The 140377-nt window shown below is 33.1% G+C and overlaps 6 protein-coding genes across 13 annotated transcripts; 3 read left to right on the forward strand and 3 right to left on the reverse strand.

Moving 5' to 3' along the window:
• Window positions 1–13807: 13807 nt before the first annotated feature.
• On the reverse strand, window positions 13808–42114 carry LOC132734304 (mitogen-activated protein kinase kinase kinase 1-like). Its single transcript, XM_060721017.1, has 20 exons — window positions 41738–42114; window positions 40053–40140; window positions 37709–37750; window positions 37170–37220; window positions 30917–31033; window positions 28799–28990; window positions 28306–28422; window positions 27633–27778; window positions 25330–25448; window positions 24392–24479; window positions 23290–23434; window positions 22547–22783; window positions 21674–21795; window positions 20959–21050; window positions 19002–20762; window positions 18546–18706; window positions 18187–18339; window positions 17540–17702; window positions 16555–16694; window positions 13808–14171 (listed from the first exon to the last, which is right to left on the reverse strand). Exons 1-20 carry the CDS (start codon window positions 41905–41907, stop codon window positions 14013–14015), a joined length of 4263 nt encoding a protein of 1420 aa, XP_060577000.1. The 5' UTR covers window positions 41908–42114; the 3' UTR covers window positions 13808–14012.
• A 5324-nt stretch (window positions 42115–47438) lies between these two features.
• On the forward strand, window positions 47439–87237 carry LOC132734295 (uncharacterized). Of its 8 annotated transcripts, none has more exons than XM_060721002.1 (11): window positions 47439–47499; window positions 64766–64891; window positions 67035–67067; window positions 72255–72430; window positions 74142–74239; window positions 74567–74665; window positions 75207–75464; window positions 77735–77794; window positions 84380–84539; window positions 85220–85361; window positions 85517–87237. In XM_060721002.1, exons 2-11 carry the CDS (start codon window positions 64817–64819, stop codon window positions 86648–86650), a joined length of 2235 nt encoding a protein of 744 aa, XP_060576985.1. In that variant the 5' UTR covers window positions 47439–47499; window positions 64766–64816; the 3' UTR covers window positions 86651–87237. The 8 variants fall into 8 exon arrangements, with proteins under 8 accessions (XP_060576985.1, XP_060576983.1, XP_060576987.1 ...); XM_060721000.1 differs by lacking the exon at window positions 67035–67067 and adding an exon at window positions 69499–69552; XM_060721001.1 differs by lacking the exon at window positions 47439–47499 and adding an exon at window positions 62007–62281.
• Window positions 87238–99234: 11997 nt separating this feature from the next.
• On the reverse strand, window positions 99235–100338 carry LOC132734298 (complement C1q-like protein 3). Its single transcript, XM_060721010.1, has 2 exons — window positions 100025–100338; window positions 99235–99743 (listed from the first exon to the last, which is right to left on the reverse strand). Exons 1-2 carry the CDS (start codon window positions 100236–100238, stop codon window positions 99295–99297), a joined length of 663 nt encoding a protein of 220 aa, XP_060576993.1. The 5' UTR covers window positions 100239–100338; the 3' UTR covers window positions 99235–99294.
• An 8719-nt stretch (window positions 100339–109057) lies between these two features.
• On the forward strand, window positions 109058–115503 carry LOC132734299 (elongation factor 2-like). Its single transcript, XM_060721011.1, is given in 13 exon segments — window positions 109058–109216; window positions 110168–110376; window positions 110528–110709; window positions 110909–111117; window positions 111317–111437; window positions 111440–111549; window positions 111899–112151; window positions 112387–112588; window positions 112797–113055; window positions 113298–113402; window positions 113700–113843; window positions 114135–114344; window positions 114690–115503. Coding segments are annotated over 13 exon segments (2517 nt in total). The 5' UTR covers window positions 109058–109213; the 3' UTR covers window positions 115200–115503.
• A 1241-nt stretch (window positions 115504–116744) lies between these two features.
• Window positions 116745–120402, reverse strand: LOC132734301 (uncharacterized). The gene is made up of 2 exons (XM_060721012.1): window positions 120331–120402; window positions 116745–118154 (listed from the first exon to the last, which is right to left on the reverse strand). The coding sequence occupies exon 2, from the start codon at window positions 118152–118154 to the stop codon at window positions 116955–116957; it is 1200 nt and encodes a 399-aa protein (XP_060576995.1). The 5' UTR covers window positions 120331–120402; the 3' UTR covers window positions 116745–116954.
• A 4944-nt stretch (window positions 120403–125346) lies between these two features.
• On the forward strand, window positions 125347–133196 carry LOC132734296 (putative phosphatidate phosphatase). Its single transcript, XM_060721007.1, has 8 exons — window positions 125347–125671; window positions 128731–128882; window positions 129907–130044; window positions 130402–130414; window positions 130635–130692; window positions 131351–131408; window positions 131646–131822; window positions 132434–133196. Exons 1-8 carry the CDS (start codon window positions 125608–125610, stop codon window positions 132554–132556), a joined length of 783 nt encoding a protein of 260 aa, XP_060576990.1. The 5' UTR covers window positions 125347–125607; the 3' UTR covers window positions 132557–133196.
• The last annotated feature ends 7181 nt before the right edge of the window (window positions 133197–140377 follow it).

The raw sequence follows: 140377 nt of genomic DNA on the forward strand, positions 1-140377 counted from the left end.
ATGTTTGAAATGATGATTTATAGGTAACTTTGTCATACTTGTGTTGTTGTTTTTTAGAAATACATACACATGAGTAAAATCTTACGTTAAGATCTTTTATATTTGTCTCTTCAACCGATATTACAATAGTTGTCATTGGTTTTTATCATACATGTATGTACTAATCTACATAATGTACACAGTGCCTATAACATATGAATTTTTGTGACTTACATGGGACAGAAAACCCCAGGTAAGTGTTATCTTCCATTTTATTTTTAATATTTCATTACTTTATTATTTAAATGGGATAAAGGAGCCAAGTTGAGAGTCTGCTCATCCGTACAAAGAATTTGGGGGGGGGGGGGCTGGGGAGTCAGTCAACATTTCTGATTGTTCAAATATGTGTTTTTGGGACTATTTCGTGTCTTTATGGGACTATTTCATTCATTCATTCATTCATAAAACCAGCAGATGAAAAAAATAGAATTTTCATGATTTTGAAGGATTTTTTCATGCATTCAATGCTTGAAACAATGAGATATGTTAATTATATAGAATTTCTATAGATTGTAATTATGTATGAGTGAAGATCTTGTATTCTGGTATGGCATTAAGACTTTGGAAGGTTTTTAAAGACCAGTTATTGTATAAAATTGTATGTTTTTTATATTATATTGTGTTTTTTTATCAAAATTATTGTGATATTTGGTGTTACCGTCCAGTGAAGATTATGTGATATTGAATTGAATATACAGAAAATATTAGAAATATATTTTGAAAGAGGTTTTGTTGTTTTGTTTTCCTTAGTAACATTTTTAAAAGTCTGGTAGACCGTGATCCCCCTGAAGCATTAATAAAAACAAAATTACATGAAAATTGCAGTGTCAGTTTGATCGAGTCTATACATTAGGGCTAATAAAAAAGTGCAATATCCCTCACGTCCATAGCAAAGGCTTGTTGGGTACTCGATTTTCAATTTACCCTAGTTACTTGTAGTTCAGCATGGCCAAGCGGTTAATACATCAGACCAGTTATCTAAGCATTGCTGGCTGCAGGAATTGAAACCCTATTAGGGGTAAACCATTGTTTACTTGAACAAATAACTTTACACTCGTGGCTTAGTACTGGTTCAGGTCCTAGAAACAGAGGCAAGGTTGAATCCCTTTAAGCTTACATTCTAAACCCATACAATTTTTCCTACACAATTCGAAATAAAATAAATCCAGTATAAACCTACTTGTAGAGATGTTATGATATGGCCAACCTTTATTGTGATACAATCTGTGAATTATATATGGAAGTTGTTGGCGAGTGCGAGATACATGATTCTATATTACGTATATATTTTAATTTATATAGCACATAATAAAGTGTTCTAGAATAAAATATTATTTTAATCAGATAAAATGGTCATACTAAATCACATAACTTTATCATCATTTTTTCTTTCAAGCAGAATTGATAAGGAAATCAAAATGATAACATTTCTGTTGTTTTTTTAAACCAATATTTGAAAAACTAATGGAAAATTTAGTCCCCATTCTATCCACTTAAGGGTAAACTTCAAAATATGTATGGACTGAATAGTGAACATGTGCAGTCTAACAACAAAGCAATATTATAGCTTAACTCCTGAGCTTTGTAAAAAGAAATTGTTCTTTATATTTTGATATCTCGTGAACTTTCACACTTGACTTGCTGGGAAAGAAAGTGATTAGCCTTTGCCACCAGTATAGAACAAGGCCAGGCATGCAAGCTGACCAGGCTGATATTGAAATCCCTTAAGCATTGAATGGACAAAATTTTGCAATCTATTACATAAATACTGCAGGTAAAGGATTCAAGTCAGAATCCAAAATGGCTGTATACCGGGAGGTCCAGACATAAACTCAGTTACTGTATACCAACAGCATGATTTAAGCTTAAAAAACAAAATACATGTAGTTGTAAATCAATAGAAACCAAAGCATGATGATAGAATTAACAGAAATGTAAGATTTAATAATATTTTCTAATAAATAAACCCAGGGAGTGTTTTGCTTTTATCAACTCAAAACAGTTGTCAATCATGATTAGCGCATAATACTATTTCATGTATATAACTGATTTTGTCATCCAAGGATATGTCTGTCCATGGAAAAATTGAAAACAATTTACTCAGAATTAAGAAAAACAGAAGAGTATGCAAGAAGATTGAGGAAAATAACAACATAATGTTGGTTATCCATCTTTTGGTTGCAGAGAAGATTTTCAGCTGTTTCTTTTAGCTCACCTGAGAATTTGTATAGAGGTTCACTTGACAATGCTACATGCCAAATATCTAGGCTAAGGAATAGCAGTTTCTAAAAGAAGTCTAAATGCCTATGTTAACTAAGTGGCCATTTTTGACCTACATGCCAAATATATAGGCTATCATTCTATTAAAGTTAGGGCAAAATCCCTCAAGTGGTTTAGAAGAAGTTATTTTAAGAAATTCTGGACAACGACAAACGCCTGACAAAAGCCATTACAAAAGTTCACCTCTGAGCACTAAACTATATAGACTTGTACAGTAAGATTAACCTAAAATACTTCTCCGAAAATACAATGCCAAGACCTTAGATATTTTGCATAATTATAGCATCACCTTGTGGTCTTCTACTAAAGTTAATACAAATCATGCCCCAGGGGTCAAAGTTCAAGCCCTGCCCTGGGGTCACTAAGTTATTTAGTTTTCTATAGGAAAATACATTTAAGGAAATTACAATGCCAAGAGCTTAGATATTCGGCATGTAGCATTGACAAGAGGACATCTACAAAACTTAAGATATTCCCCTGGGGTCAAAAATGGCCCCATCTTTGGGGGTCTCTTATTTGACAAATATGTCAAACTTTTTACATTAAAACATTAAAAGTGGATGCACCATGACTTGATTTACCTGCCACATCCATTTTGAGATTAAATGGTCAAAAGTCAAGGTCACTAGGAAAACATTTTGTCATTTCAGCAAAGTACATCGACCAAGGATCTTTAAACTTTGTATGTAGATGCACCTTCAGGTTGTTCTACCGCTAAACCCGTTTTAGGTCAAAACATGAAGATCAATGGGAACTGTGATAACAGAACTGGCCATTAAGTCCACCTGCATTGACACTGTATATTGACACTGAATATATATGTACCTTCACAACTTCTTCTGGAAACACACATTTCAGGTGAATGTGACCCGTTATTTAAATTATCTCTTTTTGTAGAAACTGTTCAGTTTAAAAATCAGCACTGAAGAATGTGGAGCTTGCCACTTGCCAACATTTGACCTATTAAAGTGACCTTGACTTTGGGGTATTAACCATGTTTAGGCTCTGCACATTATCTGACAATTATGTTCATTTAAGCCATGTTTATTGAAAAAAAACCTTTTAATTGGTTTCGGCTGTGATTAGCTATTGATCATAACAGTTTTTGTCAATCATGTAAAATTTGTCCAGCACTCATGTTTACTATTACACTTAAACCATTTGTCAAAATCTGCTCTGAACATGAAATATGTCAGTCACTTATACTTTTCTTAAAATGCGACATCACCTTCACATGAAAGAATTCAACAGCTCAAGTGCAAGAAGAAGCATGTATCCAGTATTAACCATGACTGTGTCCACAGAGACCACAATTTGGTAGCAAGTATTTTCTGTTCAAGTGGTTAATGTTAATAAATAAAGAAAACAAAACATTGATTTCAAGTTTTATTTTGAGCCAATTTGTAACATGTGTAAATAGTTCTACCAAACTTGCAGAATGTATTAAAAGAATGAATCGCAAAAATATTTCATTAGTTTTTTTAAAAAAAACTAGTAAAAAAACCTATTCTAATGATAAAACATGATGTGAGTAAAAATAGTACTCTATATCTAAAAATAGAATTTACGATTTGTGAATATTACAATGAAGTTAAAAGGTAAAAAACATCAATATAAAATGATAATTTTAACTTAACTTACTGATTTTGATTTCTGTGAGATAAAAAAAACTGACTTATTTTGCCAGAAATAAGCCTAAGAAATTGTTGAAGATTTATATACCATAATTTCAAAAGCAATCTTTTACATTCTCATTCATATGTTGATTTATTATTACTGCGGGTTTAAAAAAATTTTATATAAAATAAATACAAAAAAAATGAAATAATTTGTCAACCAGAAGGGTTTTTGAAAGGGCCAAATAAAATTTTTTTTAAACTTTTCCTTGATACATTTAAGGGGAATTTTAATTGTTTTAAATTTCCCAATACACTTATCTTTTCATTTTTTTAAACTTTTTTTTTAAATGAAAGGGGGGTGGAAATATATAATGCTTCCTATACAAACAGTAAAACTTTAAAAATTATGCTTGAATAAAAAATTGAGCCCTATTTGAAAAAAATGCTGATTCAATCAATAATGTGTCAGAAAAACTAAACAACTGAACAAAGTTTACAACATGCTTATGTTTGTGTATATTAACAGTGCTGTTATTACACCTGAAAATAGGGATTCAAAAAATGGGGATTCAGGGGCAAAAAATGGACGTTTTTTGTTTTGCTGTTTTCTCAGACCCGATTTCCGGGCAATCTTAGGAAATTTTTTTAAGGGGAATTAAAACGGGGAAAGTATCAAAAAATTTTTGAACAGTATTTTAATTTAAAGGGTCAAAAAAAAAAATACCAGGCAGCTGCCTCGGTGTTTTTAAAATAGTTTTACGGGAAATTTTAAACTTTATTATTTTATAACAATTGTATGACAAGAAATAAACAGTGTTAATATAGTTAAATATGTAATGATATTAACTTCAGTCAATAAGCAAAAGTTAAATTATTGTTAATATTTTGTTAATGTCTGTACTACTTTCTGTTATTTTACAAAATTCCACATCTGCATATACCAACAGTACACAACCTAGGCAGACTGCACATACTGGGCAGATGCAAAATACATTTGTACTAAAATCTGAGTAACCAACATCATACAATACTGGTGTACAGACAGACTAGTCACTATACTGTTGGAATATGCAATCTGTTATCAATGATAAGTATTAAAAGTTGTAATAACATGAACAAGCATCCTAATAAGAGAAGCAACAATAAAAAGTTGTATTATTAAGTTTCAATAGAAAATGTGATTCAATTTTACAAATTATTTTGCTTTCACAATTATTCTCAAGTATTGCTGCATGTAACTTTGTCATTCATCCCCAAAACATAATATTTCATAACCAAGAAGAAAATTTTTGTCTTTTCAATATTCATATGCAATATTCATTGGTGGTCTGATGCAGAGTGTAAGTTCACTCTCCGTTCCCCTTGAATGTATGTAATTGTGATTTCAAACTGTCCATAGTCATTTCAAAGAAATTTAACATCATATAACTACATCTTTAGAGCCAAATAGCATGGTCATCATGCTGCCATGAGTAAAATAGCATGGCTGCCAAAAGTCAAATAGCATGGTCATTATCTTGTCATGAGAGTTAAATAGCAAGGTCATCATGCTGCCATGGCAGCCAAGAGTCAAATAACATGGCCATCATGCTGCCATGGCTGCAAAGAGTTAAAAAGCATGGTCATCATGCTGCCATGGCTGCCAAAAAGAGTCAAATAGCATGGTCATCATGCAGCCATGGCTGCCAAGAGTCAAATAGCATTGTCATCATGCAGCCATGGCTGCCAAAAGAGTCAAATAGCACGGTCATCATGCTGCCATGGCTGCCAAAAGTCAAATAGCATGGTCATCATCTTGTCATAAGAGTTAAATAGCAAGGTCATCATGCTACCCTGGCTACCAAAAGAGTCAAATAGCACGGTCATCATGCTGCCATGGCTGCCAAAAGTCAAATAGCATGGTCATTATCTTGTCATGAGAGTTAAATAGCAAGGTCATCATGCTACCCTAGCTCTACAGTGGCGGTACTGACATGATATTATAGCAGCTAGCACTATAAGCAAGTCTTTTTTTTAAGGACACACAGTGAAATTTTATATGACTAGATATATTTTCTCTTGACCAACAAATATACAAAATCTCATACAAAATATATAATATCAAAACTTACAACCTAACTAATATTTTATCTCCTACCGAAAACTGTCAGATATAATGACATGCTTGTGTTTCAAGAACCAGAAGTCCTCGAAATATAATATGATCACAACCTTAATTTCCTTTTTCAGAAATATCCCCCCTTCCTCCCCCCACACACACAAACATAAAAAACTTTTATTAAAATCCAAACAAAACGTTGAACCAAAATGTTGTTAGAAAATTAAGAATACATGTATATTGATGTTTTGGATAACATTTTGGATAAATGGCGATATTCACTATCAAACTTGCATGACATCAAAACATTCATATTGCAACCAAAATAAAGAGAACAATTAAAATTCATAAATTAAAATCATGTTAAACAGTGTATATATCTTTGGCATGAACTAAATACACAGAAAGTGGAATTCTTTAAAAAAAAAAAATTAACACCCCATTCCCCACTCCCCGCAGCTCCATCCCTTAAAAAATTAGCAATAAACAAAGATATCAATACCACATATTGATCTACACTCTATATTGCTTTCACAAAGCTAAAACAAAACTGCCTCATTATGAGGAAAAATAGCCTTTATGACCTTCCCTGAAACTTTACTCATGTTTACTGGTTCATAATAAGAACCAATACACCACATAACACAAACCTGTAAACTATAATATTATGCTCCACTGAAAAATTTCAGGAGGGGGTGGGGCTTCAACCGAAAATTGTAGGGAGCAAAAGAACAATAAACCACTAGTGGCCAGGCAAGCACGCCTAGTTCCTTAATTACAACACACAACATAGATATAATACAATTTTAAGTTAATTTTCCTTAGTATTTGTTTGAATTCTAAATAACATTTTGTCTATTAAATTTCTTACTTATGTATCTCTCAGTTAAGGAAGGTGCTTTTTTTATTTTTAGAAACTCATCAATTTTGTCTAAGAGTAAAAATTTTATTGGGGGAAAAAAAAAGAGCAAAATCTGCCATGTGTTTCAAAAATGTAAAGATTTTGAATAATTTATATCTACACACTGTTCATTTTGTATATTTTGTAATATTTTATATACCAGTATTTCATATTAGTCACTGCTTTATCCTTAGAATTATCTACTAATTAGCAAATTCAACATCACTGTATCATCATTATACATTAGGAAAATTACTATTAAAAAGGACAACATAAAAAAATAACAACAGTACACACAACACACTGACAAAACAACATTTATACATGGAGTAAAACATACACTATATGGCAATGTATGGCATACTGAAATAAAGAGAAAAATTAGCAGACACACTTTAAATGCAAGGACCTGAGTGGACAAAACTTTCATGGATTGATGAAAATCTAGTAAAGCCGAATTCTGGGGACAAAACTTTCATCTGACAGACACAGAAATATTTTTCTATTCCATTTGAACATTAGCAAAAAAACATGAAAAAGAAATCATTAAATCTTATCACCTTGAATTAATTAAATGAAGGTACTCAAACTCTTATATACATTGTGAGGTCTGAAAGTCTTTATCCCTCTTAAATTATAAGTTAACCTTTAACCTTCCTAATTTTGTGTAATGGATTTGCCCTGCTCTGAATTTGGAACAGTCCATTCATAAAATTTTAAGGGATTTCAATATAAAACTTTCAGCTTCTAACAGTACTAAGCCAGGTCAGACTGCACAGATACACAGGTTTGCCTGGTTCTATATTGTCAGCCTAGGCCAATCACTTTTAGTTCCAGCAGACTAAGGGTTTATTTATATAAGCCAAACATATAATTCTCAGTAACCTGAAATCCCACTTAAACCAATAATATTATCCAGTACTGATCTTTTCTGGCTAAACGAGTTTTTACTGTACACGTAATTGCCAAAAAAAAAATGCTTTAACAATTTGCTCCCTTCCATAGCTCATTCTACTTAATTATTCAATGTAATTAAAAAGTATTACAGAAACGAAAATCTCTTTGCTCCATTTTAGAGACATGATTTTAGTAATCAATGCCTGACAAATAACATAAAATAATGGAAATGAAATAAGTTGCTTAAGCTGTCTTAACTGGAAATATGATTTTCAATGAGGGTGCAAAACAATTAAAGACATTTTCACAATATTTATCTCAAACCAAAATTTATTGTAAACACCAACACATGCTACCCAGTGTTGCTTTGCTAAAACTCATTTCTTGGTACAATTATAAAGTTATTTAGAAAAATCTATTTTTAGCCTCAATGACTTTTACCTAACATCAAAAGGGAAAGGTCCATGTAATATTTAACTAATGATTACACAACGAATAGAAGCATTGTAAGACAAAGTTACCCAATAAAACAAATGAATGGATGGATCAAAGGTTAAACTGTGAACTACATGCATAAGCTCAATAGAAAAACTTTGAAGAGCATAAAATAAATCTTGAAAGGCACTAATAGGGATAAAATACTAAGCAGGTTAGAAGAACACTACCAAAAATATGTTCAATTGAACACTTTTTTTCCGTTAAAATAGTTACTAAATATCAAATTGAAAATAATAACATTAAAATAGGAAAACATACATATAAAAGTACAGGCGTTAGTCATAATTGCAATTTTAATTTTGAAACAATCTGTAAAACTAATTTGAAACAATCTGTGAAATATTATGCATAAAACATCTTTATTCTCAAAAGACGAATTTGATGTGACATCTAAATTGACATAGGACACAAACATTAATGTGACATCTAAATTAACTGTACAACAAAGAGTACAGGGTACATTACACATGAACATTTATAATGCACTGTTTATAACCATATAATCCACATATAACTAGTCCATAACCTGCTGAATTTGTGTAATACATTTACCTTGCTTTGTATTTGGATTAGTCAATTCAAAATGGCTCATTATGCCTCAGAAATGAATAAATTTTGTCTTTTTATGAAGGTCTAACAAGAGTTTTATAACGTTTAAATATGTTTTGAGCATGCTAATTTAACCTTAAGAAAAAACTGAAAATTTTCAATAGTAAATGTAAAAAACTAGTATTTTACTTCCAAAAAGATATTTTAAATTTCTTTAAGGGCTATATCAAATTGCAAAAGGCAAAAAAAAAATGTTTCAGGTAATAGGCTGATGAGTAACTCTTTAAAACTATAAACATAAACAATAAGGAGTCTTTGAAAAATACATATAAAAGTATTTGTGGGGCATATTGGGCCTTTAAGGAATCTAAATTTCAAAGCACAAAAATAGCACTTCCAGCAATATAGAGCCTGGTCAGACTGCATGGATATACAGGCTGGCCTGGCTCTATACTGGTGACAAGGTTTATGATATTCATTTCCTGCAGGTAAAGGACTAATACCCACAAAGCAGTTCTTTCTTTGGCATAAAGTCTCACTGCTATGTTATGAAAGAAGAGGTAGTTATCATATTTTTGGTCACTGTAGAAAAAAAAATTGAAACACATGTAACAATAGATTGGCCGATATTTCAGAAATACAATAATATTCTCTAAAAATTTTGTGAAGCTAAATTTGAGTGACAGACCTGCCCTAATTTTACATTGAATGAGAAACAACATACTCATTATCAAAAAAAGAGTGTTCTAAGTAAAAACTGGTGCCTACAGGGGTTATAAAACTTTCTCAAATCTCATGATTTCATTGGTCAGTGTACATTCTGAGCTGGTCTCTGACCAATCAAATACTGGAGTTCCCCAATTTGAGCTCAGATGTTTCTGGATAACCTGGCACCCGTAGTTTTATCAATACATGTATTAAGCTTTTTTCGATTAGAAAACCTTCACTGATAATAAATTAATGAAATATTTTTTATCAAATGTAAAACAGTTGTCACAAATATTAAACAATATGATTGGTAAAGACTGAAATTTTGTGAAAAGATATAAAAAAGTTATGGCTGAAACTAGCCAATCTATATGGTACATGGAATAATTTCTTACATAGATAATAGTTTATCATTATAAAGATGGAATGTACATATATTTAGGATATGTTAATACTTTTAACACTGTATACACCATACAGCAAACATTTATATACAATAATATATACATATGTACAAAATAATTCATAAAAACTTTCAATTAATCATTTTAAGCCGTAGAGTTCATATAAATAAACACTTAAATGTACCTGAAGAAATAAGTCGGCACAAAAACATACCTAAATATATAGGTAAACACAAAATATACCTAAAAATACAGGTAAACACAAAACGTACCTAAATATATAGGTAAGCCCTAACACATAACTAAATAAATGTGTCTCATTTTATCTTAAAGCCACAAATAGCACAAAAACTAGACCTATCACTGAAGGTGATTAATACCCCAACCAGCAACTTTTTGAAAAATAAGTAGTCTGAAGAAAAATTTCAACACAAACTATCAACTGTGTACAAAGAAATATTTCAATTAATTGTAATCCCAACTGGGGTCTCCAAATAAGCTTGCTTTTCACAAAGTTTGATTACAATATCTCATTCCTAACTCTAGTTATTGTCCGGAAACCATTTTTCTATTTTTAGGAATGGTGACCTTGACCTTAACCCCAGGGGTCCAAATGCAATACCAACCCAGGTCTTCATATAAGCTTGCTATACACCAAGTTTGATAACAATATCTCATTCCTAACTCAAGTTATTGTCCGGAAACCATTTTTCTATTTTTAGTAACGGTGACCTTGACCCCAGGGGGTCCAAAAACAATACCAACCCAGGTCTTCATATAAGCTTGCTATACACCAAGTTTGATTACAATATCTCATTCCTAACTCAAGTTATTGTCCGGAAACCATTTTTCTATTTTTAGTAACGGTGACCTTGACCCCAGGGGGTCCAAATGCAATACCAACCCAGGTCTTCATATAAGCTTGCTATACACCAAGTTTGAATAACAATATCTCATTTTCTAACTCTAGTTCTTGTCTGGAAACCATTATTCTATTTTTAGTAACGGTGACCTTGACCTTGACCCCAGGGGGGTCAAATACAATACCAACCCAGGTCTTCATATAAGCTTTGCTATACACCAAGTTTGATTACAATATCTCATCCTAACTCAAGTTATTGTCCGGAAACCATTTTTTTCTATTTTTAGTAACGGTGACCTTGACCCCAGGGGGCCTAAATGCAATACCAACCCAGGTCTTCATTTTAGCTTGCTATACGCAAAGTTTGATAACAATATCTCATTCCTAACTCTAGTTATTGTCCGGAAACCATTTTTTTCTATTTTTAGTAACGGTGACCTTGACTTGAGACCCCAGGGGGTCCAAATGCAATACCAAACAGGAGTTTCCACATAAGGTTGCTATATACCAAGTTTGATTACAATACCTCATTCCAAAACTCTAGTTATCGTCCGGAAACCATGATGTGGACCGACCGACGGACCGACCGACCGACAAGCTGACTCCTATATACCCCCCTAAACTTCGTTTGTGGGGGTATATACTCATTCCTAACTCAAGTTATTGTCCGGAAACCATTTTTCTATTTTTAGTAACGGTGACCTTGACCTTGACCCCAGGGGGCCTAAATGCAATACCAACCCAGGTCTTTATATAAGCTTGCTATACGCAAAGTTTGATAACAATATCTCATTCCTAACTCTAGTTATTGTCCGGAAACCATTTTTCTATTTTTAGTAACGGTGACCTTGACCTTGACCCCAGGGGGTCCAAATGCAATACTAACCGGAGTTTCTACATAAGGTTGCTATATACCAAGTTTGATTACAATACCTCATTCCAAACTCTAGTTATCGTCCGGAAACCATGATGTGGACCGACCGACGGACCGACCGACCAACAAGCTGACTCCTATATACCCCCCCTAAACTTCGTTTGTGGGGGTATTATAAAATATCTTATATAAATCATCATAAATTCAAAAGTCAGGGTTCCCACTATTATTTAGGAGTGAAATTCCAGGCTTTTTCCAGGTTTTTTCAAGGATTTTTTTTTAAATTCCAGGTTTTTCAATTTGAGAATTCCAGGTTTTTTCCAGACTTCCCACCAGCCCGTAAAGGGTGAAAACATAATATGTCCAGTTTTTCAAACGGGCAAATAAAAATATTGTTCATTTTACTTGCACAAATGACAAATCTTTATTGGCCTATAAGAGTTTTGTCATTTTAATGAAAACAGTATACTATATATATATACAAACATTGGCATAAAACTATTAAACATAGGTCAGTCATAACAAAACTTTAATTGTAAATGAGAAACGAGGCAATTGTATTAAATTTTCAGCAAAGTATTTACATATGTTTTTTAGCCAGCACCACAAGAAAACCAGCAAATTGCTTGTGTGACATAGCATGGATCCAGACAAGCTTGGCTATCCATGCAGTCAGATCAGGATCCATGAAGTTTGCTTTCAGATGTTAAAAATGTTACACACGCTTTAGGCAGACAGTATGGATCCTTATGTGACTGTGAAGATGTGAAGGACTCATCTGGATCCATGCTTTGTCACAAAACACACTTTGCTGGTTTTTCTCATGGGGTGGCTGCCATTATAATAAATTTACATCTAAGATGTCATTTTTGATGCCAGTCAGATCCAATGTATAAGGTGTAATTTGTTTTGTTGATTTTTTTTCCTATTTCTATTTCTGTCTTCGGCAACTTGCGCACTAGCGCAGACGACATATTTGCTGAATCAACTGGACGACTGTGCAGTAAATTTAAGTGCCTCCGGAAACACGGACGTTTTATTATTTTTTCGTTCGTTTTCATTGTTAATTTCTAGCGAGGTTTCAAAAAAGCCATTACGGCATTTGCCGTATAAAAAGCTGAATTTGATTGTAAAATGTTTCAAAATATACCAAGATAGCTTGTTTAAAACCATCCTCGGTGGAAGAAAACATCAATAATCCAAACTAGGAAATGGACGTTGCTTCGCCGCGGCAGCCATATTGTTCAATATCGATTACTTCCCTTAGTGGTACGGACTAAAAATCCCGGACTATTCCCGGACTTTTTACCGGACGGAGCAAATTCCCGGCGTTTTCACGACCGGGAGTCGCGATTTTGAAAATCACGGACTTTTCCCGTTTTCCCGGTAGCGTGGGAACCCTGAAAAGTACAATCATTTATATAACTTTGGCTGCCCTGTTTGTTAATACAAATAACTTTTGGCTTTCTAAAATGCAGAATGAAAAAAAAACAGGATTCCATTCCTATATTAAAGCAGCAGGTCTCCAGATGGTAATATGAAATAGAATTTCTATTTAACTGCAAATACTGGTTTAGTTACTTTTAATGTGAAAATCTGTTATAGCTGACCTATTAATTAAATTTTCTTTTTACAGAATTATCAGCAAAGGATCCTGGATTCTGCCTAGTAAGTATCTTGGATCCCAGAAGTTTCCCCAATAGTTACATTGTACTCTTCATAACCAAAATGAGAAAATTCCTAGAATATTCAAACAAGGTAAATTTCACAAAAGCCGACTGTCCTGTTTTCATAGAATATATATTGAAGCAATGGTAGAGTCTGTTGTCTTCGGGGAACCTGCTGCTTTAAATATGCACTTTTGTAAAAAACAAAACAAAAAAAATTCAAGTTTATATGCCATTTTTTCTTTTTTAAACAATCAAAAGGATTTCATTAATTTCTATATTATAAATGAATACTGTTTTTGCTAGTTAAGTAGAATAAGCCACTTCTATAACTGAACAAAACAGTTACAGTACAGTAAGGCAAACACATATGTATTATGTCAACATCATATTCCACAAAAAAATAAAACAATTTACACTCTATCTTGTTAACAAAATTTATGCATTAGTGACTAAGAACACACAACCTTGACACAAGTAGGTAAACATTTTAAACATATCACAGATATTTAAATCCACATCATTCATTTAAAAATGTTAATGAAAGTATCTTTTCTTTCTTACACAATTTTTGATATTTTCAACACATTGTCCCTGCATAAAATAAGTAATTTCATTACTTTTTCTGCATATATTGTGTAAAGAGTGGATGAAGAAGTAGTTCCTTTGCAGCCGGTCGCTGTTCTTTAACAGGTTCGAGGCAGCGTAGTAATAAATCTCGCAACGGTGGTGACAATTTCTCGGGAATGGGTGGGGTTGACTGAGCATTAGCTATCTATAACACAAAAATTTATACATTGTAGTAATAACAATTTATTTATTGATATTGGCCACCGGCTCATTAAAACAATATATATATTATGATATATATCTTGACTGGTACCAGTAGTAAGATACATGTACCAATGTAAATTCCTAAACCTTAAAAAAAAACTTTTATACTTAATATACAAATGAGATAAACAAACTGATTAATAAATTTTTTCTCTCTTGCATTTGTATTTTATTCTAAGTTTGTCAACATTTTCCTAAAATTTGGCAAGAAACTGAAAGCAAGAGGCACGCTGGTTTAAAACAGTAAAATACCTTGAAGATAAGAGCTAAATGTTTTGGATATCAGACTTTTTCCAAAGGGGCTTTGTCGTCCCATCTCTTAAACCAGCATCTACACTCCAACATCACATGCCACCCTATTCCTCCCCTTTTTTACCTATATTTTAAACAACTATTTTTATTTTATAAAGAGTTTTAAAAAAACAGGGGCAGTGTCCAAGATTAAAATACTGTCGAAAACTTTTCCAAAAATTCCTACCCCAACATGCTCATTGCAGGAAAGCACATACAAAATGGTTTAAGTCTTTCCCCATACCAGGGGTTTTTCCCGTCGGACTAACGAAAAAGTCGCCCTGAAAAACCCGCTTTTTAAAAAAATTTAAATTGTTTAACTTTTTAAATGGTTGGTTGGGAATTTCTAGGGCCCTTTCTAGTTGAGAAAGACCTAAATGCATTTCTATGTATATTTTTACACTTGTGGAAACCCGAGTGAAAAACCAACCTACTGTTTACTAGCAGGATAGTTTCCTACACACACAAAAAATCTTAAGTCCCTGGCAATTCAAACCCAGAGCAATGAGGGTTGACTCAAAGTACACAGCTCTTACCACTTAGCAACACAGACCTTTAAGTATTTATTATAAAATGAATAACATAATGGCTATCATGCTTTGAAAACATGAATTTAAAATCGTGAGAATAGTATGCATATAAATAATCACTTATATAAGTAAAATTGACATATATTCTACGAAAATGTGTTTCTGCCATCACTGGTTAAAGGGTTTGAGACAGAAGAGATTTGTTCAATATTGGTAAACAGGTATATCAGCTGCTATGACTCAACGAGATCAATAATTACAACATGAAGATATCACTTATATAACATTTGATAATATATAATGTCAGTGACTAAATGGTTAAATAACCATATAAACTCAATTCATACACAATTTATCTAACTTGTAAAATAGTTTAAATGAAAATTTCTTTCTTTTTTGGTAGTGTTCAATGTCACAAAGGCAAACAGACAATGTAAAATGTCATATGGTAACTTTCCAGCTTAACTGGTGCAGGAAGACCAGTATCAACTAATGCACATAGAGAAAATCATTGCATATCCATCCCTTACAATAAATGTGACATTTTAGAATCAAATAATAGATCCCTTCAAGGATTTGTTTTCAGCTTAGATCTTCAAACAAATTATTTCTACTTTAATGAATCATTTTCATGTCAACTTCTTAAAAATTAAGCTAAACAATGCTTCTGTCATTCATATGACAACCTTAGAAGAGCTAGAGGATAAAATCAAAGAGTTAAAAAAAAGGAAGACACTTTCACTAATCTGACCCCCCCCCTCCCTAAAACCCCCCCCGTTTAACCCAAAAATTAATTGAGCCAAGTTAAAAACTTTTCTTATAACAAACCCCTGGGCCATGAAAGCAATGGCCCTAATATTGTCCCTAAATTTCCCCGCCCCCTTATCTAATGCTAGCTACTGCAGCACCAAAATCTCCGATCCTTAACCTCGACCCTACTGTCAATGATGATTCGACCTTTTTAAATACAAAATGACACTTTTTAAATACTTCCACTGCCCCAAAAATTTAGGAATGCAACCAATAAAAAAAGCCATTCAATGATTTATATCTTATTTAAAACTTTACAACTCCTTTTTGTATCATGGGGATTTTTTAGCATTGGGGGCATGACCTGACCCCCGAGCATTTTGGAATTTTACATTTAGAATAAAATTGGGGAAAAAAATTACACATTGTAAACTCAAATTTTTCAAAGTTATCAAATATTAAATCTTTACTATTTCATTTAAACACAATTTAAAACTGGGAAGAATATTAAAATTTCTTTAACCCCCGTACAAAAATTAACAAAATGACAATAATTTTACTTATTTACTTTTTTTGTTCCTTGAATTGGGAAAAAACATACTTTTGGCATTAGAAACATGAATCAATATCGGTCATCAAAAACTGTTAAGAAAAACCCTGGTAAATGATGGTAACTATGTATAAACATACAAACCAACTATAGAAGCTGATTTAACTGGGGAAAATAATCATGTAAAACAAATGTAAAACAACTGTTATACCTTTGAGATCCCTATGTAAAGTATGATTTTCATGTAAGTAAGCCAAGCCCCTCAACAGCTGGAGAACGTAACTTGTTGTCACTTCCTCTGAAAACATCCCATACTGTCCCAGTAAAAATGACACCGACCCTCCTGTTAAAATACAAAATAAGTTAATCAACACAGACAATAGATGTTATCCATGTGGGCTTTTCCAAGCTTATCCCCTGGTACAAACAAACTTTTACTGTTATAGCTTCACGGTGCATGACCAGGGGGCCACAATAGATTAGTCAACCTGTTGTCATGTTTTCGAAGCTGTAACTGTAAACGTTGTTAGTGGGAAAAACCCAAAATATTCTTAATTCAGAATTTTGTCTATTAGTATGAAATATCTGTAACATTCACTCAATACTGTATGCTAATTACATGCTGAGAAATAAAAATATTTCAAAATTGGAGTGAATACAAATCAAAATTTCTGGCATGCATTTTTAATATTCTGTTACAGATGAACCTTGAAACTCATTCTTCAGTATATGAACAAGTTTATAAATTTTGTTGGGTTTATAGTATATCGAAACATCTCAGTTTAGGTCGTATGGCAACTTCCAAGCTCTACTGATGGAAGACCTCAGGTGCCCTTCCATGCTTCCGAGTAGAACCACCAACATTCTGTAAAATAGCTGGATAGCTTCCTTACATGAAAGAATCCAAAGTTCCTGTTGCAATTTGAACCCACAGCAGTGAGGGGCAAGTGGTTTCAAGTCAATGACCTTAACCACTCTGCCAAGGACAGTTATAAAAGTGCAGACTAAGATAGGATGGCATGGATACGAGCCCAGTGGTCTTTAGCAAAGTGTTTATTAGCTTGAAAGCTGCTGGTTGTGAGTTCAAATACTGCTCAGAGCATTGTATTTACTATTTTATTGTACCGCTATGTTACAAACTGAGAATGTTTTGGAAAAAAAAAACCCATGTAAAGCACTATTACTTACCTGGCATCCACTCGACAAACATGTTAAAGTGACAGCCCTGCCGTGTAGCACCTAGTATTCGGACAATGTGTGGATGATTCAGCTTGGCCATCATGTGGATTTCTTCTGTAATAGCTTCTATCACATTGTCCTGCTCGGTCTTTGAGTTACGACAAAAAGATATCTAAAACAATGTAAAAAATAACAACATATAAGAATTACCTCCAAGGACCAACTTCCACAACCTTCTGATTTACAAACTTAACATGTTGCGTTGTTTGTTGTCTTATATTATATATAAAAGCTTTTCACAAAGCAATTATTACCTCCACTGGCTGTCATTTTGAGGGTCATTCCCAGCATAATATATGCTTATAAAGCTAAAATCTCTTATAATTCGAACATCTATCATATTCATGAAAACTGATAAAAATATTTTACATTTTGGTGCGATTATAATATTTTCCTCCATATGTATAAAATTATTTGATAACTCACCAAAAACTGCTGCTAATATTGATTTCTTCATATTTTGTCAATATTGACAACCCAAAATGGCTGCCACTTTTTGCAAGGGAGGTATATATTGTAGAAATCGGGAACTATCCTATAACTTTAAATTTGAATTTCAGCCATCAATATATTGCATATGAATGAAGATACTATACCTGTTTTAGAGCCATTATTGTACCCGTTTTAATGTCTCTAGCCTGGTAGCACGTACTGAAAGCTCCAGTACCTAGCAACGATCCCTTCACCCAATGTACATTCTCATAATATAGCTGAGGCTGATTACCATTTGTATCTTCTTCATTGCATTTCTGAAAGATAATCACAAAATAAGAATATTCAATAATTTTTAACGTAAATTGTTTTCCACATCAAACATACGAAAATAGCAATGAAATCCCTATACGCTTCATGAAACTGGCTTCAACACAGGCAGAATAATTAATAAAGCATAATAATAAGCATAATAGTTAAAACAATAATGTATAGGTTAAAACAATAACGTATAGGTACATACATCAGGCTGTATACGTATAGTTATAACTTCCTCCTGATCCATCGGTGTCAAACCGGGCACTATAGGCTTCGGTGGATCCCTAGCTGATATCTCCATGGCCTTAGCCAGTGCTAGAGCCTCCTCTTTCTCCATTTCTTCTTTACAATGACAATCATCGTCATCTTAAATGAATGACATAAACCTTTGATTGTTAATGACTAATATTATCATCTTTGCCAAAAGTATAGGACGAGGCTAGACTGTATGTTGGTGCAGTTTTACTAGATTCTTTACTGTTGACTGCTGAATTTATAATTCTAACATCACAATCTCTGTCAATTAACAAAGTTAAGGGCAAGGCTGGTAACGGCACAAATTAAATGTAATAAGAAATGAAATACAGGTAAAAATATAGCATTGCTATCTTAATTTTAGTGGAAATATTTACTTTATGTACAATTGCATAACTTTGCATACCTTTATCCAAAGTGTGGCTTGGAGAATGTTTAGGAGTTGCCATGGCAACCTCAGTTTGAAATGTGACAGGTTTCTCTTTTCCGGTGCAAGGGGTAACAGCTGAGAAGTTAAGGGACTCGTCTGATCTGTAAGTGGCAGAAAGAGGTCTATCCGGAGTCAAAGGTTGAGGGGAGGTTGTACTTTGTCTTGTGTAAATTGTGTAAACCTGAGACTGTCCAAGTGAACCATTAGTTTCTTCACATTTTATTTTCTTACTATCCTTCATAGGTGAGCTTTTGTTTGATTCTTGTACTTTAGCTCCAGCCCTCATAATCTTTCCTTGGGACAGTGAATCAAGAGGTAGTGACTCGGAAACATTTGACATTGTTGACAGACGTTCAAGTTCGAGGACATGTGCACATGGAGATATAGATCTCTTTGACTTTGGCCGACTTTTTTCTTCTTTCAGATCTAATGGCAAGAAATTTGGAATTTTTGCCGATTTTGCTGCAGGAGTTTCAAACACTAACTTCTTTGTGAGATCAACAGAACAACTTCGATTTTTATGATCTTTCAAATCAAAAACATTGTCACAGGAATTCCACTTTTGTTTCAATAGAGTGTCCAAATCAGGCTCCTCAGAATCAATATCTGTTTCAAGATCATGTGATAGTAACCTTGAGGGAGGTGAAACTGCCAGTGCTATTGATCCTGAAGTATCGCTCACCGCAGAGTCAAGACCGAAAGACAAATTATCATCTATATCATCATCATCATCTACATGCATTGCTGTTATTTTCACATTCCTGTTCATTTTTCCAAATGAATTAATTCTTTGCCGACTTTCTTCAAGTTTTATAACCTCATCAAGATTTGTTTCTAAGACTGGTCCAATTCTTTGAGGAGTGCGCGATCGTGACCTTGACCTAGATTTCTTTTTCCTATTTCCACTTTTAAATGGGGACTTTGCTGATCTGCTACGTGGGCGACAGTCATCACTATTCAGATTGTCTAAACTCTTAGAAAGTTTCTGCATCTTCACTTCCTCTAAGTTTTCGTCATGTTCTTCAACAAGGTCAAAACTTGATGGACGACCTTCATCTTTCATGTGTTGTCTGCGATCTCTGATAGGAGTATTAGGCGGCACTATAAGAGGTAATTTACCAGCATTACTGTCAGCCTCACTCTGAGCATCTGATATAACTGTAACAGGGGATGTACATTTCGGGGTGGACAGTGGAGTCATGTTTGGAGTGTCCTCTGGAGAATCGTCAGGATTCAGTCTGTTTTGTATATGTAACTGTCTTCCTAAATGCTCAGACAGCTGAAAATCTGCCACTATCTTCTCTAGCTGTTTTTTTAGTGACTTTTTATGAGAAAAGTCAAGTTCATCAACTAACTTAGTCAACTCAGTCATGAGATTTTCTAAATGTGCAGCATATCTGGCTGCTAGTAAAAACACTCTTTTAGCAACTCGGCTTATTCTCGCATGAGGATTTGACACTGCCTTTATTGAAAACTGGGCGACTAAAAGTAACCTATCGTAATTCTCGGGCCGCTCTTCTTCATCGTCTTTGGACATCGCTCCAACAAGCTCGAGAGAGCTTTCCGAACTAGCTCCATCGGGTCTCTGTCGAGGTAGAAATTCTGTCGGAAAATCTATGACCAGTCTTTCAACAATATATAATCGCCCTAGTAACCACTGCCATGATATCTCGGAGGTTTCATAGTTCTCTGTCAAGCAGTCAACTAAGAAAGACATACCACCCAGACCAAACCGTCCTATAATATACATAGAAATATCTTACCATGATAACTCATGATTTAATCAAAGAAATTCTTACAGATATTTGACAATATTTTGAACGATAGTTAAGACAAAAAATTTGAATATTTAGGTCTATATAAACAAAATTTACTCTATGGTACTACAATAACGATGATAAACTTTATTCAAAGTGATAAAACTAATACATACCAGGATTTGCCAATTCTTTTCCAAGGGCCAGCTCTCCATGCTGACCTTTGGCCAACTCGATCATAGTTGATATTGACAATTCACCAGTCCTCCTGCAGATAAATAAATAATTTTGTACTTTATTTTGGCCAGGTTTCAGTAACAATGACATAGATAGGTAGGGTCCTTTTCAGTTTTACACCTGGTGGAAGAACTCAGGTGACTCTCTGTGCATCATGCCAGACACAAGTGGGCACCTGAGTAGAACTACCGACTATTTGTAAGCCAGCTGGTAAGCTTTCTTGCATGAAAGAATTCAAAAGTTCCTGACAGTGTTCAAACCAATACACATGAGTTTTTAAAAATCCATTAAATAGTATAACAAAGTAGTGAACTTTATATACATTAAATTCTTCATATTCCTATACTGAATGCACAATGTGTGTGTGTGTATTTTTGTGTGTTTTCTTTCATTATATAATGCTAAAGTAATAGAATTTCAAAATCAACTGTTGTTAGTCACAATTTTCTACCTGCTGGCTTCCAAAATGATTAGCCTTTGCTGTAAGTACAGAGTCAGCTAAGCCTGCACATTCCTGTAGTCTGAAAAGGCTCTATACTGTTGGTAGATATTTTTTTTTTTTATTTTGCCATTGAAATCACTAAAATTTAAATGGACAACCCATTATTAAAAACAAATTCAGCAAGTTAAGGATTAATGTATCATTTTTCTTACCTGTTGCCATCTGTACATTTGACAATAATTGAATCAACAACGGGTTTGAGCAAAATTTGTAGTTTGTTACGTTGTTGACAATCTCTGGATGGTATTACACTGAACACACTCCGTAACACTTTCTATAAACATTAAAAATATACATTATATTTACACTCATTTACTCTATTTAATCATTTGAGCCGTGTCACGACAAAACCAACGTAATGCGTTTGCGACCAGCATGGATCCAGACCAGCCTGCGCATCCGCGCAGTCTGATCAGGATCTATGCTGTTCGCTATCAGTTTCTCTACTTGTAATAGGGTTGGTAAGCAAACAGCATGGATCCTGATCAGACTGCGCGGATGCGCAGGCTGGTCTGGATCCATGCTGGTCGCAAACCCATTATGTTGGTTTTGTCATGACGCGGCTCATTTATTCTTGTTTGGATTTGGACTATAGTAATTGACCATTGTCATAATTATGGCAACTATGCTGTTTTCCATTATGAAAAAGTTCAGCAAACCAGGCAGCTAGTACTTCACCTACAGTGGGGAGTGGGTTTGAATGTCATACAAATATCAATGTGAGGAACCAAGCGGTAAACGAAAACTTGATGATTTACTTTTCGAAGTAAATAATTTTTATATTTATCATGTAAACTTAATAAAGGATAGTAATTACCCGTACATTTTCAAAATGCTGTTAACATAAAAAAGAAAATTTCTAATTTTCATTGCTACTTGTAAGTATTTTGTAAATACATTATCTGGTTTTCTATATCAAAAACCTGACATGAATATACATGTATGTCCTATGACAATAAAGGTTGATTTTAACACATCAATTAATTTTTCTCTGAACAGAGTGCTAAATTTGAGTGACAACTTACAAGGCATCCGACAAACACTCTGTAAACTGGGTCGTTACACATAAAACTGACCACGCTGTAACAGCATTTCAACAGCTTCATCAGCATCTCTTCATTTGCCAATGACATTCCCAATTTACTGTCGACAGCGACCTGCGCTAGCTCTCGGGACATTTCCTTCCCAAGATGCTTCAATCCTGTCTCCCTTATAGACCAGTTACGTGAAAACAGGCAAGACACAAGGTCCTCTCCCAGTATCTGAAAACATACATATTACATCATATCTATAAATAGTAACCTTAATCATGCTTAACTATGTCATTGGCTTGAAATGGCAACCCTAATTAACTGTTAGCTGAAATATTATATCTACTTATGTTATTTATATGTACTTTATATTAACTTTTTGACTAGCTTAAAACCATTCTGTCAAGGACAGGCATTTTATGATTAATAACATGTACGTATATAATTGTGCAAGTATTTTCAAGCCATACATAGTTTCAAAATCATACACGGCCCCCTTAAGATCTTACATGTACACTATATTTGGTTAAAAGAAGCCATTTAGAGGTTTTACTATTAACAAACTTCAGCTCGTAGAACACCAGCATATAACACAACAAAATTGTTGTAAATCAACACAGTATTTTAGGAGCGGATGATGATTGAACACCCGGCCTATACTAATATACTTGTAGCTGACTGACTTGCAAGCCATTCTTTTCAAATACATGTAAGAAAGAATTTGTCTCAAAACCAACCTCAATCCAAGGTGTTGCCATGTTGATATATTCCCCAGGAATAGGTTCCGCATACGGAAGGCGAGTCATCTCAATTTCATGTTGTGGGGACGGCACACGAGTGTTGGGAGGAGCCTCCGGAGGTTCTGTTGCATTTGTCTCATCTCTGAAAATATTGCTTTTACATTACATTTAAGTGTATATACAGGATATTTTAATACTGAATTTATTGAAAAAGTTGAATAAAATAATATTATGCCAGCCTTTGTCAAGCGTAATATTATTTTATTGAACGAGTTCAATAAATTGAGTCTTAAACTTCCAGTCATTTAATATTCTATTTATCACATACCAAAAAGTAAAAAAGAACCATTTTTCATTGACGTGCCTATAATATAACGCAAACATTTAGCGCATCTTGGCACTATGTTTATATAACGAAAATGATGTCACATCAAAATATATGGACGGCCGTACAATACCATTTTTACGGAGACGTAAAAGCGGCACAGTTATGTGATAAAAAATCTTTTATCAGGCTATCTAGGATTATTTAAGCGTTTCATATTTATGAAAACCTTCTTATGTACCTGATCGATACAATAATGTTTATGAATTTATGATAGTGTGGGGCATGTATAAAACCATAAATAAACCTACAAAATATTAGCAGCTAAATTGTTTTTGTCAAGAACATTTTCAGTCTGTTTTCATGTATACATCCATATTTGTTTCATAACAGATACACTTTTTGCTTAAACTTTCTTCTCTGATCATATGGATAAAGAAAACGTGATTATAAAGTTTTTGAAATGTTCAAATACAATACAAAGTTATTGGGGAAGCTGTGTCCAAAACAGGGTTTAAATGGAGATTTATCAAATAGCCTTCCAAATCACCTGTTTTTTATAAAATATTGTTGTTTTCCTTTATTTACAATATATGAAGAGTGTAAAGTTATGTTTACATTCCTTTCAACATATTTAATATTATTATGTTGATACAAAATGATTAAGAGCCATTTAACAATCTACATGTATAGAAAGCACCTGTGAAGAAATAAAGCCATATGTGCTTATTAACAGAATTGTGCTTTTTTTTTAAAACACGTAAATATATTTACCCTTTAACTTCCACAACAGAGTTTTTCCATCTTGTCCTGCAAAGGGGGCAAATCAGAGCTTCATTCTGCCGCTTGCATTCATCAAACCCTGAAATAAGCATATTGTTTTGCCATCACAACCACGATTTTACATAACAAACAAACTTGCCTTGCTTGGAACTACATGTATTTGTTGTAAAATGGGACTTCACTGATGTGGGGTTTTTTGTGTTTTTTTTTTTTACCTGACATGATACAAAATGTTCATTTGAAGATTTTAATTTTATACCATTTGATGTATTACCCATAACTTGTGTGCAAAAATCATTCTCATTTCCAGAAGAAGAATCTTTACTGTGCAAATGAAAAAAACAACAACATTGAAATGCTTTTTAACTAAAATTGGGCTAAGAATCCCACAAAATAGTGATTTTTTTTTATTGAATTCTGATTTTATTATACTTTTCATGTTTTTCTGTTTAAATTGCCCCAGTTGGTCTATGTAAGATTTTGAATTTTTTATGTTTTTGTGCTCCACAGAGATCTTTTTTAAATGAAGGGACTGATAATATTTTTTTGAGACTTGTGTACAATTTAATGTAGGTCTGGACTAATACATTGTGTGCAAAATTTCAGATCATTCCCTCTCTCCATTTTACAGAGTTATCATTTTTTGTGTGTGCAAAATACGCTTTTCACAACAACGAGGCTCAAAATTCATCCACAAAACCGATTTTCAATCTATAATTTTCTTTATTACCTTTTGCAGATATTTCCATTCTAAGAGTATCACTAAGTCTTCATCTATGAAAACATTTCAAATTTCATATTTAGGTTTCTTGACCTCAGTGGAGTTCCTTTAAAGGTGATCCTTAAAAGGAATTTTTGGGTTGTTATATTTTATTAGGTTTTATTTTGTACAGGTCACAAGACGACTTTCTGGCTTTGGTAATACTTACAGACTGTGATACAGTGATGATGAAGTTTGTTTTGGCAGCCATCACATTTTAGGAGACTTTCTCCCTCCAGCATTTCCAGCAAGCATATAGGACATGTATCATCTTCTTCCCTCACACTCCTGTAATACATGTATATAATTAGATTATACGTCCATTATAATTATGAACACGTAAATACAATGAGCAAATTTTAACATCAAATTTTCGAACATAGTTTTAACCCTTCAAATGCTAGTGGAAGCATGGGTAAGTGGTAAATATGTCAGACTAGTAATCTAAGATCGCTATCTGTGTTGGTTCAAACCCTGTCAGTGGCAAGCCATTGTTTTCTTGAGCAAGAAACTTTACACTCATTGCTCAGTACTGTTTGGTTTCAGGAACAGATACGAGAAGTGTGTCTATAAGCTTTAAGTATCCTACACAAACTAAAATAAATTTTGTATAAATCAAATGCTAGTGGGTACATGACTTTAATAACTTGCAAAAAGTCTGTGCAGCAAAACAAGACCCTATTTTTGTTAACATTTAAATTTTTATACCCAGGCCCTTAACTGCTTATGGATTGTTGCAAAATCAAAAAGAGGAAATGTCAATCTCATAAATAGAGTATGGCAAGGTTTAAAGTACTTCACACAATTCCGTAAAAGAAATCAATAAAAGACCATCTTATGTAATCTTTGACATTCAAGTTTTAACAAGTATTAGATTTCTTAGCAAAACAAAAACAACAAGAACTCCACATGGCAGAGTTTTATATGCCTAAAGTATGGGCTGTAGAATTATGTGAAGTGTTAAAAGTGAAAGAATCCAATTGAAAAATCAACCAAAAAGTTATTAATGGGACAAGAATTTGACACAAAAGTCATTGTGACCTAGACCTTTGACCTAATAATCCAAAATCAATAGGGGTCAATCATCTTACCATGGGCAATGTTTCTACTGAGAAAATTATGAAGCCATAAATAAGTACACACAAAAGATATATCTAATTTTTCTGTTAAGGTGAACTACATAAATTTTCAAAGTGCTGAGAAGTATGTATCTTGCCAAGATCATGTATCTATATTGATAGTAAGTGTGTAAATTATGAAACTGGATAGATAGACAGTTCAATTACTATATGCCCAGGGACATAATTATCCCTTAATATTCTTAAATAACTTTTAAGATTTTTGAAGATGTTCAATTATTATACATGTATATAATTGGTGTTGCAAAACTCCTATACCCAAAGGAAAAATATCATAAAAAAAGTTTCAACTTTATTTATGCAGTATCATTCTATGTCTTAACAGACGGTTGTCTAAGTGACCATTTTTGGCATTTCCCTAATATAAGTTTGACTGCAAACATTAAATTATTTTAAGTACAAGACACAATCAGACAATACAACAAATGTCATTTGAAATGGACATAAAACCAGGATTCTAGTTCTCAAGTAAAAGAAGAAAATATACATGTTATGATGCGTGTTAAAAAAAACAACAAAAAAACAACAAAAATCTTACAGTGTGTATTTCCAATATTTTTCATCCATAGCTTTCGATATTATTGCACCAAATATAAACTTCAAGAACTTCATAATGCAGTATGCTGTGACTACTGAGTTATTATACCATTCCCATGCAATATTTATAGTCAATATCTGTAATATCCATGATGACTCAAGCGCCAATCTTATTGACGTACATTTATCGAAGGTCTTATTTCTATTAACAACATTCTCAATGCAAAACATATCGCTTAAGATAAAAGAATTGCTTTGAAATTTGGTTTGAAAACCAGGACTGTTTATCCAACTAACCAGATCTGTACTTTCCATTTCAATATATTATACTTCATTTATCTTTTGCTAGATAAATTCAGCTAGATTTCGGTAAGTCCTTGATTAACTATTTCCAAACTAGTACAAAATTAAATTTTAACATCGGGCAGTAAGGTTTTCTTTTGGAAGCTGTGCTGTGTGCATTTGTTGTGGTTGGTTAGTGATTGGTAAGATTTTGCATGCAATATTTAAATTGTATTCAATGACCATGAGTGAAATGCCATTCTGCAGTTTCAACAATTGTGATCCAGAAGACACTTTTTAACCTTCAGTAAAATCTTAATAACATCTTATGTTAACGTGAGAAACATAGCCCCACTAAACTTTGGGATATTCAAGCTTATTATCATGTATAAGTTAATAAGACAGATAATTTACCAAGCAACATTTTCTGAAGTTGCGATCTTATAATCAGGGGAAGGAACTCTGGATAGAAAAGGAACTGTGACGTAATTTTGTAATAAGGAAGATTATTTACCCGGCATCACTTTCTGAAGGTGCGATTTTATCATCAGGGGAAGGAACTCTGGATGCATTAGGCGAAGGTTTAAAACTGCGGCGTAATTTTGTTGTCTCTATCTTCAGAGTTCGTTTATCATTATACGCCCGAAATAAACTCTCAACCTGCAAACAAAATAACAGACTAAATAAGTTTACAAAATATTTATAAATATATATTTGATGATGCAATTCTTATTTTTCAAAAACACATCCAACTTGTGGTTGTTTATCCCCCAAATATATCATCAGTGCAAATAAATCTTTGTTAATATTTATTTATTATCTATTTTTCCATGACAACCAACAGACCACCACTATAAAGATGTTGGTTGATAATTGTTTTATTCACTAACTATATCAATGTTAATGCCAAACAAAACCACCACAAAATAAAATCAATACACAAGATCTTGCTCCACTGAGCATTTAAAGGAGTGCTCCAACAAAGTAAGGTAATACGATAAGTAAATTTTGTATATATAAATAAAATTGAAAATAACTATGCTCTACAGTTGCAGACACTTCAGCTAACAGGTTTTCTTATGTATTAGCATCCATTTTCAGTTGATATGATGTGGCCCCATTGTAATAGGCAGGTAAATCATCACAACCAGCATTTTGACAATTAATAAAGATTTTTTTGGTCTCACCTCATAGTTTTTTAACTGTTTACTCCACAGACATGGGTCCACCTCACTCACTTGGAATACCCTCAACATCACAAACAATACATGTACACAGTGTGGTCCCTTACCACAACTACATGTCTGTAAAGAAACAAAAGGAACATGCGTTACATTATAAAGATCTTAACATCTGTCAAAAGCTCCCTTGCTGCTTTCCTAGCAGAAAAATTACTCCATATTCGGATACATATTGTAAGCAGTTTAAGTACAACAAAATATGAACAAATAGCATAACTGTTTATTAAGAAACAAAGTCAATGTTAAAAATTTTAGGATTTTTTTAGTAGGGTAGGTGAAACATTAAACATGATTATTAAGTCACCGTTTAAACGGTAGCATTTTTTGTAACCATAACATCCCTAATGAAAATATTAACAATATTTTGTGCATACAATAGAACTCCTGAATTTATTTTTTTAATATCATAAACTTATTATTTTTGATCAATATACTGCACCTGTTGACCAATTATCACTTTGAACTTGTGTTCCGGTGAGTCACCAACAATCAGGAATGAGTTTGGTCCCATCTGTTGTAATAAATACAATCTCGCCCTTCGGACTCTTTCCACACGTTTCTTTGTGTTCGGATCATTTGGATCTAAAACCTTGTCCGATGGTGTCCGTCTTACACCACTTGTGTTCTTAAACTGAAATACCACAACAGTAACATTATTAACTGTCAGGGCTTAGCTTGTATTATTTGTTTGGTTTTTCAGCCGTTAACATGTCACAAAATGGTCATTTTTTCATTTAGTTTGTGTTGTTTTTTTCCCTTTATTTTGGAAATTCCTCCTTAAAATTGGGCATTAAACATGCTTTATTGAAGTGAAAACAAGACATCCACATTAAAATTGATATACTAAGAACCAAGTTACATAACAAGAGCTGTCTGTAGGACAGCATGCTCGACTATTCTAAGTGCTTGATAGTAAAAGAGCCTTGATATTGTTAAATTTTTTAAGTTCACAAAAGGGCTAATTTTTTTTATAAATTCATGTTATAGGCCTTACAGAGAGTCTAATTATACAGAATTGGCTTGACTATTCGGAAGGTAATGTCACAAGGTTTTTTTTATTGAGTATAATAATACTAATTACCTATGAATACATAAATTTGACAGAAAAGGTACAAAGCCTTGTTATTAAGATGTTTTATCAGGTAAATCACTGCTTTATTATTATGAATGCATAAAATTGTCCCAAAAAAGGCACAAACCCTTCAGTAGTTATTGAGATAACAGCTTACAAGCAAAACTTTACCATGAATTTCTAAGTTGAAAAAGGGGAGAAAAATCAGCCTAAATGCAAGATTGAATTATGGATCTTTGTCAGTGACCTACAATTATGACCCTAAATGCATATGTGAAGTTTTAGATAAATATCTTTAATAGTTATTGAGATATGTAAAACTTGCATGTAAACATTAACCAAGAGACTAAGTAGAAAAGGGGATATGAATCAGCCTTAATGCAAGATAGAGTTATGGAACTTGGTCAGTGACATACAATTATGACCCTCCAATTATGACCCTAAGTGCATGTGTAAAGTTTCAAGTAAATATCTTTGAAGACCGTTAACCTTTAACCAAAATTTTTAAGTTTCAAAGGGGCAAATAATTCTGCAAATATTGCAGACAGAGTTATGCAATTTTGCAAACTGATGTACATTGTTACTATAAATAAGTATTTTAAATTTCAATTGAATATCTCAAGCAATAATTGAGATATTTGACTTTACAAAAAAACTTTAACCAAAATTTCTAAGTTCCAAAGGGGGCATAATTCTGTCAATATGGTAGGCAGAGTTATCCAACTTGTCAATCTGATGTACATTGTTTCTATAAGTAAGTATTGTAAGTTTCAATTGAATATCTCAAGCAATAATTGAGATATTTGACTTTACAAAAAACTTTAACCAAAATTTCTAAGTTAAAAAGGGGCATAATTCTGTCAATATTGTAGGCAGAGTTATCAAACTTGTCAATCTGATGTACCTTGTTACTATAAATAAGTATTGTAAGTTTCAATTGAATATCTCAAGTAATAATTGAGATATTTGACTTTACAAAAAACTTTAACCAACGCAGACGCCGACGCGGACGCTGACGCCGACGCCGGGGCGACTACAATAGCTCTCATATTCTTCGAATAGTCGAGCTAAAAATCAGTACAAATTTTAAAACAATATTTTTGGAATATTTTACATATTGTTATTACTCTAGTTTTAATTGATAAATACTTAATGACCATTAAATGGTCTAGAATTTGTGACCCATTTATAGCCAATAAATATATACATTTGAAATTTTATAATTAATTATGTTACAAAATAAAAACCATCGTTCAACATACTAGCTATAGTACCATGACAATCTAATGTTTATTTATTTTTTAAACTCATTTGAAAATGTTTTTTAAAGCATTAAGTCACAACCAGTTTTTACTGAAAACAGCATGCATCTTGATAAAAAAAAAATTGTAATTTTTATTAATTTCTTATATTGTAGCCCTAGCGGCCATCCTGTTCATCTAAGAAATTTCTAATCACGTTAATGTAAACGAAAAATTTACTAACCGAATTAGCAGGTGAAATTCTCCGCCGCAGTCCGGTATTTTCATTGACAACTTGCTGCGTGAAGGCATTATCTGTTCCTCCTCGAAATGATTTCTTCCGGCCAATACCAGATGGTGACTTGTAAAAGACAAAAAAATAACATTTAATACAAGATACTATGTACTTGCTATATTCTACTTTTTAAAATGAACATTTCACTATGTCTAGGTCAGTGAATAACAAAGAAAGAAGAAACTTGGTATACCAATGGATACCATTTAATTTTGCTTTAACAAGGCTTTAAACATGGCCTCTACTTGGAGGAAAAGTAGGAAAATACATTTCCTCGTATGAATGTTAACCCGATCAAGTTAACTGAATATACCCAAGAGACCAGTGCAGACCATGTTCATTAAATCTAGGAGCTATGAAAAAGCGTTTAGTGTGACAAAAGAACAGAATGGCAAACAAGCAACTATATGCTCCATCAAAAAAATTCTCGGGAGCATTAAAATCATAATTACACACATATATGATACTATGAGGTTATTTTACATTGTTGAGTACAATACTGGATTCTATTGGACAAATACATAGCTGTCAAACCTATTTTGTACGAGGCACTAGCAGAGTATGATCAGGTTTTGCAGCTACGTACAAGTCATTTGAAAAAGTTTTGTTCTCAACAAGGTATAATGTCCTCTTTATTTCTCACCACCAGTTTTTGACAATATTTGGACGAGGCTATCATGAGCATGATATGCCTTTGATATAGATATTTTGGACTCTGAAAGTGAAACGGAGACTTTAAGGGGTACGATAAACATTTGATATAGATTTTTTGGACTTTGGAAATGTAAAAGAAGGCTTGTAATAATTGATATGATTAAAGGTAAATAATGATTTCTACTGGAACATCATGTGGTTCAAACGCTGAAGTTTCATTGGTGATATTTTCTATGGTGTGAAATAATATTTACTATTTTTAACATACAGCCTTTGTATCATTTTATTTTCAGTACTTCAATCTCAAGGTCATGACTTTAAAATGATTGGAGGAAGATCTCAGGTACCCATGTGTCTGTGCATCACATCCTTTTAATAACTCATACAAGGAGACCCATAAACATAACTATTTACTTAGTGTTGTAATTTCAAACAGAACGAATAAACTTGTATCAATGACTTCAAAATCAAAATAAAATGCATGTAGCCATTCTCATAATAAACATGAAATATGATAAATATACTTTACAAAATATAATTGATATCTTTTCATAATAGATATCCTATTCTACACACTATGAACATATAAGCTGGTGTCAATATCCCTCTCTTTATTACTTACATTTAACAATATCAATAAACTGTTACAGGTATCAGTTTCAGTGATAATGAAAATGACATTTTTCTAAGATAATGACAATTTGACCAAGATAATTATTATACCATATCTAACATTTACTACGATATACCGTACTTTCTCATTTAAATACCCCCACTGCAAGTGTTGCAGAAGGAGAAAACGCCAAAAATATCTGTATCTGGTCTCGAACCCAGTGACCTAAAAATCAATAGGGGTCATCTACTAATGATGACTATCCTCCATGCCTAATATGAAGAGTATGGGTCAAAGAAATCTTAAGTTATTGGGCAGACAAGCTTTTTTCAGACAAGGCCCCACTGACCTTGACCTTTGACCCTGTGACCTCAAAATCAATAGGGATCATCTACTAATCATGACCAATCTAAATATCAAATATTAAGACTGTGTGTCAAAGGAATCTTTAGTTATTGGGCAGACAAGGAAAAACCGACAGACTGCCGGACAGCCGAACGGACAAGCTGATTCCAGTATAGCCCCCTTACAACTTCGTTGTGCTGGGGTATAATAAAATCTAGAACTAGCAGTTAATAATGAGGTATATAGGGAGACCAAAAACATACCTATTTTTTTGCATTTGTTTGAAAAAGCATGTCTGGAACTAACATGTATCTAGAGGAAAAGAAAGATTATTTACCATAACAAAAGTACCATGATGGTATTGCATGACTCACCAGAATAATTAAATTTAATTATTTTAATGTTTTTCTGTTTTTACCTCCTGTTATTTTTTACTGTAAACAAGAGCACTTTTATGTAAGTGGTGAGTACCGGAAATCTAACTAGAAATGTGTCCATAGGACACTGATGCCCCCACACGCCACTGTTCTGTCCATCTTATGACTCTAGGTCAAATATTTTTTGGACTACATGTGCCACAAGTTGAAAACTAAAAATCAACAAAGGGCCATAATTCTGTTAAATTTGGTCGCAGCAAAAAATCCTTCCTTTACTACGATCTACACATTAAGGTTGTTAATCCCTGGAAGTTTAAGCAAAATCTACCATCCGGTTTAAGAGGAGTTGCGTTCACAAAATTTCTACATTGTATAAAGTGAAAAAATCAACAAAGGGCCAGAATTCTGTTAAATTTGGTCGCAGCAAAAATTCCTTCCTTTACTGCCATCTACACCTTAAGGTTGTTCATCCCTGTAAGTTTAAGCAAAATCTGCCATCCGGTTTAAGAGGAGTTGCGTTCACAAAATTTCTACATAGTATAGAGTGAAAAAATCAACAAAGGGCCATAATTCTGTTAAATGTGGTCGCAGCAAAAATTCCTTCCTTTACTAGCATCTACACATTAAGGTTGTTCATCCCTGTAAGTTTAAGCAAAATCTGCCATCCGGTTTAAGAGGAGTTGCGTTCACAAAATTTCTACATAGTATAGAGTGAAAAAATCAACAAAGGGCCATAATTCTGTTAAATTTGGTCACAGCAAAAATTCCTTCCTTTACTGCCATCTACACATTAAGGTTGTTCATCCCTGGAAGTTTAAGCAAAATCTGCCATCCGGTTTAAGAGGAGTTGCATTCACAAAATTTCTACATAGTATATAGTGAAAAAAATCAACAAAGGGCCATAATTCTGTAAAATTTAGTCACAGCGAAAATTCTTTCCTTTACTACCATCTACACATTAAGGTTGTTCATCCCTGTAAGTTTAAGCAAAATCTGCCATCCGGTTTAAGAGGAGTTGAGTTCACAAAAATTTCTATATAGTATCTAGTGAAAAAATCAACAAAGGGCCATAATTCTGTTAAATTTGGTCGCAGCAAAAATTCCTTCCTTTACTACCATCTACACATTAAGGTTGTTCATCCCTGTAAGTTTAAGCAAAATCTGCCATCCGGTTTAAGAGGAGTTGCGTTCACAAGATTTCGGGACGTACGGACGGACTGACGGACGGACGGACAAGTGCAACGCTATATGCTCCCACATTGTGGGGGCATAAAAATACATGTTCTCAAATTAAAGGGTTAACTGGATTTTGGTAGTTTTGATGGGTGATAATTGATTATAACTTTCCACAATTTCCAAGGTAAATTGATTATTTTTTCAAATTTAAATGTTTGTTTTTGTTTTTTTTTATGACAATTTGAACACTGTTTTGGTCATATCTCACAGGAAATCCATCTCCCAGCTAGCCACTAATATTCAATACCTCCGCAAGTGACAGTCCTTAGATAAAACTTAGAAAATCTTAATTCTTTTATTGCACTTACATTAATATGAAGAAACAAGGGTGCCATAGTCACAAAATACGCCCGTTTACGAAAAAGCTTTAGATGGAGATGGGGGCATTATGGATAAGTGTTATCTAGCAAGCAAGTTTTTATTCTTGGCACTGTGTTGTTAAATGAACCTTAAAACAAATCAATAGGGAAGATATGCACAGAATGTGTGACCTTGACCTTGGTCGCAGGGACCTGAATTTTATGCACGGCACTCAGCCTCACAATGATGAACATTTGTGCCAAATTATATTGAAATCCCTCTATGCATGTAGAAGTTTTGCTCCAGACTTGTAAGTGTTTTTCTATGAGCTCTAACTGTGACCTTCACCTTTGACCTAGAGACTTGGTTTATGTGCAGGGCACTACGTCTCATGGTGGTGAACAATTCTATAAAAGTAACATTAAAATTCCTCCATGCATGTAGAAAATATGCACCGGACAACATCTGGATATTTAATCATCTCCAGTGACCTTGACCTTGCAAATATTAACCTAAATTAAATGTGTAACACCTGTAGTCATGATAGTTACCATTTGTGCTACAATCCATCAATAAATGATGACTAAATGGTCCCTATAACCATCTTCAAATTTTTATCTGAACTTTGACCTCTATGTGTAACCTTGACTTTGGTCGCAGGGATCTGAATTTTGCATGCGACACTCAGCCTCACAATGGTGAACATTTGTGCCAAGTTATATTGAAAACCCCCTATGAATGTAGAAGTTTTGCTCCGGACAAGCGTTTTTCAATGAGCTCTAAGTGTGACCTTGACCTTTGACCTGGAGACCTGGATCATGCATGGAGCAATACATATCATGGTGGTGAACATTTCCATAAAGTATTATAAAAATTCTTCCATACATGTAGGAGATATGCTCCAGACAAAATCTGGATATTTCACCATCTTTAGTGACCTTGACCTTGCATATATTGACCTAAAGTACATGTGTCACAGCCGTAGTCATTATAATGACCATTTGTGTTACAATCCCTCAATAAATGATGATTAAATCGTCCCTATACACATCTTCACATTTTTATCTTTTTTTAAACGGGCGTATAAAAAGTACATGTAATTGTAATTTAATAACTAAAAAATTCTGATTTAAGATTTTATTCTAGGGAAATACATTTCATTACAATTCTTAATCTTTGAATGAGCTGAACTGATATTTACTTGAAAATTAAAATATAATTAAATTTCTATGAGAAAGTATTTACATTTGATAAGGTAATTACTGTATGATCTTTATGAACAAATACCAAGTCTACAGAACACCATAGTTATCACAGTTAAGAATCTTGACCAATGAATGAAACATGTGTAAATAAATGATACATTCATTAGAACATACTCAAGTCCAAGAAAGAGGATTATTTCATGCCCTTTGATTAAATTCTATTTTTAGAATTGAAAGTGAAAGGGGAGTAATTGTGTAAGTCATTTATGAACAAAGTAATAACTTTGTTGTCTCCCTTTGATTAAATTCTATTTACAAAATCTGGATATTTCATCATCTTTAGTGACCTTGACCTTGTATATATTGACCTAAATTATATGTATATCACAGCCATAGTCTTGATAATGACCATTTGTGTTACAATCCCTCAATAAATGATGACTAAATGGTCCATATACACATCTTCATATTTTTATCTGAACTTTGACCTCTATGTGTGACCTTGACCTTGGCCGCAAGGACCTGAATCTTGCACGCGACACTCCGCCTCACAATGGTGAACATTTGTGCCAAGTAATATTGAAATCCCTCTATACATGTGGAAGTTTTGCTCCGGACAAGCATTTTTCAATGAGCTCTAAGTGTGACCTTGACCTTTGACCTAGAGACCTGGTTCATGTGCGCGACACTGCTCCTCATAGTGGTGAACATTTATATGAAGTTTCATTAAAATCCCTCCATACATGTAGGAGATATGCTCCGGACAAAATTGGACGCCGCCCGCCCGCCAGGGGCGTTCCCATAATACGTCCCGTTTTTCAAACGGGCGTATAAAAAATTGACAAGATGCAGTCTCTACCCTTCTGGAGCCGAATGTGTAATATTAGCCTTTGCCACAACTATGGAGCCAGGCCAGTCTGCATATTCATATTGCCTGAACAAGCTCTATACTAACTGTTGGTAGCTTTTTTACTATTTTGAGACTGATAAAACCTTTGGACTGTTCCAAATTCAAAGCAGGGCAAATCCATTACACAAATTTAGTGGGTTAAGGGTTATTTTTTTGTCTTAGTTATTTTTACTTTTTGGTTGGGTTTAACATCGCACCAACACAGTAGAGGTTATATGGTAACCTTTCAGCTTTACGAGTAGAAGAAGACCTCAGTTGCCCCTCTGTGCATTATTTCAGGCACAAACAGGCACTTTAGTACATACATGTGAACTCTCAGATTCCAACTTTCTGCAGACATATTTATAGATTTCTCTTAAGATAAGGGGTATTTTCAAAAATTAAAGATATCTCCCTCTTTTTGGTGTCAAAACTTTTTTCTTTTATTATTGCAAATTCTAAAATCTCCCTCTTTTTGAAGGAAAGTCTCCCACTTGATCATCGAAAAAGGTTATGAATTTAGAACTAAGGATGAAGAACAAATATTTCTAGGGTCACAAGAAAAAATTTCATAAAAACATACCTCACTTCCCAGTTGTTTTTTGGACCTCCCTGAGCTTTCTCGGCGAACAACCTGAAACAAATACATCAGTCTTATTGCATGTATGCCATAAATATTGTCCAATTCATCAAAATCATTATAAAGCAAATATCTATGTCTGTTACTGTTCCGTAAATGCTACCCTGCTGTATTATAAGCTCTCAACCGGCTGGAACCAGAAGTGATTAGCCATTACCATTTTTGAGAATAAATCACGGTTTGATTTTTTACTTGCCGATATGATATTTATAAAGTAAATTCTTGATAAAAATCACTTATGTGTACAGGCTGTGGGACAACCTAGGCAATATGGACAAATGATTTTACCACCCCTGGACAATAGTTAACAAGTAGAATTTGTTAATATTCATCCATTATCATCTTATTGACTTAATGATTGCTAACACAAATGTGGCCTCTCCAAAGGTTTGCACTCGCTCTATCTGAAGGCTGTAAATAAGACACAACCATTCTTTCTATAGTAGTGAGGGGTAGAGGCAAAGATATAAAAAAGAACTTACTGCATTCCTCTTTGATCTTCCTGAACTCTCTCGTCTAACAAGCTGAAAAATATTATATGGTAAAGTTAACCAAACAACCAAATAAAAAGGCCATCTGATAATCTTCACAGAAAATACATGAAATCATTCAAGCATGTCTTGCCATAACGTCTACAACTACATGTACGTCTCACCACTTGGGATCACTGTACATTTCTTGCAACCCTACATGTATTACATTTTAACTTTTCTTGCTGGCACAGAAAGGCTGTGTCACCTAGTTTTTGACCCCTGATGACCCATATTCAAACCTAAGCTAGAAATCATGGTATCAATCCATCTGACATACAAACTTGTCAACAAAGGTCACCAAGGGGAAAGTATAAGTTTCACTGTTTACTAATACTTTTTAATCATTTGTACAAAAGACGAAAATACAACACAAAAAGTCTTATTATTAAATATCATCAGGCAATTAAAAAAAAGTGAAAACATTATCATTGTAAAAGTCTTACCAAATTGTCTACAGGTTCATCATCATGGGATATAATAGTTTCCATTCCAATTTTTATTGTTTTTACAAGAATCTATCTTTACCGATTGCTTTGTTTATAATGGAATCAGAGTCTAGCTTTTACCAAAGAAGGGATGGCTATACTCACAAACCAGTCTAAACTAGACTTTACTTCAAGCCTCAATATGAGCATGTTATGATGTTCTAGAAATAGAGCAAGAAAGCTGTCATATATTCGGACTTCAATAATAACAAGAAATGCCATAATGCCACAAACCAGGTTTTCAATTATCACCACTGAAGGCAGTTTTGTTCTAGTTGGTATAAAAGTACATGTGAGAAAGCTATCCAGCTAGATTAGGGAAAGTCGGTGGTTCTACTCAGGTGCTTGTTTGTGCCTGAAATAACATGAAGAGGAACACCTGAGGTATTCCTTTGCCAGGAAAGCTATGAGGCCAAATTGATATCAAACCTGTATTTTATGATGTTACAATTTATATACCCATAATTATTTCTATCTTTTGCCTTGTTAGCAATTAATCATCTGAAAACCATGTATATGTAGCCTGACAGTCAAGAGTTTAATATCATCTTGACCAGCTCACTCCTGCGAAATTTGCAAGGAATAGTGAATATTTTCCCTCTGTTTTGTGAAAATAAGTGAAATTTTGGATTGTGAAGGGGCCATTTATATATAGGCCCCCATTATAGAAGGTAAAAACGCCCTGGTTACTATATCCACAGGTCATCATTGTATATCAGGATAACTCAATATCATTGATTCTCTAGAGTTGATGTGATTTGAAATTTTGAATATTAATTCCAACGGACTGTGTTACAAAGCAATAATGTAATTAACAGTAACTTTCAATGAGAATCCGTGCATTTTCCACTTTATATTCCTATTTCTGCTAATAAAAATTAATAACTCAGGACATAATCATTAGAAGTTTAAGAAATAAGTCTTCCAGATTTCAAAGAAATCCTTCACATAATGTAGAGAAAGCGGTCAAGTGCTATGGGAATTAAACCTAAATGTTAGATAGAAAGAGGCATAATTTTTGCTCAACTTCTATAGAATTATGTATTCTTGCCAAAAAGTGAAGGGACCAGTCACTATTATACATTGACGTTGTAAGTAGTCTAATTTCAAAGTAAAAACTCAATGGATTCAATATTTAAGTGAGTTGAGACGAAACCAAATGTTTTTAGGTTTTTATTTTTGCAAAAAGCCAGGCTGATCCATCTATACTAAATGTACATGAAATTGTCTGTTTATTCCACAAAACGGAAGCATTCTCACACATCATGGAAGCTGTGATGTCTAGTGTTAATTAACGTTTTGTAAGTGAGATTTATTGTTACATTTTTTTTCTTGGCCACCAAGTCCACATCAGTTGCCTAAAATTGATCTTCATACAAACTGAAATTCAATTTTGCATAAGAAATCCAATTCTTTCATATAATCTTAATGGACTTATTAATTGACTTCTTATTACAGTAGGGACAGAATCCAAGGTATTTGGGATAAATGATACATGTAATATCAATTCCGCAAAAGGGAAAAAATCAATACTGACAATTAGTGCCTTGGAGACATTTAACTCATGTTTATTTAACTATAAAGATAACCCTGTTTTTAACCTATGAAAAACAAAAGGTCTATTATTGATCTTTTTAGCTGACAATACCAGCCAGTATTTGATCCAAGATGATCATCCAGTACTTGCAGCGGAGATTCTGACTAGGTTTTGGTTTCTGAAACCAACTTAAGGATTTTTTATGTTTTTCAAAATACTGACACAACTTCTAGGATGTTGTTTATATTTTTACATTCGAAAAAATACATACCCTTGCAACTTTTCTGTTTCTTTCTATAAGATCCTGTTTCCATGGTGGCAATGGGCGTGATTTATATGACTTCTCCTCTTTGCCATACCTAAAATTCAGTGTATTTATTTTAAATAAAATTAAATAAATTAATTGTTTCTAAAATTAACATGACATACATGATACAACCTATATTCACAACTTGCAAATTTGATGACATCATAAACAAGACAAAGTGTCAATAATTATTAACAGTTTTTCTATCTTTTTTTCTAGGCTTTGTAAATTTCGATCAGTGACAGAATAGAATTAAGCTATGTCAAGTATGGACAATTGGCTAAGTCGTTTGCTAAAAGCAGCTTAAACATTCGCCAAATCCTGCAGACATATTTAGCAATAGTTTTCACTGTGCTCTAGCACTAAATAATTGTCTGCAATCAAAGGATTATTAATTTAGTGTTACCATTTACTGTGTATGTTGATAGTTAGCATTAGTGTTCTAAAACAGATAATAATTTGACAATAAGATCACACAAAAATGTAAAATTTCTGGCTGCAAAGTGGTTTAATTTTTATTTTTACCCACACATAAATTATCTTTGGGAAACCTCTAGGATTTCCTACCCTGATTTCCGGGACAATCCCGGATGTCCGGGACGTTATGGCATGTAGGATTTAAGGCACTAGTTTTATTTATACATATATATATATCATCATATTCAGTTTAGGTTTTCCTTTTATTTACTAGTTGATCAAATCTACATTTACTAAGGGGCTTAGACTAATCACAAAGAAGCTTAAATCTGCCTTTACCCTGACTGAATACGCCTGCTTGACCAAACTGTATAATGGCACATTATCATAACTATGTCTGCAAACAGCCTAAATGCATGCACTAATAACTTATCTTTTACTACTTATGTATTCTGTATGAAACTTTACAAGATTAATCAGAATCACAAGTACTTGCTCATACATGGGTTTTCTGGTTAAAGGATCTTTGACCGAGTTATATCTGTCCCTCAGTCACAAAACTTATCTGGACTTCTCCTGTAACTTAGTGTAACACTACTGGTGCAATGTCATCCAAACTTCCAGGAATAATCAGGATTAAATTCATTTGAGTTATGGCCCTTCAATTATTTTTTTAAGTTTTGTCTGGACTTCTTCTCTTGTAACATAAAAGCTTACAGAATGAATGACTGACATCGAGTGACTGACATCAATTTGATGATCAAAAGAAAAATACAGTTACCTATAGTTCCTATAACCACATACCCTTAAGTATCGTGATGCTTGCTGGTACAGACAGAGAGATCCCTATATGTTGCCTATAGCAGGCAGCACAAATCAGGCTGTGTTGGGTGGGGGTGGGGGCAGGAGAAGATTAATATATCAGAAGTTACAGGCTTATTATAGTTTATATCAATGAAGCCTGCTTTGCCCAGAAGCAAAAATATCTCAAAGCAACGTTACATTTATAGGAAGTGGCTATCCGTACGGGCCCGTACGGCTAGCCACTTCCATATTTATAGGACTAGGGCAGGAGCTTCAACTGAGCTCCAAACCTAGGACCCAATAATTTCTAGTGGGGGTGTTCTGGAGTTACATATGACAATCCTCAATTAACTTGTTGATAACACATAGTGCCATGCATCAGAAGACTAAGAAGTAGAAAATTAGAATCAAACTTTAAATATTCTAACCCCACAGAGTCTAAGCAGTCTATTGATTTGCTTTTAATAGGAGATGTTACAGGTCTTAAGCGTTTCCTCCAGTCATGTGGTCCTTGATAATTATGTAAAGCTTCCACTTCATTGTAGGATTTCCCATCTGCTAAATGAAGATTTGGAGGTCTACCCTCTCCATCAGCCATTTTGAAGTGACAACTGTCAAATTGTTGAAACTATCAGTTTCAGAAAATTCACGTCAAAATTTCTAGATGTCAACACATACAATTGATACTTTATATCTCGTTTAAACATTATTTTACAAAATATTGTTTTCATATCATGTCAAACTGGCAATATTTTTGCAAAATGTGTGTAGATGGAAATTCCCTTGTTCCCGCGAATGTTTACAAGCCTCGTTTTCGTACTTTCCAAATTAGGTCGGCCGGTGCGTGAAAATCTAAATTAACTATCAATTTTGAACGAAAATTATATTTTTAATTTGAGCCATCGTCTGCTCTAAAACAATATAGATTCTATATGGTTTAAAGTACGAAATGTCCATGCAAAATTATTAAGAAAATATATTTTTTTCACTTTATTCTGGGTAAAGGTTTTAACTTAATTCTGGGAAACTGTTGAAAATACAAATGAAAAAAGTAGGCGTTTTAAAAGTAAAAAAATGAAACTCCCTTATATTCTCCAAAATATTAATTTAACAACGGATATTAATCACTTGTAATATGAATCCGTTATTCAACGAACTTTCTAATACTATAAGAATTTTAACAAGATGTATCTTTAAAAAGATACTCGGCCAAAGTCAAACTTGTTAACTTGCATAGGATAAGCTATAACTAACTATGCTAACCGCAAACAGAACATTTTATTCGTCCTCCAGTTCATTTTTACCCGCAATGTCTTCCCCCATTAATTAATTGTCATCTTAGATTTAAACAATACTGGTTGGGGAGATAATTTCGGCTGGTTGATAAACTCGGCTTTTTATTATTAAATCGAGTTATCGGAATTTTTAATCAAATCAAGCTCACCATCTCATCCTATCGCTGGAATTCGACAATATCTGGAAATTTTGTCAAGTTTGGTAAGATATTTAAAAAATAACACAGACTTTTACCTGTTTGTTTACAAAACATGCCTATAAAAAGTACAGGAATCCCATTGTTGCGCATGTGCAGCAGATGCTCATTTCGAGGCCCGCACAGGGGTACTTTTACATATTGACCGACTACCGGTAAAGCAGACGACGTTTACGTATACATTTTGTAGATGAGATCAGACTCGCTTTTGTCTTGCTCACTCAGAAAAAGGCTGATTACACAATTGTATTCTTTAAGTGGAATAGATTGAAAGACTGATGTTAAATGCTCCTTTTATATGTTAATGTGTAGGTTGAATACCACTAAATTAATTTCTTCTTCACTCTGTTGAGATAAGCAAAAATAAATTTGAATCACTAATTCTTTAATAACATATTTCGTTATTAAATGATAATGCATGTGTTTTTACGTAAAAATGATTTATATGTTACATAGTATGTTAATTGCATATAAATATCGTGTTATCATAGATATTCATTATACCAACGTAATGCTCTCAACTTTGGTAACAAATATTTTTTATTTAGAAATAATAAAATGTCTAAACATGTTGTTTTACGTTTTAACTTACTCATTTAAGAAGAAAAACAAAGAGCCGGAATTATCTACTCGCACGCGTTTAAAATATCCTTTTTACGTACCTCTTCCAGGGCCTCTCAAAATAACCCATAATGTTTCTAAATATAACTTTAACGGTGATACCGGAAAATCGAAGAGCTTAAGTTTATTATAGTGCAAGATTCATCAGAATACGTAATCAAATAAATGAAATATGCCCCCAAAACACTGATTTTCGGCCGAGTTTATCTCCCAAACCAGTATTACTTACATTATTTGATTTTAATCAAAATGGAATTTGATTTGAATAGGAATTTATAATACAACAAAGATTTAATAGATATTGTACACTTATTCCACAGAGAATTTTGCAACTGTAAATAAGTCAAAAGTTCGTTTCAATCGTCTTATGTCCGGTTCGAGGAGATAATATAAAGACTGGAACAGCTTGGAAAAGAAACCCAATCGAACGCAAAAGTATCAAAAAGGCGATCTGTCATATTTAATTTCATATATTTATTGAAAAGCTGTTAGAAACATCTAGAAAATATCATTATTGTGTTTTTATATTTATTCTGACTTATATCTTTTTCCAACACTTCTTGCCATCGCGCAATCGAACAGACCTCTACCTATAACGTAAGGTCTTCTATAGTATCAATCGAACAGGCTATTAGTGTGTTAAAATGACCAATGAAAATTCTGCCTAGAAACTATATTCATTTCTTTACTGTTAATTTTAGAGGAAGTCAAGGTGAAATCAGACGGCCTGTGGCCGAAAAAATCGATCCGCAATAAAAAAAAAGTAATTAGAATTGAAAAATGCTGCTGCTCCTTGTGATGTCATCAGTCAACTTGTCTATATGCAAAATATATTTATTTATGTCATCTTTTTTGTCCTTATTACTCGAGACTATATTACCCAGTCTTTGTTTCATGAAAAAGATTTTGTTGGTATTAGTAATGTGGTTAAATGAACATACAACATATATTTATGTGGAATCTATACATTTGGTATTTGCTTGAAAAGATGACATGGGAAAAGTGTTGATGGTCCACCTAAAATGTACATGTATTAATAATAAAATGTCTCCATTAAAGCACGTGGCTTAAGTCCGTGATTTAAGTAATGCTTGTATCGCATAATTTATCTATCATATGTACCGTTTTGCTGTCAATGAAATCAACAACACTAATTACTAGTGTCAAATGCATCAATTGCCTAAATTGAGATGTGCGCGCGTGTTCTTCCTTGATTAAGAGTATGGGCTGTACTGTAGCCTGGTCATCGTAATTCATACTCGTTTTTATATGTAAAGTTTTCTCGTTTGTTTTGATGTAAGTAGTCTGTGCGCCAAGCGCCGCAGCCCTTTTAGGGTGTCTACCGGGCAAGTATTTGATATAATTTATTATCATTGTATCGTTAGTATCGTTTGAGCTCTCGGTCGTTGAATTAAGCGTAATATCACTAGTGGGGTATAATTATTTTCATCTTGACTGTTGTTAAATACTACCAGCCAAGTTCCCTTGGACCTCTCAACAAGAAGATTCTAGGCGTGTATTTAACTATTTTATTTTTGTAAATTTTAATGTTTTACATAGTAGATTAAATTTACAGTTTTATATACAATTAACATCATATCTACATATCGGAACACTGTCTGTCTTTACAAATACATTTTTTGTGACATACCTGTATGGAGCAATTCAGCCCCTACCCTCAGATCATAAATTAATATGTTCTGAGCAGCAATAGCTAAATCACTGTTGTTCCAACTTAGCGTGCCTGTCCAAATCTATGTCTATACTTGAGGGGCTGTTGTATACTAAAGCTTGCCCTGCTTAGTTTCACACTCATAGACAATTCCTCGGCATTTCAATCCCATTTTATAAAGTAGCGATCTTTAATGTAATACTTTAGGTAATTATATCCATAGTAAATTAAATTTTATTTGTAAATTGTATATCTTTTTATGAATTTGAATATCGCAGTGCGAATTTGGCCAGCTATTTCAAACGGCTGATCCAAGAGTATCTTTTTATTTGTTGATACTATTCTAAGTTTTAGTATGCATGATTCCAATTCTTTGCGTTGCACGGAATGACACGCGCAATTGAAGAACACGTGTTCAAACGGTTCTGGTTCATTACATGTGGAACAATTTTTATCGGCGGAAAATGAATGACCTTTAAGTTTTGACTATATATTTCATCTAATTTTCAATTATGGTAATATGAAACTAGTTTTCTGTGTGGTATCTTGTTTATTGCTATATTACTTATTTCACAGTGTTCGTTCCACAATCTATTTCTTTTTTCTACCACTTTATTATTAATCATACAGTTACTACATGTTTCTTGCATATCAGACTGGCGTTTCCGTTAGTTTTACCCATGCCGGAAATTTCATCCGGCATGGGGGGTTCCAGACGAGTCGCGTGCTGTACAATGGCACGATAAAGATGACGTCATTTTACCGTTATGAATGATTTTGTAATTCATACGCTGTTGAATGAAAGTAGTTACGGTTGTAATGATATAAATTTTCATTGAAAATAAAGATAAAGAATTTAAAATATAATGGAATATGGTAGAATATGCAAGAAAAAATATCTGACATATGTTTGCGGTTTGAATCGGAATATCCGTCCCTCGGTCACCCGCCCATGGGCGGTAACTCGGCAAGCCTCGTTACCGCCCAATGGGCGGGTCACCTCGGGACGGATATTTCGATCCGAACCGCAAAATATGACAGATATTATTAATATGCTTCTTTTATACTAAGTGCTTGCCATCACTGCTTGCACTTTTTGCGCATTTATCGGCTTGTTCATTCCCGACAAGATCCATATGCCTGGGTCCCCATACTAGCGTTAACATAATGTTTTCAATTAGTAATGCAGAACTATTTCTTAGTATATTATTTCACATAGTTTGTTGATTTTTAGAGAATCTGGCTTTGATTGATTTCAAAACACTGAAACTATCTGTAAATATTGATGTTTTATCTTTTTTCCCTACTTATTATTTCTATTGCTTGATTAATAGCTGTCATTTCACATGTTTAAATAGAAGCGTATTTGTGACTTTTTATTTTAGTTTCTTGAATCATTATCCCATTTTTTTTTGTCATATTCTATCCATCAGTATAAACGTGTTAATCGTCTGTATAATTTTTACTTATATGTAAGTTAGCTGTGACTAGACTTTCTGTATTTATATTACTTTTACTGATTTCACTTGTTAATGTTAAATCGATGATATAGAGATATTTTAATCACTAATTTCATAGCAAGGTTTGGCTATACACGTGTGTTATTTTTTGTGCACATGGCATTTTGCATTGTTTTTTATTTAGCCTTTTTTATATGAAATACTGACTTTTTCCTATTTTATCATTGATTGGCAGTTTTTCCCATTGATTGTGCGAGTCCAATATTATAGTGCGCGTTTTCTCTTTGTAAATCAAGTTTTAAAAGTGTGTTAGTCTCCACATGTAGTTTTTCAGTGTTTATAGAAGGAAATGCAGCTGTTACTTTTTTCCCTGCTTTATTTTGTACTAAGAGCTATTTTTTCCGCATCAGAAGCAGAATTATAGATTATACTACCATAGTTTATTTAATTTAGAGTGTTTCACAGCGCCGCTGAACATTATCCTTCAACATATATTGATTTTGATTGGACATCATTTTTTCGTGCGGCATGTGAATATGATTAACTTTTGTCATGCATGATTGATTTTATTATGAATAATTGGTTTCGACATGTTGGTACACGTAACAATATTTTTTAGAAAATTCAAAATACAGGTTAATGATAAAGCTAAGTCTTTCCGAAACAATGAAATAAAGTGTGACCTATTAGAAATGTGGTAATTAACGTAAATATTTTTAACACAGTACATTTTATTCTGTTGTAAATGTTTATCCAAAAGTAAAAACCAGCAGTAATGAATATATCAAGTAATGTATGAAGTATCATGTGGCATTAAAAAGAAATTCTGGCATACGTTTTTTTTCCGATAAATAATTTCGTTTGAAAAATTTATCCAAATATTTTATGACCGGAAGCTGCTACTGTTATTGACGACTGGAGACGCCAAAATGAAGATTTAAAAAGGTTGGTTTTTTATTTAGGTGTTTATTTACTAAGCAATGTCTATACAATTACTTTATTATCTATGATTTTATATTTCATAGAAATTTCCGGCCGTTGCACTATAAATTTTGTTTTATAAGCGTGAATTCGAAGAAAATACTTGTTAAAGAATACGTAGTTCGGACAAACCATAAAATCGGATAATGTGAAGAAAATAATTTAGTTGACAGTCGGCGTGTTGATTATGAATATGACCTTAATTATTAAGTTTTTTGTAACATTTACTAGAATCTCCCACTTCTTTTTCTCTTTAATTTTTTGCTTATCATCAAAACTTTTGCACTTCACATAGCATCTAGGTCTAGGATCGTATGTGCAGGTTATCAGGTTATATTGTGTTGGTATTTGCTTTCCTCATTCAATGAAAGAATTCTCCAACAAATTCCAGCCACACAATTTAACTCAAAGTTTCGCTTCAGACATGTAGCATAGTCATGTTTGTTATTAACAAATGTAAACAGGTCAATCTAAAAATTCTAAGAATAAGAAGAATACAAACATAAGTTTATGATAACCTTCTCTTTATTTCACTTATGAACATTTACAATTATACTTGAGTATTGTCCGTTTATAAACGCTAACAATAAATATAGATTAGGCATGAATGCATGGGGCGTCCGTGACCGAGTGGTTAAGTTCGTTGACTTCAAAACCTCTTGCCCCTCACCGCTGTGGGTTCGAATCCTGAGAGAAAGCTATCAACCAGCTAGCTTACGGAATGTCGATGGTTCTACTCAGGTGCCCGTTTGTGTCTGAAATAAAGCATGGAATGGCACCTGAGGTCTTCCTCCACCACCAGTAATGCTGGAATGTCGCCATATGACCTATAATGTGTTTGTGTGATGCAGAACCCAATTAAACAAACAAACAAACAAGCATGATTGCATGATGTATTAAGCAAATCTTATAGTAGTATGTGTAAATAAACTGATGACATATTATAAGGTTTTTTTTTTCAATTTTTGGTAAAAGGGCTGGCCTCTCAGTAGGCGAAAAAAGGCGCAAAAAATAACAATTTTGGGATAATTCCTTTGTATTCACCAGAAAATATCCGTACCCCCCACCCCATAGAAGTCACTTTCATCCCAAAATACCCCCCTCTCCCTGTACACACTTATTATTGACCCCGAACCCCACTCATTTTGCAAAAAGTATCAACATGCACAAGCTATTGTAATGACAACATAGCAAACACTGTTTCATAAAAGATTGTTTAAAGTTCAAAACAATCCGTACAGTGCTGGTTACATCCCATTATCAGTCTATCAAATCACTGATTGTATCATCGTTATTTATTCATAAATATCATCTTATAAAAATGCAAGTTTTTAATGAGTTTGAGAGAAAAAAACAAACGTTTATTACAGTTCAGAAAAGTGGCCAAAATATATTTGGAGTGGCAGTTTATACTGGGCGGCTGGTTTTTACACTGTCTGGAAACAGAAATGGTCCTGCATGTATGTTCTACATGTAAACAGCCATTGTTTACAGCCATTGACAAACCAAGCCTGAAAGTTGAAACATCACCAATTTGCCATGATGGACAATATTTAAGGTTTTTCTATTTTCTAATTTATTTCAGTCAGTCGGATATTTTCAAAAGTCTTCTTATTTTCAGTTTAACCTGAAAATAAATAATTAAATACAGGCCTTTGTTACTAGTATTAAAGAGTCAGACCAGTCTCTAAATACAGTATGTTTTAATTAGGGCTGTCATTGAATATAGCAATATCGATATATCATCGATATTCATCAACCAATACAATAGCGATACACACTTCAAATATCGATACAAGCTAAAATTTATTTATTTCTGTTAGTGAATATACCTCTCTATTTTGCCTAATAAGAGAAGTCACTTTTTTCCAGTTTTCTTGGCTAACTTGAACTTTTAAACTCTGTTTTCAAATGTCAGTGAAAAAATACCATTGCACCTCGCCTTTACTTGGGTTAAACACCACCATCGAAGTGCATTGTGTATATCAATTAGGGAAGATTGCACATGTTTAGATAATCTGGAAAAAACAATGTATAATTATCGCCTTATCCCGTATTAAACTCACAAAACTGTCACACAATTATACTCGTCTCGGGCCGATGCTCTCATTATTTACAGTTTAGAGTAGGCGGTCTATTGCTTCGCATACAGTTATAAGCGTAGTATAAAGAGACGCTCAGTTTGGATAATGATAATTAGCAGTCGGCATATGGGCGGATACAATCTCAGCTCTTTACATCGCCAAGTAATTACTCTTTGGGAATTAAGATTTTTTCGGCGAAGTTGACTTCTCTTTGATCAATCGGGAGAGCGAAATGGGAATATACACGGCAAAGTTTTTCCCTGAATTGCCCTTCCGGATGACCCCTGTTATTTTACATGCTGGTGAATTTTATGCATACTCAAATGTTTTAAACAATAATCTCTTCTTACACATATTTTGGAAGAAAAAATTTAACAGTGACCAATTCATTATCTTGCTCTTGTAAAATATTTTAACCGTTATCAAACCTGGAATTTTTAGATAAAATCAAATAAAACATTTTGTATCAACAATCTATCAGTCATTTTATACATAATCATTTACAGACATAATTAACTCCATTTTTACGTCTTTTTTCTTTGCTGTTGACCATGACTAGGCATTAACGTTTTTTGTATTGTCTTACTATATCTTGAGATACATTGCAGTTTGATGACATTAAAGATTAAACTTTGACAGATTATCTTCTGTTTGTAACCACAGATATAAATCAAAAATCTATATTTGTTGATACCATGAACAGATAAATTCAATTTTTGGCACAAATTTTGTAACCAAATATGTTAAGGAATCATTTGGTAATTAAGTACTATTTCTAAAACAATAAGATACAAATTGACTACCTATAAGTTCCATGTCCATACAAAGTGTAACAGTTTGATTTTCATTAGAAAATAAGTTACTATAGTTTTTCTTTTGTTAATAAGTTACTATAGTTTTTCTTTTGTTTAAAGGCCCATTATGCCCCAGAAATGCTTAAATTTATTTCATAAAAGCTTTTTATATTTTGGTGTCCTGTTGTAGTTTCCATAAAGCTACATATTAGCCAATGACAGTAATCATGTTTGGCTTATGTTGCTTTCTGGAAATTAGTTCAGTTATAGTGATTTAGTATTAAGTTCATATATGGTCAAAGTGGTAACAGCAATCTACCACTCATGCTTCAAAGCACCAGCTTAAGCCTAACTGAAATTTAAATATGATATAATATTTTCATTTTAAATTAAGAAACACGGAATCACTATTCAATACATATTTATATTTTCATTCAGACTGAAGATTTGTTAGGCAAGGCTTTATAAAGGATTTTCTACAAACTGGTGACCGTGAGTGCAGAGGGGATCCATGTTCAGAGATTATCAGCTTTTATTCAATGAAATCTTTTGATTGGTTAAAAAACAGGGCAAACACAGGGCAAACATGTATAAGTTAAAGTGCCTGATAACTTTCAAAATTACAACAAATGTTTCAATAGAGCATTTTATGTATCACAATAGTATGATAAAATGATAGTGTGGATTTCTTTGTGATTGCCTGCTCAAATTCAAATATGTTATAAGGAAAAAAAGAAATGTGAATAAGCAGTTAATGGAAATATGTAGATTTTGATATCTCCAAGGTACATTTGGCTATTTTGAGAAAAAAACACTGCATTTGATAATACGAATGAAGAATGTTGTTGAATATATCACATAGTTAACATAGAAAATAACATACCCCCTACAGAGAGATACTTAAAGAAACCAATGCTTGCAGTCATAAATTATTAATGTTACACTTTATTTGATATTTGTTAAGAGTTTGTTTATAATTCTGTGTTATGTTCTTTTTATAGTTTTGCTCACATAGTTCTTATTACTCCCTACAAAAAGTGTTATGCTTTAAGGGCAGGTCCAGGTTTAAAACTTTTATGTATTAAAGCCTTAAGGATTTACATGTAATAATGCAAATACTAAAGCCCATAATATAATATAGCTAAAAGGTTCTGATTTTTTTACCCTTATCTCCCTCTACGTGACTTCACATTATGCCAGTGTGTCTGTACAGACATGATAGGCAAGTTATCCTAGCAACTATAGTGATGTGCGACAACATTGGCCAGGGATGGAATAATTTTCCTTTGGCTTTTTAGCTCACCTGAGCATGCTCAGGGTGAGCTTTTAGGATCAATGATTGTCCGTCGTCCGTTCACATTTTGTTGTTAACACTCTAGCGGTCGCATTTTTGCCTCAATCATCATCAAACTTGGTCAGGATGCTTATCTAGTTGATAGCTCGGATGAGTTCGAACATGGGTCATCTTGGATGAGAAACTAGGTCACAAGAGCTAAAAATAGAAAAACCTTGTTTACACTCTAGCGGTTACATTTTTGCATCAATCATCATCAAACCTGGTCAGGGTGCTTGTCTAGGTGATAGGTCAGATGAGTTCGAACATGGGTCATCTCGGATGAAAAACTAGGTCACCGGAGCTAAAAATAGAAAAACCTTGTTAACACTCTAGCGGTCACATTTTTGACACAAGTGTCATCAAACTTGATCAGGATGCTTGTCTAGGTACTTGCTCGGATGAGTTCGAACATGGGTCATCTCGGATGAAAAACTAGGTCACAGGAGCTAAAAATAGAAAAACATTGTTAACACTCTAGTGGTCACAATTTTGACTCAGTTGTCATCAAACTTGGTCAGGAAACTTGTCTAGGTCATTGCTGGGATTAAATCGAACATGGGTCATCTCGGATGAAAAACTAGGTCACAGGAGCTAAAAATAGAAAAATATTGTAAACACTCTAGTGGCTACTGTTGTGATCCAAATATTCTGTAAATTGGTCTGAAAGTTTGTTTTGATGATTTCTAAGTCAAGTTCGAAAATGGGTCATCTTGGATGAAAAACTAGGTCACACCGCCCAAATATGGAAAAACCTTGTTAACATTCTAGTGGTCACATTTTCGACTCAATTATCATCAAACTTGGTCAGGATGCTTGTGTAGGTAATTGCTCGGATGAGTTCGAAATCGTATGTGAAACTAGGTCACCGGAGCTAAAAATAGAAAAACCTTGTGAACACTCTAGCGGTCACATTTTTGACACAAGTGTCATCAAACTTGATCAGGATGCTTGTCTAGGTACTTGCTCGGATGAGTTCGAACATGGGTCATCTCGGATGAAAAACTAGGTCACAGGAGCTAAAAATAGAAAAACCTTGTTAACACTCTAGTGGTCACAATTTTGACTCAATTGTCATCAAACTTGGTCAGGAAACTTGTCTAGGTCATTGCTGGGATTAAATCGAACATGGGTCATCTCGGATGAAAAACTAGGTCACAGGAGCTAAAAATAGAAAAATCTTGTTAACACTCTAGTGGCTACTGTTGTGATCCAAATATTCTGTAAATTGGTCTGAAAGTTTGTTTTGATGATTTCTAAGTCAAGTTCGAACATGGGTCATCTTGGATGAAAAACTAGGTCACACCGCCCAAATATGGAAAAACCTTGTTAACATTCTAGTGGTCACATTTTTGACTCAATTATCATCAAACTTGGTCAGGATGCTTGTGTATGAGTTTGAAAGCGCATGTGAAACTAGGTCACCGGAGCTAAAAATAGAAAAATCTTGTTAACACTCTAGTTCCTACTGTTTTGATCCAAGTATCCTGGAAATTGGTCTGAAAGTTTGTTTTGATGATTTCTAGATCAAGTTTGAATATGTGTCACCTGGGTAAAAAACTAGGTCACACTGCTCAAATATGGATAATCCTTGTTAACACTGTAGTGGTCACATTTTTGACTCACCTGTCATGAGACTTGGTCAGAATGCTTGTCTAGGTAATTGTTTGGATGAGTTTGATTGGTCAGGTGAGCGATCTAGGGCCATCATGGCCCTCTTGTCTTATTATTAAATACTAAAGTGATGTTTAGAATTTTTATGCCCCCACAATGTGGGTGCATATAGCGTTGCACTTGTCCGTCCGTCCGTCCGTCCGTCAGTCCGTCAGTCCGTCCGTCCGTACGTCCCGAAATCTTGTGAACGCAACTCCTCTTAAACCGTATGGCAGATTTTGCTTAAACTTACAGGGATGAACAACCTTAATGTGTAGATGGTAGTAAAGGAAGGAATTTTCGCTGCGACCAAATTTAACAGAATTATGGCCCTTTGTTGATTTTTTCACTAGATACTATGTAGAAATTTTGTGAACGCAACTCCTCTTAAACAGGATGGCAGATTTTGCTTAAACTTACAGGGATGAACAACCTTAATGTGTAGATGGTAGTAAAGGAAGGAATTTTTGCTGCAACCAAATTTAACAGAATTATGGCCCTTTGTTGATTTTTATGCCCCCACAGAGTGGGAGCATATAGCGTTGCACTTGTCCGTCCGAGTGTCCGTCCGTCCGTCTGTCCGTCCGTCCGTCCGTACGTCTGTCCGTACGTCCCGAAATCTTGTGAACGCAACTCCTCTTAAACCAGATGGCAGATTTTGCTTAAACTTTCAGGGATGAACAACCTTAATGTGAAGATGGTAGTAAAGGAAGGAATTTTTGCTGCGACCAAATTTAACAGAATTATGGCCCTTTGTTGATTTTTTCACTATATACTGTGTAGAAATCTTGTGAACGCAACTCCTCGTAAACCGGATGGCAGATTTTGCTTAAACTTTCAGGGATGAACAACCTTAATGTGTAGATGGCAGTAAAGGAAGGAATTTTTGCTGCGACCAAATTTAACAGAATTATGGCCCTTTGTTGATTTTTTCACTATATACTATGTAGAAATTTTGTGAACGCAACTCCTCTTAAACCGGATGGCAGATTTTGCTTAAACTTACAGGGATGAACAACCTTAATGTGTAGATGGTAGTAAAGGAAGGAATTTTTGCTGCGACCAAATTTAACAGAATTATGGCCCTTTGTTGATTTTTTCACTATATACTCTGTACAAATTTTGTGAACGCAACTCCTCTTAAACCGGATGGCAGATTTTGCTTAAACTTCCAGGGATGAACAACATTAATGTGTAGATGCAGTAAAGGAAGGAATTTTTGCTGCAACCAAATTTAACAGAATTATTGCCCTTTGTTGATTTTTTCACTATATACTCTGTAGAAATTTTGTGAACGCAACTCCTCTTAAACCGGATGGCAGATTTTGCTTAAACTTCCAGGGATGAACAACCTTAATGTGTAGATGGTAGTAAAGGAATGAATTTTTGCTGCGAACAAATTTAACAGAATTATGGGTTTTTGTTGATTTTTAGTTTTCAACTTGTGGCACATGTAGTCCAAAAAATATTTGACCTAGAGTCATAAGATTGACAGAACAGTGGCGTGTGGGGGCATCCGTGTCCTATGGACACATTTCTAGTTTCACTATATACTATGTAGAAATTTTGTGAACGCAACTCCTCTTAAACCGGATGGCAGATTTTGCTTAAACTTACAGGGATGAACAACCTTAAGGTGTAGATGGCAGTAAAGGAAGGAATTTTTGCTGCGACCAAATTTAACAGAATTATGGCCCTTTGTTGATTTTTTCACTAGATACTATGTAGAAATTTTGTGAACGCAACTCCTCTTAAACCGGATGGCAGATTTTGCTTAAACTTACAGGGATGAACAACCTTAATGTGTAGATGGTAGTAAAGGAAGGAATTTTTGCTGCAACCAAATTTAACAGAATTATGGCCCTTTGTTGATTTTTTCACTATATACTATGTAGAAATTTTGTGAACGCAACTCCTCTTAAACCGGATGGCAGATTTTGCTTAAACTTACAGGGATGAACAACCTTAAGGTGTAGATGGTAGTAAAGGAAGGAATTTTTGCTGGGACCAAATTTAACAGAATTATGGCCCTTTGTTGATTTTTTCACTATATACTATGTAGAAATTTTGTGAACGCAACTCCTCTTAAACCAGATGGCAGATTTTGCTTAAACTACCAGGGATTAACAACCTTAATGTGTAGATGGTAGTAAAGGAAGGAATTTTTGCTGCGACCAAATTTAACAGAATTATGGCCCTTTGTGGATTTTTAGTTTTCAACTTGTGGCACATGTAGTCCAAAAATATTTGACCTAGAGTCATAAGATTGACAGAACAGTGACGTGTGGGGGCATCCGTGTCCTATGGACACATTTCTAGTTTTAGAAAAAATGGCACTTTGTCTAATACTTACCTAGGTTACCAGTTGTTTACTTTCCTAACCTGTTTTTAGCTAAAAACTAACTGTACATGTTTGAACGATAAATGTGACACCCCTACATCATATATTTTATCCTTGAACATTGATATTTTATCAGATACTGTTTTATTACATTATCAGTGAATGATTCAGTGAAAATATAATGAAAACTTGAGTAATCTCTCTGGCATTGATTTATTTGCATTTTCAGTTCTTAAGCAAATAAACAAGCACATGTTGGTTAGGTAATACTATACATAATACTAAAAAGTTTCAATAAATATGAAAGAAAGGAGTTTTTTTCCTTTCTTATCTTTGGTTTAGATTATATTATTATTAAGTGGTCACTCAAACTAACCTTAGTTACAGCTTTGTGAATATGTTCAAAAGCTCATATGAAAATGTAATATTCTAAATCTTTGGGACTTCTTCTAAAATATCAAGGTACTAAACATGCCAAAGGAAGGTGATTTTTGAAAGTTGAATGATAATTATCTTATAATTTTTAGCTCGACTTTTCTATGAAAAGGGGAGCTATCCTACTCGCCCCGGCGTCGGCGTCGGCGTCGGCGTTGGCGTCACACCTTGGTTAAGTTTTTCGTACCACCCCACTTTATTTCAGAAGTATTACAAGTATGGCTTTGAAACTTACCATACTTGTTCACCATCATAACCTCCATCTACAGACAAGAGTACATAACTCTGTCAAGGTTTTTGACAGAATTATGGCCCTTTTTTGACTTAGAAAGTGTATTGAGCTTGGTTAAGTTTTTTGTACCACCTCACTTTATTTCAAAACCATTGGAGGTATTGCTTTGAAACTGACCATACTTGTTTACCATCACGACCTTCATCAACAGACAAGAGGACATAACTCTGTCAAGGTTTTTGACAGAATTATGCCCCTTTTTGACTTAGAAAATACATTGAATATGGGTAAAATCCACTTATTGCCTTAACCCTTTGAGATATTGCTTTGAAACTTTTAATGCTATTTCACATCATTACCCCATCTGTACGCAAGAGAAGGTAACTCTGTCAAGGATTTGTTTTTAAAAATTAAGGCCTTTTATCGACTTAGAATCTTGGTTAAGTTTTTAGTACCAGTCCACTTTTTGACTGAACTGTTTGAGATATTAATTTGAAAGTTGGAATACTTGTTTACAATCATGATTCCCAAACATGTCCAGGAGAATGTAATTCTGTCAAAGATTTTATTTGAATTATGGCCCTTAACTGTCAATGTTTTGTATTATAGGCAAGCACTAAAAAACTTAAAAAATCTAAAAAAATTCATTCCTATCCACTTGTTCACTTTACCATAAATTATGTCATATAAACATTGCTGTAATATTCAAGGGTATCAAACAACTAGTTCACTTTAAAAATACAGAGATTCTTGTATTGCCTTTTACTGCAAAAACTTTTTTTATTGGCAAGCAATAAAAAAGTCGAGCGCGCTGTCTTACGGACAGCTCTTGTTATTTCCCTTCCGATGAAACATTCCATAAGGAGGAAATAGATACAAGTGTAGTCAGTCATTCGAGAAACCTTTTCTATTCTTCATTCTGCCGCACCTCTTACATGTACATATTTTATATATGAATTCAGCAGTACTTTTTATGAAACCCATACAATAATGCTTTGAAACATGAAATTTTTCAAATTATTGCTGATTACTTTGTACATAAGTTTTGAACATTTCCTGTTATGTTTTATTTAGATTACATCAAACTACATGAATATACCGTTGTTGTTTATAATTGTACGCAACATATGTAGATATTGTTGTTCCTTGGAATATGAACGAGGAAAAGATTAAATATATAAACTTTAAGAAGCAGCGATTTGCTGGTGACTGCTAATGTCATTGTGCTTGAAATAATGCAAGGATGAGTATCAAAGAGATCCTTAACCATAAAAGCTGATATACTGTTTACAGATCAATATTATGGTATAAACCAAACCCTGTCCAACCACATCCTGTCCCAGTCACCCTGTGCCCCCCCCCCTCCTCCCTCAGCTCCCAAAAAGAAAGGTCACAGAAGATTTATTGTTCTGTTCCAGTGTCTAGTGTTTAGTTTATACAAATTTATTTTAGTTTGATTGTGTTGGAAGCTCTATATATAAGCTTATTGAAACACTCTCAAATTTATTCCTTGAACTAACCAGTACTTTGCAATGAGTGTAAAGTTTTTGGTCAAGGAAACAACAGCTTGCCCCCTGACAGGGTTTTGTTCTTGTTAGTGACTTGCATATGAGATAATCCTCAGGTAAAAATATGATTGTAAGTGTGTTTATGTGATAAATACAGCTAGACTATAAGTATCGAATTATTAAAAAGATTTTTTTTTACCTAATTTGAGTATTTGTATAATGTATAAGTTTGATACTTTTAAGTAGGCTTTGTGGGTATTTTGTTAACTAGTCATGGTAGTAGTTTATCAACACTACTGTTTACTTTTCCATGGTATCTGTTTGAACAAGGTTTAATAATAACTACGCTCAACACTATTGAACTTTCTGAATTGATCTTTAATGGAAACCTTATTTCAATTGATTGTATATAATGTAATGCAAGTTATGATTTAAAGTAGAAAATTTAAATCGAGATTTTATCGAAAATATTGTGTAATTGCAATACGAATATACAATAGAGGTTAATATCTATTTTATGTCAACTTGTAAGATTTCGATAAAGACGTGATTTGATATTGGGCTAGGGTCAAGGGAAGATGAATATATGATAATACGAGGGTTGTCCCAATATTCTGTGACAAGATTGATTAAAAAGCTAAATAAAACAGGTACGAATTCGATATTTTAATATGTTATTAACCCATATAATTTAAACATTTTCACAAATTTTCATAGATAAATATCAACAAACAACAAAAATATGTCATAAACACCATGGCAACTAACTGAATCGCGGCGCACGTCCAACGTCAAATACGGCATTAAATCTATATAAGGCGCCTTTCTCAAATACTCTCAATGGCTTTCAACGCAATAATGGTACCCATAAATCGTCAATTTCTGACTTAAATCATGTGGTTGTTAATGTCTGTTGAATGTTTGGATGGCATACATTAATTTTTGCTATACGCGAACTTCCGGTCTCGTTACTCCTGTTTTTAGCTGTAGGAAATAGGCGACGAAGATCGTCTTCCTTTCCGTGTTTTTCCTTATTTTCGCTTTTTGTAGCGCAAAACTCTGGTTTCGTTCATGCCTTTTGTACACAAATGCTCAGAATATGTTGCTAAACTGTTATATTTGGTATATTTGTTGAAAATCGTTACATGTGTCATCTCGAAATAGTCATGAAACCTGAGTGACATGTTCACTGCGCCGCAAATTCTTCGAACGTCGCCATTTTAACTTTCCTATTCTATATGAGATATTTTCATTTATTCGTATCTTTTTCGTTTTTTAAGTTATTTAACTAAAATTTTCAGAGATGATTTAAACATAGCAGCAGAGAAAGTCATCGTGACATTGTGCAGACACATCATCAGATATTTGAAATATACGTAATTAATTTCAGCCTATTCATAACAAAATGTAAATTATTTGACGTGCGCCGGCAACTCAAACCAATGTCGTTAATACTGAAAATTTCTAAGTAACTAGGGTAAATTTTTTGTAAATGATTTGTTGTAATGTTAAATAATAAACTTAACGGTTATATGTGTGAATTATTTTCTATTGGCGTTAAAAATGAACCGGCTATAAAATTTGTCACGGACTTTTGGGACAACCCTCGTACTTGGTGTGAAGAAAATTTATTTGAATGGAAAGAACAAATTGAAAATAGCAATTAAATGTGAAAGATGATCAAAATAAAAAAAAAATCCCCTTTTTGTGCTTCTCAAAATTGTTTTGTGACAGAGCAGTATAGCTTTTCTGTCCTTGCTTCCAGTAGTCCAAGCACACTTTCTAATTTTTTTTATCACCTTCATTAATTGACTGATACATTAATTGACTGATACAATGTTAGTTCCCTCCTTTGGCCTGTAAGTCAGTACCCTTCAAGTTGATTTGGTCATGGGCAAGGTTACTTGGGCTGAAAAGATTACAAGATTCCTAAAGTAAGCCCAAGCTTAAGTTTTCACACAGCAACATCTTGGAGCATCAGGAGGTGTTATATCACTTGCTGTTACAGCTATTCTTGTTTAATTTATGAAGTCACTTAAAAATTTTGAAGGGAAGTTACTTAACATTTTTATGTAATCAAAAACTGGTCAGTATGATTATTTTCAATATTGCATTTGATCACAATATCATTTATACTTGACCATGTCTTACTTGATTAATGAACTTGCCCTGCTTTGAAATCACAACTTTACTACTGTTTCATTACTGTTTAAAAAATAATTATTGAAATATCAAAAATAATCACATTCAGCAATCAATCATAGTATATTGTCAGAACCTTCACATTGTTGGAACCCAAAGTTTCTCAACCCATGAACAACATTGATCACAATGTCGGAATCTGCAGATACTCACTAGATTCCACCAACTACATTCATCACAATGTGAGAACCTATAGGTACTGATTCCACTTACTATTTTCATCTCAATGTCGGAATCTACAGGTACTAATTCTGCTTACTAGATTCATCACATTGTCATAACCCACAGCTACTTAATACACTAAGTACAAGTATCACATTGTTCGAACCCATGGATACAGAATTTATCAAATTGTCGGAACCCATTTGAAGGGTACTGAATTTATCAAATTGTCAGAACCTACGGGTACAGGATTGACCAAATTGTCGGAACCCACGGGTACTAATTCTGCTGAAACATTCATTACATTGTCCTTACCCATTTGTTCTTACTTTGTTAAGTTCATTCATCACATTGTTGGGACCAACAGATTCTGATTTCACTAAGTGCATTCATCACTTTGTCTGAACCCACATTTACTTCATTCATAATGTAAGAATGTAGTGTAGATGTAACGAGTATGCCTCGGTTACCAAGGATGTCATCAGTATAAAGCTTGATCAGATTGCATTGAATTGAGGCTGTCTTGCAAGTCTTTTACAACTGATTAATGTCACCTTGGCGCAGTAACAGGTTAACTCCATTTTATAATTTAATAGGAGTTTAACCCTTTACTGCACTAATGTGACATTACATTCTATTAAGGGCTACGGGCTTTCTACTACTCACACTCTCAGCTCTCAAAACATTGGGACACATTGTAAACATTGAAGACGTCAGCAGACGACAAATTTCCATTAGATCTATTATACTTAATGTAATGTCAACATGATATAGAAAGTCATACTATACATTAAATAGATCTACCGCGCATTGTATGGAATCTTTTATCTAACCCACTTTAAATTCAGATTTTTTAAACTTCATTATTAAAGATTTCTTGATTCTCTTTGTATCGGAAAATCCCTGTGAATTGTTCAGGCTACTCCCTAATATCAGAGCTTGCCTGTTGTTGGCGTCATCTCGGCTTAATTCTTACGCAATTTATAAGATATTTTGACACTGTGTTACCTTTCCGATCCATTTGAAGTTTCTGATTTACTGGATATTTGAGTATTCATATAAATCAATCACCTGAAATATTGCTCATGAAGTTCATTGGATATATATAAATAATTTTATAGGTTTAAATGCTATGTTTTTACATGGACTTTACAATTTTTGTTTACCAAATTATGAGAAATAACTATGTTTATTTTGTTTACATAATGGTACTTTAAAATTATGTTTATAGGTCTGGTTTTATGTAGACAAGTCATAATTTCATGAAGAATAATTGAAGATTATCAAGTTTTGATGTTACATGGTAATCTGAAATTCTGCAGTCAGAAATCTGAGAATAAATATTTTATTACAGCAAACAATAATGATTTGGCACTAATGAATCTGTATTTTTCTTGTGATTGATACTTTCCTCTGACATAGAAAAGTTCAGTCATTAAAAGGTCAATATTACACAGTAACACTCTGACATTAGACTGCGAGGTATTCCATACTTAGTTTTAGCATTTTAAATTTTTTAATTAAAACATTTCGATTATTCCTAAAAGAACGGCCTGCAGAAAGGCAAATCCATTTTACAAATTTAGCAGGACACATTTAAGACGAAATATGAATTTTCAAGTTGTAAATGTTATAAGAAAATGTTAGTTTTGGACAGACAAAACTATGTATTGCTAGGACATTGTATTAGAATTGTCTGTATATATTTAATATATATATAGATATATATATATAGTTTAGGATTATCAGATTAGTCGTCTATTATGTGGCTGTTGGCAGGAGTAGGGTTAAATCATTACACAAAATCTTATAATACATACATTGTCGGCAGAAAATTCCATTGATCAAGTGATCAATTAAATATTTAATGTACAGTCTAAATAAGCAGTTTTTACCAATTTATGGTAAATTTGTACAATTTTTAAATATTTATATGGGATTTATTTGTGTTAAATGGAGTTTTATCAATGTTTGGACTTACATGTACATCAACTGGCCTAAGGTAAGTTTATTAATATTGTATAGATAATGATTATAAAAATATTTATATTATAGTTCATGTGATATGAAATTTTCTATTTCATTATGTTACAATAATTATCATTCCATGTCTTATCATGGCAACAATAAACCTTTAATACCACCTTACCTTAAAAAGTCTTAAATGGACTTGCCCATCTTATAATCTGGACAGATCCATTTCTTATTTTGAGGGAAAAATTTTCAAATATTTCTAAAATATAGGTCATATTGCCAGGTGAAATAAATTCTTAGGGCTATGTGATAGTACTGATCAGCATGATAAAAAGACTCCCTTTCTACAAACTAGAAACACCTATTTAAAAATGATCTCATTATTTAAAAAAAAAACGAACCTAAGAAAGAAATTTATTGATGAACCTTATATGTCCAAAGGGAATAAAGTATCAGAAATGTTTGAGTACCTCTCTCAGCTTCACTCTGCCAGTCTGATATAAATAGTCATTTGTACTTTAAATTTGTTTGTATTATCATCCATAAATAAAAATGTTTGTATAACTTTCACCTTGAGAAAATATCAGCATGTGGTAAATGTATAAAATGACTCATGCTGGAATAACTAATATTGTAAATACATGTACATTTATAGAAATAAATAAGATTGGAAAGTCACAAACATTAACAGATTAGAGAGTTTTGTTTAAAGTTATAAGAGGTTTTTATTTCAGCTTCAACACTATTAAACAACTTTCATTTCATTCAAGAATGCACTTTTATGGGCTTGTCTGGAGAATTATATTCAGGCATAAGTCACACCAGTTTTTCAGTCACTGCATCTACAGCAAACAACTTTCTTTTAATTCAAGAATGCACTTTTTATAGGGCTGTTCTAAGAAGCATTTTCAGGCATAGGTAACACCATTTTAATTCAGTCACTGCTTACTTTAACATTGCTTTTCACTGTAAATTTTAAGGGTTTTAAAATAAACATAATAAATTCCAGCATCCAACAGTAAAGAGTTTAGTCATAATGAACAAAGTTGCCACATTAGTCTATATAATTGTTGTATAGTCCCTACCAATAGCTTTCAAGGGGCATCCATGCCAAGTGGTTAAGATCACCAACTTTAAATCACCAGCCTCGCACCTCTGTGGTTCAAACCCTGATCATGGATACTATCATCCAGCTAGCTCACAGAAGGTTAACAGTTCTACTCAGGGACCTGCTGTTGTCTGAAATAATGCATGAATGGGTACACCCACAGAAGGTTCCTCCTCCAGTAAAGCTGGAATGTCAATATGACCTTCAAAGTGTTGGGGTGACTTATCTAACATCTAACAAAACAAACAAAGAGCTCTCTAGTTCCGCAAGTCTAGCGTCCATATTATCTAATGTATTGATAAACTGCTTCTGTTATTTTTTTTTATGTAAATGCATTAAGAAAATGGCTAAATCTTGGTGGAAATAAAAGCATAAAGAAAACAATTAGTTTGTCTTTATTTGTCTTGCTTACTATATTAAGAGCTTCCTGATTTCATTCAAAGGTGTGAAGCTATTATTCCAGTTTGCTGATGTCTTTTTAAAATTTCCTCAGTCTTGCAGTTCTCTCCAGTATATGATCACATCTTTTATGCTTCCTTATGCATACTTCTGTTGTCTTGATGAAAAAATACTGATTTATTTTTTAATATTATTGTTTTGACTTTAACAAAAGCTCTATTCACAAATTAAATAAATGAACATGTTTATCAAAATAGTTTGGTGGTGGTCTTGGTAGTTATAATGCCTGATTATGGCAAGTCAGCCACGTTGAATTTACCAGAGCACAATTCAGCCATTGCATCGTTCTTGGGCAGCCTGTGAAGCAATTTACCAGTATAAATGACCGTAGAAAGGATTTCATGATCAATCACAACAAAAATGTTGTGCACCATCTGAGGATTGAACTAGGGTCACCCAATTCACAGTCCAACAATCTTATTCAAGATAGTGTAACATACATTAGAACTTATATACTACATAAAAGCAGAGAAAATATGGTATTCTAATATAGCTAGTCTATGCAATATGATCAGGTGCCATAATACTTGCTGCTCATTTTCAGTATTTAAATATTGAAATGTGTCAATTTAACATTTGTAATTCAGTTCAATCAAGACAATTTGAGTATGCATATAATTTGTAAGATGTAAGGGTTTTGATAATTTTGTACTCAAAGAAATAAATGTATAATAGATATTGGTCAGTTAATTTGGAATTTGTATAATTTGATGTATAAAACTCAGTTAACACTAAACTCTTTCTTTCTTTTTTCTTCCTTTCTTTCTAAATTCTTTATAAATTCTATTTCTTTCTTTCTTTTTTTCTTTCTTTCTTTCTATCTTTCTTTCATTCTTTCTTTCTTTCTTTCTTTCTTTCTTTCTTTTCCTTTAGTTCTTTCCTTTATTTCTACTTTTTTTATACCAGTATTTGTTTATAAATGTTTATATATTTTCTCTTCAACAGGGGAAAGAAAATTGATTGAAGAAGGGAGACAACTGGTATAGAAATATAAAAATGGCTCAGAAGTATTTAATGGCCTTGGATTATGTGGACCTCCATGCTAACTCAGTTTTAAAGAAGCATGCAAAGGTTTGTAAACTTTTATTATTTGTGATTCAATTAAAAAAAATTCTGATTAGATTTTCACAAGTAGGTTGATTTTTTACAAATCCTTGCTTTTGATTTTAATTATTTGCTATGTTTAAGAAATATTAGGTTTGATAATGTGAACAATAGTTTTTTTCTTTGAATAATTTTTCCTGTAATATGAACATAAGACAGATTTTTCCTAGTGTATCATAGTACAAAATCATTTATAACAAAAGTGGCAGCAATTACATAATTATATTATATTCACATGATACTGCAAAAAAATATGAAGATTGCATAGTAAGGAAAGCAACTAAGTAAAACATTTTTTGGAAGAACTGCCATTATCATTATGGCTACCTAGTATAGTGGTTACATAAAATACCAAATTAATATCATACTTTTTAATAAATATGGTAAACTGAGAATTTTAATTGCCTGGGTATCATTTAAGCATACTAAATTATGAATCATAAACTAAATCACAATTCATTATGTTGACAAGATTTTTTTGCTTCAAGCCATGATCGAGGGATCTTTTAAATATCGGTATTCGTTCTTAATGATAATATAGAAATTGCAGGTAAAAAAATATAACATCACATATACCTGATATTATGAATGTTTATCATAACCACTAATGTTATATTTTTCGCATAATATGCATAATCTCCCTTGGCTGCCATTTTGCAGGGAAATTTTCATGCAACCTGATATTTTTTTTTAACGATATCAGTGCTGTTGTAATTTTCCTCACATGATGAAAGGAATTTAACAATTTTCCATGTTTACATTTGCTTTTTATGCCCCCGCCATGTAATGGCCGGGGCATATAGTGTTTATGCCCCCGCCATGTAATGGCCGGGGCATATAGTGTTACCCTGTTCCGTCCTTCCGTCCTTCCGTCATTCCGTCATTCCGTCCTTCCGTCATTCCGTCATTCTGTCATTCCGTCATCATCAGTTTCCGTTCATTATCTTAGTAACGGTTGCACACATTCAACTCAAATTTGACATATGGATATGTCATGAGAAAATACAGGTCAAGTTCGAATTTGGTCATGGTCCAATGATTTTTGGCAGAGTTATGCCCCTTTTACTTTGAAAATAATATGAAATTTTCAGTTTCCGTTCATTATCTCCCCAACGGTACAACACATTCAACTCAAATTTGACATATGGATACGTCATGATAAAATACAGGTCAAGTTCGAATTTGGTCATGGTTCGATGATTTTTGGCAGAGTTATGCCCCTTTTACTTTGAAAATAATATGAAATTTTCAGTTTCTGTTCATTATCTCCCCAACGGTACAACACATTTAACTCAAACTTGACATATGGATATGTCATGATAAAATACAGGTCATGTTCGAATTTGGTCATGGTTCAATGATTTTTGGCAGAGTTATGCCCCTTTCACTTTGAAAATAATATAGATACATCTGAGGAATAAGCAGTTTAAGTTTGAATTTGGTCGTGGTTCAATGATTTTGGACAAACTTATCTTTCTTGAATGTTGGAAAAATTTTGAACTTTCAGTTTCAGCACTCATACTTTTGTGGAAATGTATGTAGCCATTATTTTGGCTACAAATATGAAATATGATATTTTCAAAAGGTTAAGACTGAATAATTTCAGTGCCTTGAACATTGTATGGAAATGGTTTGTGTTAACATTGAAAAGTTTTAAGGGCTTTGAACTTAAAATGAAAAAAATAATTTGTGCAAACAAATTTGGAACTATTTAAAATATTATAACATCTGAAATTTTGGCTGCATGCGGGGGCATCCGTGGCATGATGACACATTTCTAGTTTTTATATAATTTGTCAATCTGTATACATGTATAGAATAATGTTCTCAAAATGGCTGCCATTTTTGTCAAGGGAGAATCAGGAAACTTCCATTTTTGTCAAGGAGCTAAATTTCAAAATTTCCACTTTTGCCAAGGGAGCTAACTAGTGTAAAAATCAGGAGCTATCTATAATTGAGCAATTCGGTCTTATCTTTCTGATCAGGTTTATATTAGATTGATTATCACTAAGAGTATCGAAAGAGGCAGAATTAATCTACTTTAATGTTGCCAAGAAGAGTAGTTGATTATTTATTCTCAGAATATTGATTCTGTTAACATTTATTGCAGCCAGCTGATGAGTTCAAATATGTATCTGGTCAGGTAAATTACATGCACATCACTTACAGTATTGCAAGACTTTTGTTATATCCATTCTTCATTATATCCATTTTTGGTATATCCATTCTTCATTATACCCATTCTTTGTTATATCCATTCTATACATTTATATCATATAATGCATATTATTTTTAGTATATCTGCAACTTCTTGAAAAATAGTGTGTCTCTCTGATTCAGCCTGGTATCAGCATTGATGTTGGCATTGCTGTCATATCATGTTAAGGTTTCAAGCACTGAAAATAGTCAAGCATGGTGTGTGTCTGAAAGCTCTTAATTTATTCCTGTCTGTCCACCTATTTCTACCTTTGTATTGTTTGAAATTATATAGTAAAATAATGGCTTTTAACTCAAACACATTCTAAGAATATCATTTGGCTTTCTTTACCACTGTCAATAATTGTTCTTTTCTTCTTTCCAATCCTTGATTGTGGCACCTTTGATCATGCTTCTTTTCTTCGATCCTGCATTTGATCATGATCTTTTCCTCTTTCCCACCTTTGATTATAGTTCTTTTCTATGATCCCACCTTTAATTATGATCTTTTCCTCTTTACCACCTTTAATAAAGGTTACTTCCCCCCCCCCTCCCCCTAGATCATGGTCTTTTTCCATCTTCCTAAATTTGTCTTCTTTCATACCTTTAGTTATGGCTACTTTCTTCTTACCCTCTTTAAATCATTGTTCTTCCTCCTAGCTTAAATCATGGTTTCTTTCTTTTTCCTAAATTGATGGTTCTTTACTTCTTCCCTCTTTTAATAATGTTTCTTTTTTTTCTTCCACCTTTGATCATGGTTCTTTTATTCTTTCTCGCAATTTACCATTCTTCTCTTCATTTGTTCACTGCCTTTTCCTCTTTCCCACTTCTTTTCTTCTTTCACACCATATGGATAGTGGTTCTTTCCAACATTTACTTCTCTGATAGAAACAATCAAATTACAATAATAATATCTCTATCTTAAAGCACAGTGAGGGTATTTTTACTGGTAGATAGTGGGTTGGGAAAAAACTTTTTGTGAGACCACTTCAGCAGCTTGTCTCCTTGCCGTTATCAATTACAATTGTCTTTATCAAGCACTTTATGACCTGTTTATCTTTTTTATCTCATTGATTTCCAATTCTACCTGATTTGTGTGTCATCTTGTGATACTAGGCTGTTCGAGGCAACAGGGTTGTAACTTAGTGAGGTTAAAGAACAAGTTTCGATAGTGTACCAATCAACCATATAATTCATTTTTTCTCAAAGATGATTGTCCCAGCATAGAATCTGTTTCTTTATATTTTCTGGAGAACACTCTGGTTGACAGAAGAGTTGTGCTTGTTGTTTTAATTTGGATTAGGATATTTTTTTTCAGGGTTATAAATTTTGTACATGATTGTAAGTTCAATAATTATATATTTTTTGATTTTGAGATTTATATTCATGTAAGAAAGGTTTAGTTCAAATTTAAAGCATATTGTTTTTAAGTTTTGTAGTTACATTTGACCACTTTTGAGATCACTGGTTGGTGGAAGGTGATACACTGTATAAAGATTAGGTATATGTTTAAAAAGCAAAAGAAATCTATGTATGATAGGAGACTACCAAAACTCTTATTCAAACTTGTATGTTAAAAATCAGATTTTTTTTTTTTTTATTTTTATTTGACAGATAAAATTGTCTAGAAATCCTGTTTTAGACCAAAATTAAATTATTTTTCGTTATCAGCGACACTAAGTCTATCAAGTTCTTATGGAAAGTTCAGTTTTACAGGTCAGGAAGACCCAGGTTGCCTTTTCCTTAATTATTTTAGTCATTATAGGGCATCTTGGTATACCAATTAACTTCTTCAAACCTATCTTGGTGGCTTCTTATTTAAGAATCTAATATGCTAAGCAAATTTTAAAGCTTTGCCTCTAATCGGCAAGATATTGGAAGTCAGCGACCTTAACCACTTGGCCATATAGAAGCCATTTGATTGTCAGTTTGGTTAAGGTGAACATTTTACAATAATAAATAGTTACGTGCTAGCTATAAAACTAATATTCATTGCACATTAAATCAAGCTGTTCCTTTTTTTAGTAAATTAAGTCAGAAGGATTAATTTAAGAGTCAATCTATTCTCAATTTAATCCGATAAGAAAGAGATAAATTGACCAAATATAAGATATACTCCGTGCTGAAATGAAGAGGTGGTGTAATTTAAGAATAACATATGTAAAAGAAAAAGCCAATATTTGGGCAGATTAATATCTTACAATAGAAGCTTACTGATTTATAGGTGTAAATTAAACTTCATTTGAAAGAGTTATTCGTTTAAAGTGAATTGAGCTCTTCTTTCGTGAAAGGTGATTGCTTGAATATCATAAACGTATCTTTTGGAAGTTTAAGAAAGAATTTATCATGGTATTTTTTATTTGATTCATATCTGAAAGTTGGAATTTGCTAAGTGCCAAGTTTGCGGTCAAGATTTATTGGAGAGTTACTGGGTAAGTGAAAAATAGGGTTATTAAAATTTGTATTTTAAGTTATGTTCAACATTGCTACTGAAAGTGGTTTTCTTGTTATTGTTCTTGTTTTTAGGTAGGGCTGTCATTGATAGACAATTTTGTATAGATATATCGAGAGACAAATATTGACGATATATCGATATATTAACATTGACAGTAATGCAATGAAAAACAATTAAATGTATATTATAAATTGGGATCATGGTGTTATGCATGCTTCTATTAGACATTACAAATACTTCAAACTAACAGAAAGTTTTTTTTTCTGTTATTTTTGTCACTGACATTTGAAAACGGAGTTTAAAGTTCAAGTTAGCCAAGAAAACTAGAAAAAGTGACTTCTCTTTTTAGGCAAAAACGAGAGGTATATTAACTTACAGAAATAAAAAATTTTTTTAGCTTGTATCGATATCTAAAAGTGTGTATCGATATTGTATCGGATGATGAATATCGATGATACATCAATATTGCGATATTCAATGACAGCCCTATTTTTAGGAGAGAATCTATTAAAAAATAATTTTAATCCAGATCTGCTCTCCTATTTCTGTTATTTAATTGAAATATTCAGTTATGATTATTTTCCAAACCAAAATGTTTGATTTGAATTCCATCAAAATTTCATTTAATCTGTCGGAGAACTAAAACAAAAAGCAACAACAAAAAAACAGTTTAAGATATTTTCAGCATTACACTGTTACACTCAGTTTGATGTATCTGCCAACTAAACTGAAAAGATTACTGAGTTTTGAACCCCTTAACCAACTGGTATTGTAAGTGATTAGCCTTTAATGCTACCAATATAATGTCACCTCAGTGCAGTAATGCGTTAACTTCTTATATAATTTAATAGGAATTAACCAGTTACTGCAGTAAGGTGACATATAGAACCAGGCCAGCCTGCATATCAGGCTCTATACCGTTGGTAGCTCAGTTTATCAATTAAAATGCTTTTAAATTTGAACGGAATGTTCCATATCCTATTTAGCTGGGTGAATTAGTATTCAGAAGGCTTTAGTTTTATTTGATTTGAAGTTGTGAAATTTCACCTTTAAATAACAGCTAATTAACAAGTTACCTGGTGGTTGTATCAAATGGTGTAATATTGTCAGAGGAGTGCTATATATTGACACTTTAACAATATATCAGTAATTATTCAAATACATTGTAACACTCAAATAATTTGTGTAATTTTGTTCCTTTTTAGAAAAAGAGGTCATAATGTCATCGTAAAGGAAACACTTATTTACATGTAACATTTTCATTTAAACATATTTTTTTATTGCCTAAAAGTCCTTGGACTCTTTTGAAAACCCCAAATATTTATTATAGTTAGTTTTGTTACATTTATTTAAGAATTAAAATGTCTGTTTGATCTGTGATTGGGCCAAGGGTTTCCGGTATCAACACACTTAAGACATTATCAGGTCTAATCTGTGTGGTATGAACCGTTATTTACTTTAATTGTAAATGTATAATTTTTTTCTGATTACTTATAATGATTTGTACGATTTTATCAGTTGTAGATTTTTATCACAGGAACATAGTTTTCTGACATTAAATGTATTATAATATCTGAAGCATTGGCAGTGGGTTTTTAATTGGGGAATATGTTTGTGGATTTATCAATTAATTAATTAAGCTTGTCATGATGAGTGTAATTGTTTCATAAGGATTGTGAATGTATCTGAAAAATGTGAGTTTTTGTTTGTTTTTTCTTTCTTACTTATTTTCATATTACTGATTTCAACCAAATACATGTTAATAGATACTAGTGTACTATATAGTAAATTTTGTTACTAAGCTGTGAATTTGTCTGTCTTAAAAATATTTTTCGTCGTCAAGTGTTAAGTTTAGGGTTTTAAATAAATAATTGTCACAAAATACCCATGACTCAGTGAAACCAAAGGTGAACGTCGCGTAGCCATGACTTACACTATACCCCTGTTCCCCCTCTACAACCCAAAACCCTTAAAACATCATCCAAACATCATTAGTATTGACAAAAATAAATTTTATGAAAAAAAAAAATTTATGAAAAAAAAATTATAATTATATATATAGTGTAAGTCATGGCCACGCGATGTTCACCTTTGAGAGAAACCCCATAAACTGTTGAGGTTCTTTATATGTAATTTTTAAATCACATTTTGCTCTTTGCTGTGGGTTTAAATCCTGACAGGGACATTGGGTTCTTTCATGAAGGCTTACAGAAGGCTGGGGATTCTACTGGGGTACCATTGACTCATGCCAGACATAACACATGTTGGGGTAATTTAGGTCTTCTGGTAGTAAAGCTGAAAGTTGCCATAATGCCTTTACATTTTCAGTGTGACATAAAACTTACAAAGAAAAAAAAATAACATAAAAAAAAAACTGTGACCAGAGCGTTACAAGTCGACTATATAATGAAAAATTAATGAAAAGCTCAAAAAGTGCTTTGAATTTTATACATTTCTATTGAGAATACTAAAATTAAATTGTGTTATTGTCTCTTTTTCTTAATGATTTTCATTTTTTTTTATTTTCTTTAGTACTAATATAGCAGTATACATATTAACATGAAATTCTTTATCCAACCATAGCTTAGTTTCAGGAAAAGCAGATGGAATTACAATAAACATAAATAGATAAATATATTTCTATAATTATACCTACATAGTGATGTTTGTATATTACAGAAGCGTCCACTGGGTGACATAGAGACGAAGCACAGATATACGCCCACACAACCGGTGTTGTCATGTCGTACTGTTGATATAGACGTCAGTGGCACGCGGACATACCGACCAAAATCTTCCGCAGATATCATCAGTGAGCAGCATGCACTTATACACAACATATATACAAAAGCCAGGTAAGAAATAACTTCACAGCTTTCAGTGCATTATAGCCAATATAATGCATGGAAATTTGCATATTTACCTCATTTTATACCTTTCTGGCATTGATTAACAAAGATAAAAGAAAAGTTAAAAAGTATAAACCTTATTTGGAAATTTTAAGATTGAATAAAAGTCATACAAAAGTTTTATACTTTGGATAATCCTTGATTTTTAATGCATTACACTTACACCAAATTTAAGATGCATTCCATAATGCTGTGATTTACACCAAACATACTTGTTGGATTTTCCAAGTTCATCTCTGTAGATTTAGAATTTATTTTGTATCGTTTTGTAGATTTGGATTTAAATGAAATTTTACTATTAGCATCAGGATTGTTTTAACTGTGAAAACATTGCGAAACTTGATGGTTTGAAAACGGGAGCAAGCAGTTTCATTTTTTATTTGAGACAGCAAATAATATAAATCACTGTAAAGAAGACAGTGTCTTAGGATTGTTCGAGTGTTTTTCTTCACATTATATGATTGAAGATTGATGATGATTGATATATTCTACCTTTCTAACTACACAATGAAGTTGTTATATCACATTCAATTTATCACATGACATGGTTTTGAATGTAATATAAGCATTATTAGTATTTCTCTCTTTGTTACTATGTTATGTTATAGGTATAAATTACACCATCTAAGGATTACTGAATTTTTTTGTGCTCTGCTTTCTGGCTTTATAATTATCATTGTGTGATAAAAATAGACCTTACATTCATCATCATTTCATATGTTTTAAGACTGACATTACACTTGTCGTAGGAAAGTTGTAAAGCCTGCCATAGGTTCACTTCGTAACTTTTTCTTAGACTGGTAAAACACTAAGCCTAATAGCTGCAAATGAATCCCAGCTTTTCGACCAGTGCAGACTTAGAGCTGTCATCACATTTGTGTTATATTATCATGGTCTGCACTGTTTGCCATTCATCCAGTACTTTATTTTCAAATATTCCCCTAAAATGATAAATGGTTTTGTCCAGACTGAAAGATGAACTGATTCATTTAAGGTATTTAGGGAGGTAAAGATTAAAGAAAAAACTATATGAAATAACATTGCTTGTAAGCCTCTATTAATGTATTTTTCCATTCTTACAGGTCTTATACCTTCCTGTTAACTGTGTGTTTAAATTTAATTCGTAAATTGGCAACTTGTGCGATAGCCATTGATTTTCAGATATCAAGTATTAACTTACCATTAAAGTTTTAACTATAAGATGAGATGTTAAAGAGTAAATACTGCTAGGTCGTATAATGAGTTTTTTTCAAGTGTGCTCTTGTTTGAATTGGCAGCAAATTTGAAGTATCAGTTTTAAAAAGAAAATTAGTGATATCTCTTCAAAGAAGAGTGAAACATATTTTAAACTTTTCTTGGCTAAATATTGAAAAAACGTTGGAATGAAATTTATTCGAATTAAAATTTCTCTATCTTTGATACCGTTTTTCTCATTTGTTGAGTGTTGCAATTTTAATTGGTCTTTTATTAAGGAAGACCTTAGTTGGCGTATAAAGTTTAATTCCCATTATGGGTAGGTAGAATCTTCAACAGCCAGCTGGATAGCTACATGCACTTCACATGAAGTAATTCACTAACACCACTAGTAGACATTAGATGTAATAAAGGTTAGAATGATAACCATTGAATGATTTGCTGACATTTTTTTTTATTATAGGAATATAGCATCAGCGCCACCTAGAAGGTCAAAGACACCAAGAAAATCTGTTGCCAAGGACAACAGTCAAAACAAAGAAAATAATAATCTTAAATCAGGTTAGATTTCCTTGATATTAATAAGCTGTCAACATGGTAATATTTTTTGTGTAATAAATGATCATGTAAACAGCAGTAGTTTTTGATTTTACTGGGCACATGATTTTATTATTACCAAGATAACCTAATCATAACTTTTTTGTAATTTTGTTTATTAATGAGCAGTCTTTCTAAAAGGTAAAGAAAAAAACACACACACACAAAACAATATAACCCTAATTATGTTTATGAAATTTTAAGTTAGATAATAATAATGTGTGTAGACAAAAGCTTTAGCCGTATATAATATTTTAACTATGTAACTATCAATGGAATGATATTTTTCAGTTGAAGTTCAAGGTCGCCCATTAACGTCATTGTCACAGAGACCATCAGAGCACTCCAGTAATAGAGGAAACACTTCAAATAAAAGACCTAAAACAACTGGTATATGTTAGAGTTTAACCATTTATATCTCTATATTTCTTACACTAGAGAAATTTCTCCAAGACAGTTGATCTATGGACATTGATTCTAATGGTCAACTGTCTGTTACTGCTGACCCATAAATCATTTGGTTGTTTGTGGAGAAACTGGTTATGACTGGTTAGGTAACCAGGAAAGCAGGTGACCAAAATATATTGAAATTGGTATAAAAAACCAACTGAACATATAATCTGTTTTCACTTCATTACATTCTTTACATAAGAATAGCATATTGTCATGTGTTTAGATTTAATTAAGATCATTTGTGGTAGTCACTGGTTCTGGTGACCACAGGTTTGGACCTCAGATTCTTTAAAATGAATCCTGGTACAGTTGTTTAAATTTGAAACTTTTACATGTCTGTTTTGTATTAGAAAAAAAATGGATTTTTAATATTTTCATAATTTCCTAAGTCGATGAAGTCTGACCTGGCTCTAAACTGGAGATAAAGGTAATCAGTTTCTGGAGGCAAACAAGTGATTATAGATGTTGTTAATTTCAGGTCAGATAAAGAACAACAAGACTGTACATGACAGTTTTATGGTTGTTCATGCGGACCGTGAATTGATAGAAACAAGACGATCGTACCGCAGCCTTACAGACAAAATACACAAACACTGGGAGCCAGAAAATCACGATTTAAACACTGGCACATATCAGCGTGGCAAGAAACCTCCTGGTGTGCCAAGCGTAGATTCATGGTTGACGTTTAGTGGGACACAGAACGAACAGTCACAAGGCATTGTTGATGCATTTGCTGGTGAGATTTTGATAAGAGTTTCCTTATAAACGTTTTCCTAAAATTTACTGTTCCTGAATGATTTTCCTTTTAACACTGCCATCACATTTTTCATGCTCCCCGAAAGTTTGTTTTTTTACATTGTTACGATAAAATTGTCCCTTCATAGAAAGCTGCTATGTGTGAATTACGTTGTTTTTTTTATTTTGCATGATGGCTATTTGTTTGTTTTTGCTTTGGCTGTCAAAGCTTGCTTTTGCTATTTATTTATCAACTCCTTGCCTAGTAGAATATTGATGAATTTGGTGAACAAAAATATTGGGAACCTTGCATTGAATTTTACATGCGAGCATGCATAAAGATTGAATTAATGTTTTTAATAGTTTTGCAAAACAATGTTGTGTTCGCACTTACTTTTGGGCTGAGAGAAACCTCATCAAGTTACAAAAGCTTGATTAAATACAGAGTTGTCAAAACTTTATATGATTGATTTTATTTTGAAAGAAAAAAATCCATCAGTTTGTTGTACCAAACAAAGAAGCTTTGTTTAGTAGTTTGCGCAAAAACACAATCAGACAATTGAACAGTTTTATTAGTGTCTGTACCATACACAGAACAATAAAAGTGCATATTTTACGTACAAATGCATGCTTTATCTTCACAAGAGCAAATAATATGCGATGGTAGTGTTAAAAAGTTGAGATTCATGAATGATTTATATGCGAGACCATTCCTAGCTGAAACGTAGAAATTTCATTTCTTTAGATCAAGTGTATTTATCCTGTTTTATGATTGTGAAAATAATGCAGTCTGGTATTTTCTATAAAGGACTTTTAAGGTAATAATTCTGTCAGTAAAGTGTTTTGTTGAATATAGAGGATTTTGTTATGTTCAAAAGTAATTGTATTGCCTTAGTGTTAGAGTATTGTTAAAGCATATAAAATGAAGAAGCACATCAAAGCAGATACAATAATCATCTGCTAATTGACAAAAATATACTAATTGCATGATATTTTGGCTATTATGGCATCATGCTTGAGTTATTATTGACTTTATGGCATCATGCTTGAGTTATTATTTACTTTATGATATCTATTAACATTATGGCATTATGCTTATATTATTATTGACATTATAGCATTTTACTTGTATATCTATTAACATTATGGCATTACGCTTATATTATTATTGACATTATGGCATTTTACTTGTATATCTATTGACATAAGGGCATTATGCTTATATTATTATTGACATTATAGCATTTTTCTTGTATATCTATTGACATTAAGGCATTATGCTTATATTATTATTGACATTATGGCATTTTACTTGTATATCTATTGACATTATGCTTATATTATTATTGACATTATAGCATTATGCATGTATATCTATTGACATCATGGCATTATGCTTATAATATTATTGACTTTGTGATATTATGCTTACACTATTATTGACATTATGGCATTTTACATGTATATCTATTGACATCATGGCATTCTGCTTATAATACATGTATTATTGACTGTGATATTATGCTTACACTACTATTGACTTTATAATATTATGCTTACACTATTATTGACTTTATGGTATTCTGCTAAAACTATCATTGACTTTATGGTATTATGCTGATACTATTATTGACTATATGGTCTTATGCTTACACTATTTTTGACTTTATGGTATTATGCTTACACTATTATTGACTTTATGGTATTATGCTTACACTATTATTGACTTTATGGTATTATGCTTACATTATTATTGACTTTATGGTATTATGCTTACACTATTATTGACTTTATGGTATTATGCTTACACTATTATTGACTTTATTTTATTATGCTTTTGATGGTATTATGCTTACACTATTATTGACTTTATGGTATTATGCTTACACTATAATTTAGTCTATTATTTACTTTATAGTATTATGCTTACACCATTATTGACTTTTGACTATTATTGACTTTATGGTATCATGCTTACACTATTATTGACTTTACACTATTATTGACTTTATGGTGTTACACTTACAACTTTTATTGCATTAATTACATAATTTTAATAGTATTATTGTCTTTATGACATTATGCTTACACTATTATTGTTGACTTATGGCATTATGCTTGCATCATTATAATTGACTTTATGATGTTATGTTTGTATATCTATTTACTTTATGGTATTATGCTTACACTATTATTATGGACTTTGTATATCTATTGAATTTATGGCATTATGCTTACACTATTATTATTGACTTTATGGCATTAATTCAGAGCATGTACTTGAATCATTTCTGGATGACTCGGAGGATAGTTCTGATTCTGAACAGGAAGGTTGTACATATTTCATCATGTTCTTCTTTTAACGGAGTGGCTTCTTTAATATATGGTGGACAGGAGTTTATAATTTATGATAAAAAATTTGAATGGATTAAAAAGATTTGGAAACTTTTTAGTCCCCTACCGGTTTACCGGAGGGGACTTTAGGTTTACCCTCCGTCCGTCTGTCCGTCTGTCCGTCCGTCAGTCCGTCTGTCCGTCCGTCAGTCCGTCCGTCCACAAAACTGGATCCCGCGATAACGCAAAAAGTACTGAAAATATTTTAATGAAACTTGATATATGGATAGATGGCAGTATGGAGATTATGCACGTCTTTTTCTTTTCTTCCTATGTTGAAAATTCTGGTTGCTATGGCAACAAATAGACTGAAAATATGGCAAATTTTACACATAACCTGGATCCCGCGATAACGCAAAAAGTACTGAATATATTTTTATGAAATTTGTTATATGGATAGATGGTAGTATGGAGATTATGCACGTCTTTTTCTTTTCTTCCTATGTTGAATATTCTGGTTGCTATGGCAACAAATAGACTGAAAATATGGCAAATTTTACACATAACCTGGATCCAGTGATAACACAAAAAGTACTGAAAATATGTTTATGAAACTTGACATATGGGTAGATGGCAGTATGGAAATTATGCACATCCTTTTCTTATCATCCTATGTTGAAAATTCTGGTTGCTATGGCAACAAATAGACTGAATTTCAAGATTTCTGATTCTAGTTTTTAAGTTTTTTCACTATAAGTTCTTTATTTCTTAAGGTATTTTCTTCAAACTTTAAATATAAGTTGCTTGTCATCAACCACATCATATGTGACAAGGTTTACAACTCTAGCACAAAGTTTATCAGAATTACCTCCCTTGAACTTAAAATTTTCATGAAAAAAACTCTTTTTTTTTTTAATAACTTCTTTTTCTGAATGTATCTACTTCAAACTTCATATAAATGTTTCATATTATCACTCAACATTAAATTTTGTGAGTGTTCAATACTCTAGCAAGACTATTTCCAGAATTATGCCCCTTTTGAACTTAGACTTTTTTTTGAGAAATTGGTAATTTTTACTCCAACTTCTTCAATCATGATAGGATTTTAAAAATGTTATATTTTGATAACAGGGATGTTTAAAAAATAACTTTAGAGTGTCTTTCAGTCCGTCTGTCTGTACATAAAAACTGTTTCCTGTGATCACTTTTAAAGAACTTTTTCAACAAATTTACTTAAAATAGGAACCTAAGTGAATGGCCCTTCAAAATGTTGCTTGGGCTCTTACCCGCCGGTAGGGGACTTATGGATTGCTTGCAATACTATGATAATTGCTTGTTTTTAATTGTTTAGTAGATTTTGGGTCAGAGGAAGTTTACATTATTTATTTTTTCCTTCATTTCTTTTTTGTTGTTTTAGTATTGATGGAAATTATATACCTTATATGCTAAGAAATGACAAAATAATAAGTACATTAGTTTTAGTGAGTATTCTGTTAGTTTTCTTATTTTGAATTTCTGAGTACTGACTGTCAGAAAAATGTCATTAGAAAAATCGGATTGTATCATAAACTGCCTTTTGAATGGTGATATATTCAATGGTGAATTTGAAAATTTCATGCACAATTTGACAAGTGTCTGCTACAGAATTAGGAATGATAAGAGTAAATTGAGTAGGTACAGACTGAAATGTCATTTTTTCGCTCATCTGTTTTGAAGAAAAAGTCAACGGCATTGTCTTCATGGTCATACAAAAACTTAAATGTAGCCCATTATTAAAACATTTCAAAAGTTATCAGCATGAAACTAACCTGGGTTCGAGTCTGTCGATATTTTTTATGGTTCTCTTCTGTTTGGCAAATTGACAATCAAAATGACGGAAGAATACAGAATAGCGCATATGTTATGAATAAAGAAAAAAAATGTTATAAATAAGTAAAAACTATCAACGCCTGAAACCCAGGCTAGCATGAAACTTGAAATACTTGCTTATTATGACACGTTTCAGTTGTTAGACAAGGGGCATTATTTTGAAAGCAATTTTTGGAGATATGGGGATCCTATCCTTTTAAAACTGTTCTCATACACTAGCATCAAATTTTGATGTCCTGTCCACCTTATCTTATATAATAATGCAAATTAATGCTAGGTGTAAGGCTGGGTTTATTTTTTGTATTATACAGGTTTTGGCATTTAAAATTGTATTCGTCAACTTTGTCAGTTTTCAGTCATGCTATATTAATATTTAACCTGTTATAACCAGATTTTGCCACCAAAATAGAGCTCAACAAGTCCGCAGTTTGTTGCCGTCTCACCACGCTCTATACTGTTGGTAGTTCAATTTTTGTATTTTAATACTGAAAAACCCGTACACTTTAATTAGACTGATATCACTTCAAAGGAGCGCAAATCTTGTACACATACCTAGCTGGTAACAGTTAACATTATTTTTATGCCACCGCAGCATCTGCGATGCGGTGGCGCATATAGCGATTCACCTGTGTGTGTGTGTGTTTGTGTGTGTGTTTGTGTGTGTGTTATATAGATTATATAGTGAACTTAAAAAATCTTCTTGTGAAAAACCACTAGTCCAATTTCAACCAAACTTGGCAGGATTGTTCCTTGGGTGAAGGGCTTCCAAAGTTGTTCAAAGAATTTCATTCCATGCAGAAATCTGGTTGCCATGGCAACCAAAAGGAATTATAAGAATAAATTTAAAAAATCTTCTTGTAAAGACCCAAAAGGCCTAGAGCTTAGATATTTTGCATAAGGCATTGTCTGGTAGACCTCTAACAAGATTGTTCAAATTATAGCCCTGGGGTCAAAATTGGCCCCGCCCCGGGGTCATTGATTTTCACTATGTACATATTGTAAAAACTTAAAATACCTTCTTGTAAAAACCCAAAAGGCCTAGAGCTTAGATATTTTGCATAAGGCATCATCTGGTAGACCCTTACCAAGATTGTTCAAATTATAGCCCTTGGGTCAAAATCGGACCCGCCCCGGGGTCATTGATTTTCGCTATATGTACATATAGTAAAAACTTAAAACACCTTCTTGTAAAGACCCAAAAGGCCTAGAGCTTAGATATTTTGCATAAGGCATTGTCTGGTAGACCTCTACCCAGATTGTTCAAATTATAGCCCTGGGGTCAAAATCGGCCCCGCCCAGGGGTCATTGGTTTTCCTTATATGTATATAGTAAAAACTTTAAAAAAATTCTTCTAGCAATTGACAAATGCTAGAGGTTAGATATTTTGCATGAAACATTGCGTTGTAAACCTCTAGCAAGATTGTTCAAATTATAGCCCTGGGGTCAAAATTGCCCCCGCCCTGGGGGTCATTGATTTCAATATATACATATAGTAAAAAAACAAAAAATCTTATTGTCTGAAGGTACAAGGCTTAGAGCTTTAATATTTGTTAAATAACATCATCTAAAGGTACTCTACCAAAGTTGTTCAAATTTTGCCTCTTGTGTCAAAATTAGCCCCGCCCCTGGGAGCCATAGGTTTATCTTATATGTATATAGTTAAAACTTAAAAAATCATCTTCTCTAAATTTACAAAGGATAGAGATAAGATATTTTGCATGAAACATTGTGTAGTGAACCTCTAGCAAGATTGTCCAAATTATAGCCCTGGGGTCAAAATTGATTCAGCCCCGGGGGTCATTGATTTTCATTATGGACATATAGTGAAAAAAAAAATTTCTGTCTGAAGGTTCAAGGCATAGAGCTTAAATGTTTGATATATAATATCATCTATAGGTCCTCTACCAAAGTTGTTTAAATGTCAAAAATTGGCCCTGCCCGGGGGCAGTGATTCTCATTGTGTACACGTAGTAAAACCAGAAAATAAAACAAATGTTTTCTGAATGGGAGAAAGCTATAGCTTTGATATTTGATTTGAAATGTTGTTTGGTGGACCTGTATCAAGATTGTTATTAAACCCTTGGGTCAAAATTATGCCTTGCCCAAGGGGACAGTGACCTACTTTCTTGTCCTTTGATGTACAGCAATGACATTTTGACCATGTGCACAGTTTTAGTTGTTAAATTGAACTTTGACCTAGATTTTGATGATGTGACCTACTTTCTTGTCCTTTGATGTACAGCTATGAAATTTGAACCATGCGGTGGCATAGCATTTTTCTCAAATGCAATCTTGTTGACAACAAAGTTAAGCTACTGTATATATTTTGCTACAAGCTTATTGAGTGAACAGATAACTTTTAATGGTTTCATTCAGACATTCAACAATTCACTTGAAAATTTATATTTTTCTAATGCAGATCTGATCACAATGTAGATGCATTTGATTCAATTTTATACAGATACAAAATCTTTTATGTACAAAATAAGAATCTTTAGTCTGTTTTATAATAGATTTTTGCAAGTATTGACAAAATTTTCAATGTATTTATTGTGTTTGGGTACAAAATTCATACAAATGCAATAATAAAAAACAAACTTATTTATCGCGAGGTTTTGATATATTTACACTTCTAATTATTAGCTATCTTCAAATCAAACCATTTAAGATACGGGTAGATAATATTTACTTAATAAACAAAGTGAATTATACAGAAAGTTTTAAATCAAGTTCATTCAAATCCTTTCTTTCATTTTGTAGAAAAAGTAGTTCTTTGACTTCTGCAAAATTATATTGACTTTGTCATTATCTGTGGTGAAAACAGTTTTAGAATATGCTTTTAGATTGCATGTGAGAATGTTATATAACTTGACAAATACCAGCATGCTAGTGTGAATAGCTTTTTTGATGTATAACAAAAAATACATTGTTCAGATTGATATGCCATCATTTTGAATCATTGAAGAACATACCCTGATGATGCTTTGTTAATTACTGAAAATTTGGTATAAGGGGTGGAAATGGGGGAGGGGGGTGTTAGCAAATATGGGCTAGTGTCTGATTTTGTAAATGAATACAATTTTGCCAGGTGTAACTGCTTAAAGCTGCAAGTGGAATTAATCCTTCCCTTCAGTTGTTAATCTTGAAATTTACCGACAGTATATAGTAAATGGTTGAGCGTGTTATTCTGGCTGATTGTATCAATTGCATTCACATTTAAAAGTTGTATTTACACTCACTTTTGGGAGGGGGTGGGGGGGGGGGTCAGTTGAAATACAGCTTGGCACAAACCACTTGAGCAATATTACTTATTGGAATACAGCACTAAAGTTTTTATTTCTTGATCTAAATCACAAGTTTTCAAACAAGTGGAAGTTTCTATGAACTTTTTAATGGCGGGAAACTTTTTTTCAATAAAAAGACAAAGCTTGACCTACACTGACATCAATTTTCATATTTAAACAGATATGACTTATCTTATAACAAAGTCAAACCAAATCGGTTTCAACCGAATCAGTGGCAGACAGCAACATTTATGTGGAGTTTCATAGTCTTTATTTGAAATACCAAATTTGTGATCACACTATTACTTCTTTATATAAAAATATATATATATATTGCCGCTATGGTTATAAAAGTGATAACATCACACTAAGGTAAATTAGCACAAAGAAAGCGCAATGGCTGCTCTGGTGTATTGGTTTGCATAGTAGACCAGAAATCCAGTTCGAGTCACAGCTGTCATGTTCCTATTTTTCGTGTGATTTCCCACACATGACTTTCTTTCTCTCATATAAATTTAAAATTCAATTTTCCCAAGGCCTTGATTATACTCACATGTGCCCAGTAACACTGGGGCTCTATAAGTATGTGCACTGAAAAATATATAAGGCTTAAAATGAATTTTGAAATCAGCAGAACATTTTGATTTGATTGTAATCTCTTCTAATCCTTGATTGAAAAGCATGTAAATTAAAAGCAATATTTCAAGATTTTATAGATTTAGATTATAGGACAGTTGTGGCATTTAGACAAGGAATATACCTAGTAGAAATACTCTGACAAGTGGAAGAGGGTTGTTACTCACTACAGATAACATCTGTCATTATATGTAAATGATACCATAATATCAAATCAATAAATCTGATCTTAGTTTGTTTTTGTTGTTTTTTTATCTATTGAAATTTTACACTAAAATCTAATGAATGGAAGAATATAGAATGACAATCTGTCTATTATATACGGTTGACAATGTCAGTTTTACCATTATATTGAATATATTTTTGATAAAGAATAGATTTCTTGTCAAACTTTCTATCCATATTTTATGTAGAACAGATTCAAAAGTAGCTATTTATCTCCTTTTTTTTTTGTTATCATTTTTTTAATTTTATATAATGATTCAAGAATCAATAGGCTGAAATATAAAACTGGTGTTATAAATAGTTGATGCTGTTTTACAGATATTGGCGTAATAATGTTTGCTGTAAATCGTTGTTGGAAAATGAGAAGTCCAAACAAATTAAACAATTAATAAAATTGGATTTTTCATTTTCACTGCAGAGTATCTGGTAATTAGTGGATATTTTTTCAATGGGTTCTTGTTAAATTTAATTGTTAATTACACTGTAATTTCAGTTTTGAATTTGCTTGTTAATTGGCTGGGAAAAATGAAGAGGGGACAGGGTACAACAAATTTTGTTTTGTTTACAGATTTGGAGACTGCCAATGACTATTACAATGTGGAGGGTGGGGTAGGGAGCCGGATAGCCCAGCAGTTACAAAAAGGCGACAAGATCAGAATTGGTATAAATGGGAATATACAGTCGCAAGACTTGAAAGTGAAAAAATGGAGTAAAGAGGATAGTTATGTGTAAGTATTTTTACTTTTTGAATAGTTTATTCTCAAAGAGACATAATTATAATATTGTTTTTGAAATGATATTTCTCATATAGACATAAAGTATTGTTTTCGAAAAGTTTATTCTGAAATAGAAATAAAATATTGGTTTTTAATTTGAGAAATTTGAATTAATTATAAGAAATGTAAAATGAGGTTAGTTAACCTTTTGTCAGGGCAAGTGATAATCATAAAAAGTGTGTGCCAACAGTACCAGGCCTGAGCCTCAGCCTTTACAAATTTTATGCTGATTAATGCGCAAATTTAGCATCTTTGATGTAAATATCACTAAAACTACTGAAAGATATTTACAAACTTTAAGTTGTGCAAGTCTACTTCAAAGTTGTATTCAATTTATATCTGCTTAATATCTTAAAACTACATTAGCATCAAAATTGTTTCAAATTTTGTCATTCAATGATGCCTTTTCCATACATTTATATGGTGATGTTGACAGTCATTTGTAGATACTTTGTGAATACTAGTAAAAACACTAGGAAACTCTTGTAAAGTTTACATAATTCATTAACATAGTGCTTAAAGACTTGTGTAGAATTATAAAAAAATCTTTATAAATTCTTGCTTAAACCCATGAAAATATAAGAAAAGAAAGAAATGATTTCATTGACTGATATATAATGTGATGTTTACAGGAAACCTGAGGAGGATGAATTTAAGGAGAATATGGCAAAGAATGATAACATGGTGATACCACTCTCCTGGGATGACCAGGTTCAAGCCTCAGAGGCAAAAATAATCACCCCTAGAGGGCCCCCAATTGATAGATCCAGTCAGGTACCTGCTTTCATTAGTATTAACAATAATTGAATATTTAATTTGATTATTATAGATTTATAGTAACAATAGTTCTTATTTGTTTAGAAAAATGGTTTAATTTTGAATATAGATTATTGCATTGTATACAATGTTGTGGCTTGTTTCTTCTTCAGAGTTTATGTACTTCAAAACCAGTCGTGTTTACAAAGCTACTGCCAAATGACGTCAACACAGGGACGGCATCATCGATGGGCAACAGAAAAGACGGTTTCCGCGTGAAACAGCGCAAGAAAACCAAACCATGTATTGATGGGAAAGAGAGAGATAATAAAATAACTGTTGTTACAATTGACTCCAAGTCAGAGGCGGAGGAGAAAAAAATTGAAAGTTTAACTGTTGATGAAGTGATAAAACAAAATTGTGATAGTAAAAATAAAGAGAAACAAAATGGCCACCATGAAGATGTTGAAAAACATTCTGTTACATTCAGTTTAGCAGAGCCAAATGGTCACGGTCAGGATGGTTTGTATAGCCCAAGTAAAATAAGCATTGTTTCAAGTGGTAGCAGTGAGCAGAGACATCCGAAAGTGAAACCGTCCCAACCCACATTTAGTACCAAATATCAGGAAGTCGATCTTGACATTATAGGGACTCTTAGTGTACCAAACGGACAGCGGCCATTGTCTAGTGAATCTACAGGAAATCCTCCTAGCATTTATGGTAATAAATCACCTTACATTCCAAAGCAAGTTCAAGGTCGTGTAGGAAGTGCTCGTAGTTCACGTAGCGGGTTGAAATCTGCTAAATCTACACAGCGATCTCTAGGATCAAGTTCTTTGGTCAGTATGACTGGGTACAGGCAAAATGAAGCTGAATATATCCAGATAGCAACTCCAGTGAAAAATCCTAACCCTGGACAGCAGAAGAAAAACACAGAGTATCAACAGCAGGGTATGTCCAGTGATGTACCAAGAGGTCACATGGCCTACTCAGGAATCAGGGAACCGGTTCCTTCCCCTGAACTGGAATTAGATGATGAATTTATTGAAAATTCTGAGGGGCCTCAGCCACCTTCTGTACAGATAAAAACTATCATTAAACCTTCAGCTCAGGCTCTTTCTATCAGTATTCCAACTGGAGAATTCACTGATTCAGCTTTGAATTCACCTACACGTGGAACGGGGACTGACGCATCTCCGCAGGTGAGACGAGCCAAAGATATGCGCGATGAACAGATAGATCAGATCACAACGCTTCTTGTTGATGCGATCATAGGCCAAAATGATGATAAAACTTCTTCAAGTTAGCAAGCTTTCATTAACATAGATTGCTTCGTTAAGAAAGAAACTACACACAATATGCTTGTAAAACTTGTCCTTTTTTAAAGAATTTGACATTTCTTCATATCAAAAACATTCTGGTAATAAATTTTTGGGGTAGCAAGATTGGAATGATGGAATATTGAGCAGAACTATGTATATTCTTCAGTTAGGTATATAATTACCATGGTCATTTGCTGAAATATTTTAAAAGTGCACCAGTTTTTCCAGCTCTGATTTAGATTTTCTAAAGTACAGTCTGTGCATTTTCTGAGAGATACTTTTAAATTATTTCTGTGTCTCTTGCAAATCTGTAGAATATCCTATATTATTTTGTATTTCTTAAGGTTTTGTCAATAAATATACAATGTTCCATTGGAATTACAAAAAAGAGCTGATTAATAAGTGGTTATGATTTGGTGCTTACTTTGTTACAAGTTGAACTAGCTTTGCAAAATTTTCACAAGTAGAGATGTAAAATGAAAATGTGGCCATGAGCAGAATTGAACTTTAATCATGAAAGAAATACATGTATAGTTATTATAATGTATGTGAAATAATTAGGTTTTTTTTTTTTTAAATATGTTTTGTTTCAGATGTAATAATTATTTGGAATTAATGTAGCGTCTTGAAAAGGTGCTATTAGTGAATCTCTGTTAATAACCATACCTTATTTCACCCTTACCCCGCTAGATTTGAAAAAATGGACTTTCCCTGCTTAGAATTTAGAATAGTCCATTAATAACTGAAGGTATATCAGTGTCAAAAGTCAAAATGATACTAGTTATTGAACAGTCGACCATATTATACTACTAAATTTGTATAATGGATTTTCCCTGTTTTGAATTTGGGACAGTCTATTATATGCTGAAGGGGTTTCTGTAGGAAACTTTTAAAATTCAGAAGCCAGGAGTAAAAAGCCTAGTGAGACTGTATGAATGTTAGGACCTGGCACTCTTCTATTTGCCATAGACAATTTATTATACCCCCACAAACGAAGTTTAGGGGGGGTATATAGGAGTCAGCTTGTCGGTCGGTCGGTCCGTCGGTCGGTCCACATCATGGTTTCCGGACGATAACTAGAGTTTGGAATGAGGTATTGTAATCAAACTTGGTATATAGCAACCTTATGTGAAAACTCCGGTTGGTATTGCATTTGGACCCCCTGGGGTCAAGGTCAAGGTCACCGTTACTAAAAATAGAAAAATGGTTTCCGGACAATAACTAGAGTTAGGAATGAGATATTGTTATCAAACTTGGCGTATAGCAAGCTTATATAAAGACCTGGGTTGGTATTGCATTTGGGCCCTCTGGGGTCAAGGTCAAGGTCACTGTTACTAAAAATAGAAAAATGGTTTCCGGACAATAACTTGACTTAGGAATGACATACTGTAATCAAACTTGGTGTATAGCAAGCTTATATGAAGACCTGGGTTGGTATTACATTTGGACCCCCTGGGGTCAAGGTCAAGGTCACCGTTAGGAAAAATAGACAAATGGTTTCCGGACAATAACTAGAGTTAGGAATGAGATATTGTAATCTAATTTGGTGTAAAGGAAGCTTATATGAAGACCTGGGTTGGTATTGCATTTGGACCCCCTAGGGTCAAGGTCACCGTTACAGTGTTACTAAAAATAGAAAAATGGTTTCCGGACAATAACAAGAGTTAGGAATGAGATATAGTCTGATTTTATTGACCTGTCAATTATGAATACATTATAGCACTCATTTACATATTCGATCATACTTCGGGTTTTTCCGCTTATTTTACGAGAATTAATATGGAGTGTATCACTTACGTTTGGAAAACTCTCACTAGATTAATGTAGGTTCTTGTAACATCCGCAATAGCACAGTCGGTTAAGTGAATACCAAATGCATGAGGGGTCCGAGGTTCGATCCCTTTTTGACATTCTTTTTAGACTTATTCTTTCTTTATTTTTAAGTATATTTTAATGAAAATGGTCAAGCGCTTGCAATTTGTCTACACGGATATGAACCAACTAAGAAACAGTGAATTGTCACATTTTATATTGTATAATTATATTTATTTATTTTAATCGGAATGAATTTTCAGTATTAATTCTTAAACATTGTTATATACAAATGTATAGTATTTATAAAAAGGTGCAAAACATATTAAAAACAGAACAACCATAACTTAAAAAACATGTTGAAAATAGTTATGAATAAAAAAAAATACTGGACATACTCTGTCTCGATCCTACAACACGTTGAACATTCAGATAAAATATACCAGTGGTTTACCCTATTGCACTATTACGGTCAGTGTAACTAATTCAAAATAACAAGATGAATTTAATCACATCTTACTGCGCACATCTCACGGAATTTACCGAACAGTTATCGAATATTAATACATTCTGTGCATTGACCGTATAATCAGTATGGAATTGACAGGTTAATAAAATCAAACAATATTGTTATCAAACTTGGCATATAGCAAGCCTATATGAAGACTTTGGTTGGTATTGCATTTGGGCCCCCTGGGGTCAAGGTCACCGTTACGAAAAATGGTTTTCGGACAATAACTAGAGTTAGGAATGAGATATTGTAATCTTATTTGGTGTATAGGAAGCTTATATGAAGACCTGGGTTGGTATTGCATTTGGACCCCCTAGGGTCAAGGTCACTGTTACAGTGTTACTAAAAATAGAAAAAATGGTTTCCTGACAATAACTAGAGTTAGGAACGAAGTTTAGGGGGGGTATATAGGAGTCAGCTTGTCGGTCGGTCCGTCGGTCGGTCCACATCATGGTTTCCGGACGATAACTAGAGTTTGGAATGAGGTATTGTAATCAAACTTGGTATATAGCAACCTTATGTGAAAACTCCGGTTGGTATTGCATTTGGACCCCCTGGGGTCAAGGTCAAGGTCACCGTTACTAAAAATAGAAAAATGGTTTCCGGACAATAACTAGAGTTAGGAATGAGATATTGTTATTAAACTTGGCGTATAGCAAGCTTATATAAAGACCTGGGTTGGTATTGCATTTGGGCCCTCTGGGGTCAAGGTCAAGGTCACTGTTACTAAAAATAGAAAAATGGTTTCCGGACAATAACTAGAGTTAGGAATGAGATATTGTTATTAAACTTGGCGTATAGCAAGCTTATATAAAGACCTGGGTTGGTATTGCATTTGGGCCCTCTGGGGTCAAGGTCAAGGTCACTGTTACTAAAAATAGAAAAATGGTTTCCGGACAATAACTTGACTTAGGAATGACATACTGTAATCAAACTTGGTGTATAGCAAGCTTATATGAAGACCTGGGTTGGTATTGCATTTGGACCCCCTGGGGTCAAGGTCAAGGTCACCGTTAGGAAAAATAGACAAATGGTTTCCGGACAATAACTAGAGTTAGGAATGAGATATTGTAATCAATAACTTGACTTAGGAATGACATACTGTAATCAAACTTGGTGTATAGCAAGCTTATATGAAGACCTGGGTTGGTATTGCATTTGGACCCCCTGGGGTCAAGGTCAAGGTCACCGTTAGGAAAAATAGACAAATGGTTTCCGGACAATAACTAGAGTTAGGAATGAGATATTGTAATCTAATTTGGTGTAAAGGAAGCTTATATGAAGACCTGGGTTGGTATTGCATTTGGACCCCCTAGGGTCAAGGTCACCGTTACAGTGTTACTAAAAATAGAAAAATGGTTTCCGGACAATAACAAGAGTTAGGAATGAGATATTGTTATCAAACTTGGCGTATAGCAAGCCTATATGAAGACTTTGGTTGGTATTGCATTTGGGCCCCCTGGGGTCAAGGTCAAGGTCACCGTTACGAAAAATGGTTTTCGGACAATAACTAGAGTTAGGAATGAGATATTGTAATCTTATTTGGTGTATAGGAAGCTTATATGAAGACCTGGGTTGGTATTGCATTTGGACCCCCTAGGGTCAAGGTCACTGTTACAGTGTTACTAAAAATAGAAAAAATGGTTTCCTGACAATAACTAGAGTTAGGAATGAGATATTGTAATCAAACTTGGTGTATAGCTAGCTTATTTCGAGACCCCAGTTGCGATTACAATTAATTGAAATATTTCTTTGTTCACAGTTGATAGTTTGTGTTCAAATTTTTCTTCAGACTACTATTTTTTCAAAAAGTCAAAGTTGTTGGTGGGGGTATTAATCACCTTCAGTGATAGGTCTAGTTATTATTATTATGGACACTGAAAGGGTTAAGGTAGGGTATATTATTTATTGCTTACATTTAAAGACAGTGTCAAAAGTATTTTATATTTGTAGTATTAATATACATTATATAATATATGTGTAGAGAATATAGTATATATATAGAGAGAGAGTCCCTGCAGAGTACAGACACATTTTGTCCGATCAAATATTGTATTTCAATGTTAACCAGTGACATAATTTAATTTTTAGATATGGTAAAAAGGAAGTGTTGTATTCATATAGAAATACCAGTATTTAGCTTCTTTTCTTTTTTGTCTATCTTCTGTTCAAATTATTGCAAGTCTTTTATGAATAGTTACTGTAACTTCTTTTTTGGTGATTAATTTATAGAACCACTACTCAATTCCTGAATTGTTTTTAATTTGATATTTAAAATGAGAGATAAAATATCAAATTCAATACACTTTGAGCTATGGTTAAAGTTAAGCATTGCAGAAATTGTCCATAAGGGAATTGGCATTATCTTTATTATAAATATTATCTTAGTCAAAACCATTCAAGGGTCAAACTCTCTTAAGATTTATAGATATAATTTATTTTAATATTTAAACTTTCTGATCCTATATCTTCAGAAATAGTTGCAGAATATGAGTTTTTATTATCCCCCGCCGAAAAATTTCGGCGGAGGATATAGAAATAGTCTCCGTCCGTCCGACCTTCCGTCCGTCCGTCCTTCCGTCCGACATTTTTGTCTGGAGCATATCTCTAAAAGTATTTGAGTTATCAACTTGAAACTTCATAGGTGGATAGACCTCATTGAGGAGGAGTGCAGTGCACAAGAATGATAACTCTACCTTGCATGATTTTTGAGTTATTGCCCTTTGTTATTTTTCAAAATTGATTTTTGTCCAGAGCATAACTCCAAAAGCCTATGAGATATTAACATGAAACTTCATAGGTGCATAGATCTCACTCAGGAGGTGTGCAGTGCACAAGAATAATAACTCTACCTTTCATAATTTTTGAGTTATTGCCCTTTGTTATTTTTCATACCTAATTTTTCACCTATGTGGAGCATAACTCAAAAAGTGTTTGAGATATCAACATGAAATGTCATAGGTGGATAGATCTTATTGAGGAGGAATGTTGTGCGCAAGAATGATAACTCTTCCCTATACAATTTTTGAGTTATTGCCCTTTTTTTTTCATGCTATTTTGTCCAGAGCTTATCTCAAAAAGTATTTGAGGTATCAACTTGAAACTTCAAAGGTGGATGGATCTCATTGAGGAGGAGTGCAGTGCTTAAGAATGATAACTCTACCCTGCATTATTTTTGAGTTATTGCCCTTTGTTATTTTTCAAAATTAATTTTTGTCCAGAGCAATACTCAAAAAGCCTTTGAGATGTCAAAATGAAACTTCATAGCTGCATAGATCTCACTCAGGAGGTGTGCACTGCACAAGAATGATTTTTTTCTCAAAAAGTATTTGAGGTTTAAACTTGAAACTTCATAGGTGGATAGATTTTACTGAGGAGGGATGCAGACACAAGAATGATAACCTACCCTGCATTATTTTTCAGTAATTGCCCTTTGTTATTTTCAACCTTCAGTATTCACATAGGTTTCAAATCTGTAATCACTATAGCCATCAGTTTTCATTACCAAAAGACCTCTTAAAATGGAATTATTCCGCTCTACTACATATACATTCTTCCAATGAGCTAACACATTCGGCGGGGGATGGCCATGTTGACATGGCTCTTGTTTATCACTGTCATACAAAACCAGTGTAAATCAATGTCACTCTATTTTTAGAAAATGGGATTTTGTTGTTTTTTGTCTTTTCACAAATGTTTGTTATGTTTTTAGCTATTTTATAAGTTCCCTATGCATTTAGTTGTGAAAACTAGGAAAATAGATTAGATTTATAGAATTGTTAAAAAATTTATTTAAGTTTATTTTTATTATGCTTAAGTTACGAGTATTAAGAGTTATTCCTAAAATAGACTTTCACTAGCAAAAGTGATTTTTTTTCTTTTCTTTGTTATTAAACAGACTTTTTTACATATTTTTTAATTGATTTCAGTAAGAATAAAGTTCTGGCCCTGCATCTATGTCATTTGTTAGTTCCCAGTTCAACAGAGTTGGTGTTAGCAAAAAATTGCCGAGAGCTTAGACCCAGTCCTACATGTGACCAAGTCATATAGAGAAGTCAAAGAGAATTTTTTTGCCATTGCTTGTAGTTAAGTAAATGCAGTATGTTTTTACCACTGTGCCAAGAAAAAAAAATGTTAATGATTTACAGATTTTTCAAAATGTGACAAATTCTATTTTCATTCCCGCAGTGTCATGTGATTACACTTGCTTGTTAAATGCATATGCATTCACTTTATATGTTATAGATATTTTGTTTATATATTTAAAAATGCCATTTATGTACATGTGCTAAATTTATGTTTTACTTTTTTGTTTGTTAAGTAAGCATTTGTTTTTCACTTGTTTCGAGAATTCACTAACATTATTATTATTTAATGTTGTTCTTACTAAGTCAATATTTTTAATGGGAGAAACTCTGTAATATTTTTAGCAATGTACATAATATATTTTCCCTGTAGTTTTGCTACTTCAGAACTTATCAATCTTTTATTATTTTATCCTATTTTAAAAAAAAATCCCTAGTTTTGGGTACAGGTGTTCAGAATCCATTTCAGTAAATGACATTTTTAAATTTTTTTTTATGGCTTTATTTTAAAGGAACTCCACTGAGGTCCAAAAGACTAAAAACAGGAAATTTGAATTTCTTAGATCAACAGCCAGGCAAAAAGAAAATAATTTATATGCAAAAGATGATTATGAAATAAACTAAAAAGTAATTGAAAATCGTATTTTCATGCTATTCCTAGTCCAATTTGACTGAAAAACATAGCAACACTTTTCAATTTTGGGTCTTTTTTCACAATTAAAATAATTATTCTGGAAAACAGAGTGAGCGAATGGTCTGAAATTTTGCATTCAAGTATAATTGGTCTAGACTAACATCAAATGGAACATGAAACAGTTATTTCCCAGTCACATCTTGTCCAAAAAAACAAAACAGTGGAGTCCCTTTAAAACAATTCCAAGATTATTATCAAAATAAGAGGATTCTTAAAAAAATTATAAACCATATTTGGAAACAAACCGTCATGTAATTATAAAATAGCGCTTACAAAAATAAAACCATTACAAAAATAAAACCATTCTTGATTTGTACGTTATATAAGTTATTATTCTTTTAAGGAGAACTTCACATTTTTCTGTGTTAAAGGAAATTTTTTTCTATTTTTTAACACAATTTAGCTAATATGTTTATTTCAGCTTTTATGGAGTAAGAGTTGACTGGATAAATGTTACTGTGAATGTGCAGTTTGATTCATGTTTTTGTTTCTTTTTAACAATAGATCAATTATCAAAGTTCATAGAAAGATTGAGATATGAATAAAATTAGGATGACTGTCTCTTAGATTGTATCAGTATTACAAGATTAAAAGTTCAGCATTGTTTTATGATACAGGGGAGACAATTCACTCTGGGATTTTTTCCCCAAAATTTGTGTATTGTACAGGGCTAATGATTTAATATTCTGCCATTTTTTCTTTAAGTTTTAATCATACATGTACTTATTTTTCGCAATATGGAGAACTGTTGCCAAAACTTAATATTTAACTAGTGTCATCCTTGTTTTGTTTTTGTGTGTATTTATTGCAAGCTTGGAATAGTGACCATTATTCTGTGTTTGAAATATAACAGTGAAGTAATGTTGTTAGCATACTTATCAAGACATTATTATTTGTTCAAATATTCTTCAGTTGCATTTTGATTAAAGCAGTACCATATATCAGAAGACTTTTTATTTGGAGTACTAATAAATGAAAATAAAATAGGATTTTGTTCATTTTTTAAGCCATTGTATTGAGTTAACACTTTATTATGTTTCTTTTTTACAAGTTTTGACATTTCATTAATAATATTAATTATCATTTTAGGGTCATCAGACTTTATTTCTATATATATTAATGTTAAAGCCATCATTATGACAAATATATGATCTCCATTTTTATATATCTTAACACTAGCTTGTCACATTGGTGCATTGATTACAACTAATACATTTTATTTTTCCCTAAAGCTGCTGAATTTCTTAAATCAAACTGTCATGCTTACGTTTTTGGAACTGTCCATTATCAATTTTTAGGGGTTATTAAGATGAAAAAAATGTTATGTTGACCAGTATAGAGCCTGGTTATACTGTGTGGATGTGCAGGCTGGTCTGGCTCTAGACTGATGACAAGGGCTGATCTCTGTCAGGTTCCGGCAAGTTAAGGGTTAAGCAAGGCAAGCCGGGTTAAGTGTAAGCTCCTCATTGCAGTTGGTTCAAGATTTCAAGGGTTTTGTGATTTGTTCATGTGAGGAATACTAGGTATATCAAACTAGGTAACTGACAAAAGGTTGCTGGTTCCACACATGTTACTGGTAACAATTTTACTTGTAAAATCAAAGCACTGAAAGTACTGAAGTATACATGGCTTGATGCATTAATAAATATATTTTGGTGTGTTGTTTTAATCTCTACACATTAATTTTCAAATGCATTACTTTATCGTTAATTAATAAATATGAAATCTATAATCACAACAATTCAATGTACTGTAATATTTTCATTATTCAATAATTGTTACATATAGTCTTCATGAACAACCTTTCCAAGAAATCCATGTATATTGGACAGCAAGTTAACAAGGGTTTTTCCATAATCAGGTTGTGTTACCAACTTCTTAACTTTAGATGAACCATTGAGCTAAAACATTTTTTTTTCTATTTTTTGGCTACTGTGACATACTTCTGATTTTCAACCAAGGTGATCCATGTTCAAACTCGAGCAACACCTGTCACACACATTCTTACGATGTTGTTTCACATTTGGGACAAAGGGTGACCAGTAGAGTGTTAACAAACTAAATGACCAGAAGATTGTTAACAACTGTAATGTCAGCATCGGATACACGTGGTTGATACCTAACTGATAAATGTAAATGGTTCGGCCGTGGGTATCCGACGATGCTAAATGTGGACAGACTAGAGTTGACATAAGATGGATGGCCGACATTCAACAATCTAAAACCTCACCTAGCCTGGGATTCAGGCGTTGATAGCTTTTGCTTATTCATAACATTTTTTTGTTCATAACATATGCGCTTAATATTCCGTATTCGTTCGTCGTTTTGATAGTGTCGATTTTGCCAAACAGAAACATAACAAAAAATCGACAGACTGGAACCCAGGCTAACCTCACCCTGAGCTAGCCAACCTACAAGTTTCACCACTGACTTTTTCATACTGTACTTATTACAAAAAATAACTGACATTTTACAAAGGTAATAAATTCCATGTCATAGTTATTCATTTAAACGATTGAAAATATATTTAGCAGCATTTTTTTAAAAATACATGTATATCTAGTATTTTATTGCAAGTAAAATGTGTTGTTTGTTTATTTATTTTTTCTATCTTTTTGACGCTAGGCAGTATCATAGCCGATAAACAATTTCATACAATGTTTATTACAAAAATATTACTGATATTTTACATTTCTTACACATAAATTATAATGTTATAATCATTCATTTAGACGGTTAAAATTTTATTTAATAGTTCTATTTTTGAAATGCCCATTTCATCGCAAGTAAAATGTGTTTTTTTTTTTTTTTTTTTTTGGGCTTTTTCATTTTTTTGACGCTAGACCGATACGTAGCCGAAAAACACTTTCATGCTGTATTTATAAAAATATAAACATCACTGACATTTTACATTGGTAACAAAAGAAAGTAATAGTTATTCATTTAAAAGGTTGGAAAAAATAGCGGCTCTTGTTTTAACTACGACTATTTTAATGCCCGTAAAAATGTGTTTTCCGGCTTTTCCATGTTTTTTTGACGCTAGACTGTAACTTTGCCGAAAAACACTTTCATATCGCATTTAATACAGAATAGAATCATTCTCTAATTTACACTGGTTGCAAAAAGAAAGTAAATTTTAATCATTTAAAGGGTAGAAAAAAGTAGATTAAAACTTATTTTGTTGGAATTATACCAATTGTATATATCATCGATTTAAAACTGATATTATTGAACCCATTTCATCAAATAACCGACAAAACCAATTTCATCAAATAACCATCAAAAATGGTTTATATTGCTGAATTATTATTTCTTTGTATTTTAAGTGTTTTTCGGTATTTTTTTGGTGTTTTTCGGCAATTAATATAAGCAGATAAAAATAACATAATGTATTTATTTCTTAATGCTTACACTGATTTACAGTTTCAAATGATTATTTCTTCTCGTCGAATCTTGCCACATATGCCTATATTTAGCTCCATACGTCAATATCCCAAGTTCGACGAATTGTAATGGGTCGAACGGTCGAGCGGCCGAATCTTTATTTTTACCCGTACTGAAACAGGCAATCTTCGCTGAATTTCGAAACATATTTCGTTTCAAAAATCTAAGGCATACAAAAGTGAAAGGAAAATCATGTGTAAAAAAGGTATTCAAAAGAATAGCTTACGTAATTTTTATTTTTCGAAGTCACGATAATTGCCAGTTTTTTTATAAAAAAAAACAAAACATTTTCCGGTATACGCTGGTAAATTTTGTGACGGTGCTCCATACTTATTTTGTAAAACATTTTAGGGCAATTTTATTGCATAAATGTAAATCGGGAATTTTATTTGATTTAATATCTATCTGAGATGTTTCGTCCCATTTATATAATACACCGATATACACTTTTAGAACTAGCAGACGACAGGCTATTCTTATCATTGCGTATCTCACTGTATAAATCGCATGTAAAATGGTCTGACATATGGTAGGTTTAACAGTTAATTTAAATACTTTGGAGTCAAAAGATGTATTGAAGTTTATATTGTGATGACGCTAAGATCCAAAGCTTTCTATTGGTGTAATACATTTTAAAATCGGACATTTAATCACAACACACTAGCGGTTTAAAAAAAGCTTATTTTGTATTGTTTTAGCATAAGCGCTGACGACTTTACTATATTTACGATGTATTCATTCATGCTAGCAAGCGCATGCGTATATGCGAAGTTTAACGCGTAGGTATAAACTACGATTTTATCAATGAACTGTTATTTTTTGTTTTCTTTAAAGGAATGTAGAGTCTATTATTTCATGAAAATGAACGATTTGGAAATTTCAAAGCATTTAAACAACTTTGCAAAACACTATTATAATGATGTGTAGTCGGAATGTAACGCTACTGCAGAATGAAGAACTAGTTTCTATAGCGGTTTTTATCCGGGAGTGGATGTTGTTCGGTAATGCATTAAACCTGTATCTTTTCTGAGATATAGCTTATAACTCTGTATACATTGCAAGCAATGTATACAATCACAGTATAATATTCACATTATCAGTGTGAAATAAAAGGGATTAAAAAAAAGAATCCAGTTCATGAACTCAGTTGAATCGTATATAAACCAAGTAGCAATAGAAATACATTTTATTTTGTTGTTTCTTTTTTAGAATGCAGTCTAACCTGTTGAGAAAAAAAAAACATATTTCAACCATGATTATTAAAGCTGCCATGTTTTTGTTTTACATTAATGCAGTTACATTACAAACTTGTCCTATTAAAAGACCACCGGTTAACAAAAACCACTATTTTCCTTCTTTCTTAAATTAGTCTTGATGTAATGGTTAGACTGTATTCAGACTGAATTGGACTTTATAGTTCGTATGTGTTTTGAAATTTAAGTCTAATTTATCTGTATATGTACATGTATTGTTTTACAGACACAAAGGTATATTTTAAATAACCACTTGTTGTATTTTTTTATTTATAAATCTATTGTTTACAAAGAATAAAATACTTTTGTGATACTTAATTTGTGTTGATTTTTACATGGGATTTTATAAGCTCAAGTGACAGTATCTCATATGATAAGAGCTTAATTCGTCACCTTAGTGCAGTAAATGGTGACGATTACTGCCTGTAAAGTGCACAGTCAGGTTTAAGCTCTGTTCAATTTTGATACTGACATCACTGAAACGGACAATGGATAGTTCCAAATACAAAGGAGGACAGGTCAATTGCATTATTGAGAGAGGAAAATATTGATTTATATAAAATACATAGCTTATGTTGAAGCACAGATTCCTTGATCTTTTCTCTGTTAGAAGTTCATCATAAATTTTAAAAAGAAGACATAAATTGAAAATGCAATAAAGCAAGTGGCAGCATGTTGCTATAAAGGTAATCAACATATATTCATGAACCATTTGGTTGAAATGAACTTTGGTATATCTGCATTTGCTAGTTGATAGTAGCATGAACAAATTTAAATTTATTTGAAATTTATTGGCAAGCAAAGAGCTTCAAAAATTCAATGTAGAACCGTCAACCGATGATACTCGTTTGACTGTAGTCTTCTTGCAACAGGAATCCGGAGAATGAGGTGTAATCAAAGTGAAGGATCTGGGAACCTTCATGGCGCCTCACGGAGACCGTGTCATTTTTCTGTAGCTTATATATGGCTGTTTGACTCATCGTGTCATACTGGTGCTCAGATCCGTACAGCTTCACGTTTGTCATGAGTTTATCGTTGACATAGATACCCACGTGTGCGTCATTACGATTTTCTATCATAATAGTGGTAGAGAATACGTAGATTCCGGGCACCGGGGCAATAAAGAGACCGCTATTTTGGCTGTAGGGGCTACCAACGTTGGTGACAACATTATTGAACTTGAGAATAGAATTTGTAGAAAGATTTGTATGTTGGTTCATCATCTTTCCGTAGAACGCAATGGGATCCTCGTTTTCTCGTCTGCTTCTCAATTTGTATTCTGAAAAAGTGCATTTATCGTATGTTTGTGAAATTGCAGGATACCGATTCTTTGCATACCGATTCTTTGCATCATTACGTATCTGAATAAAATATCAAGTAAGTAAGAGTCAATATGCGATATTTATAAGTATCCCGATATTCAGACATTAATTTGTAGACATAATGAAGAATCAATTTCTAATATAATAATAATAGTAATAATAAATATACTAGAAAAAAATATTTTTCAAATGAATGTATTTTCATGGAATGTATTGCTGCAAGCACATGCATAAATACCTTCTTTGTTTTGAAGTATTTGGTTTTTCAGCATTTCGATCTCAACCTGTTGTCGATTGTTTGTCTCTTCATACGCTTTTAGCTTTCCTTCCAAATGTTCAAACTTTGCTAGCAGTAACTCCAGTGTTGACTCTTTAATTTCAGCATTTCCGCACGTAATTTTGTGTATGAAAACGGCTTGAATAATGAACAAAGACAAAAATGGTGGCCGCATCTTTTACCTAAATATTTCTCAATTAATGTCTTAAGTAATTCACTAATAGGGACTTAGTCTCTAATCTATTCTCAACCAAAGCAATGAGCAAGGGCAAATCTATATACATGTATAGATAGGCCTACGGAATATCAAAGATAACGCAAAATGAAATAGTGTGTCAATGTCCAATTCAATGATGCACATATGGAATTAAATCATAAATTAACCTGTATTAAGTACTTTTATATTACAGAAGCATTTTCTATTATAGATTGTTCTTGTGCTGGGTTAACCAAAGTCAAACTGATGCTACGCCTTAACCATGTGCAATACAACAGAGAACATGAAACAATATTTGTAAGACAATGCGTTTCAAGCAGTTCTGATAAGAAATGATTTGGGCCAATCAAAATGTCGTCTGTTGACACTCGAGCTTGTATCGCCCTGTCCATTATAATAAATTTAAAGTAGTGAGATTTAATATTCTCGCGAGGGAACTACAGTAGTAGTACTTAGAGGGGTCGCTACCCCTCTACTACTTACAGCGTATTTTCTCTTATTACTACATCATTTAGTTTGTCTCATGCATGTCTAACTCAAGATATTCTCTCGCAAGCTTGAAGTCTTTAGACCCTCGCGAGAAGTATACCCAAATGTCTCCTTCGGAGAACTCGGCTTTTATTATTATTTATTTTTGGTCTGAAACTGACCCAAAACGTTTCGAAGTATCAACTTAATTGTAACTTCATTGATGGATATATCCCATCGAGAAGTGCAATGCTTAAGAACCATAACTTTCTTTTGCATATTTGGAGTCATTGACCTTTGTTATTTTTCATAGTTTATTTCTATACTCTGGCTTTGATCACCGGTATATGTGCTAGAAAAGTTACTGCAATATGTTTTTAAGACTTTTACATCTTTTCAACCAAAGACATATCCATTTTTAAAGTCATTGAATATTTTTCTAGATAAGACATTTGGAAACAATATAAATATCAATAAGAATGTTCATATAGGCATTGACAAAGATCAAGTTCGTTATTTTGATCAAAAGACACCACACTGATTTTAAAATGTTTTTAATCCAATGACGAGCATTTCCAAACGGTTTAAAAGCAGGCAATACTGATTTCTTAGTCCCTTACTAACGAATTGGGTTTGCCAAGGCAGTCCATTTGAAGATAATCATATTACAAAGCTGAGCTACCGACAGTATAGTGTATAATTAGACTGCACGAATGTTCAGAGTATCCCAGCTTATGATTGTTGCAAAGGAAGGATACTCATTTTTGGTACCGGCAGGTTATGGGTTGGATATTGAAAGGATTCAAATCCAAGATGGATAGTTCAAATTTCAAGGGAGAAAAACAGAATTTGACAACTATATAGCTGTGTTATGGTTTAAAGTTGGATAATTTATAATTATTAGATGTTTTATTCTAAAAGGATATCAACACAATAGTGACTTAAGTCTCAAAAACATACATATTTTGTCGCACAAAACCGTATTATTCTTTTATTGCATGAAAATTACGAACTTACTGATAGTTGTAAACAATAATTTGTAATTTTCAGTAAGAAACTAGCTATTCGACGACATTAGTGAAGACCTTTGCAATTTCCAAAGCCAGGGTTGTGCATTACACGAGGACAATTTTTAACATATAATTTCAGTTAACCAAGAGAGGGATACGAAGTAAAAAGTAAGTTCATCGAGTTTATTACTGCGTTAAAGCGGCTCGTACTTCTTTAATATCATTTGAAATAACGGAATGTTGAACCATGACAATAATTATGACTCTCTGTTACTCTCAATACATGACAGTACCCACAACTCCATAACACTGCTACCATCAATACCTGACAGTAGACCATATCTCCCTTACTCTCTGCTACCACAAATACTCGCAGTAGCCCACCTCCCTAACTTCCAGATACCACCAATACCTAACAGTAGTCCATATATCCCTAACTTCATCCTGCCACCAATAACCTGACAATAGCCTACAGCTCCCTTACTCTCTGCGACCATCAATACCTTACAGCAGGCATATCTCCCTCACTTTCTGCGACCATCAATACCTTACAGCAGGCATATCTCCCTCACTTTCTGCGACCATCAATACCTTACAGCAGGCATATCTCCCTTACTCTCTGCGACCATCAATACCTTACAACAGGCATATCTCCCTTTCTTTCTGCGACCATCAATACCTTACAGCAGGCATATCTCCCTTACTCTCTGCGACCATCAATACCTTACAGCAGGCATATCTCCCTTACTCTCAGCGACCATCAATACCTTACAGCAGGCATATCTCCCTTACTCTCAGCGACCATCAATACCTTACAGCAGGCATATCTCCCTTACTCTCTGCGACCATCAATACCTTACAGCAGGCATATCTCCCTTACTCTCTGCGACCATCAATACCTTACAGCAGGCATATCTCCCTTACTCTCTGCTTCAACCATCAGCTAACAGTAGCCCAAAACTCCTTTACTATCTTCGACTATCTAAACTTAACAGTAGCCCTCAAGTCCCTAAATGTGATTTTTGTGAGTAATCTATGGTATCTATGGTATATGAGCAGTTTCTCATTAAATGATCGTGAAATAACTTGAAATGATATAGACTCTATATTTATGACTTTTTAGTGTCATACCTTATAATATTATAATGCTTTTCAGTATATCACTAAGTAAAGTCTAAAATTATATTATATGGACATTTTTATTGTTAACAATTTGTTATGAACATTTCTAGCCGAAGTTGATATGTTATAGTATTGTTTAAACTTTAAACTTTGATAAAAACAATTCATAGTAAAAAATTATATTATTTTATGCGTCCGAAAGAATTTTGATCAAAACTCAGTAAGTATTTGAGGGATGGATATCAACTTGAAAAACTGTATAGGGAAAGAAGTGTATTGTTTAAGAATTATAAAGTTATTTTGCATACATTTTTTAAGTATTTGCTTTTAGATTATTTAGATATATTTATGTGTCCAAAGTGTATTTTAATACCAATATAAAACTTCATAACACCCCTGCTGACTTTAAAGTTCCGGTGGTATCTTAGCCAGGAAATCTACATCGACTTTCCTAAACACTAAAGAATATTTTCCAGCCAACCAAAATACATGTTCACTTGTTCCCCCATGTGATGATTCTGAAAGATCTTATTGTTGGAAAATTACATGATATTACCATATCACAATGTGTGGGGACATTTTTAAGGGAATGAAATGCTTTATATCAAATGGTCAGGAGAAATGTAGTTAACTTCCCCTGATTTGGGTCTATGTAACACAGAAACAAGTAAAACGCAGTGGGCTTATTTCATATATTTATTTACAAAACTAAGTTACACCTATTTAACTTGGTGGTACATATGGTGGACATACGAGCCTAGGGCAGCACTCGGGGTATGATAGTGTCTTGTCAACAGTTTCGTAACAGCCGAATACTGGGGTCACTGTTTCACATCTGAAGAAAAAGTATGAAAATTGTCATTAACGCCAAGGTGTGGCTATATAGAACTTGACACTGGCAAAAACATAAATGTCAAAATCGGAAAGCTTGAAATATAATTAACCCTTAACCTGTTAAATGTGTATAATGGGTTTGCCCTGCTTTAAATTTAGGATAGTCTATTTGAATTTGAATTTTAATTAAAAAATACAAAAATTTAGCAGCCGACAGTACTTGTAGAGCCTGGTCTGATCGTAAGGATATGCAAGGTTGGCCTGGCTCTATACTGGTGACAAAGTCATAAAAGTCCGATATAGTTCACTAGTACTATTCAAAATGCAACATTTGCGTTCCTCTACATTTATTAAATAACTTGGGAAGCATTTTCTAGAACCAGTCTTAGAAAACATATGAGTCGCGTCACGACAAAACCAACATAATGCATTTGCGACCAGCATGGATCCAGACCAGCTTGCGCATCCGCGCAGTCTGATCAGGATCCATGCCGTTCGCTATCAGTTTCTCTACTTGTAATAGAGTTGGTAAGCGAACAGCATGGATCCTGATCAAACTGCGCGGATGCACAAGCTGGTCTGGATCCATGCTGGTCGCAAACACACTATGTTGGTTTTGTCGTGACGCGGCTCATATGGTTAAACGTCAGTTAAAGACTTCAGACGCAGATTGATTAAAAATCATCTACATGTGCAAAACATCCGGGAAGATGCAAAACTCAACCCAAAAAAATCATTTAGAACAATAAATAATCATGATTGTGCATACACTGATTTTGTCCCGTTATACAAAAAAGGAAACTATTCTTTTACATCGTATCTGAAAAAGCATTTTAAAAAAGCGTTTTGATTCCCGGACATTCATATACCGGCAGTGAATATTTACAGGCTTTCATTTTCCCACCAAAATTTTTTTTTATATGAATTATAACATACCCGGAACATCCATATCCGTTATGATCACAGTAGCACTCCATACATGTACCTACAGGGTTCCATCTCTCACCGGCGGCTTTATTGTCGGGGCATAGTTTACCTGAAATAATCACATTCATACTTTTAACATTAAACCGCCGAATTTGTGTAAAGGACTTGTCAAGCTCCCAGTTTTGTAACCGCCATTATAAATGTTGGTATATATACAGAATGGAGTTTGAAGATGGTCAGCCAACAGTATAGAGCCTGGACATTCTGCAAGCATGTACTGGTTGGTCTGACTATCTATTGGTGACAAGTGCTGATCACTTGAAGTTTGCTGCAGGTTAAAGGTTAAAGTTGCATGTACTAACTGGAAGCATTGGGCATCGGTATAGATAATGTCTGGTCTGCATAACCGTGCAGTCTGACCAGGCTCTATAGTGTATGCTTATTTCGGCATGAAGTTAGTGAGGATAAAGAATGTCTCATAAAAACACCAGAGACTTGGATATTAGATACCTTATTGTTCAAATGAATGCTCTGATTAGAAAAAAGTTTGGAATTTGATAACGGAAAAGCTTTGGAATTATTTACATTGTTTTGAAATTATTTCGGTTCGATTTCAGTCGTTTTGTTTACAGTATCTAACCAAAATGAAAATTTCACTGTCTGGTTGTTTAGAAAATTCATTAACACCTGAAGATATCTACAATAGAAGGTCACAGTAAAATACTAATATATTATGTCTTTACATGTAGTTTTGTTTCAAGCAAGTATTTTTCAGCGGTCTTCAGTTTTTTTTTCAAACAAATACATTTGCATTAGTTAAAGAGCAATTCACCTATTAATCTATCATTATCTATTTTATACACATAAATTTTATAAGTACATGATTAAAAATAGATTTTGATCTATGAACTTTCGAGATACACATTTATCAAAAGATTTTTTTTCGACAATAAGGTATGTTCTTGCAAAATTTTGGTTACTTGCATACATGCAATGTGCCTAATAAAATATCATAAAGTAAAAGTCCAAATTTTAAACAGTCTTACCAGTTTGGTAGAAGTTTGATGCATAAGCACACGCTACCAGAGCTAATATAATTAAACACTTCATTTTTATCGTCTGCTGCCTTGGTGAACGCACTGGAACCAACTGATTTTATACTAGCAGACGACACATCATTGCCTCAGTCGGTGTGAACTTGACATATGGTACAGATAAGGCGCTATGTCCAAGTCTATCTACAGACAATAAGTACAATTAAAGTAAGTTGACCTATCAATATGGTAACCTGTGTGACCTATATAGTAGGAGTAAATAGTACTAATTTTTTGTCATAACACATGAGATAGCAATCATTCGTGATGCTTATTTTTCCAAATATTAAAAGCACCATTTTTGAAAAGAAAATGCGTCAGTTTTGAACATATCTATAGATAAACTTAATTATATCTTCCCTTTGAGATGACGTATAGTCGGTTTTACATGAATACATACACAAACAGTATTTTCAAACTTTCGCGTAAGAACGAACTTTTTTCACTTCCTGGTACAATTTTGTCAAAAGGTTAACTTGATACTAAATGATAATGTAGGCTAACTAATTAGTTTTGCATCAAGAACAATATCTTATTGATGAAAATCACATTGAATATTTTTATTTATTGTAATGCACATAATAAATTATGCAGTATACATACAGTGCTAAATGAAAAAATAAATCATTTTCTTAAGCTATGAACTATTTCTTTTTAGCATTCGGAGTTTTTGAAAAAGCACATCATCGCATGGCAATTTTGCAGCCGTTGCCTCATTTAAACATCGATGCTATGTTACATTAGTGTTGTTGTTTTTCAATTTCAGTAAACTGCTCAATGCGCCTGGCTTATAAGACATATTTTTGACAATAAATATTTTTAAATCATTAAAAAAAAAGAAAAGCTGTTTTAATTTGAAGAGAGCTTCATGACAGATAAAAATCGAACACTGTTGCAGTTAATTTCTTTTACGTACTAACAAAGGAATGGTTATGTTAATAGATTAGACTATATGATTAAAAAATCACAACAAACGTAAATACTACAAGTTTGTTGTGATTACCACATAGATGTAGAATGACCACAAATATACATGTACATATGGAAGCTTGAATTGACCCCCCGAGATGCCGTGGTCCGTGATAATTTATATGTGGTCATGTTGATATATATTAGTCCGACATGACGTGCTGTATCATGGTTTTGATGGAGAAACATAAAATCTGTACAACATCTGTATCAGACCATGTCGACATAACTTATGTCTATTATAAAACAGGACGGGGACCATTTGAACGTCATAATTATTATCCGGAAACAAAAATCCCGCCCATCGAGTAATGACTGACGTGCTTTTTAGTTTCCTTTTAATTTCATATGTACAATACTATAACTCAGAATAATACATTTGGCTGCAAACTGAAATATCATTTTAAAGGTGTCAAAACGTCTTGATAAGTGTACATGTATATACGTATATAAAATACTAGTATATGGTTGCTAACCAAGCACTGACTAGAATAATTGACACGGTTCGGAACTGTTCACTATTTCGGGGCGATGATGTGTAAGCGGCCGGATAGCTCAGTCGGTAGAGCTGCGGTACGGTATTCCGAGGGTCCCGGGTTTGAGTCCCGGTCAGGCTGCACATTTTTCTCACCCTTTGACATAATTTATTTGGTATAACTGCTAGTTAGATAAAAACGCATATACAAAATGCACTGCAGAAACGGACATATACCAAATTTTATATTAAAACGCAAATGACCTTTCAAAGTGTCTACCAATATGCTCTTCAAAGGGTGAACCATTCAAAGATTTTGGTTTGGTGGGAGGAGTTTACTTTCCGAATATTAATTGGGTCTTTCCGACAGTGCCCATGATTTTAATACGCGGTGATTTTCTCCAAGAAGCAGATATAACAAGGCTTGTCGAGATAAAATACGTTGACATAGCTATTATTGATTCCCATTAACTCCATTACTGACAAAAAATATGTCGACATGCCTTGAAACCAACGTTGCCCATACGTCTTTATTATCTCACCAAACAATGATAGAAGACGTCATGTCGCGTAAATATAAGTCGACATGACGACACACGAGTAATCACGAACACGGTATCTAGGGGGTCAATTCAAGCTTCCATATGTACATGTATAGAACGACCACTTACAATTAGAATGACCACAAACATGTAGATGTTAAAATACAGTTAACTAGTACATGTATTTAAAAGATTTAACCTTTAGGTTAAGAGTCGTATAACAGCCACATATACATGTCTATCACGCTTGAATACGATATACATTGTATGTATATAATACTTCATTTGTGTAATAGAATCGCATGTTCAACTTTAAATAGCAAAAAATAAGTAGTCAACTGCAAATACTTTAAATGCCTTATTAATATACCAACGTTTCGGCTGAATAGCCTTCTTATCTAAATAGGAATCAAATAAAATGGTACAATGTCCCACTTTAATTAAGCATTTGAGTGATTTTATTATTAACTGCTTATGACTTGAAAAGAATAAAATATTAAGAGTACCTATTAATGAAAAAGCATGTAAACTTGTGTATAACTAGGACAATCGTGTTTTGTTTGTTTGTTTTGGGTTTTACGTCACATCGACACAGTATAGGTCATATCGCGACGTTCCAGCTTTACTGGTGGAGGAAGACCTCAGGTGCCCTTCCGTGCATTATTTCAGGCACGGACGGGCACCTGAGTAGAACCACCGACGTTCCGTAAGCTAGCTGGAAAGCTTCCTCACATGAAAGAATCGAAAGTCCCTGTCTGGATTCGAACCCACAGCGGTGAGGGGCAAGTGGTTTGAAGTCAACGACCTTAACCACTCGGCCACGGCGTGTATAGAACATCTATTTAAAAAAACTGTCCATTATATATTTCATTACATACAAACGAATAAATATTTATTTTAGTTTAAACAATATTTATTTCCAGAATTTACAAAACATAAATATACATTACAACCAGAAGACATTGTATAATAAGAAACATGTAAGACTGAAGATATAACTTAATGATATACAATGCTAAAGAAATTATTAACTTAATTAAATTCGGAAGAAGATTTTTATGTAATATAAATATATATTTAAAATCTGCATTAGTTACCCCTTGTACATAAATATTTCGTAACGTATATGCAATGTATAAATAAATAAATTCAATTTTTTTCCAATATTTAGATCATTCGCAACTTTCCGGTATACTCGAAAACACGAATACATATCCGTGAAAGCTCGGGTGGAAGGGGAATAACCGCAATAGAAGAATTGCACAACCAAATGAAATCTATTTATGGTTATTCGGTCATGTGACTAATTTAAGCGCGTATTTCGCAACAGCGTTATTATAGAAGTATAAATACGGTAGTCAACTGTCGAGCGGGTACACAGAAATGTGAGCCACCGAACTGTCAAGTACAGTTGGATTATCCGAGAGGCTTCAAGCCTTAGATATATTATAGCAGGCCGAGTTACCTTAGAGGAGATATTAAACAGAATAAAATGGTATGTATGAATTTAGCAGGTTATGCATTCTTTTCTCTTTCTTATTTTTTTTATTTATTTATTTATTTATTTATTTATTTTGAAAACGAACGCATATTTCTTTTTATATCAATAAGCAATTATTCATATAATGTCAACGTTATCATGAACGTGGTTATCCTCTACCACTGCAACCCTCCCTACTTGCAATGATCAATATATCGAATTTGTTAAACATATATCTTATTACAACGAGTGACCTCAGTAATGTATAAGTATGAAATAAAGAATTGAACGATTTTTTTCTATTCTATTCCAGTCTGTTACTGTTTTTAGATTTCTTTCTCCTTTAAAAAGAAATATAAATTGCCCTACAATGTTTTCAACCTGTTCTATATATTTGGTTGAATGTTCATTATGTAGAGGAACGTTTGTGATCTGTGATCCGGAAAAAAATATAGAAAAATGTTGATCAATAAATGCCGCTCGTAATAATTGTTTACTAATTAAAAATGCCGCACAATTATATTGATCAATTAGTTTGTAAACAAATGCTGACTAGACCCGCACCAAAGCGTTGTATCTACCATTATTATTTATGTACATAAATAAATGTGTACACGTGTATGAAATAATATAATACAAACTTAATTTTAACCTTTTAATCTAATATGTGCACGTTTGGCTAAATCTAACTAAAGTTTGATGTAACAGCTTACATTTTTAAGATTTGGTTAAATTAGTCCTGATGTCTGCGAGTTCGAGTCCTAGAATTGGCATACGTTTTGTGTGTAGATTTTGATTGGCAACATTTTATTTGTAAATGATATTACATTGTATTTGTATTATCTGTTTTAAATCATATGTGCGAGGATTAAAAAAAAATGGGTAAAGAAACTACTCTTTTACATTATACCCTAGAAGATTCGTTAGTTGGTTGCCTACCATAAAACATATCTTATTTTTTTAAAGGTGAACATAGAGAACATGCGACGCACGATGGGTCAGCGTGGCAATATCCGCAACATGGCGGTCATTGCGCACGTGGATCACGGAAAGACAACGCTGACGGACGCTCTCCTTGCACGTGCCGGGATCATTTCCATGGACCAGGCTGGGGACAAGAAAGCTACTCATACTCGCAAGGATGAACAGACTAAAGGGATCACCATTAAATCTACGTAAGTTAATATTGCTTTCTAAAAACAATGTAACAATTTGTACTTTCGATATTATGTAATGCATGCATATGCAAATAAAAATTGTTTGTCACTTTTATAGTTATTAACCTTTTACCCTTTTAAAGTTTAAAACATTTAAATATCATTTCAGGACCGTGTCGATGCACTATGAGCTTGATGTCCCAACTGGACCCGTCACCGAGGAGGTCCCGGAGGGTAGGTCTCTTGTAGTCAATCTCATTGACTCCCCCGGGCACGTAGATTTCTCCTCTGAGGTGACGGCGGCACTGCGTATTGCCGACGGGGCAATGGTTGTTGTGGATTGTATTGAAGGTAAGTTACTGGCTTCCATCTACTGAAGTATGTGTTTTGAAAGACGAATTTAAGCTCGCGCTCATTTCTCTCCCTCTTTATTTTTAAGGATAATTGTGCAAAATAGTACTTGAAAATGTTTTAATTTTTCAATTAATCTTTCAATTATAAATTTTGTTCACGTAATGAAACTTATGTTTATGTTCCATTTGCCTGACAGGTGTCTGCGTACAGACAGAGACGGTTTTGCGCCAAGCACTAACGGAGAGGATAAAGCCTGTCTTAATGATCAACAAAATGGACCGGGCAGTGTTCGAAGTACAGCTGACGAATGAAGAAATTTACCAGTCACTTTCCCGAACAATTGAGAACGCTAACGTTATTTTGGCAACGTATGGTGGAGAATGTGGTGTAATGGGGGACATCATGGTATGTATTGTTAATGTCTTCTCACATTTTTTTTCTTTTCTTAAGGAGATCTATTTAAAAATATACATATCTACATCACCTTTTTATTTATAAGCTCTAATTCGTCAATGCAGTCTTAAATTAATTAAATCATTACAATTAATTTAGTACATTGTAACAAAGGTTCTCACACTAATGGGTTCTTTTACCTTACTTTCAGCTGGATCCGGCCAAGGGAAACGTTGCATTCGGTTCCGGACTGCATGGCTGGGGCTTTAACCTCGACCAGTTTGCGCAGATGTATGCTGAAAAGTTTAAGATAAAGAAAGAGAAAATGATGAAAAACTGTGGGGAGATAATTTCTACAATTCGGAGGAGAAGAAATGGACGAAGGTTCCGTCAAAGGGCAGTGAAAGAGGATTCAGCAAGTTCGTCCTTGAACCCGTCATAAAGGTATACATTGCAGACGACAATGTTTGTTAAGACCATCACGTCCCATAAATGATAATCATATGTGATGTGTTTGTTTTGTTTTTGTTGCTGTTGTTAATGTTTTTGTTGTTGCTTTTTTCTTGTTGTTTTTTCTCATTAGTTGATTTTTTTTTACTGAGAAAAGGATATTGCAATTGCCGAGTGTGTCATATTCAAACTTAATTAAGATGGCTGAATTATAAATCAATATATCTAGATCATTTTATACCGTGAATTTTAGAACTTTGATTTACTTATGTTACCAAACAAATATATCAATGATTACCTAAATAAGTTCATACAATTATTGAACATTTTACACATTTTACAGGTATTACGTGATTGCAAAGAAAACCAGAAAGAGAGCGTAATTGCTATAACAAAGAAACTTGGCTTACATCTGACAAAAGACGATGTTGAACTTGAAGGAAAATCATTCATGAGATGCGTTATGAAGAAATGGCTGCCCGCAGCAGACGCCATGTTGCACATGATTGTTAACCATTTACCCTCACCAGAAGTAGCTCAACGCTACCGGACCGAGATATTATACGAAGGTCCTCTTGACGACCCGGCAGCCACAGGTAATACAATATTACTAAGTCGAAACGTTTCTTTAATATACTTTAATACATTTTCATGACAATACACTATTTATAGAATATGCTTTTTGCTTAAAAGATGTTTTAAGTTTGTTGATCAAATGAGATCCATATAATTACCTTTTTCAGAAATGCAATCTGGCCAATAATTTAAAAAAGCGTCTTTTAAAATTATTGAAATTTACTTAAATACTAAACGGTTGATATTCTATTTCAGGCATGAAGCAATGCGATCCCAATGGACCTCTCATGGTTTATGTATCCAAGATGGTTCCTTCATCGGACAAAGGAAGATTCTATGCCATAGCTCGTGTTTTCTCCGGTACCGCCGCAACGGGAATGAAAGTGCGAATAATGGGTCCCGATTATAAACCGGGAAACAAGATGCAGACGGACCTTTATGTCAAGAGTATCCAAAGGTGAGTTGTCAAAGAAGATAATTAGGATAAAAATAAACAATCAGGGATGTTTTTAAATCTCGGAGACAACAAAAATGTGATTTATGCCGCGCGTGAGGTTTTTCTAAACTTAAGTTCGTATTTTCTCAGTAGAACTAAATTGCTATGTTTCAATATTGCAAAAATTCCGACTGACACGGCATCATGTTGATTATCTCCTATTTTACAGAACACTTGTCATGATTGGCGGTAGTGTAATGTCAGTAGATGACGTCCCGGCAGGAAACATTTGTGGACTGGTAGGCATTGACAAGTATTTGGTTAAGACGGGAACGATTAGTACATACGAACAGGCGCACAACCTAAAGGTGATGAAGTTCTCGGTGAGCCCAGTTGTACGAGTAGCGGTAGATGTTGTCAATCCAGCACATCTGCCTAAACTGGTAGAAGGGATGAAGAGACTTTGTAAAGCTGACCCAATGGTGCAGGTAATTGAAAGCATTTGTTTCTATGACTTAAATTTATAAATTATCTTTGTCTAATTCATACTGCTTCTGCTCCCCCCTTAAATCTTTTAAAGTAAGATCAACAAAGCCATATAAACATCTTGTTACTTAAAGAAGTTGTTCTGAAAATCTGAATATCACTAAAGCCTTTAAAGGCCTGATATGGTATCGCTAATCATTGGATATTGATGTATAAGATCTATTTTATAGCTTTCATATTTCAGTGTTTAGTGGACAATGGTCAGCACATACTGCTTGGTGCAGGCGAGTTACATCTGGAGGTCTGTTTACAAGATCTAGAAGAAGAGCATGCAGGAGTTGCAATCAAGGTGAATCAAAATTTACATAAAGTAACAAAAAAATAATAATAAAAAATGTTAAGTACACTGTATATGGATGGACATGTGTTGTTACAAAAAGTACAATTATTTAGTTTCAGTACATATATCGTTCTTTTTTATATTGCCTTTTCATGCGTTTTCTGTATGTACATTGTATACATTCTCATTTTCTGTTCGAAACTGTTTTTGTTCTTTTATAGGACTACGAGTATATGTTGCAACCTATTATTAGCAAATAGTTTGTGTAACAGTGGAATAACATCGTCTTTGTTTTATTAATTTTAGAAATCTAAACCTCTTGTAAGTTACCAAGAGACTGTTAGTGAGCCGTCAGATCGTCTCTGTTTAGCTAAGTCGGGTAACAAGCTTTGTCGGTTATACATGACAGCTGAACCACTTCCGGCAGGTCTCGCAGACGACATAGAAAAAGTAGGTTTTCTGAGATTACAAGTTATGTAAATGTAGTGTTATCATTGTAAATTTGTGAAATTTTTATTGCTAGCTTGAAAAGCAGAAGTTTGTGCTTATATTTCAATTGTGCGATATAATGTTTTGCTTCAGAACTTCAAGTAAACGTATTTTTATCAACTTGGTGTTTTGGACCTTATTTTTATTTATATGCTCCAGGAAAGATGCGTTCAATTTTACATGTATATGTACGGATGTGTTCATTTATTATTATTATGATTCAGTAACAGTTTAACTGTTTGATTATTTCAGGGAACGATAAAAAGTACGGATGATGTTAAAGAGAGAAGCCGACGCCTTGTTGATTGTTATAACTTTGATCAGACTCAATCAAAGAAGATTTGGTGCTTCGGTCCTAACAGCTCGGGTCCCAATATGTTGGTAGACTGCAGCAAAGGTGTTCAGAATCTTCATGAGATTAAGGATACGGTTGTTGCCGGGTTCCAGTGGGCTTCATCAGAGGTATATTTTTAACTTTTTCATATCTATGTCCTTTTTACAGAAAACTGATTTAGTCACATTTGATACATTTATTAGTTACTATTCCAAATGACTTTTCAAATAATATATTTTTTAAAAGATATTTTTACAGAAATCTAATTGACTCACAAGTAAAACGTTAATTAGTTGATATTCCAAATGACTTTTCAAATAATATACATGTATATACAAAGAAACCTAATTGATTGACTCACAAGTTAAACATTAATTAGTTGATATTGCAAGTGACTTTTCAACTAGTTTTTGTTGTTGTTGATATTTTGTTCATTTTGTAAGGTGATTAAATGTCTTGAACATTTATTACAGGGTGTTTTGACAGAAAGTACGGTCAGAGGTGTCCGATTCAATTTCCAAGACGCTCACTTTAAAGGTGATTCGAGTCACCGAGGCGGTGCGCAGATAATCCCCGCCACACGGCGTGTCATGTTGGCATCCATGTTAACAGCGAAACCAAAGCTGTTTGAACCCGTCTATTTGGTGGATGTTGTGTGCCCAAAGACATGTCTGGGCTCTGCGATCAATCTTTTATCGCGGAAACGAGGCCAAATCGTCGACCAAAAAGTTCAAGAAGGAACACCTATGTGCACTATACAGGCATACATGCCCGTCAATGAGTCTTTTGGTTTCAATGGCGAATTACGTGGCGAGACTGGCGGCCAAGCTTTCCCGCAGTTTTTGTTCGACCATTGGCAACTTCTGCCTGGTGATCCATTAGACGCGTCATCTAAAGCCGGCGAGATCGTGGCTGATATACGTCAAAGGAAGGGTCTCAATGTTGAAATACCAGCTCTTGAAAACTTTTTGGACAAACTTTAAATACAACTATAAGAGTCAACTGTGTACTCAATTTTGCTTGAACTTTCGAATTTCGGATGCATCCAATTTTTTGTGTGATGCTAAAATATCTTTTTCACTCTTGTTTTAAAAATGATATTCACAAGTAAATTGGCACACATGTTTGACACACATGTTTTGATCATAATTGGTAGATCTACTGTTTTACAATCATTCTTATATTTCCAACAAAACGAGTACGGAATGTATGTATTAATGCAGTAGCTAAAGAAATAACATCTCTTAATTATTGCTTTATCAATAAATATACAGAACACAGAATAAAGAGTTTAGTTTTATTTCAAACATTATCCTCAAAATATGACAATGTTGCGTAGAGTTTATTTGGTCCCAACAGAGTTCAATTGATCTAAATTATTCAAGCACTGATGTGACCTCCCATTTCCAGAATTTTTATTCTCATTACAGCGGATGTGTAAGGATATAAAGCAATATCTTATGAAATATCTTTATAAAATTTAACAACAGTAAAATTATATCGGAAAATGTTTCAAATTTTACACCTCCCTTTTGCGCGTCAAGCCACTGAAAAAATTTAAGAAAAGTCAAAAGGTGTTAAAAAAAAAAGAGACGTATGTTAAATATCATACACATTTAAAATAGACAGGGAAATGTATAGGGTTTGTTAAAAGTAAAAGCAGGGTGAAATATTCTCAATATGGCTAACAGTCATATTGGACTGGTTAAGCTGGGCAATGAAACAATATTAGGGGTAAGTTGATGTGAATTCGTAGAAATCAGTCTGGACATATAGCTCATAATTTGGGCATGTTGTGAAGGTATCCCTGATGGGATGGGATAACATTCTATAGGGATGGCGACTTTAGCGTTAGTAATGTTTTACATTATGGAGAGCCTACAGCCTATATATTCTTCATAGTTTACTAGGTCAAACCCGCTCCACCACTAACATTATCAATTCTCGGTATCAAGTCATAACCAGAAAGCACCATAGAGAACTCAAATTAATCTTTAAAATACATGAAAAAATCCATTTTAATGATTTTTGTGTTACTAATCGATGGATTAGGCCAAAATCTGTGTTTCATACTACATTTTATCCTTTAAAAATTTATTATACAAATGTTCAGGAATATAGACTGGAGTACTTTCCGGTCCCGTTAAAAGGAATCCACCGAGTTTTTTTGACATGACAGGACTTGAAATATAAGATTTGTGTACCATTTGATGTAGGCCACAACCAGTAACTTGTCTGCAAATTTTCAAATCTTTCCCTCAATGCTTTTTGTTTTTCAGAAAAATTATTTTCGTTATTCAAAAAAGGAAAAGGTTGCAATGCTTTTCACTTAAAATGGGCAAGATCAATAATCCATTTCATTCTTAGTATATTTTTTCATTATTCTTTGCAGATTTCTCCTTTGTAAGAATTTATTTAAATCTATGTAAGAATTTCAAATTTTATGTTTTTAGGCTTTTGACCTCAGTGGAGCTCCTTTGAGATAAATGTACAATGTATTACAACTGATAAAATGAAAAATCAAGCCTCAAGTAATATTTTATTTATTGTTTTGCGTTATATTATATATTGTACCTTTAAGGACGATTCAACGAATCAACGTTGATAAAAAATACTTTTTTTTATTTGTCAAGTAAATTTTTTAATGTATTTCTAGTCCTTTTTTGTTCTTTTTTACGCGAGAGTAATGACACATTATTATGGTCTATTGTCAAAAAGGGTACAGAAACTGGGGAGTTTTAAAAATCCACTTTGTCGCAATTATTCCTATGTCGTAAATATAAACACCATCGGACAATTAGAGGATGCCATCTCATATCACATTTCCCATTCTTTGCCTCCTTCATTAGTTGCTCCCAAAACTGTCTTTGTAAAGAAATAGAATCCGGGAATGCTTTCATTACATCACTTTCACAAGATGACATCAATTCAGAAAGTTCTAATGAATGTTCTTTATCCTTTTTAACCCGCTCTTCTTCTTGCTTATATTTCTCCACTTTTCTTACAAGTCTGGCATTTTCCTTTTGTAAATCTTTAATTACGATTTTTTGTTCCTCGAGTTTCGACAACAATTGATTTCTGTCCATCTGAGAATGATTAGTTTTAGACTTTAAATACGTTTTTTGGGGTCTTGATTCTTTCTCCTTTCGTCTGTACTCCCTATCTCTTAAAACAGCACGTGTCCTGCTACAATGAATACATCTTTCACCCTTTGTGTAAAGGATTAAATCACAATCGAGAGACCTTATACTTGAGTAATATATCCCAAGTTTACTCTTAGCACCAAAGTCCTGCTCTAAATATGCAATTACACCATCTCCTGCAACACTTAGCTCAAAACCATTTGACAAAAGATTCACATATTCTGCTTCAGGGTTTCCAACACAGACATGAGAGGTTTTCAAGAACTTTAGAAATTTCATTACTGTGGCAACATCCAGATTTCCCTCAATGATTCCATCAAACACAGTATTACCTTTTGAGACTAGACGGTTATGTACATATAACTGCATTGTTAGATTTTTCTTAATAATAATACATAGTTTCATTGCACTGTAGTACATCTCAATAATCTTGATAACATCACCGCATTTTGTAATTATATATGGACTCTGAACAAGTTTTGTAAGTTCATGATACATATTTTCAAAATGATCAAATGTAACATCAACCATTTCAGCAACATCTGTGTCATCATGTACTGGTTTCACATCAGGTTCTTCGTTCTCACACTCCCTGTCCAGATGCCAATGTAAAGAGAAAAGTTCAGATGTATCCTCAAGGTTAACAGTCTCTATTATATGGTAATCATGATAAAAGTCTGAAGTGGATTTCTTTGGAACTGAACAGTACTCATGATCATAGCTGTCAACGACTTCCGTGACACTTTGCTCTTCTGCCTTTCTCTTAGCACGGAACCATCCTTTCTTTCGTGGCATCTGCAAATATAAAAATGTAAACTTCATATAAGTTTCTAAGTTTCTTTGCAAGTGTACTGCATGCAATATCATACATAAAAATTCTGATAAAGAAACATGACAGGTTCTCTAATTTGAAAATTTAGAGACTTTAGTCTTTATATGCCTTTTTTCAATTGTAATGCTTTTTAGAATGAGATATCATTTGGAAACTGTCTTCTCTTCTTTCTTTTTTTTTACAAAATTACAGAATTAGTAGTCGTCCAATCCAAACTTCACAAATATTTTATGATGTTACATCTATGTAATAACACACCTCTGCAGCTACAACAATAAAAAAACTTCATTAGGGGGGTGCCAGAGGAGAGATGTGCCCCTTATAAAGGGAGTTTGAAAGGGGGGTGGTAGCCCCCTCTCATCGCCAAGAAGATTTTGGACTTATGAGGGGCTAAAAATGACCTCAGGTTGATCATAAGGTAACATGTAACAAACGCTGAAAAGCCTTTGACTCTGTCTCAATCCATTGCGAAGTTGCAGCAATTTGAAATAATTTTTGATTGAAAAACTCAAAACAAAATACTGATTTTCTGCAATTTTGAGATGCCCCCTTGTTGGCATGGTTACAGGAAATTTATGGGTATGCCTAAAATACGAAAGCGAGATTTTTGACGAAAGTGAGCGAAAGTGATTTTTAGAATTTGAATTGTACTGTTTTAATAGAATTTTACAGTAAAATTGCTGTTTATAGACGTATATTATTAGCAACTTATTATATATATTATAATAAATAACCATAGTCATGCCATTTATTGGCCTAATTTATATATACAAGTTCAGCGATCTTCCTTTCTCTTGCATAGAAAAATACTTAAATTGAAAATGTACTAAATTTGCAGTTTGTGTATTATAAGAAATTAATATGATTTATTTTCTAATTTAATCATTTTGATGATTTATAGTTTTATACCACTTTTTTGCATAATTTCTATATACAATATCAGCGATCTTCCTTTCGCTTACATTGAAAAATACGAAAGTGACTTGTAAAATATCAAATATAGAGTTTGAATTGAAAATGTACTTAAATTGCAGTTTTTAAACGTATACATATTTTCAGAAATTAATAATTTGATATTTAACACTATATTTCAATTAAACTTAAAATTATATTTGATATTTTAGAGGTCACTTTCGTATTTTCTATGTGAGCGAAAGGAAGATTGCTGAACTTGTATATATTAAAATTATGTAGAAAAAATGGGGTAAAAATCATCATAATGATTATTTTTGAAAATAAATAATATTAATTTTTGATATTTATATATACGCCTGAAAAATGCAATATATGTATTAGTTTCAATTCAACGCTTTATTTCATATTTTACAAGTCACTTTTGTATTCTTCAATGTGAGCGCAAGGAAGATCTCAGAACTTGTGTATAGAAATTATTCAAACAAATGGTGATTAAATCATCATAATGATTATTTTTGAAAATAAATATTATATATTTCTGAAAATATACGTCTGCAAACTGCAATTTTAGTATTAATTTCAATTTAAACTCTATATGTAATATTTTACATGTCACTTTTGTATTTTCCAAAGTGAGCGAAAGGAAGGTCTCAGAACTTGTGTATAGAAATTGTGCAAATAAATGGCGATTAAATCATCATAGGGATTATTTTTGAAGAGAAATATTATAAGTTGCTAATAATATACGTCTACAAACAGAAAATTCACCGTAAAATTCTATTAAAACCGTACAATTCAAATTTTAAGTCACTTTCGCTCACTTCCGCTCACTTTCGTCAAAAATCTCACTTTCGTACTTTAGGCATACCGGAAATTTATGACTGTTCATGCCGTTACATAGGCAATGGTCCAGTCAACAATTGTACCAAGTTTGATTAGTATTGAAGCATTTTTTTATATTTTCATAGCAATTTGAACTTGTAACAGGAGGCTTTTCAATGAAATCAGTCAAATTTTACAAAATGCTCATGCAGTAATGGGTTATATGTAATTAGTTTGTCCGAAAGTGAACATCCGAAGATATCGTTATAATTTGTTTTGGGCTTGCACCTTTTATCATGTGCTAGAACAATTTGTAGCTTCAGATTGCCGTGGCCACAATTAAAAATGAACATGTAAGAATAATTTAAGCATTGCACAATATTGCTGTAACTTCTAAATTACCTTTACTATGAAATTATTTTCATTTCGTTCAAAGCGTTGATAATGACCGTGTATACGGTACTCCGGTATATACAACTAGAGACGGCCCACTTAACTTTCGTACTCTATATCCTATAGTAAATCCATCACATCATTCTAAGACTAAATTCTGAACACAGCATATCCCGTACAGGCATTTGGTGGCTAAAACTTTCAACAACAATACTACCCAACTAAATTTAGCACAAAAAAATAATACATCAATTAGTGTTATATTTTCTATTTTGTGTACATATATATTTATATATATATGAGCTGCCCATTCCGGCATTCATGGAATAATACTGTACTAGCATATAAAGGCCAAGGTTAATGTATCAGGTTAATTAGCCCTTGGACTTTCTCTGCAGCTTTTAATTTGCGTAAGCACTAAAAATAAACCAAATAACAACTGGGGTGTATGTTGGCGTATATGGTACTTCCTGAAATCTTCCACCAAGAAATGAAATCCTGCAAAGATAAAAAACAACCTTTAAAGTACTCAGAAATGAAACTGCATGTACACATTTACAAAAACATACTTAAAATGTAATCAGGCTCACCAAGGATGACTTGAATGGGCCACTTCAAATATTTAAAAGAACTATACTTTCTAGCACGGTATAATTCCGTACCGGGGTGACACCTAGCTTCTGCTTTATGCAAAATAAAAAAATTACTTATTTTGACATTTCATTTCATATTTTGTTCTTTAATTAACTTGTCTACAAAATTCAATATCAATTCTGTCGGAATATATATATTATATATATTTTGTTATTTAATTATTTTACTTACACACATCATTGGCCAAATTAGGAAACGTGATCGACTGTATTCAAAAATTAAACCGTCGAATACCCCACTCCATGGACCTGCTTAGCAAAATCTTAGGAGCAAAATCCAAAAAGAAATAAGTCATACTGATTGAACTTAGACAAGGTCATTTTCTCTAACGATTCACAACCAGGAAAGAGTAAGAAGTTCTACTCTTTCATCAAATCAAACAAAACTGAAAACTGTGGAGTAGCACCTTTAAAGAGTGATGGTAAAACCTTTACTGATCCTAAAATGAAGGCAAACATACTAAATAAACAATTTGAGTCTGTCTTCTCCCGCCCCAACCATTAAATCTAAATCAGTCGTGCAAACAATTGCTCACTCCACAAAAAATATAAAAAATTCCAAATGTCAACATAACAGAGGAAGGAGTAATGAAACTCCTGAAAGGCCTAAATCTAAGCAAAGCCTCTGGCCCCAACCGGCTATCCCCAAGGTAATTGAAATAACTTCATACTGAAATTGACCCAGTTCTCACACACATCTTCCAAATCTCCTTAAAAACTGGTACTGTCCCTCGTGACTGGAAGCATGCAGTCATTGCCCCTGTTTATAAGAAAGACCCAAAATGTAAGCCTATAGTAACTACAGGCCTATATTATTAACCTGCATTGCCTCTAAGCTAATGGAGCATATAATTGTCTCCAATATCATGTCTTTCTACGATAAGCATGATATTCTCAGCAAATTCCAATATGGTTTCAGGTCAAATCATAGCTGTGACACCCAGCTTATTAGTTTCACCCAGAAAGTTCATGACGATTTAGAGCAAGGCCAACAGACCAATGTTATTGTCATGGACTTCAGCAAAGCATTTGATAAAGTCGACCACCACACACTTCCCCTTAAACTACACAGACTAGGAATTAGCCCAGAGGTCATTACATGGACAAGGTCATTTTATATGGTCGCACCCAACAGGTTTGTTGATGTCAAAACTCTAACAAGCTACCTGGTCTCTCTGGTGTCCCCCAAGGCTCGGTACTGGCACCTTGCCTTTTCTTATCTTATAAAATGATCTCCCTGATAGTGTTAAGGGCAAAGTTAGACTATTTGCAGACGATAAAATAGTATATTTAACAATCAAATCAACCCAAAATGCACAAACCCACCAAAAAGATCTCAACAGTCTTGAAAACTGGGAATGTGATTGGTCCATGGTATTTAATCCAGATAAATGAGAAATCATTAGTATCAGTCGCAAGAAACACCCAGTAACATTTCGTTATAATTTACATGGTCAACAACTTAAATCCACTGAGGCTGCAAAATATTTAGATGTAACAATTAGTAAAGATCTATCTCGGACCAATCATATAAATAACATAACAGCAAAAGCATGTAATTCACTCCGAGTTATAACTTCCAAGAAAAAGGTTAAAGAAACTGCCTACAAAACTTACGTAAGACTCCAGTTAGGATACTGTTTCATGGTTTGGCATCCTTGGCAAAAATGTCTGGTTTACAAAATAGAACAAATTCAAAGGTCAGCTGCCAGATATGTATACAACGACTACAATTACACCAGTAGTGTATCTAAAATGTTAAGTGATCTGAAGTGGCAAACTCTTGAGCAGAGGCGCAACATCCACTCTGTTACCCTACTTTACAAAATCAAACACAATCTTGTCATGGTCGACAATGACCATCTGACACCCACTAGAAACCTGAACTAAGTTATACCTAATCAAGGACACAATACCACTGCTATTCATTTCCCCCAGAAGCATTCTTATGTGGAATGGCATACCCGTGTCCTTAGAGCTAGTCCCAATTAAGACGTCATTACTGGGCAGCTGCATCCTTTTTACAACTTCTATGTCAGCTTTGCTGTTAACTCTTTATCTCAGTCTTCTAGTTCTTTTTTTATTTGCTTTTATTTTATACCTATACATTTGCACTTAACACATTTGTTTATACAGCTTTTCCCAGACAACGCGCCTGCTTAGTGTAATCGTTACTGATTTTGAACAGCATAATGTAGATGTAGATGTTACTAGTACCTCAAAATTCAATATTGATTCTGTCTGCACAGTACTGATATACTTCATTTTCATCGTGTTCTTTGCTTAACTTGTCTGCATAATTCCTGTTTGTTTAACTTTCTGTGAAATTCAATCTACTAGTAATTCATACATGTATGCGATCTGGGTATATTCTCTAGCTGAGTGGCGACTTAATTATTTCAACTAGTAAGCATTCTTTAGCTGCCATGTTATCAGATTCTTTTGCAAGCCTGTCAGCAATACTATTTCCTTCAGGGGTCCAATCAAAATAATTGTAACACCACCCAGTTCAAGCTCTTTCCTCAAATATCTACTTTAATTTCATTCTCCATTTCTTGGTCCATGACATCTAAATAATCCTCTCATTTGTAAATTTCAGAGTCGGCATAATATATAATGTTGATTAATTTTCTCCATATATTTCTCAATTACAATCGTCAAGCTTGTAGACCGGTAAATATAGAACCCTGATTTATAATTGGACTCCTTTCCATTTTAAAAAAAAATCCATCAGGGTCTTTCAAATAGATAGACCCTGATTTCACTGTTGCTGTTTTCCAGGTTTGGGACATCAGTGCACCCAAGGAGAGTTGAAAAATATGTGTGATGTGTTTAAATGAATATAACAGTAGCTCTGTGTAAATTTAATCTGCTCCAGGAGCTGCAGAATGGCTGTTTCTACTTCTTGGGTTATGATATTCAGGAAACTTTAACTTTCATCTTTTTCTGTATCATTTTTATTTTGTCTTATATAAAACAATTACTCTTCAATCTACTTTCTTCAATCTTCATCAAAGGTTACGTTCTGTTGATGTTTACCACAGAAAATGGTCTTTTTTGGCTTGCAGCCACGGCTGCAAGCCATTTGTTTTGGATTAGTTGTTCCGGTTAGGTGGTTTCCTGCTTACATTTGTTAGTGCATGATTGAACGGGAAACCAGCTGCAATCATGCCAATCGCAACTTTTCGGCCCTTTCCGTCACTCTTCGGATTAATGATAACAGCCGAGGTAGTTCCGATTGCAATCGTGACAATTCGGGCGATTTCGTCATACTGCGGAATCAGACGAAGAAATATTACGGAAATCTAAGCTATTTTAGTTACTTCGGTAATCCCAGTTTGTTTATATAAATCGGATTTCTATTTTTACTTGATTCCGTTTCAATTCTTTTTCAAGACGCAAAAGTTAGTTTCTTTTATAATTGGTTTTTGTCTTTATTAGTTTTATACAATAGAGAATGGTTACTGTAGCCAAAGGGCGGTCCTGCTTACCAAAAGATCGTGACCGAATCACGCAGAATATAAGTGCATGATCAAGTTATATATTTAGATCTACTGACAGAGTTTAAACGTCTTGGTGAGGTAATCTAAAAATAGCCCATGCATATCATTAACCTTACCACGTGCTGATCTCCTGTGTTGTCGATCATAGATATTTTAGGTGTAACATAGTTGATACATGCTTATTAATTGGTACCACGTCACGAAGTTTTTTAGTGCATTTACTTGTCTCTAAAGCTGCTATATAAATGAAATTAGCAACTGCCAAAACGAATGACTCTCTCTGCGAAAAAAAGTGGAAATGAAATGTTCACACTTATTTCCCTTCGGTATGATAGATTGATCTCCACGTGAGAGCCAATGTTAGTATTTTTACGATTGATTATTTTCTTTATTAGTTTTATACATTAGAGAATAGATTTCGAATCGTTTTTGACAAAAAAATATTCGTTTTTACAAAAACAGTTGCTACTGTTATCGTCAGCATGTTCCCGTTCAGTTATAATCAGTGGACTTCTGGTCCCTATTTGGTCCAAATTTGCACGCATAACACTGGTGATCAAGCAAATGGGCACAGGTGCTCGTCCAGTCTTGGGCTTACCCTACCTATCCCTTTAAAAGTGAAACTTTTTTTTTTTCGAGAAAAAAAACTAAATAAACACTTTATGATATACAAATGCCGTAATTAAAAAAAATGTTATAATAAATTGAAACAAAAAAAAATGTAAAGGGAAGGGATGGTGGCACAACTGAGCAAGCCTTTCCTTTTAAAAGGAAACTTTATTTTGCCTGTGCTCTACATACCCATCATGTAACGGGAAAGTACAGAATTTAACAATTCTGTGAATACTCTTCAATTTAGAGGAACGCAACCATCGAAAACATTTTTTTTCAATTGGTGTTTTTTTTCTTCAAATTTTTAATTTAAAACTTATCATGGTTTAATCATTCTACTTTTTTATGTTATTCATGCAGTTTGTTTATTTTGTTTTATAAAATTGAAAAATAAAGCCTGATTATACCATTTTAACACTGAAAATGAACCAGGAAATTGCGAAATAGGTTTGATATTCTTTTGCAATTAATGAAAAAATATCTGATTATCGCATGAAAAAGCTATAGTTCCTAACGAAATGGAAGTAAAACAAAGAAAAGCCATTTTGAGAGTCGTATTTGATATACTCTCTATTGCATGTGGTAAGTTAAGTGTTCTGTGTATCAAAATGATTTAAACAGTGTTAATCTCCAAAGAAAAATATTTCAAACTTATTAACTGTTGAGTTTATGTGTAATTTAATTGCTTTTTCAACTTTATTTAATTTATCGCTATATCCTGAATACTTTGGGACAAAACCATTAATATACAGAACAGCTTTAACAATTTTTCAAAAGTTTGCCAATCCCAGTGATTTTTTATGGATGGATTGTCACCACAACATCCCTGCCACAGTTGTGATTTTCCCATCATCATCTGATCTGGTGAAATTCGTGTTGCAGGAGATCATCACTGCAGATCACTGTAAAATATCACAGTGACATTTCACTCTCTCTGGTGAATTAATTTATTTCATTATGACATTTGCCCCCCTGTTTTGAAAATGTTAAAAATATTTAATTATCCCCCGCCGAAAATTTTCGGCGGAGGATATAGAAATAGTCTCCGTCTGTCCGTCCGTCCGACCTTCCGTCCTTCCGAGCAGACGAGAGATACATTATGAGGTTTAGGTTTATGTACAGGCACTCTGTATGGGGTTCATTCCGTAGAGACATGTATTATGTGGTTAAAAATGCTCTTATGGGGTTAAAACAATTGCTCTTGTGGGGTTAAGAGATCAAAGGAATAACCCCACAAACACGTCTGCTAAGTGCACAAGAATGATAACTCTACCTTGCATGATTTTTGAGTTATTGCCCTTTGTTATTTTTCAAAATTGATTTTTGTCCAGAGAATAACTCCAAAAGCCTATGAGATATTAAGATGAAACTTCATAGGTGCATAGATCTCACTCAGGAGGTGTGCAGTGCACATGAATGATAACTCTACCTTTCATAATTTTTGAGTTATTGCCCTTTGTTATTTTTCATACCTAATTTTTCACCAGAGTGGAGCATAACTCAAAAAGTGTTTGAGATATCAACATGAAATGTCATAGGTGGATAGATCTTATTGAGGAGGAATGTTATATGTGGATAGACCTCATTGAGGAGGAGTGCAGTGCACAAGAATGATAAGTCTACCTTGCATGATTTTTGAGTTATTGCCCTTTGTTATTTTTCGAAATTGATTTTTGTCCAGAGCATAACTCCAAAAGCCTATGAGATATATTAACATGAAACTTCATAGGTGCATAGATCTCACTCAGGAGGTGTGCAGTGCACATGAATGATAACTCTACCTTTCATAATTTTTGAGTTATTGCCCTTTGTTATTTTTCATACCTAATTTTTCACCTGAGTGGAGCATAACTCAAAAAGTGTTTGAGATATCAACATGAAATGTCATAGGTGGATAGATCTTATTGAGGAGGAATGTTGTGCGCAAGAATGATAACTCTTCCCTATACAATTTTTGAGTTATTGCCCTTTGTTTTTTTATGCTATTTTGTCCAGAGCTTATCTCAAAAAGTATTTGAGGTATCAACTTGAAACTTCAAAGGTTGATGGATCTCATTGAGGAAGAGTGCAGTGCCTAAGAATGATAACTCTATCCTGCATTATTTTTGAGTTATTGCCCTTTGTTATTTTTCAAAATTAATTTTTGTCCAGAGCATAACTCAAAAAGCCTTTGAGATATCAAAATTAAACTTCATAGGTGCATAGATCTCACTCAGGAGGTGTGCACTGCACAAGAATGATAACTCTACCTTTTATAATTTTTGAGTTATTGCCCTTTGTTATTTTTCATACTTAATTTTTCAATTCAATTTTTTTCTCAAAAAGTATTTGAGGTATCAACTTGAAACTTCATAGGTGGATAGATTTTACTGAGGAGGGATGCAGCACACAAGAATGATAACCTACCCTGCATTATTTTTCAGTTATTGCCCTTTGTTATTTTCATTCATCAGTATTCACATAGGTTTCAAATCTGTAATCACTATAGCCATCAGTTTTCATTACCAAAAGACCTCTTAAAATAGAATTATTCTGTTCTACTACATATACATTCTTCCAATGAGCAAACACATTCGGCGGGGGATGGCCATGTTGACATGGCTCTTGTTGTTTTTGTTTCCGAAATTCATTGCAGATTGTAGAAATTCCATAGTGCTTAAATACACAAAAAACACTCGCAAACAAACAAGCATCCATAAATAAATAAAATATTGTGTTTTCATTGTTAAATAACAATTAACATACACAAAATGTACACAAGAGATGAACTCTGTCAAGTGACTAGTCAGCTCTTCAAAAGAATTGGCAGTCTTTGATGTTTACATCCTGCTGTTTAATCTAAATAATAAAAGAAGTGCTGACACCCAATTGACTTCAACCCCCTTTTTTATTGATCAGAAGAAAAAAACTGTCGTCATTTTTTGTCAAGAAATATGATTAAATAATTGCTCAAGAGGAAAAATATTTTTGTTGGATAATTATCATGTCAATAATTGACATATTGTGCGTTGTAAGTGTATTTTTATTTTGAGAAAAATCTGTTTTAAAGTCAGCTTAGCCTTTGTTTTTATTAAGTCTGAAATATATAGGTGCAATTACTTTAACCCATTTTTACATGAGCGTTTTGTTTTCGTTGAAATGCCTCCTTTTACAAGTTCAAATTGCTATGAAACTTTAAAAATGTTTTAATACTGATCAAACTTGGCACAAATGTTAACTGGACCATAGCCTTTGTGACAGCATGCTAAATCTTAAGTGTCATGTTACCATGGCAAGGAAGGGATATCTCAAGCTTGCTGAAAATCACTATTTTTGCATTGATTTTTTCCCATCAAAACTGATTCCAAAGTGCTACAACTTCTCAATGGATTGAGAAAGAGTTTTGTTACTTCAAAACTATCAATTTTTATATACATATATAGATGAAATCAAAACTGTTCTAAAGCAACCGATTTTGATTTATTTAACAAGAGTGAAGACTTCATTGTCAAATAAAAAAACAGAAGAATAATAATTATTGGTGTATCAGGTTGAAACAATTCTTACAGATCAATATATTTCATGCTTCATTCTGAATTACTGCCTGAAATACCATGTTTAGATGTATGTAATGTTGATTTATGTACTACTTTTCATTTAAGTTGCTATTCCTGTGCTGATATTGTTTGCTGTTGCCAAGGGATATGAGCGTGGTTTCTACTGTGATGATGAAAGCCTTATGCACCCATACAAATCTAATACCATACCAACCTGGGTTGCTGGTTTTGTTGGTATTGCACTACCATCACTTAGTGTAAGTAATTTAGGAATTGATATATGATAGTCACTAAGTGTAAGTTATTTAGGAATGAATATAATTATGATGATCAAAATCATGCTTTTATATGATTGTTATGGATTTGTCTGGGTTATATTTTATTTGTATTGGTAAAAATATTTTTTATCTTTTCATGATAAACATTTAAGATAGACTGTTGGGCATACTTCTTGATGGTGAAACAAGGGGATTCCCCTTCAAGGCTTCCGGATCAGACAACAAACATCAAAATCCTTCCTGATCGGGAAGTTTCTTTAGTCTTTTTTTACGTAGTTCAGGAAAAATGGCCGGTGCACAACAGTTTTCAATCCACTTCAATATGAATATCTCACTTTAGTGCAGAAAAGATACGTCTAAAATCCTACCAAGTCATTTTCTTTTAAGATGTCTAAAATTAAAATACCGTAAAATTCCTATTAAACGCCCCCAGGGGCTAAACATTTTCCAAAAGGGGGCCTATTATTATAACACAGTTTTTCCTAAATCCAAAAATCATTGTAAATACATTTAGTGTTAGCAAGTGTTGGTAATAACATTAAAAAGTGTTAAGATTTTAAAGTTCATACTATAAGTTGTTAAGCAGTTTAATATAAAAAGTTGTAAGAATTGCTTATGGATCTGACATGTTGAAATTTATTTTCTACGTCTGATTAATCATAATAAACTACAACCTTTGAAAGAATAGAATAACTTTTTGAAACAGATTAAGAGCCATTTAAAATTAAATGAATAAACAAATAATGTGTTTTTTTTTTCTGAAATGATGTTGTACAGTTTAAAACAATATCAAATGAAAAATATGTTATTTTGCATACAAGTTACTTTCAATTATCAGATAATAAAATTTTTGCTAGCGTAAATATCAAGCAACATGTCATTAAATTCTACACTTGCAAAATTCTCTAATATTTCCCCAAGCAAAATGTCTGGAATTCTAAATTCGCTTACTTTTCGACATGCATAAATATCCACTTATACAGTATCTTTTCTTTTTTTTCAGATCCTGAGTCTTGAAGGGTTTAAGGCATACCGGGCAGAGAAGAAGTTGTTTACATACTTTGCTATTTGTTACAAGTTGTTGGTACCATTTTTTCTTGGTTTGGCTTACACAGCTACTACAAAATATAGCAAAAGTACAGTAGGTACGACTTTAAACACATGTTCATCCAACAGATGTATGTGTACAGTTCCGAAACAATAGCATCATTCTGTTTTTTTGTTTTGAACAAGTTCTAGTTTACGAAATATTGTATCACGCTATTTTTAAATTGTTGGTAATAATGTGCTACAGTAGTTAGAATCATGTGACAGAATATTCACTTGCAAATAACTTCTAGTTGCAAGGGTACAATATCTCCTATTTTATGAACATATTGACAAAAAAATATTTCAATGTGTTTTTGGAGATTTCTGAGCAATGTTTTTTAATCATGTTTGTCACAAGGAAGTTTACCGATATGTATGCCGCCAAAACAAAAAAATAAATAAGCTATAGGGCTATTTTCATGGTAAGAAAAAATATTTTCATGAAGGATAGAAATAAAAAAAAAATAAGCTACTGTAAAAGAGAGAGATTAAAAGGTGTTTTGTTTACCATTTTTTCTTTAAATCACCCCATATTGTATTAAACTTGTACTTATAGGTGATTAATGATGATTTTCCTCACCCCTACCTCTGGTTTTAAAATGCTTATGCATATATTAAAATAATGTATGTAAATTTTCACAGGATTCTTGTCAGGGGATGTTTGTACAGGAACAGATAAAGCTGCAATAGCAGAAGCAAGGTATGAAATAAAAATTTTATCTTTATTTACCCTTTACACAAAACTGGTGCCAACAAGACAGGTAAACTAGTCCAGTTCTCAAAGTACCTTCTGTTTTCCAACAAGACTGGTATACCAGTTCAACTTGTAGTACTGTCTATTTGCCAACAAGATGTGTATACATTTGTACTTGTCTTTTGGATATTAAGTTTAGGTATAGCATATGATTTATTGAAATATCTCTTTTCATTTTTATCATAATTTTGGCTTGAGGATGGAAACAAATCTTTATTTCAACTTTTCTTATAGGTACCTGAATTAAAAATTACCAACAATCTTTTAAAGTTTGTTGCAAGTGATCTGATAATATGCTTAATTCATTTTAATTCACATACAGTATAAGTGGTTAAGTTAAGCAACATGGAAATATTGGCGAATTGGCAAAAACTTTCTTCTAGGGTAAATATGAACCAACCTGTCATTAAATTCTGAACTTGTTTGCGAACTTCACGATGTGTGGTTTTTCTCGCTACTCTGAGATTTCCCGCCACTCAGAGAATGATTTCCTCACATGAAATACTTGGAAATTTAAATTTGATAACTTTTCGACACGCGGAAATATCCACCTATAAAGTATACTATATAGATCTATTTTTATCATGGGATTATTTTTTTTCAGGTTATCATTTCCATCAGGGCATACATCTGTAGCATTTTATTGTATGATTTGGTTAATTGTGAGTTCAAGTTTTACCTTTCTATATATAACATCTTTCCTAAGTCTAGATCATAAGAAGTCGAGATCTTATTCAACAGATGCAAAATTAAAATACATGTATATGTAGATTAATTTAACAGACAAAAAAGTATAATTTCTTAATAGCTCAGTACATTTTTCTCAAGATTAATTTTCTTGAAATATTTTGGCTCATTCTGGAGGCATGCAGCTTTAAGACATGTTTTTTATATTGAAGGTGTACCTGCAGTTCAAATTCACATGGAGGCGTTACTGGTTAATCAGACCAGTATTACAGGCAGTGGCATTTTTCCTGGCCTATTATACAGGATTATCAAGAATCTCTGACTACATGCATCACTGGAGTGACGTACTAGCTGGTGCTATCATTGGAACAGTTGTAGCTATATTAGATGTAAGTCAAAAATCCTTATTAGGCTTTCATCTGCCAAAGTTGTGTCAAACTGTTTTCTTTCTAAACAAACATTTGTTGAGCCTTTGTGACATACACAGTTACAGTGTTGACTCCTGGACAGGGATGAATTGATAGCACCCAGCAATAAATATCTGAGTTGGAATCCTACAGAACCTGAAACTTTGGATTGCTTTGTGTTATAGAAAACTATCAATCTAGCTAACAGATGGTTCAAACTTATTATCTATTCTTGACAATGCACAGAGGGGCACCTGAGGTCTCCTGTATCAGTAATGGCGAAAAGTTGCCATAAAATTAAAAACCTTGGCTCTGTAACTTTGAAAATCAAGAAAAGACAAATTTTACTACTCTGACTTAATTTTATATGTGTCTCACACAAAGAGGGATTGGTTTCAGCAAAGAAGATTTCATACTAATACTCTTAGTGACTGAGTGGATGTATCAAAAGCTGTAGAATACTGGGGCAAAGTTGAAGAAATAAAATTGGATGTTAAAAAGAAAACAATATCAATTATTGGTTTTGGAAATTTTACATGTATGGACTTTTATGGAAAAAAAAATTTAAAATCATTTAATATTATTTGTTTCAGGTGTTTTTCATGTCAGATATCCTAGCATGGAGAAAGAGGAAATGTCAGGACTGCAGTAATTCTTTACCACTGTATCATAGAGATGGTGTCAACAATGGAACATGTTCTACTATTGAGACATGAATGGATACTAATCAAGCTCTACTTCCAAGAAAATGATGTGATATTAAACAGCCAACTTGTTACATTCCTAAAATTATTCTTTTATTGTCCAGCATGTAACCTAATGCAAGTTTTAAATATTTATTTGATTAACTATGCAGCTAACTCAATGTTCTTTTCACCAGCATGTAACTGCTTTCACAACTAGGCAATGCAAAATTTAGTTTTAAGGTTGATCAATTTCAAACAATATGTAAATTTTGGATTCTGATGTTGGATAGGGTAATTTTTTAAAAACTTTTTGCCTCATTTATTTATAATTTCATATAATGAATTTTATGAATATTTTCTGCTCCAGCAATTCAGTAAATGGCATGATTTTAAACAAATTAAATAAGTGTAAAAAAACTTTCATGTGATGAATCTAGGAATCTATTTTACATGAATGAAATAAGTATAAAAAGATATACTATTCTTTAGAATTCAAAAAATCATCTGTCAGAGAAAATCAGTTGGTTAGCAGTAATTCTGTGATATGAAATATTTATCAATTATTAAGTGGCAGTTAATAAATAATTTGATAATTATATCCAAAAATAAAAACCCAGTAACACTTGTGTTATGCATATTACAATATTTTATTATTCAAAAATAATAAGGATTTAGTCTTCCTTTTTCTTATTCCTTCATTTTTGTTAATTCAAAGGTTTAACAAGAAATCTGTTTAAATACTATACATTTGTATGTGCATGGCAGTGTCAAGTCTACATCAATAAGTGAAGAAAAAAATAATATCCAACAAATTTTAAAATAATCAAGGTTTATCAAATGAAGGAAATTCAGTAAATTGTTGTTTATATATCTATTTAAGATTGATATATCTATTTAAGAATGAAAAAACTCATTTCAGAAAAAAAAGATCTAGCTTTATCTCAATGGAATGCACACCAGTTTAGAGAATTAGAACAACTTCTTTGTACAATGACTACATATTCAGAGTTTAAGGTTGTGATTGTGTATAAATCTTTTTTCTTATATTTTAAACTTATATAGTGTACATGTTTATCACATTCCTGTGCCGCTTTTGTGACTCCATAAAAATGATTTTGCACAGCCTTGCAAATATTTTGATGTCACATTATTTGTGATATATAAACATGGTGTCACTTTAATAGTCTTTCTTTTGGTTATGTGATAAATTGAATATTATATTCGTGTAGGTTCATTAGTTAATTTACCAAACTTGTTGAATGAAATAATATTATGCTCGCCAGAGGCTCGCATAATATAATTGTATTCAACTCATAGGGTTAGTATTGAACTCATTCAATATCCTCTATATAACAAGACATGTGATAGAAAATGAAGAAAGCAGGCAGTGTGATATCTTATATAATCAGACATTATTATAATTGTTACATGCTCAATACATATTTATGTACATGGTATTATATACTTACCGTAATAGTAATATACATATTAAGCTGTATTTAATGCATGTTTCAAATGCACAAAATTGACACAAACAGAAAGAAAAAAACTGTATTGTATACAAATTTGATCCTGTGATGTTTGAAGTAATGATCAAACCAAAATCCACTTGTAAAATACATGTTCCAGAACAAGATGCTGTTGTTAGAGCCCTTTTATATTTATACGATAATTACCATAAGATTTTTCATGTGCTATATGTAGCGGAAATCTTTGTTATATGTTGATTTTGAGCTAGAATTGTTTCATTGTGTGTATGACTTTTGTATACTCGAACCCTGTATTATTGACGTATCTCTGTTATTGATTCATTCCAAATTTTCTAAAAATATTTCATAATTTGCAGCCATGTGTATGTCAAATTTAAACATTTAGAACCAGTTCAATCTTAAATGCAATTTTTACTGTAAATGTACCTGCTTTACACAATATATTAATTTCAACATTGGAATAAATTAACTACTTGTAGAAAAATTTAAAATTGCTATGTACTTCCATAATACAGCATTCTAGGAGAATACCAGAAATTTTAGTCTTTTGTAATGTAATTTTATATATGTATATAGCTAACAATATTTATTTATTACATAAGGAAAGGTGATGGTTAAAAAGAAAATGAGCATCGGAAATCAAAATTGGTATCATATATCAGGCATGTACGAAAATCTAGAAGAGTGTATTAGTGTAATTGGTTGTCAAACATTTCAAGATATGATTATTTTTCACATACAGCAAAAATGAAAAAAAAATTAAATTGTGCCATTATCATTTTTTTTCTATTCTTTTTTTTCATTCATTAAGCATTATCATTTATATTGAATAGGATATTTATAAAAGTCACTTAATTTTATTTTGTAATTATTTTTGTCAAAGTTGCCTTATATTTTTTCCCCTTGTTTTGTTGTTCCTAAAGCGGCCTGCTTTACTAATTAATATAATGATATAGAGAGGACAATAGATTAAGGGTTTCCTTTACTAAGGTTTTTTTATCCACGGCTAATTTCTTCACCTTAATTCTGTTGATTTGACAATAATACAATGTATTAAATGATTTTAAGAATAACATATTTGACCTTAAGAAAAGCTGAAGGCCGGTTTGACCCATAACCTAGTAGAGCATTTCATAAATGACCTTAGTCAGCTTCCATTATCAAAGTTGTCATTTAAATTTTCATGAGCGGCCAGTCTTGAATTTGAGAAAGTAATTTTTGGTTTTTCACAAACATCATCAAGAAGTTTTAAGGCAGCCCAATATGCATGACATTTTGGCCTAAGCTGTTTGTGTGACTATCCTCCATAAACAATATGATAGAAATTTAAAGTTTTTCTGCCAGAAGTATAAGTGCTGGCCTGGGGCTATATTAGTGGCAAAAGCTAGTCACTTTCAGTGCTGCTCAAGTAGGGTTAGGGTAAAGACCATTGAAATTTTCAAGGATAATCAATTGCTTTTTATTCATTAAGATGTAAACTTGTAATTCCCTTACAGCTAAGATCAGTCCTATTTACCTCATAATCAGATATAAACTTTTGTAAATTTTTAAACACATGCATTCCTTATGCCAAAAACGTTTTTTTCCCCCCGATTGTAAAATGAGAATTTCATATGAACTTGCCATTATTTTGTAAAAACTTTTGTGAAATGCTTGTACATGTAAGAAACAAGAATTTGTAACAGAGTTACCAACGTCCCCCGCCCCGGGAGTTTTATATGAAGCATAAAATTGTGCTATTTCAAAAGATTGAGGTATGGATCTCAGGACATTCAGTCCTAAATTTTGATCAATGCTAGATCTGCAAATGTAACAATAAATTTGTTAAAAAAATAAAATGAAACACGGAATTTAAAAATCTATCAAGTTAAGCTTTGACCTCTAAGTGTGACCTTGACCTTGGAGGTAGGGGAGCAGGTGTTGTGCATGACATAACGTCTTATTATTGAGACTATTTAATGTGCCAAGTATTTTCAAAATCCCTTGAACTATGAAGAAGTTATAGATTGGACACAAAATATACCCTATAACAGACTATGTAAATCTTTGACCTCTAAGTGTGACCTTGACCTTGGAGGTAGGGACACAGATGTTACGCATGATATATCATCTAATCATTGTGACTATTTGTGCCAAGTATTTTCAAAATCCCTTAATCTATGAAGAAGTAATGGACGGGACAAAAAATATACCAAATAACAGACTCTGTTAACCTTTGACCTCTAAGTGTGACCTTGACCTTAAGAGGTAGGGGTGCAGGTGTTGTACCTGACATATTGGCTTATTATTGTGACTATTTGTGCCAAGTTATTTCAAAATCCCTTGAACTATGAAGAAGTTCTAGATTCGACACAAAATATGCCCTATAACAGACTATGTTAATTTTTGACCTCTAAGTGTGACCTTGACCTTCGAGGTAGGGATGCAGGTGTTGCGCATGACACATCCTCTTATTATAGTGACTATTTGTGCGAAGTATTTTCAAAATCCTTTGATCTATGAAAAAGTTATAGACCGGAAACAAAATATACCCTGTAACAGACTATGTTAGTATTTGACCTCCAAGTGTGACCTTGACCTTGGAGGTAGGTGACCGGTTTTTGCGCATGACACATCATCTGATTATTGTGAACAATTATGGCAAGTATTTACAAAAGTCCTTCATAGATAAGAAAGTTATGGACCGGACAAGTCATATATCCTCAAATAGACAATGTTGACCTTGAATGAGCAAGTACAACCTTGACCCTGAAGGTACAGGTCTGGTTGTTGCGCATGACACATCCTCTTATTATAACAAACATTTGTGCCAAGTTATCTCAACTTCCTTTGATAAATGACAAAGTTATGGACCGGACACCAAATATACCCTGTAACAGACTATTTTAATATTTGACCTCCAAGTGTGACCTTGACCTTGGAGGTAGGTGACCGGTTTTTGCGCATGACACATCATCTGATTATTGTGAACAATTATGGCAAGTATTTTCAAAATCCCTTCATAGATAAGAAAGTTATAGACCGGACACGACATATATTCCTCAAATAGACAATGTTAACCTTGAATGAGCAAGTACGACCTTGACCCTGAAGGTACGGGTCTGGTTGTTGTGCATGACACATCGTCTTATTATAACAAACATTTGTGCCAAGTAATTTCAAATTCCTTTGATAAATGACAAAGTTATGGACCGGACACGAAATATACCCTGTAACAGACTATGTTAATATTTGACCTCCAAGTGTGACCTTGACCTTGAAGGTAGGTGACTGGTTTTTGCGCATGACACATCATCTGATTATTGTGAACAATTATGGCAAGTATTTACAAAATCCCTTCATAGATAAGAAAGTTATAGACCGGACACGACATATACCCTCAAATAGACAATGTTAACCTTGAATGAGCAAGTACGACCTTGACCCTGAAGGTACGGGTCTGGTTGTTGTGCATGACACATCGTCTTATTATAACAAACATTTGTGCCAAGTAATTTCAAATTCCTTTGATAAATGACAAAGTTATGGACCGGACACGAAATATACCCTGTAACAGACTATGTTAATATTTGACCTCCAAGTGTGACCTTGACCTTGAAGGTAGGTGACTGGTTTTTGCGCATGACACATCATCTGATTATTGTGAACAATTATGGCAAGTATTTACAAAATCCCTTCATAGATAAGAAAGTTATGGACCGGACACAACATATACCCTCAAATAGGCAATGTTGACCTTGAATGAGCAAGTGTGACCTTGACCCTGGAGGTAGGGGTCTGGTTGTTGCGCATGACACATCGTCTTATAATAAACATTTGTGCCAAGTTATTTCAAATTCCTTTGATAAATGACAAAGTTATGGACCGGACACGAAAGTGTGACGGACGGACGGGGCCTATTTCTATATCCCCCTTTTTTCTTCGAAAAGGCGGGGGACAATAACAAATAGTTAATTTTTTTAAAGCAGTAAAGGTTATGATGTCTGTAATATGTAAAATTTCCAGATATGAATTAAGCAGATTTTCCCCCAACATTCAATCCGTTTGACAGTACTGCAAATTCCAAGGTTGAACATGTGGATATAACGATGATTATCTGAGTTGGCCAGTTTTAGAAAACATGTGTTCTTGTAATGCTTGATAAAATGCTTGAAAAAAATAAGTTTTAGTCCTGTAGAATACATAGTGCAGCCTAATTGATAATGAAAGACAATTTAGTGTATTCTAAGAACAATTAAACTTGTTTTAGTTCAAAAGTGTAAGATTAAATTTTACTGCACAATTTATCGTGTAATATGCTTCTATTATGAAAGTGTTAAACCTCTACTAAATATCTAGCATCCGCTCAGTCTGATCAGGATCCATGCTGTTCGCTTACAAACCCTATTACAAGTAGAGAAACTGATAGCGAACAGCATGGATTCTGATCAAACTGCACGGATGCGCAGGCTGGTCTGGATCCTCGCAAATGCATTGTTGGTTTTGTCGTGACGCGGCTCACATGTAAATAGTTACATACATTTTACTATTGTAGATTGTAACCTAAAAGATTTAATGTTATAGTTGACTAATTAATTTGAAAGTTGGTCAGCAAATTGTATAGTGCCTGGTCAGACTGCATGAATGTGAAGGCGGGCTCGGCTCTAGACTGGTGGCAAAGGCTGATCACTTCCTAAAGGTTAATAGTTACATGTATTTAACTTAAATAATATGAAAGTGTTGTTAATGTTTTTAGATTACTAATGATAATGTTTATATGATTATAAGAATTTAGTTAATATTTTGATAAACAACGATGAGGAAAATACATGTAGTATTATAATCCAAACAGTTTTTCTCCCTGTACTTTTTAAAGTGATATTTTTGTGCTTTCATTTTGATATGTATTGACATGAAGTAAAGAAAACACATTTTACTGGTAATATTTGATATACTGATATAAGAGTTGTGATGACTATATAGAGTTGTTAAGTTTGTTCATATAAGTGAAAATACAAGAAAGGACCGGAGTGAAAAGACAAGAGAAAAAATACATTTGTCTCAATATCCACAATTTATTTATTCTTTGCATGTTTTATTTTTTGCAAAACATGCATTTTGCTTTTTAATTAAACTAAGTTCTTGTTTTGTTTTCTACTTAATTAATCTTAACATACATGTTTTGAACAGATATACCTCTTTAATGCACACATCATTGTTACATTTTACAAATTATTGTACCTATATATAGGAATAAAATAAAAACTAGAAATGTGTCATCATGCCACGGATGCCCCCGCATGCAGCCAAAATTTCAGATGTTATAATATTTAGTTCCAAATTTGTTTGCACAAATTATTTTTTTCATTTGCAGTTCAAAGCCCTTAAAACTTTTCAATGTTTACACAAACCATTTTCATACAATGTTCAAAGCACTGAAATTATTCAGTCTTAACCTTTTGAAAATAGCATATTTCATATTTGTAGCCAAAATAATCGCTACATACATTTCCACAAAAGTATGAGTGCTGAAACTGAAAGTTCAAAATTTTTCCAACATTCAAGAAAGATAAGTTTGTCCAAAATCATTGAACCACGACCAAATTCAAACTTTCCACAAAAGTATGAGTGCTGAAACTGAAAGTTCAAAATTTTTTCAACATTCAAGAAAGATAAGTTTGTCCAAAATCATTGAACCACGACCAAATTCAAACTTAAACTGCTTATTCCTAAGATGTATGTATATTATTTTCAAAGTGAAAGGGACATAACTCTGCCAAAAAATCATCAAACCATGACCAAATTCCAACTTGACCTGCCCATTCCTTTGACATATCCATATGTCAAATTTGAGTTGAATATGTAACACTGTTGGGTAGATAATGAACAGAAACTGTAAATTTCATATTATTTTCAAAGTAAAAGGGGCATTACTCTGCCAAAAATCATTGAACCATGACCAAATTCGAACTTGGCCTGGGCATTCCAAAAACATATCCATATGTCTAATTTGAGTTGAATGTGTTGTACTGTTGGGGAGATAATAAACAGAAACTGAAAATTTCATATTATTTTCAAAGTGAAAGGGGCATAACTCTGCCAAAAATCATTGAACCACGACCAAATTTGAACTTGACCTGCGCATTCCTTTGATGTATCCATATGTCAAGTTTGAGTTGAATGTGTTGTACCGTTGGGGAGATAATGAATGGAAACTGAAAATTTCATATTATTTTCAAAGTGAAAGGGGCATAACTCTGCCAAAAATCATCGAACCATGACCAAATTCGAACTTGACCTGTATTTTCTCAAGACATATCCATATGTCAAATTTGAGTTGAATGTGTTGTACCTTTGGGAGATAATGAACGGAAACTGAAAA

The sequence above is a fragment of the Ruditapes philippinarum genome, unplaced genomic scaffold (assembly GCF_026571515.1).
Source record: "Ruditapes philippinarum isolate M1 unplaced genomic scaffold, ASM2657151v2 ctg51_1_1_1_1, whole genome shotgun sequence".
NCBI lineage: Eukaryota > Metazoa > Mollusca > Bivalvia > Venerida > Veneridae > Ruditapes > Ruditapes philippinarum.

Bases quoted from the DNA above. Each gene is read 5' to 3' on its own strand.
- LOC132734304 (XM_060721017.1), bottom strand. From the start codon at position 41,907: ATGGCTGATGGAGAGGGTAGACCTCCAAATCTTCATTTAGCAGATGGG. The intron at 37,751-40,052 runs GTATGTATTTTT...AATATTTTTCAG, and splicing joins GAAACAGAAAAGTTGCAAGG to CTTGTTAGACGAGAGAGTTC. The intron at 20,763-20,958 runs GTATGTATTAGT...TGTATATTATAG, and splicing joins AAAAGAATTGGCAAATCCTG to GACGGTTTGGTCTGGGTGGT.
- LOC132734295 (XM_060721000.1), top strand. From the start codon at position 64,817: ATGGCTCAGAAGTATTTAATGGCCTTGGATTATGTGGACCTCCATGCT. The intron at 64,892-69,498 runs GTTTGTAAACTT...CATATCTGAAAG, and splicing joins TTTTAAAGAAGCATGCAAAG to TTGGAATTTGCTAAGTGCCA. The intron at 69,553-72,254 runs GTAAGTGAAAAA...TGTATATTACAG, and splicing joins ATTTATTGGAGAGTTACTGG to AAGCGTCCACTGGGTGACAT.
- LOC132734298 (XM_060721010.1), bottom strand. From the start codon at position 100,238: ATGCGGCCACCATTTTTGTCTTTGTTCATTATTCAAGCCGTTTTCATA. The intron at 99,744-100,024 runs GTATTTATGCAT...GCACTTTTTCAG, and splicing joins AATACTTCAAAACAAAGAAG to AATACAAATTGAGAAGCAGA.
- LOC132734301 (XM_060721012.1), bottom strand. From the start codon at position 118,154: ATGCCACGAAAGAAAGGATGGTTCCGTGCTAAGAGAAAGGCAGAAGAG.
- LOC132734296 (XM_060721007.1), top strand. From the start codon at position 125,608: ATGGAAGTAAAACAAAGAAAAGCCATTTTGAGAGTCGTATTTGATATA. The intron at 128,883-129,906 runs GTAAGTAATTTA...CTTTTTTTTCAG, and splicing joins TTGCACTACCATCACTTAGT to ATCCTGAGTCTTGAAGGGTT. The intron at 131,409-131,645 runs GTGAGTTCAAGT...TTTATATTGAAG, and splicing joins ATTGTATGATTTGGTTAATT to GTGTACCTGCAGTTCAAATT.